The 116,348-nt window shown below is 48.7% G+C and overlaps 5 protein-coding genes across 6 annotated transcripts; 4 read left to right on the plus strand and 1 right to left on the minus strand.

Moving 5' to 3' along the window:
• Positions 1 to 18,130: 18,130 nt before the first annotated feature.
• LOC146021078 (interleukin-27 subunit alpha-like) lies at positions 18,131 to 22,690 on the plus strand. The gene is made up of 5 exons (XM_083154879.1): positions 18,131 to 18,149; positions 19,234 to 19,409; positions 19,824 to 19,922; positions 21,644 to 21,817; positions 22,523 to 22,690. Exons 1-5 carry the CDS (start codon positions 18,131 to 18,133, stop codon positions 22,688 to 22,690), a joined length of 636 nt encoding a protein of 211 aa, XP_083011005.1.
• A 6,903-nt stretch (positions 22,691 to 29,593) lies between these two features.
• Positions 29,594 to 46,747, minus strand: LOC146019861 (uncharacterized). Its single transcript, XM_083152476.1, has 6 exons — positions 46,616 to 46,747; positions 45,061 to 45,195; positions 41,735 to 41,819; positions 36,369 to 40,996; positions 35,127 to 35,428; positions 29,594 to 29,915 (listed from the first exon to the last, which is right to left on the minus strand). The coding sequence occupies exons 1-6, from the start codon at positions 46,670 to 46,672 to the stop codon at positions 29,843 to 29,845; spliced, it is 5,280 nt and encodes a 1,759-aa protein (XP_083008602.1). The 5' UTR covers positions 46,673 to 46,747; the 3' UTR covers positions 29,594 to 29,842.
• A 4,840-nt stretch (positions 46,748 to 51,587) lies between these two features.
• On the plus strand, positions 51,588 to 81,304 carry CLN3 (CLN3 lysosomal/endosomal transmembrane protein, battenin). The gene is made up of 15 exons (XM_083152477.1): positions 51,588 to 51,721; positions 52,581 to 52,659; positions 52,885 to 52,975; positions 54,673 to 54,727; positions 55,183 to 55,258; positions 55,351 to 55,436; positions 71,913 to 71,985; positions 72,297 to 72,440; positions 73,308 to 73,429; positions 73,507 to 73,553; positions 75,138 to 75,206; positions 75,292 to 75,347; positions 75,609 to 75,702; positions 75,781 to 75,927; positions 79,636 to 81,304. The coding sequence occupies exons 1-15, from the start codon at positions 51,670 to 51,672 to the stop codon at positions 79,753 to 79,755; spliced, it is 1,311 nt and encodes a 436-aa protein (XP_083008603.1). The 5' UTR covers positions 51,588 to 51,669; the 3' UTR covers positions 79,756 to 81,304.
• A 5,378-nt stretch (positions 81,305 to 86,682) lies between these two features.
• On the plus strand, positions 86,683 to 100,284 carry EIF3CL (eukaryotic translation initiation factor 3 subunit C like). 2 transcript variants are annotated; one of them, XM_083152478.1, is made up of 21 exons: positions 86,683 to 86,821; positions 89,651 to 89,779; positions 89,879 to 89,944; positions 90,662 to 90,851; positions 90,985 to 91,110; positions 92,080 to 92,140; positions 92,416 to 92,528; positions 92,695 to 92,819; positions 92,946 to 93,120; positions 93,211 to 93,314; positions 93,483 to 93,624; positions 93,884 to 94,009; positions 96,631 to 96,724; positions 96,930 to 97,117; positions 97,331 to 97,555; positions 98,141 to 98,504; positions 98,692 to 98,851; positions 98,936 to 99,001; positions 99,216 to 99,303; positions 99,431 to 99,596; positions 100,084 to 100,284. In XM_083152478.1, exons 2-21 carry the CDS (start codon positions 89,679 to 89,681, stop codon positions 100,167 to 100,169), a joined length of 2,766 nt encoding a protein of 921 aa, XP_083008604.1. In that variant the 5' UTR covers positions 86,683 to 86,821; positions 89,651 to 89,678; the 3' UTR covers positions 100,170 to 100,284. The 2 variants fall into 2 exon arrangements, with proteins under 2 accessions (XP_083008604.1, XP_083008606.1); XM_083152480.1 differs by having other exon boundaries at positions 92,946 to 93,114.
• Positions 100,285 to 103,421: 3,137 nt separating this feature from the next.
• On the plus strand, positions 103,422 to 114,669 carry PRODH2 (proline dehydrogenase 2). Its single transcript, XM_083152510.1, has 10 exons — positions 103,422 to 104,022; positions 107,714 to 107,907; positions 108,343 to 108,463; positions 109,326 to 109,409; positions 109,504 to 109,584; positions 110,366 to 110,512; positions 110,750 to 110,916; positions 111,267 to 111,377; positions 112,427 to 112,515; positions 113,923 to 114,669. The coding sequence occupies exons 1-10, from the start codon at positions 103,792 to 103,794 to the stop codon at positions 114,090 to 114,092; spliced, it is 1,395 nt and encodes a 464-aa protein (XP_083008636.1). The 5' UTR covers positions 103,422 to 103,791; the 3' UTR covers positions 114,093 to 114,669.
• The last annotated feature ends 1,679 nt before the right edge of the window (positions 114,670 to 116,348 follow it).

Here is a 116,348-nt window from a genome sequence, read left to right on the forward strand (position 1 = left end):
CCATAATGCCTAGAGATGAGCGGGTCCGGATCTCCGGGATCCGACAGATCTGAATATGGTGATCCGAGCCGGCTCGGGAGTTCCCTCCTTAATTCCGGACCGAAAACGAGGCAAAACGTCATCATCGCGCTGTCGGATTCTCGCGGGATCTGGATTCTATATAAGACACACGCGCGCCCTGCCATCTTCACTCCATTATAGGAGAGGGAAGAGGGTGGTTGGGATCTGTGCTCCATGCTCTCTGCCCTGTGCCCTGTGCTCTGTGCTCCGTGCTCTGTGCTCTGTGTCCTGTGCTCCGTGCTCTGTGCCCCGTACCCTGTGCTCCGTGCTCTGTGCTCTGTGCTCCGTGCTCTGTGCTCCGTGCCCTGTGCTCCGTGCTCTGTGCCCCGTACCCTGTGCTCCGTGCTCTGTGCTCCGTGCCCTGTGCCCCGTTCCCCGTGCTCTGTGCCCTGTGCTCCGTGCTCTGTGCTCCGTGCCCTGTGCTCCATGCTCTGTGCTCCATGCTCTGTGCTCCGTGCTCTGTGCTCCGTGCCCTGTGCCCTGTGCTGTGATTTATTTAGTGACTGATTTTGTATTTTGTTGTAAACTAGGTGCTGCAGTGCTCACACGCAGGGGCTGCAGTGCTGCTGACTGTACACTCAGTGTACAGGGGCTGCAGTGTCCATAATACAAGGGGCTGTGTCCAGTGTGTCAGGGTCTGTGTCCAGTGTACAGGGGCTGTGTACAGGGGCTGTGTCCAGTGCCCAGGGGCTGTGTCCATTGCCCAGGGGCTGTGTCCATTGCCCAGGGGCTGTGTCCATTGCCCAGGGGCTGTGTCCATTGTCCAGGGACTGTGTCCAGGGTGACAGGCTTTATTCAGTGTCCAGTGTAACGGCCTGTGTCCAGGGGCAGTGTCCAATGTGACTAGAAATTACTAGAAATGAGTGGAAACTAATGTAGTTGAGGTCAATAATACTTTAGGGGCAAAAACAGGCCCAAATTCTATTATTTTAGCCATTTTTAGCATTTAAAAAAAAAAATCCAGATCCAAAACCAAAACCCGCAAGGATGGTTTTGCCAAAACCAATCCAGATCTATGTAACTATGTAGATCCAAAACACGAAGGGAGATCCAGATCCAAAACCAAAACCCGAAATAGTGCCCGGCGCACATCTCTAATAATGGCCATTACATGTTAAGCCAAACACCATAATGCCAATTAAAAATGATGCTCACATGGCAATGCTCATTGCCAGGGGTTCCATGCGCATTGCCATGTGGGATTATATGCTCATTGCCAAGGGGGAATACATGCTCGCGGTAACTGGGGGACAGCCACTGCCAGGCAGAAGTGACAGCCATTGACAGCCAGGCAGAGAGCAGGGGGCTGCCCGGCTGTATTCAGAGCACTGCAGGTCCTGGCTATTTGAAATAATACCCCTTTCACACCAGAAAATGCAGGGACTTACCCAGGAATAGGGTCCCAGGATCATGCAGGGCATTTTCTGGTGTGAAAGGGAGAGACCCCCCCCCCCTCGCCCCTTTAACCGGCTATATTGTCTATCTTTGGAACCAACTGACCGATTTACATTAGACCAGTATCATATTGAAGAACTTTTAAGTTGGCCTCAAATGATTTTGGTCCCATTAAACTGGGTCATTTCTTTCCAGAGAAATCTGCCCTCAAAGAACATGAACAGCCAGGAAATTACATTTCAGAAATAAAAAAATTGGTTTACCCGCAATATCTCTGGAACCAATTAACCCATATGAACTAGCCTGGTATCAGATTGAAGGCCCAGCGATTTGAGTTTGAATGAGATCAACCTCCTCGAGCTTTTGTGATGCCAAGGGAGGAACTGGCAGCCGTTGAACTGGGTGGGGGTCGGAATTAGTGGGTCCCATGTTATCCTATGGGGAAAACGTTCCTACTTTCCCCGGCTGTATCTCCGGTTCCCGGGGGGCTAGCAACACTGGGCTGGGCTCATTGGAAAGCCCCAGTCCTCATCTACAAAATGGATGCAGAGTGGGCCTGGACCTTCAGAATATGGTAGAAGCGCTCCTGTTCCTCACCCATTGTTCTATATATCCATGAATATAACAGTCTATGTATAATACAGCCCCTTCTTCTACGACAACAGCATTACGGCAGGACAGGAGGGGGTGAAATAACTATGGATCACTGGCGGTGGGGATCTGTATTCTGACCGCAGGCATATCGAAGGAGAAAATCCTGGCAAGGGTTCACAAAGTATACTTACTTTCCCCCTGCCACCCCCTTAAACCTCCCTTCATGCACACTAACCCTATACCACCCCACCAGCCCTATCCTTCCCTGAAGACTAACCCTATACCACCCCACAAACCCTATCCTTCCCTGAAGACTAACCCTATACCACCCCCAACCCCAACCCTCCCTCCCTGCAGACTAACCCTATACCACCCCACCAGCCCTATCCATCCCTGAAGACTAACCCTATACCACCCCCAACCCCAACCCTCCCTCCCTGCAAACTAACCCTATACCACCCCACCAGCCCTATCCATCCCTGAAGACTAACCCTATACCACCCCCAACCCCAACCCTCCCTCCCTGCAGACTAACCCTATACCACCCCCAACACTAACCCTCCCTCCCTCCCTGCAGACTAACCCTATCCCACCCCAACTCTAACCCTTCGTCCCTGCAGACTAACCCTATCCCACCCCCCAACCCTAACCCTCCTTCCCTGCAGACAAACCCTATCCCACCCCGCAACCCTAACCCTCCCTCCCTGCAGACTAACCCAATTCCACCCCCAACACTAACCCTGCTTCCCTGCAGACTAACCCTATCTCACCCCCCAACCCTTACCCTGCCTCCCAGCAGACAAACCCTATTCCACCCCCCAACCCTAACCCTCCCCTCCTGCAGACTAACCATTTCCCACCCCTCAAGCTTAATCTCCCCTTTCAGGGCTCAGAAAGTTCTGCACCACCAACGTAGCGCATGCATCGCCCTTATCATGCAGGTGTAGTAGTAGTAGTAGTACATTTATTTATAAGGCGCCGCAAAGTGTCCGCAGCGCCGTACATAGCAAACAAAAAACAAATGACAAGGTAACGTACAGGGTGTGTTGAAAAATACAGTATAAATAGGGGTATAGCTGGTAGAAATAAAATCAGCATCAGTTCAGAAGTAGGTGTCAAAATTGTCGAGGAGACTGAAGATGAGGTAGAGGAAGGGAAGAACAGGACAGGAGGACAGGTGAGGTAAAGAGGTAGGGTGAGTACGTGAGGAAGGAGGTCCCTACTCATAAGAGTTAACATACTAAAAGGAGGTGGGTGGACGAACGAAAAACAACAGGATAAGTAGGAACGGAGGCAGGATAGGAGGATCAAAAGAGGTTAGGAGGATGGATAGGCTAGTCGAAAAAAGTGGGTTTTGAGGGCGCGCTTGAAGGAGGTAAGGGAATCAGAAAGCCTGATGGGTGGCGGGAGGTTGTTCCAGTGCAGGGGGGCAGCGCGAGAGAAGTCTTGGACACGGGAGTGGGAGGAGGTGATTAGGTGAGAGGTCAGTCGGCGGTCAGCGATGGAGCGAAGAGGACGGGAGGGAGTGTGGATAGAGATCAGTGAATAGAGGTAAGGATCGGTGGAGGAGGAGAGAGCCTTGTAGGTGGTGGTGAGGAGTTTAAAGAGAACTCGGAAAGGAATGGGGAGCCAGTGAAGAGATAGACAGAGGGGGGAGGCGGAGGTAGAGCGGCGGGAGAGGAAGATGAGCCTAGCGGCAGCGTTAAGAATGTTTTGGAGAGGTGCGAGGCGGGTGAGAGGTAGCCCAGAGAGAAGGATGTTGCAGTAGTCAAGGCGGGAGATGACAAGAGAGTGAATGAGAATTTTGGTCGCGTCAGTGGAGAGGAATGGTCTGATGCGTGAGATGTTGCGTAGGTGAAAGCGGCAAGACTGTGAGAGAGCACGAATGTGGTGTATAAGGCAATGGGCTTTTACACTGTTTACCAGGAGAGAGGCGAGACCCCACACTGGCCTCCACTTTGGAATGTCATTTGAAGAAACCTCAGCTATGTTTAGCCTACAGAACATGGACAGACTGATAGAGGAACTGAAAGAGGACCTTAATGGCTTGAAGGTGCCACAGAGAATTCCGGGAAGAGAAACAAAAGTGTGGCCTAGTGCCGTGGTGGTCGAACGCAACTGGCCCTGATGGAATTTTATCTGTACCTGGTGCGCACGCAGGACATGGCTGCTGGAGAGGTCCTTAGAGGTAGAGGTCCTTAGAGGGAGAGTTCCTTAGAGGGAGAGTTCCTTAGAGGGAGAGGTCCTTAGAGGGAGAGTTCCTTAGAGGGAGAGTTCCTTAGAGGGAGAGTTCCTTAGAGGGAGAGGTCCTTAGAGGGAGAGTTCCTTAGAGGGAGAGGTCCTTAGAGGGACACCTCGGTGCAGGCAGTAGGCTGGGATGCACTCTACCAGGTGCTATGGGGTTGAAGCATCAAGCAATGTAAAGACTGGAGAAATGGACCAGGCGAGAAGTTGCCCACAGCAACCTATAATCTTCTATAATTTTATAGACTGTAGGCTACTTGAGAAATTCTACCTGGAAACTGATTATATATATTAATAGCAATAGGACGACTTTTATGAGTGACATATTCCTGTTATGCCGTTCAGGCTCGGACTGGCCCAACAGGGGAACTGGGGGAATTACCGATAGGCCCCTGGATTTCTGACCCCGTCCACTTTTATAGGTAGGCGGGTCTGTAGTCAGTAGTGGATGACCCAGCAGCTGCGAGATGCTATTGTTATAACCAGGGCTATTTTTCAGCAGGCTCCAGCAGGAACTGAGGCCCTTATTCTAGTTCACTCTTTCTGACAAAATATTTCTTAGATGGACAAAACCATGTACACTGCAGGTGAGGCAGGTGTAAAACCCCAACCAAATCTAATTATCTCTGCACAAGTAACACCTGCCTCACCTGCAGTGGACATGGTTTTGTCCATCTAAGAAATATTTTGTCAGAAAGAGTGAACTAGAATAAGGGCCTCAGTTCCTGCTGGAGCCTGCTGAAAAAAAACCCTGGTTATACTGTAACTCCTGTTGTCTCATCATTGTAATTGGCATAACACAGGGCTGGGCAATTGCGGCCCTCCAGATGTTGATGAACTACACATCCCAGAATGCTTTGCATTAGTTTTGCTAAGTGGCCATGCTGAAACTGATGCAAGGCATGCTGGGATGTGTAGTTCATCAACATCTGGAGGGCCGCAATTGCCCAGCCCTGGCATAACACATCCCCTCGCATGGGGCCACAGGGGAGAGTAATCGTTGGTCGCCGATTAAACCATCAGTCAAAACTGATTTTTCTTTCTGTCGCTGATCACCGAATACGGCGCAGGCGCTGATGTCATATGATGCCCGCCCCGAGCAGGCAACACTCAGCGTTTTTACGAGGACGCCCATACAATGCTGTGCGCTACTCTGCTCCAGCACCCCCACGCGCCCCCTCTAGAGCGAACCCCAGTCAAGGCCCTGGTAATTGGTTGCTTCATTTCATAGGGCCTTATTTTGGTTCATTCTTTCTGACAAAATCCTTCTTAGATGGGCAAAACCATGTGCACTGCAGGTGGGGCAGGTGTTACTTGTGCAGAGAGAATTAGATTTGGGTGGGGTTTTACTTCAAAGTGAGATCTATATTGCAGTGTAAAAATAAAGCAGTCAGTATTTTCCCTGCACAGAAACAAAATTACTCACCCAAATCTAATTCTCTCTGCACATGTTACATCTGCCCCCCCTGCAGTGCACATGGTTTTGTCCATCTAAGAAGGATTTTGTCAGAAAGAATGAACCAAAATAAGGCCAATAGTTATAGGACAAAACATCCAAGTGCCATTTACATTGCATCACTATTGTGCTCTGGAAAATGTCACACAGCTGGTAAAATCAGGTCATCAGTCAATAGGTCAATGTCACATGGTCTACATACATACATACATATGGTCGACATGGCTATCTTCAACACACAAAAAGGTCGACATAAGGTTTTGTGATTTTTTTTCTTCCTATAATCTTTTATTTCACTTTTTCATACTTTACTAACTACCTGGACTCCAGTTGGGAACGGTAAAGGGAGCGAGGTAGAGGCGCGAGGCACCTGGCCAGGGGATGCTGTACACTCAATTAATGTCTATGTCACGACTTTTTCATGTGTTGACCATTTCTGGGTCGAACCTTGTGTCCACGTTTTGTCAATGTTGACCATGTGCCTGTCGAACCATTTCTAGGTCCTAGCGCTCCAGCATTGGGCACCGTGGCCGCGCCCACTGTCTGCTGCAGAAAATATTACATGCAGACTGGCCGTTTACAAATGTCCCTCCCAAAATGTCCAGCACAGTATACCTGATTCATTTGATGCCTATGCAATAAATTCCAAATGCAGTTTGACCTTGTGTGAATTTATCCCTAAGTATGTTTTAAATGTTATCTTTTTTTTATGAATACCGATGGCAAAATGGTACTTGTTTCCTATCTGGGCGCCCGTCGCGGGCATCGCGGGTACATTTATGTATGGCCGCGACGCGACCGACGCGATGCCCGCGATTTCCCATTGAAACCAATGTTAAACTTGGAAATCGTGTCGGTCGCGTCGCGGCCGGCCATAAATGTACCCGCGATGCCCGCGACGCGATGCTCACGATTTCCCATAGGAATCAATGTTAAAAGCCGCGATGGACCCGATTTTACTGTTAAATGCCTCAATCCACCCGATTTGGCCATAGGAATCAATGTTAAATGGGCCACAGAGCCCATTAACCCCTTAAATGTCCCCCCCAATTTTTGACGCCACCCCACGATCGACGCCAACCCGAAGCGTGGCGAGCGCAGCGAGCCCGCGAGGGGCGGCGGTACGCGTCCTCCGACCTTTTCATGCCCTACTATCCACTAGGGCGTGGTGTGAGAATATAATAGTGTGGCGAGCGCAGCGAGCCACCGAGCCCGAAGCGTGGCGAGCGCAGCGAGCCCCGCGAGGGGACGCGGATACCTTCACAGTTATGCGCGTCCCCTTGCGGCCTTCACAGTGAAGGTATCCGCGTCCCCTCGCGGGGCGCGCTGCGCTCGCCACGCTTCGGGCTCGGTGGCTCGCTGCGCTCGCCACACTATTATATTCTCACACCACGCCCTAGTGGATAGTAGGGCATGAAAAGGTCGGAGGACGCGTACCGCCGCCCCTCGCGGGCTCGCTGCGCTCGCCACGCTTCGGGTTGGCGTCCATCGTGGGGTGGCGTCAAAAATTGGGGGGGACATTTAAGGGTTAATTTGCCCTATTTGGACCAAAATCGGGTCCATTGAGGCATTTAACAGTAAAATCGCGGTCAATCAGGATTTTTAACATTGTTCCCTATGGGAAAATCGCGGTCATCGCGGTCATCGCGGGCATCGCGGCCATCCCAATTTACCCGCGATGCCCGCGATGACCGCGATGACCCCGATTTTTACCCCTGATGACCGCGATTTTGATCGTGGGCGCCCAGATAGGAAACAAGTACCGGCAAAATTTACTAAGCTGCCATGTTCCAGCCGAGTTTCGACTTGTCTGGTTACGAATTTGATCAGGTCTGTTTTGTGTGAGAACAAGCAGCTTATTTACTAAGCTGCCGTGTTCTCAGGATTCATATTTTTCCGATGCTGACTTCGAAGCATTGCACGGATCAGCGTTATGCTTCTTTGTGTAAAAGTGAAAGAAAGAGTTAAAATGGGAAGAAAAAAATGGCGTGGGGTCCCCCCTCCTAAGCATAACCAGTCCTGGACTCTTTGAGTCGATGTTGGTTCCAGAAAAACAGGGGAATAATTGCGTTGGGTTTTCCTGTATTTAAAGAACCAGCACAGGTCTAAAGTCTGGTGCTATACCCTGCACCCCTGGGCAGTCGTGCTGACTACATGTCCCAGCAAGCCTTCCCCTGCATGCTGGGACATGGAGAACCACAAATACCAGCATGCAGCACATTAAAAGGCCCGCTTGCACTTGTAGTTCCTCCTGTATAACAAATATACAAATAAATACACAAACTTACGTCACAAAAAAACTTGAATAAACATCCATGAACAGTCCACTCACACCTACATATACTCACCTAAATTACCAAATTGCCCTTCCGTCCTCTTCTCATGTAAAATATGCTCACCTATATCCAGTTTAAATTGTGTCCTCTTCAGTACCTGAACAATCTGGACTGAGGAGTAGACCTTGCCTTTGGGTGCCTCAGAGTGGGGGAACCCCTTCATTGGGTGGTATCCCCCTCCCCTAGGGAGACCAGCCCGGTCTGACTAGTTGGGGTGTAATGCCATGGCCACAGGGACCTCTATAAATGTATGGCATTATCGACTGACTAATGAAGCCCGGTGTTAGTTTACAAAATATGGGGACCCCTACATCTTTTGTTCCCCATAATTTTGGATCCAGGATGGTTCAACTCTTTCTTTATTTTTTACACAAAGAAACACTGCAGGGATATCCCTGATCCGTACATACTTCTGCAAACTCGGCTGCTAAAAGATTATCTATTTGACATTCGTATTTTGAGTTGAATTATCATCCAAATTTGCTGATACAAACGATGGTGGATTTGTGTGTTGTGCTGATGCCCAAGAAAAGTCCTGACAAGTTTAGCTGATGGTCTATTGATTAGTACATTTGCTTTCCACCGTGATTTTCATTCATATTTGAGCAAAATCAGCCGATTCTTGTGTCTAGTAAATTTCTGAAATGGAATTCCCAGCCGAGTTTGCCTCATTCTCAGCAATTTGATTTCAGTAAAGTTCGCCCTGACTATCTGTATCTTGTAGACACTACCTATATTTATTGTATGTGCTGTTTTCCATAACCATTATAGCATTAGCCAAATTAGTATTGACACCAGAAGACCCTGTGTTTGATCATGTGCTGCTGTCTATCTCTCCTGTCAGAGGTTCCCATAGAGAGGGACAATAAGAGTTGCCTAAGTAACTACAGTAAATCACTGTGATTACAGCAAATCACTGTCCTTGCAAAGAAACACATAGTGAAACCCATGGCAGAATCTGAAGAGTCCAGAAGATTAGGAGATTCATGCAGGAAAGCAGGAGATTTATGATTGAAATGGGAGCCTCCTGCAGATTCCAGGAGGATAGGCAACTCTGCATTAATGTCTGTAAAATAGAGTTTTGCTTTGTGCTTTTTTCTTCTACTTTTGCATTTTTTAACATCTTTTAGACACTTCCCATTTCAAATATGTGCATCAAAAAGAGGAAAGGTCAGTAATAGAAGAGAATTAAGCAAAAATAAAGAAAGTTGACAAGAGTGAAGCAAAGTTTTCTCCTCAGAGAGTGTCCCTGGGGGTGGGGGGCAGTTTCAGCAGAATCTCCGCACGTGCTGGCAGAGTGGGAGGGGGACTGGGATTTTGGAGTTTTGGCTTGAGCTGCCAGTCTGCGGTTCCTCCTCCCCCACACTTTGCTGTGTCAGGACTGAGTAATATGGCTGGGGTGGCCTCATTAGCCCACACAGCTGGAGGGATCTCCCTCTCTAGGTGGAAATGATTAATTTAAAATAATTAACAAAAATATACTTTAAAATTACTCTAAAATTCTGCGCAATATGGCGCTGCCCCATGGTATGCGGTCAGGGTAACACCAGCACAGCCAGGTACATATGCCTGAAGATGCATTTAGTGCTGGGGACAGTGGCGTCCAATGGTGGCTCCGGGGGTGGGGTTGCAGCTCAGTTCAAATTTCAAATAGTGGAGAAACCCCAACCGCCAGTGAGTCCGTTTGGAATGGCAGTTGGTTGCAGTGGGTTTGGCTCCCCTGTTTGAATTTTTAACTGTGCTGCAGTCCCTCCCCTCTGGTGCCATGACTAGGTGGGTGCGGGGGTTGAAAGCCGCACCTGCAGCCCAAATCTACTAGATCCTCGGGGTGTCGAAAATTAAGGGTCCGAATCGCGAGGCCATGCCCCCTTTTCGCTGACGCACCTAATCATATTAAGCTGCACCAGGTGTCATCAGACATAGGGACGTCACTGGTCGGGATCCAAGAACAGTGCAGATGGATATGTATTAAAGCTTGCATAGAGATAAATACCACCAGGAGGTTGTATGCAGGTAGGGGGTGGTAGGAAGGCAGGGGGTGGTGTGCAGGCAGGAGGTGGTATGCAGGCAGGAGGTGGTATGCAGGCAGGGGGTGGTATGCAGGCAGGAGGTGGTATGCAGGCAGGGGGTGGTATGCAGGCAGGAGGTGGTATGCAGGCAGGGGGTGGTATGCAGGCAGGGGGTGGAATGCAGGCAGGGGGTGGTATGCAGGCAGGAGGTGGTATGCAGGCAGGAGGTGGTATGCAGGCAGGAGGTGGGATGCAGGCAGGGGCTGGTATGCAGGCAGGGGGTGGTAGGAAGGCAGGGGGTGGTGTGCAGGCAGGAGGTGGGCTGCAGGCAGGGGCTGGTATGCAGGTAGGGGATGGTGTGCAGGCAGGGGGTGTTATGCAGACAGGGGGGGTATGCAGGTGGGGGATGGTATGCAGGCAGGGGGTGGTATGCAGGCAGGAGGTGGTATGCAGGCAGGAGGTGATATGCAGGCAGGGGGTGGTATGCAGTCAGGGGGTGGTATGCAGGCAGGGGATGGTGTGCAGGCAGGGGGTGGTATGCAGGTGGGGGATGGTATGCAGGCAGGGGGTGGTATGCAGGCAGGAGGTGGTATGCAGGCAGGGGGTGTTATGCAGGCAGGAGGTGATATGCAGGCAAGGGGTGGTATGCAGACAGGGGGTGGTATGCAGACAGGGGGTGGTGTGCAGGCAGGAGGTGGTGTACAGGCAGGTGGTGGTATGCAAGCAGGAGGTGGTATGCATGCAGGGGGTGTTATGCAGGCAGGAGGTGATATGCAGGCAAGGGGTGGTATGCAGACAGGGGGTGGTATGCAGACAGGGGGTGGTATGCAGGCAGGGGGTGCTATGCAGACAGGGGGTGGTATGCAGGCAGGAGGTGGTGTGCAGGCAGGGGGTGGTATGCAGGCAGGGGGTGGTATGCAGGCAGGAGGTGGTATGCAGACAGGGGGTGTTATGCAGTGGAGGTGGTATGCATGCAGGGGGTGTTATGCAGGCAGGGGGTGGTATGCAGGCAGGGGGTGGTATGCAGGCAGGAGGTGGTATGCAGACAGGAGGTGGTATGCAGGCAGGAGGTGGTATGCAGGCAGGAGGTGGTATGCAGACAGGAGGTGGTATGCAGGCAGGAGGTGGTATGCAGGCAGGAGGTGGTATGCATGCAGGGAGTGTTATGCAGGCAGGGGGTGGTATGCAGGCAGGGGGTGGTATGCAGACAGGAGGTGGTATGCAGGCAGGAGGTGGTGTGCAGACAGGAGGCAGTATGCAGGCAGGGGGTGGTAAGAAGACAGGAGGTAGTATGAAGGCAGCGGGTGCAGGCAGGAGGTGGTATGCTGAATCTAATCCAGTTCTGATGCAAGATATAGTTGGTGTTAGGGATTCCCCGGCCGCCCGCATATTTACTTACAGGTGCGGTGCGGCCGGGCGGGTGGGCGATGGAGCTGGAAGGATGAAGCCTGGGCAAGTGGGCGTCGGGTGATGGAACGGGGGTCCGGGCAGAGGATGAATGCAGGCAGCCTGGGTGGGACTCATGGAGGCAGGAGGTCAGCGCGGTGCGCACCGGACGAGGTGGCTGTTGTTTGTCCTTTGCAGCATGACCTTTGATGTCTTCACGCTGCGTAGAGCCGCACTGCCCGGGACGGGAGCAGCCGGGCAGCTTCAGAGCACTCGCTCAGACGCTGCCCGGCATTAGACTGTGCATTGAACTCCAGCTGTTTTAGGGGATTGGCCACCCTAGTTGATGTGTATTTCCCTGAAGGGAAGAGCAGTGTCAGATGTTGTTTGAAGTTTTCTAGAGATGTGGCGAATCTGAGGGGGAGAGGTAGAGAGTTCCAGAGAAAGGAGGCAGCACGTGCAAAATAGGAGTAGGAGGAATTAATAAGTAGGCAAGAGATGTCCATCTGCCATTAACAATGCATCACCATTGTTCTCTGTAACTATCCTCAAAGGTGGAGAAACGGCTAACAACAAGAAGTAGGCCGTCGTTCACAGAAGAGATTCCTTGTGGGATGCACAGTTTTATGTCATAAAGGATAATGAGTGTAATAAAACATAACTTTTAATTCAGATTTACATTAAAATAATGGCTCAATAGTTTCACAAAATATACTGTGAAACTATTGAGCCATTATTTTAATGTAAATTGGAAGTAAAAGTTAAGTTTTATTACACTCATTATCCTTTATGACATAAAACTGTGCCTCCCACAAGGAATCTCTCTGTGACTGACGGCCTACTTCTTGTTGTCAGCCGTTTCTCCACTTTTCAGTATACCTGTCCTCGATTCCCGGGGGCACCGCCAACCTCATCTAACTATTTTGTACTAAGAATAATATTTTCAGTTACGTTGGTTCTATATAATTATTAACATTCATTTGCTCTTGTCCTGTGCAGGATACTACTCCCCTCTGCTTCTCTGGAACTATGACAGCTGATAAAATCAGGAACAGGAGATTGAAATGTTTAGCATTTAATTGCAGAGTTGGCAGCGACTGCAGCCCCGGTGGTTCACCCGAAAAGTGCCATTTCTGCCCTGGAAGGCTAGAAGCTTTCAAGCCAACACATTGCAACAAGGAGTACACTGCCCTCTTCCATATAAATCATTAAAGAGGAACCCCCTCCGGTGGTGACCGCAGTGGCAGCCTCACGTTCAGAAGAACAGTCCTCGCACAGTTTGGGGAACCAGAGGTCACAACACTGCAAACAGGAACTTTGCACAATAAATGCCCTCTGACAGTTTTGCAGCCGGTTATGATAATAAAAGTAAATAATAATATCGTACCAATTAATAAACTGTCCGCGCACCCCTTAGGCAGAAGGCAGGCCTAACCGGTAGTGCAGACTTTGCACTGACCGAAACCGCCGGGACCACAGACACCAATTCCAGCAGCCAATGCTGGACTGACTTTAATGCCTGTAAAATAGAGATTTCCTCTGTGATATTTTATTATTATGTATGAAACACTTCCCATTTCCACTTTGTGTTTCATAACGAGGAAATTACTAATCAGGATCATTAAAGAGAATTAAAAAAAAAAAGAACAAAGAAGTTATCTCAGAATGACCCAAACTTTTCTCCCCAGAGAGTGACCCTGGGGGTGGGGGGCAGTTTCAGCAGAATCTCTGCATGTGCTGGCAGTGAGAGAGGGACAGGGTGGAAGGTTTTCGGCATGTGCCATGGTGGTTCCATGGTGGTTTCTCCTCCTCGCACTCTCCATACACTGCTCTGTCACTGGGGTGGCATTTTTCCGCCCCCACATAGTAAGACCGTACTTGCTGACTTTTTTTCTCTCCTCTCCGAGAGAAGCCCGGAGAGGAGACCCGACAGCAGCATGTCAGGGGGGTGGGACAGGCAGACATCATTGAGCCCCGCCCCCATGACAGTCAAACAATGTAATTTGCAAGTCCGCGAATTGGGAGAGGGGCTAAAAAGACGCGAAATGACGCGATTTGCGTCATTTTAGCCCCGCCTCTCACCGCGGACCTGTGAAAACCGGTAATTTTGTGCTGCAGGGAAGGGGGGTGCAGGGGCTGGCTGGCCAATGCGGGAGGATTGCCCACTTTCCCGGGGGGGCCGGGAGGGGGACCCGGTTTTCTGGAGCTTCCGGCAATTCCCGGGAGGGTAGGCAAGCCTGAGTAAGAGGTGGATGTAGATCTAATGGGGCTCTCAGCAAGATGCCCTTTTAGGGCCCCCTCTCATACTACTATATTTTCATTCCTCGTGCCAGTGGTTTCATGCTTGTTGCCAGGGGTTACATGCTTGTTGCCAGGGGTTCTATACTCGTTTTCCGGGGGTCACATGCTTGCAGGTGTGCAAAAGTTCTCAGAATATGTCACTTCCAGGTACTTACAGCACTTCCTGTAGAACCTCTAGCATAAGCCTCCTCCAAGATGACGGCCATTTTTGGAGGGCCATTTTCACCACATGGTGCTGGCTCCCTTCAAGCCACTGCATGGGCTGTGATGGCATTGTTACAGAGAGTGATACAGAGAGAGAGAGAGAGAGAGAGAGAGAGAGAGAGAGAGAGAGAGAGAGAGAGAGAGAGAGAGATAGATAGATAGATAGATAGATAGATAGATAGATAGGGATGGTTCTGGTCAGACCTCCCTTTAGTGTATGCTAGACAGTACTTCGACACAGGGAGCTTGTTCTGGGCTTTAATGAACTTTTATAGCCAGAGCACGAGCCTAATTTCTCTGGTAAGTATAGATTAACACCCCTCACTGAGGATATTGTGGATGGAGCTACAATGTGGGTGGAGTATCAACTGATATTAAAATAGGGACAGCATACGTTGGAGACACGTGTTAAAAATGTAGGACATGGCCACATAATAGTACCAATTCACATTACACCACACAGTAGTGCCACTTAGACACACTGAGCCAGCTGGAGCCCCTTAGACACACTGCGGTAGTATTATGCACATCGTAATGCCCATTACACATTATGCCATATACCATGATGCCCATTACACATTATGCCACATACCATGATGCCCATTACACATTATACCACACACCATAATGCCCATTACACATTATGCCACATACCATGATGCCCATTACACATTATACCACACACCATAATGCCCATTACATATTATGCCACACACCATGATGCCCATTATATATTATACCACACACACAGTATTGCCCATTACATATTATGCCACATAAGTGCTGCTTAACTCAGCTTTGTAGTCCGGCGGGCCGGCCCTGGTAATAACTGACAGAAATAATCATAGCTCAGTGACCGTAAATATGAAATAACTGACAGAAAGGTTGTAAGCCAAAATATATTGTGTACCCAAAAACCTTAAACAGTGATAACAAGAGGAAAACTTTAATCCCCTCTCGCAATGTAATATTAGTTATAAAACTGAACAGAAAAGAAAGCTGGGGATCAGGACTAATGGGGACATCCCCCCCCCCCCCCCCCAAAAAAAAACCTACAGTGGGGGCCTCCTCATGGGTGTTTTGGAAGAGCTTGTAGCTGCCCATTTTTGTTAAAATGTTGACAGTTCCATCAAACTCATTAATAGCTTAATAACTTGTAGATTATCATGGAACAACATAACAGTAATGTCTGCGCTGGCAATGTGTGCCCACAAACGGAGCAACATTTGAATTTCTCTGTCGGAGCACCATCTAGTGGTCACCAGGGTGCACATCACTTGAATATATTTGGTGGAAGTTGACGTTTTACCTCTGCAAGTGGAGAAATGAATCCATGCATTTGACTGAATCACATCTACAATACCCAGTGGGTATATAATACAGCGAGACTCACCAATACAGCTGGAAAACTCATCGATAAAAATCATCTGATCAGATCATCCAGAGTATTGACTTTTTTTTTTTTTTTTATGAGTTACGAATGAAAGCATTAATATCTATGAAGCCCCTGAGGAAGTCCTTTTTAAAGGACGAAACTCATTGGGCAGAGAATCCACACGGAAGTCTCTTCATTGAAAACCCATTTACATCAAATTACCAACACTCGTGATTGTGTTCTGTATGCAAAAGTGAATTTGAATGAATGTTGTTGTGGACTACTGTATGTAACAATAGTGTTATAATGAATGATATATTTTGGACTAGCTGACCCGCCCGGCGTTGCCTGGGAAAACCTTGGGGTTTTTTTATTTCCAAAATTGCTGAAACATTTAATTTTACAGTATGTTGTGCCAAAGACCTAAGATTGTAATTTGTTATAGATTCCACCATAATGTTAGAATGTGTTTGCATTGATACTCAATGACGGCAATGAAATCAGGTGTGGTGTTGTTGTTTGAAACACAACGCGCCTGAGTCAGGGCCGGTGCAAGGCACCGGAACTCCCCAGGCGAGTCGGGGTGGGGGCGCCCCGGTGCCGGGGTACCTGTTGCGCAGTCTGGGGAGCAGGCAGGGGGGTCCAGGCTGGCGTCTGACAGGAGCCTGCCCTGCAGTGGTGTCCTTGCCGCGCAGGTACCTGCGGCGCTGAGTATAAAGCTGGCGGCGGTGGGGGGGTCCCTTCAGTGAATAAGAAATCACTAGCACTATGCGGCAGCGCGGGAAGCGCTTCTGTTTTGAAAACACTGGCTGCACGGCGCACGCTGATTGGCTGAATCTCAGCCAATCAGCGTGCGCCGTGCGGCCAGTGTTTTCAAAACAGAAGCGCTTTCTGCGCCGCCGCATAGCGCTAGGGGAATTTGAGTGCCACGGTGTGTCCGCAATGCGACAGACACGCACACACACACACACAAACACACTCTTCAATTTATTATATAGAAGATTATGAAATTTTGCTTTAATAGTGTATCATAAAAATTAATGTGAAATACTAAATAAGATTCCTATTGTATAAATGATTGAATATCCATGGTCTAAACATGCCCTTTTGTGGCACCTTCTCAATAACAATCTGTAAGCTTGCAGCTTCCGGTTTCCCAGAGTGCCCGCCCCACCGCACCGGCGAATACCTGCCCCCTGCCGCTGTTTCCTCCCGCAACCATGCAAGGAGATGTGTTATGAAAACACATCCCTCGCATCTGTCCGCTGACCATTGAATGATTTCTCCATGGCTCGCAAATATGTCAGCTGCCCGCCCCCGGCACCCCAGGTCACCCTGCAATTTACATGGGAATGCCCAACCATTTGCATGTTTCTTTGCAGGGCGCCCCCGATTTTAATCGCACTGCATCTTATGCAATCGCATCGCCTAGCATGCAATATAGTGGCATGCAATGCATGCGATGCGATTTTATGTGATTCTACAAGCACCCTAATGGGTGCTTACAATGTTAAATGCACCCCCATTGTCAACGCCACCCCCGCTATCAATGCCAACCCGAAGAGTGGCGAGCGCAGCGAGCCCGCGAGGGGCGGTGGTACGCAGCCTCTGACCTTTTCATACCCCCACTATCCACGTCGGTGTGGAGTTGACATGTATTTCGCATCCCCGCGCGGGGCTCTCTGCGCTCTCCACGCTTCGGTCTTGGTGGATCTCTGCGCTCGCCACACTATCTAAAGTCCACTCCACGCCGATGTGGATAGTGGGGGTATGAAAAGGTCGGAGGACGCGTACCGCTGCCCCTCGCGGGCTCACTGCGCTCGCCACACTTCGGGTTGCAGTTGATAGCGGGGGTGTCGTTGACAATGGGGGTGCATTTAACATTGTAAGCACCCATCAGGGTGCTTGTACAATTACAAATCGCATCGCATGCCATTTGCTGGCATGCGATGCTATGTGATATTTCATTGTACAAGCACTCCTGTTAATATAACGTCAATATTGCATACATCGCATACCACTAAATATGGTATGCGATGGGCGCCGTGCTATGAAACAAGTACCTCATTTTTAAATGCCTAAAGTAAGATCGTTATTCTGGTTGCCCGTAGCAACAACCCATCTGAAATAGATCTCCCATCTTAGTAAATTTCACCCATAATATATAAATATATACATTGGGTTGTCCTGCTCATTTGACTACCTGAAGGTAAATATTGTCCTGGTCTACAAAGCTCGCAGGGAATTAATCAGAGTTGATGGCTGTTGTGCAATCCTATTGATTATGGAACGACCTTTGCGGAACCTTGCGCACATGCACGAGGCCTAACAGCGACAGAAATAATGAACATACCTAATCGCATTCCCTATCAATTTGACTGACGGGAAGCGGGTGAGTGAACTGCGCATGGATTTGCAGAGAATTGCGAATAGCGATGTGTTCTTTAACTAAGACAAGAAATCTGCATGCAGGAGAAATAGGGTGACGATGATGTAATATAGTTTTGGTGCTCGTCGAGACTTCTGCAAAAAATATTGTTTCTTGAATCAATCATATTCTGCTGTTTTTTAAAAGGAAGTTTAGGAAATCCCAAAAGAAGAGGAGACAGAGGGAATCCCCCCCCCCCCCCAACCTTCTACCCCCCCTTAGCTGTTGTAGCCATTTGGAAAATGAAACCTTTACAGGCTCATATAAAATCTCAGAGATGGTGCTGTCAGGACACAGACTCACAAGGAGTAGATACTGTGACATCAACCACCAACCGACAAGATGAAAATGCTCATTCCAGGTAGGTGGATTGCACCTTAAGCTCTTTTGGAGCCATAGTAGTGGTAGGGTCCTATTGAGTAAGGTAGGTGGATGGCACCTTAAGCTCTTTTGGAGCCATAGTAGTGGTAGGGTCCTATTGAATAAGGTAGGTGGATGGCACCTTAAGCTCTTTTGGAGCCATAGTAGTGGTAGGGTCCTATTGAGTAATGTAGGTAGAAGGCACCTTAAGCTCTTTTGGAGCCATGGTGGTGATAGGGTCCTATTGAGAATGGTAGGTAGAAGGCACCTTAAGCTCTTTTAGAGCCATGGTGGTAGTAGGGCTCTTATAGAGAAGATGGCCGATGGCAATTGAGTAAGGTAAGTGGATGGCACCTTAACCTCTTTTGGAGCCATGGTGGTTATAGGAACCTTATAGAGAATATGGCAATTGATTAAGGTAATTAGAAAACACCTTACAGCTCTTTTGGAGCCATGGTGGTCATTGGGTCCCTATAGAGAAGATGACAATTGAGAGAATTCATCAGGCTAGACATTACCCTAGGTGCACACGTTGGACAGTCCAAGTCGTTTCATTGCCCCTTACCACTCTGGGTGACAGAAGGGCTGACGTAATGCATCAACACAATTTTTTTCTCATGGTAATGTTTACTTGTTCATGCACAGAACAGCCTATTTCTGTACCAACCTACTTCTCTACCGGTGGGTTTGGCCTGACAGTAAACTCTGCTAATTGTGTTCCTCACGAGGAAGGAAATTCAGATGTTACCAATTATAAAACTGCCCAGAGAGTATTGTGTAACATGGTCTGTAGAGGAACATGAGACTGCTACGTTATGCAGAGAGCTAGGCAGACAAGGAAATGCACAGTCTCGGTGAAGCAGCGAGAGTAGAAGGCTGGAAGACAGTGGAGGGGATGTGAGGAGTTACAGGAGATCAGTAAAGACTTGGGAGGTCTTGGTAAGGTAAGAGAATAGGCAAGAGAATAGGCAAGGCTCTGAGCTGAAGAGTTGGAATCCATGAGTCAACAGGAACCTTGGTGGCTTATTACATAGCCTTTCCACATGGTCACGTAATACCATTGATACCTTCTTCTATCTCTGTAGGTGTCCATTGGTTGCCACTTCTGCTCTGTGGCATCATCTGGGGCTGGGCAGCGGACGGAGCCCCCGTGACTGGTGGAATGGCTGTAGAGGATGGCAGCCCGGTGGATGACTTGGGCGGGAGCCTGAAACTGTCCAGGAAGCTGTTGCGGGAAACAAGATCTTTGGCACATGGCTACGTAGGTGTCCCAAACCCCTGACTATGTTCTACATGATCAATTCCATGATAATTATGGAATATTAGGATCTTTATGTAGCAGTTTCCATGTCGACTTTTTGGTCTTTGACCTTTTTCTAGTGTTGACATTGTGTATGTGGACATTTTGGGGTTGACTTAGACATTGTAATATACCAAACCATGTCCGCTGTAGGTCTTCTCCCCAATGTTGCATGGCTGGGGAACTTGACCAGATAAAGACCTTGGGCGGTAACAGGGTTTTTACTGCATTTTCAGTTCAGTGCATCCCGCCCTTTATCCTACTGATATTTTCCTGCCTCCTGTTGACGCCATATACTTCACTCAGTTCTATGTTCCATGTACCGTGGTGTTTTCAGGCTACAACCTTCCTCACAACGTGTCGTTTTCTTTTCAGCGGTTGTGGAAATTACCTGCAGCGCACCTGGACTTCATAGGGCATTCCCAAAAGGTTCCGTCTGTCAACATTACCTTTGATTCCTGGTTGAAGTTAATGGTGAGATTATATTCTGTCTATCCCCCTTCATCCTGCCCCCTTCATCTCTCTCTCTCTCCTCCCTCCAGCTCCCTCACTCTCTATATCTCCCCATGGTCTTTATTTTGCACTCTCTCCCCCCCCCCCCCCTCTCTCCCCCTCTCTATAGCTCTCCATGGTCTTTATTTGGCACTACTTATCACTCTTCCCCCTCCTCTCTCTCTCTCTCCCCCCCCTTTCTCTCCATCTCTATATCTCTCCATGCTCTTTATTTGGCACTATCTCCCCCCCCTCTCTCTCTCTCCCCCCCTCTATATCTCCCCATGGTCTTTATTTTGCACTCTCCCCCCCCTCTCTCTCTCTCCCCCTCTCTCTCTCTCCCCCCCCTCTCTCCCCCTTCTATATCTCTCCATGCTCTTTATTTGGCACTATCTCCCCCCCCTCTCTCCCCCCCCTCTCTCCCCCCTCTCTATATCTCTCCATGGTCTTTATTTGGCACTATCTCCCCCCCCTCTCTCCCCCCTCTCTATATCTCTCCATGCTCTTTATTTGGCACTGTCTCTCTCCCCCCCCTCTCTTTCTCTCCCTCTCTATATCTCCCCATGGTCTTTATTTGGCACTATCTCCCTCCCCCCCCCCCTCTCTCTCCCCTTCGCTATATCTCTCCATGCTCTTTATTTGCCACTATCCCCCCCCCCTCTCTCTCTCCCCCCTCTCTATATCTCCCCATGGTCTTTATTTTGCACTCTCTCCCCCTCCCTCTCTCTCTCCCCCTCTCTCTCTCTCCCCCCTCTCTATATCTCTCCATGCTCTTTATTTGGCACTATCTCCCCCCCCCCTCTCTCCCCCCTCTCTATATCTCTCGATGGTCTTTATTTGGCACTATCTCCCCCCCTCTCCCCCCCCCCCTCTCTATATCTCTCCATGCTCTTTATTTGGCACTATCTCCCTCCCCCCCCTCTCTCTCTCCCCCTCCCTATATCTCTCCATGGTCTTTATTTGGCACTATCCCCCCCCCCCCCTCTCTCTCCCCCCTCTCTATATCTCTCCATGTTCTTTATTTGGCACTATCCCCCCCCCCCTCTCTCTCCCCCCTCTCTATATCTCTCCATGTTCTTTATTTGGCACTTCTCTCCCCCCCCCCCCTCACTATCTCTCTCTCCCCCCTCTCTATATCTCTCCATGTTCTTTATTTGGCACTATCCCCCCCCCCCCTCTCTCTCCCCCCTCTCTATATCTCTCCATGGTCTTTATTTGGCACTACCTCTCTCTCCCTCCCCCTCTCTATATCTCTCCATGGTCTTTATGTGGCACTACCTATCTCTCCCTCCCCCTCTCTATATCTCTCCATGGTCTTTATTTGGCACTACCTCTCTCCCTCCCCTCACTATCTCTCTCTCCCCTTCGCTATATCTCCCCATGGTCTTTATTTGGCACTACCTATCTCTCCCTCCCCCCTCTCTATATCTCTCCATGGTCTTTATGTGGCACTACCTCTCTCTCCCCCCTCTCTATATCTCTCCGTGGTCTTTATGTGGCACTACCTATCTCTCCCTCCCCCTCTCTATATCTCTCCATGGTCTTTATTTGGCACTACCTATCTCTCCCTCCCCCCTCTCTATATCTCTCCATGGTCTTTATGTGGCACTACCTCTCTCTCCCCCCTCTCTATATCTCTCCATGGTCTGTATTTGGCACTACCTATCTCTCTCCCTGGATCTCACCTGTTCCTCTCCCTGCAGCCAGGTGAGCGTCTGAGGCAGCTGAATGGGGCCCTGCAGGTCTTCCCTGTGTATCTGAATGAGCTGGAGAAGTGGTTGACACAGGACCCCAGTGACAGAGCATCTCACCTGAGGGAAGACCTCACCAATGTGCGCTTGCACCTCCGCGATCTTCTGCAGCACATCCAGAAGCAGGTGAGTGAGCAGACGCCGGCCTGGCCGGGTAGCACCGTGCGCTGTGTGCCCTCTGTATTGTCACTGGGGCACATTTACTAAAGCTTCTAACAATGAAAAGAGGGGATGTTGCCCCTAGCAACCTACCCAATTCTATTTATTATTTCTCTATTGCATCCTAAAAAAAATGAAAGACATAGGCCCTTATTCTGGTTCACTCTCAGAGGCAAATTCCTTCTCCAATGGACAAAACCATGTGCACTGCAGGTGGGGCAGATGTAAAATCTAAACTCGAATTCTCTATGCACATGTTACATCTGCCCCACCTGCAGTGCACATGGTTTTGTCCATTTGAGAAGGAATTTGCCGGTGAGAGTGAACCAGAATAAGGCCCATAATCTGTTTGGTTGCTAGGGGCAACATCCACTCTTTTCTTTTTTATGTGGTAAAAAAAATCCAGTTTTTAATCAACTTGATACAATTAAACATAAGACATTTGGGGGAAATGACTAAGATGTGTATTCTATGTCACATGGGATGTTGCTATGGGAAACCAATCTACTTATTTATTTAGCACCTTCTAGAAGATAATAGATAGTATCTGATTGGTTGCCCATAGCAACATCACATGTGTAATAGAATACACATCTTAGTAAATGTCCCCTTTGAATAAACAATGTTTCTCTGCCTCCACTAATATACGCCCGTGTCACCTCTCTCCCACAGATGACATCACATGGAATCGGTGTGCCGGCCACTCTGTCCCCGCACGTGACACCGACCTCCGGCAAGGACTGGTGCAGCCGGGTGCTGATGTTCCAGGCTCTCCGGACCTTAGAACAAGGCGTGCTGCGGGCGGTGAGGGATTACACTCTGCTGAAACACTCTCTCTGATTACACACTGCGGAGGGTTTGGGGGTACGGGTGTCACCCACATATTGTGGGTACACCCGACATATTCACTGTGATGCTGACATTATTAGAAATGAGAAGTTATTAGAAATAAATACTGCTCACCTCAGAGGCTGATAGGGAATTATTCATGGCTGCGAGAACACAACTGTAAAGGTGCCCATACATTAGTAAGATTTATCTTCAGATCTGGCTGGTTGGAACAAAAACATGGTTATGGATGAGTGACAGTTTGGCAGTTTTCCAGCATTTTCAAGCAAATGGTCAACTGTCATTTGCTCTCATCCATAACCAGGATTTTGTTCCAACCAAACAGATCAGAAGATAAATCTGCATGTGTATGGCCAGTATACAGCTGTACTCTATATGCATGCAGTATACAGCTGTACTCTATATGCATGCAGTATACAGCTGTACTCTATATCGATGCAGTATATACAGCTGTATAGAATAATCTATATGCGTCCTCAGTAATGTTGAAGGGGATATAGGATTATGGGCAAGATTCCGTAAAGCAAAAAAGCAACTCATTTTGTGTCTGGAACAAACCATACTTCAATGCAAGGGGTGCAAATGCATTTGTATTGTTTCTGTGCAGGGTAAATACTGGCTGCTTTTGCATGTAGCCCACAGATGTTCAACAGCTTTGGGCCAGATGCACTAAGCTTCAAAAGTGATAAAATGGAGAGCCAGCCAATCAGCTGCTACCTGCCATGTCACAGGCTGTGTTTGAAAAATGTCAGGCAGGAGCTGATAGGTTGGTTATCACTCTCCATTTTATCACTTTTGAAGCTTAGTGCATCTGGCCCCTTATTATACTGCAATTAAAAAACACCCCACCCAAATCTAAAGGTGCGCACACACTGGGCGATATTTTGGCCCTTCTGAGCGATATCGTTCAAAGTATCGGCCAGTGTGTATGCAACAAACGATAAACGATGCGCACCCCAGCGAGTCGTTAACGAGGGTTTCTGTCATCTGTACATGCAGCTCAATTTTGGCTATGTCGTTAACGAGCTCGTTGCCTGCTGAACATGAAGGTCCATTTGTCATATAGCAAACGACCCGAATGTTCAGCGAGTCCACCTGATGTCACTGGACGATATTGTTTACCGATGTCGTTCAGCGTGTATGCTATATTGGCCGCATCCAGCATTGTGTAGTGTGTATGAGGCTTAACTCTCTCTGCACATGTTACATCTGCCCCACCTGCAGTGCACCATGGTTTTGCCCATTTTTGAGTTTTTTGCTTTGATAACTAAAGCTGAATCAGGCCCCATATTCCAGGTCTAACAAATAATTACCTAATTCAACGCACAAGATATATCATGGTTGTTCTCAGTCACCGACTAATTTCCCAGCATGCCTTCAAACTACGTTCCGTTCTCTGGCGGTTATTCCGGTTGATTCCCTCGAATGTGTGAATTTGCATCCTTGCGCGTCAACCAAACCCCATCTTGCGAATGGTGCCGGAGTACCACAAGGCGCGACGTTCACACTGGCTGCGGGGGAACACCCACATCATTCGATGGTCAGCGACCATCGAATGATGTAGAAAGTGCACGCAGCTCTAAGGTTGCTCAGAGCAACCCTAGATCTGCGTGCACATTCTGAGGGAAGTGGGCTGGCAGCTGACATCTGGCGGTCAGCTGCCCGACCCCCGCACCCGCCTCATCGGCCTGAATAAGGTCCTCTATCTCTTATGGAAGTATTTGTATTAGTATTTGTATTAGTTGCCTCCAGCTGTTGTGAAACTACAAGTCCCACCATGCCTTGCCACAGTTTTGCTATTATGGAATGCTAATACTATGGCAAGGCATGCTGGGATGTGTAGTTTCACAACAGCTGGAGGGCCACAGTTGATGGACATACCTGATTTATTGTAATGAATTAACAATGCACTGAAATCTTAATGGTACATAGATATTCCTGGTCCATACGTTTCACCATTGCCGAAGACGGCGCGGTGTACACAGCCGGCATCATGTGTGTTCTGATGCTGATCATGTTGAGAAGTGTTTGCTGAGTTGATGTTACTGTTCTTTTATGTATTTTGAGAATATGATGAGAACGGTCAGGACAAGTCATAGAGGGGTAACTGCAGCGGGAACTTACCTGAAGAATTCCTTTTAGGGTGACCTCTGTGAGGTTAGGCACATACAATTGGGGATCTTTTCTCCGCATTTAAATCAGATGAGTGTATGGCCAAATTAAGGAAGAACCCTGAAAACATGACCTGCTCCAAAGACACCTATTGGTTAAAGTAATTGATGACAAAAATGTTAGTGTTTTTTTTTTATTTATTTATATTTTTTTATATAGCGTGACATTTATTTATTGTGACATCTGTTCCGTTTATTTATCATCATTTGTTATTTTTTTGACAACTATTTATATTGAATGTCTGTATTTTTTTAAATATATTTTACCTCCAATAAAATAAGCTGCATTTGGAAATGTTGGTTATTGTTTGTCTGCAAAATGAAGCAAGTAAGATGTGTGGATGGCTGAGAAAGTCCCATGGTTACAGCGGAAGTGTAACCCTTACTGTACCTTGTGCCGGGTGTAGACATTAGATCAGGGGTGTCCAAACTTTTTGCGACGAGGGCCAGATTTGGTGAAGTGTAAATGTGTGGAGGCCGACCATTCAGCCTGACATTCTTTGAATGATTAATCACATCAGAATGGTCCCCCACTCTGCCCCCATTCACTCTATGTCCACCAGCCTGCCCATTCACTATATTTCCCCCAGTGTGCACCCATTCAGTGTATGTACCCCAGCCTGCCCCTCCTTCACTGTATGTCCCCCATTCACTGTATGTTCCCCACTCTGCACCCATTCACTCTGTCCCCCAGCCTGCCCCCCTTCTCTTAATGTCCATCAGTGCCTCCATTCATTGTATGTCCCCAAGCCTGACACTCCTTCACTGTATGACTCCCATTCACTGTATGACCCCCATTCACTATGTACCCCACTCTGGTGGTACGCCAGCACATTCACTGTATGTCCCCAAGCCTGACCCTCCTTCACTGTATGACCCCCCATTCACTTTGTACCCCACTCTGCCCCCATTCACTGTATGTCCCCCAGCCTGCCCCTGCTCCCCCTTCTCTGAATGGCCATCACTGCCTCCATTCACTGTTTGTCCCCCAGCCTGACCCTCCTTCACTGTATGTCCCCCACTCTGCCCCCTCCCTTCTCTGTATGTTTCCCAGCTCCTTGTGTGAGCCAGAGGAAGGAGAGGCAAAGCAGGCACTGCAAGGACAGGAGATGCTTGGGCTCCCGCTGCTGCCCTCCTCTGCTCTGCATGTTACGGGAGCAAGCTTCCCCCTTGCTGCCCCCCTCCCCAAACACTGCTGTCACTGTGATTGTGGAGTAGGGTGATATACGATTGCAGCAGGGGCCCCACCTTTAGTGTCCTGTGCTGTGCTTCCCACATCTGATGCTCTGCCCACTTCCAGCTGAAGGCTACGGGCCGCTTGAAATGACAGCACGGGCCGCAATTGGCCCCCGGGCCTGACTTTGGACATGCCTGCATTAGATCAACATGCAATAGGTCAAAAGAGTCAATAGGTCGACAAGGTCAAAGTGTCAACATGAAAAGACACATAGGGAACCATTCCGACATGCATTTGTCGTAATGGATCCGACAATACCTATTCAATTGTGCGGCCGAATCTGCACTGCTGCAAACTCAGTGCTGTCCTCCCCCAGTGGTGCTGCTGCGCACTCAGTGCCGTCCTCCCAGTGGTGCTGCTGCGCACTCAGTGCTGTCCTCCCAGTGATGCTGCTGCGCACTCAGTGCTGTCCTCCCAGTGGTGCTGCTGCGTACTCAGTGCTGTCCTCCCAGTGGTGCTGCTGCTCACCCAGTGCTGTCCTCCCAGTGGTGCTACTGCCCACTCAGTGCTGTCCTCTCAGTGGTGCTGCTGCTCACTCAGCGCTGTCCTCCAAGTGGTGCTGCTACGCACTCAGTGCTGTCCTCTCAGTGGTGGTGCTGCTGCTGATTCAGTGCTGTCCTCCAGTGGTGCTGCTGCTCACCCAGTGCTGTCCCCACAGTGGTGCTGCTGCTCACCCAGCTCTGTCCTCCCAGTGGTGCTGCTGCTCACTCATCGCTGTCCTCCCAGTGGTGCTGCTACTCACTCAGCGCTGTCCTCCCAGTGGTGCTGCTGCTCACTCAGCGCTGTCCTCCCAGTGGTGCTGCTGCTCACCCAGTGCTGTCCTCCCAGTGGTGCTGCTGTGCACTCAGTGCTGTCCTTCCAGTGGTGCTGCTGCTCACTCAGCGCTGTCCTCCCAGTGGTGCTGCTGCTCACTCAGCGCTGTCCTCCCTCCCAGTGGTGCTGCTGCTTACCCGGTGCTGTCCTCCCAGTGGTGCTGCTGCTCAATCAGTGCTGTCCTCCCAGTGGTGCTGCTGCTTACCCGGTGCCATCCTCCCAGTGGTGCTGCTGCTCACTCAGCGCTGTCCTCCCAGTGGTGCTTACCCGGTGCTGTCCTTTCAGTGGTGCTGCTGCTCAATTAGTGCTGTCCTCCCATTGGTGCTGCTGCTTACCCGGTGCCGTCCTCCCAGTGGTGCTGCTGCTTACCCGGTGCCATCCTCCCAGTGGTGCTGCTTACCCAGTGCTGTCCTCCCAGTGGTGCTGCTGCTCACCCAGCGCTGTCCTCCCAGTGGTGCTGCTGCTCACCCAGCGCTGTCCTCCCAGTGGTGCTGCTGCTCACTCAGTGCTGTCCCCCCAGTGGTGCTGCTGCTCACTCAGCGCTGTCCTCCCAGTGGTGCTGCTGCTCACTCAGCGCTGTCCTCCCAGTGGTGCTGCTGCTTACCCGTGCTGTCCTCCCAGTGGTGCTGCTGCTCACTCAGTGCTGTCCTCCCAGTGGTGCTGCTGCTCACTCAGTGCTGTCCTCCCAGTGGTGCTGCTGCTCACTCAGTGCTGTCCTCCCAGTGGTGCTGCTGCTCACTCAGCGCTGTTCTCCCAGTGGTGCTGCTGCTTACCCGTGCCGTCCTCCCCGCCTCATCTCCTGAATTCGACTAAAAAAGTTTTTTAACTTTCCAACAAACGGCAGTTTCCGACTAGAAAGGTTGACAGGAGTTGTGAGTTGTTTGCTTTTTTTGTGTCAATGTCAACAACAAGGAACCCCAATTAGTGTAACGCGTACCCTCGCATGGCACACTTTTGTATTCTCCCTTTATGCCTACATGGTCGGATAAAAACCAAACTTGGCATGTGTCTACCCTTTTCATGTCAACATTTTGACCCTGTCGACATTTTAACCCTGTCAACCCATTGTATGTTGACCTTTTGACCCTGTCGATCTTTTGAGGTAGATCTATTGACTGTCAGTCTTTGGGTGTGGTATGTTTAGTCGACCCTAAAATGTCAACATGCAGAAGGTTGACACAGGAAAAAGGTTGGCAACAAGCAAAATGTTGACATGAAAAATGTCGACACCTGAAAAGGTAGACATGCGTTTTCACATTTTTAGAGTGTCAATGTCGACACCTGCGCACATCCATCCACCGTTCCCAGTCAGTGACCACATAGATGGTAAATTATGAAAGAGTTCCAAAAATGAAATGTTATAGATATAGAGGGTGACATTTAATGGAATGGGAATTTTTACCGGCAAGTGAGTTATCACACAAAACGTGCGAATTCTGGGACTTAGCGCACCCTAATAAATTGCGATAACGCCATTTTGTTGCCTAATTATCGCCAAAAACCTGAAAACACACCCTATTAAATGTCACCCAGATTTACTAAGGCTTGTGGGAGGAGGCAATGGAGAAATGATTGATAGAATCTGATTGGTTGCTATGGCAACGTCATCTCTTGTCATCTCCTTCCAGTTATAGGAAGGAGTAGATGAGATCTTGGAAGATCCCTATCAGTGTTACTGAGAACTCCCGAACTTCTGAGTCACTGTATGATGGGGGGAATTCTGTGTCTTCCCATAAACATAACCCCCCGGACTATATACAGACAGCACAACAAACACACAATAACAACATAACACCCCTCGGACTATATACAGGCAGTACAACAAACACACAATAACAACATAACACCCCCGGACTATATACAGACAGCACAACAAACACACCATGGAGGTCATTCTAATCCCTACTCGATGGTGATGGACTTCACATGCGTATATTCAGGCCATCAGTGCGAGAGGACGCGGTGACTTGTATAGTCGCCAGCCCATTGGCACGGAGCAATGTGGGTGTGGGGCCGCAGACTCGAGTCACACCCATGGGAACGTTCAGCTTTTCATGTGCGTCCCCATGAGAACGCTCGGTGTTCCCTTGGTTATACGCCTGTGACGTATAATGATTTTGTCCGCGCACGCAAGTTGCAAATGGATGTTTATGCAATAGCCTAGCAGGGTGGGAAGTGGTGAAACTAGCGACTCGTAGGCCCAGGTGCGAGCATATGCTTTGGGCCCCCAGCAATCCATACCTCCCAACTTGTAATCCATGGCAGGAGGGATATCAATGCACGCCATCGTTTTTCACCCCAGTCAGTGAAAAGATAAAAGCATCCCCATTTTGTACATCCACATTTAATTATTTTTTACACATATCAGCACTGACATTCCCCCCCCCCCCCAGTCTCTGCAGCCCCCATCTCCAATACGTTCACTGTGGGGGGGGAGACGGCAGATTTTCAGGAACATTCCGGCCATTCCTGGAGGGTAGGCAAACCAATCTGATTGGTTGCTAGGGGGTAACATCCCATCTTCAATAGAAGTCCCGTCTTAGTAAATTTACCCCTTTGACCCATGCCAAGGTGACCATATTGGGTAGTGCCTAGTTAGGGCCGGCCCAGTGATTCATTATACCCCGGTATTTCATTAGTATCTATGGATTGGGACACAGAGTAGTATTATAGTAATTTGTACAGCCAATCTTTATTACGTCTTATTTACACAAACATTCCCCAATCACGCCCTGGACCCGGGGTCTTCTCCACCGGTCACTCCTTTGGTTTCTTCTTCTTGAGACCCTGGACCCGGGGTCTTCTCCACCGGTCACTCCTTTGGTTTCTTCTTCTTGAGACCCTGGACCCGGGGTCTTCTCCACCGGTCACTCCTTTGGTTTCTTCTTCTTGAGACCCTGGACCCGGGGTCTTCTCCACCGGTCACTCCTTTGGTTTCTTCTTCTTGAGACGTGCCTGTAGCTCCTGCATCATCTGGGGACTCGGCATCCCGAACCTAGGTCACAGAGAAGGGGGAGAACAGGTTGCCCATTAGTGTTTACACCACCGGCGGTTATACCGTCTGAGTGCACATGGACAGGGAACTGGGGGTAACGAGGGGTCTCCTGCCTCTATGCATGGACTCGTGTCTCCGGCACTATCAGGGCTTCCCCCAGTTAGATGTGTTTCTGGAATGAGCTTGGGGGGTTTTACACGAATCATTGCAATTGGAGAAGTCTTGATTCTCGTTGTTTGTCACATTGTGGAAGATGTGACACCAGCTTTGGTCACCTGGAAGTTGTCAGTGACTTGTTTAGCTGTGGCTAGGACCTCAGTGGAGATGTCTGTGTTGTAGGATATCAGGGATGGCTGAAGAACATCTATATTTTCCCCAATTAATCTAGACTCATAGGGTGAGATTTAATAGGATGAGAGATTCAGAAGGTGAGAGATTTGGGAAGAAATCTCCAGGTTTTTTTAAAGCGGCGATCATTTACACTGCAATACCAGTTTGATGTTGCAGTGTAAATGATTGCCGCTTTAAAAAAACTGGAGATTTCTTCCCAAATCTCTCACTTTCTGAATCTCTCATCCTATTAAATCTCACCCTTAGTTTCCCGGTAAATCACCACTAGACCAACAGGGACAATATTCTAATCGTGTCAACATTCCATCAGTGTCAGCTGGATATAAGGTAACCACTTACAAAATGACCTTATCAGACCCCTGTCTACAATAGAGAAGGATGTGTGTGTCTGTGTGCGTGTATGTGGGCGGATCTCTTCTGCTTATCGTGCCCCGCATACACTCTCTAGATTGTAAGCTCTTGTGAGCAGAGCCCTAGTCCCATTGTAGTCTCTAAAACAATGATATCACTACGCACTGTAATTATGTATTTATGTAAATTGTTGGTATCAGTTTGTACTTGTGCATTCTGTTACCATTATTACAGAACCCTTTAATTTATTCTATATATACAGTATAAAAGGCTTACTACTCCTCACCTCTATGAGGTGAAGTACCACAGGTGCCCACTATAGGCCACTTGATGGACCAAGTTACTCCTTTGTGTGCTAAAAGATGTCATAACAGAAAGTGAAAGCAATTTTTGCAGGGACACTGATGTGTTTCATACTTGCTGGATATGGAGAGAGGGAGCTGGGAAACCAGAGATTGGAGGTAGCAGCAGATAGGGGACTGGGGTGGGGTGGAGAGTTTGTGGGATAAAACCTGTCACAGATCAATGTGAAAGTCAAAACTGTCACAGTTTAATGTGAAAGTACATTGCAGAAGCCGATATTTTGACAGGCTTTTAACTAGTACAGGTTGAGTATCCCTTATCCGAAATGCTCGGAACCATTTCAGATAAGGGATTTTTACGGTTATTGGATTTTTTTTTACATACTTACCTGGTCCCCCCCCCCCCCGATGGTCCCACGGCGTCCTCTGCGTCCCCCGGCATCCACGGCAACCTTCAGGATCTTCTTCAGCGGTCCCAGTGGTCCATTGAGCGAGTTTGCAGGTGCGCCGGTGACACCGGTGCACCCGCGCAATGCACTGCTGGGTCTACTAAAGATGCTGAAGAAGATCCTGAAGGCCACAGTGGACATGGGGGGGGGGGGGGGGAGACCGAAATATTCTACAATTGACACGTTTTTGGAATATTTCGGATAAGATATCAACGGATACAGGAGACTCTACCTGTAGTAATAATAATATAGTATATAAGGGCTATAGCCGGGCCCCAGAGACCCTGATACCCCTGGATGAATACAATACAGAAGGGCTAATAGGAGCCGTATTCTGAATACAATTACCAATTCACATGACAAACTAGATTAGCAATGTTCACTTATTTTGGAGACAAGCTCGCTGCAGGATTGGGACAAATGACAAAAGACCAGTATGACGGTATACAGGAAAGCAATATGCCGATGGAGTGCAGTACCAGCTTGTAGCCAGTGGGGGTCACAATTGCTATATTATATTAGAGAAGGTGGCACCACTGCCTGTGAGTATGAGTGTAAGAAGGGGCCTGTGGGCTGACATAAGGGGCATTTCCAGGATGTTACTAAGATCATTGGTTGCTAATGCAGAGAACCCCCTTATCCCCCATCACGTCTGTTGCTAGTCATTACCCAGTACGGATGGTGTAATGGTTACATTACTGTCGCATAGCACTGGGGTCATGGGTTCTATCCCCACCATGTGTTACATATACGGGGCATCACGGACGGTGTAATGGTTAGCATTACTGCCTCACAGCGCTGAGGTCATGGGTTCTATCCCCACCATGTGTTATATATACGGGGCAGTACGGACGGTGTAATGGTTACATTACTGCCTCACAGCACTGAGGTCATGGATTCTATCCCCACCATGTGTTCTATATACGGGGCAGTACGGACAGTGTAATGGTTAGCATTACTGCCTCACAGCGCTAAGTTCATGGGTTCTATCCCCACCATGTGTTATATATAGGGGGCAGTACGGATGGTGTAATGGTTAGCATTACTGCCTCACAGCACTGAGGTCATGTGTTCTATCCCCACCATGTGTTATATATACGGGGCAGTACGGACGGTGTAATGGTTACATTACTGTCGCATAGCACTGAGGTCATGGGTTCTATTCCCACCATGTGTTATATATACGGGGCAGTACGGATGGTGTAATGGTTAGCATTACTGCCTCACAGTGCTGAGGTCATGGGTTCTATCCCCACCATGTGTTATATATACGGGGCAGTACGGATGGTGTAATGGTTACATTACTGCCTCACATCGCTGAGGTCATGGGTTCTATCCCCACCATGTGTTATATATACGGGGCAGCACAGACGGTGTAATGGTTAGCATTACTGTCGCATAGCACTGAGGTCATTGGTTCTATCCCCACCATGTGTTATATATACGGGGCAGTACGGATGGTGCAATGGTTACATTACTGCCTTACTGCACTGAGGTCATGGGTTCTATTCCCACCATGTGTTATATATATATATACGGGGCAGTACGGATGGTGTAATGGTTATAACATTACTGCCTCACAGTGCTGAGGTCATGGGTTCTATTCCCACCATGTGTTATATATACGGGGCAGTACGGATGGTGTAATGGTTAGCATTACTGCCTCACAGCGCGGAGGTCATGGGTTCTATCCCCACCATGTGTTATATATACAGGGCAGTACGGATGATGTAATGGTTAGCATTACTGCCTCACAGCGCGGAGGTCATGGGTTCTATCCCCACCATGTGTTATATATACGGGCAGTACGGATGGTGTAATGGTTACATTACTGCCTCACAGCGCTGAGGTCATGGGTTCTATTCCCACCATGTGTTATATATACAGGGCAGTACGGATGGTGTAATGGTTACATTACTGCCTCACAGCACTGAGGTCATGGGTTCTATCCCCACCATGTGTTATATATACGGGGCAGTACGGATGGTGTAATGGTTATAACATTACTGCCTCACAGTGCTGAGGTCATGGGTTCTATTCCCACCATGTGTTATATATACGGGGCAGTACGGATGGTGTAATGGTTACATTACCACCTCACAGCACTGAACAGCACTGAGGTCATGGGTTCTATCCCCACCATGTGTTATATATACGGGGCAGTACGGATGGTGTTATGGTTACATTACCACCTCACAGCACTGAGGTCATGGGTTCTATCCCCACCATGTGTTATATATACGGGGCAGTACGGATGGTGTAATGGTTAGCAATACTGCCTCACAGCGCTGAGGTCATGGGTTCTATCCCCACCATGTGTTATATATACAGGGCAGTACGGATGATGTAATGGTTAGCATTACTGCCTCACAGCGCGGAGGTCATGGGTTCTATCCCCACCATGTGTTATATATACGGGCAGTACGGATGGTGTAATGGTTACATTACTGCCTCACAGCGCTGAGGTCATGGGTTCTATCCCCACCATGTGTTATATATACGGGGCAGTACGGATGGTGTAATGGTTTGCATTACTGCCTCACAGCGCTGAGGTCATGGGTTCCATTCCCACCATGTGTTATATATACGGGCAGTACGGACGGTGTAATGGTTAGCATTACTGCCTCACAGCGCTGAGGTCATGGGTTCTATCCCCACCATGTGTTATATATACGGGGCAGTACGGATGGTGTAATGGTTAGCATTACTGCCTCACAGCGCTGAGGTCACGGGTTCTATTCCCACTATGTGTTATATATACGGGGCAGTACGGATGGTGTAATGGTTAGCATTACTGCCTCACAGCGCTGAGGTCATGGGTTCTATCCCCACCATGTGTTATATATACGGGGCAGTACGGACGGTGTAATGGTTAGCATTACTGCCTCACAGCGCTGAGGTCATGGGTTCTATTCCCACCATGTGTTATATTTACGGGGCAGTACGGATGGTGTAAATGTTAGCATTACTGCCTCACAGCACTGATGTCATGGGTTCTATCCCCACCATATGTTATATATACGGGGCAGTACGGATGGTGTAATGGTTAGCATTACTGCCTCACAGCACTGAGGTCATGGGTTCTATCCCCACCATGTGTTATATATACGGGCAGTACAGATGGTGTAATGGTTACATTACTGCCTCACAGCGCTGAGGTCATGGGTTCTATTCCCACCATGTGTTATATATACGGGGCAGTACGGATGGTGTAATGGTTACATTACTGCCTCACAGCGCTGAGGTCATGGGTTCTATCCCCACCATGTGTTATATATACGGGCAGTACAGATGGTGTAATGGTTACATTACTGCCTCACAGCACTAAGGTCATGGGTTCTATTCCCACCATGTGTTATATATACGGGCAGTACAGATGGTGTAATGGTTACATTACTGCCTCACAGCACTGAGGTCATGGGTTCTATCCCCACCATGTGTTATATATACGGGCAGTACAGATGGTGTAATGGTTAGCATTACTGCCTCACAGCACTGAGGTCATGGGTTCGAATACCACCATGGCCCTGACTGTGCGGAGTTTGTATATTCTCCCCAGACTTGAGTGGGCTTCCTCTGGGTACTCCGGTTTCCTCCCACAATGCAAAAATATACTGGTAGGTTAACTGGCTCCTAACAAATTAACCCTAGAATGTCTGTGTGTGGGACTGATGTGAATGTTCAACTATTCTCTGTACAGCGCTGCGGAATCTGTGTGCGATATATAAGAAACTGTTAATAAATAAATAATAAATTACCCAGCATGCTTTGGGATCACTTTCTTTGGCTTCACAGTGAGGTCCTCTGTAGCAGGCTTCTCTTCCATGTGTTCCTCTGTAGCCTGTGGTGTCTTGATTGGAGCTGGTGCAAATATTGGCAGTGCCCCTGGAGGAAACATCGGCACTCCCATTGAGAGCGGCCTGATACTTGGCCGCGGGGGCACGGGTGGCTCATACTCAGACACGACCTGGCGCTGTCCCTGGCGCCGGCGAATAGAGGTCTTTCTTCTCAGCTGCACCCGGCTCCTCTGTGCGCTTACATCCAGCATATTGTGAGGGAGCTGATAACAGAGAGAGGCCTGTTACATGTATATAATGTTCGTGGCAAAGATAACGCTACTATACGCCATTCCACTGATGTGCCCTACCGGAAAATGACTTATTAGGGAATATATTTTGTAGCCCACAGATTATTGTGGTCAGCCCTCACACAGTACGCTGACTTGCCCAATGTAACTGCTGATCTGGATCTGCCACCATAAAATGGTTACAGGCAGCCATTTTGAGGGATGAACCAATATTCAGCCTGTCAGCTGACTAGGAATTGGTGACATCACATGGGCTATTATGAATCAGAGATACAGGCCCAGATTAAGGGAGGAGCAACAGGGGCGGCCATTCAAAGGCCTACACACATTAGGGGCCCCGGCATGTTCTCCAGTGGCATCAGCTGAGTCTGTGTGTGTCTGTGGGGGCGTATTTGCCAGAAACATTGTTGCCCCTGTGCCCTCACTCGCCTTAATCCGGCTCTGCAGTGATGTCACTATTTCCCAGTGAATTGATAGGCTGGATATTTGTTCAGACAGAGGGCCAGCTCCTACCTGCGATGTCACAGGCTGGGTTTGAAAAATGTCAGGCAGGAGCTGATTGGTTGGTGGTTTATCGCTCTCCATTTTATTACTTTTCAAGGCACATGTCGCCCAAAGTGCTGGATGCCTTCATTGTGACTAGCTGGGGGTCCCCATTAATGTTACACAGTGCAGTTAAACATTCAAATTGTCTACATTAAAGTGGTATACGTCTATAAGTCATTCACTTTTAACTGTTCAGCCATAAATATCTAAAATACAAATATTGTAAGTCTACCTCTTTATTATAGGCTTACACTAAAAAACAGTCCTAGGCAGTGGGTTCCAGCTGTAATGGAAGTCCAACCATGGCATGGAATGGACAGCCATAGGTTACATTTTCTATCTTATAAGAAGAACATAGAAAACTTACCGAACTACCATCCATATCATCGTCTTCTTGCAAATCTGGTTCATCTGCCATTTCCTTCTGATCCACTAGAGGTCTCTCTTGCACATCAGTGATTTCTGTAGGAGATGGTGGCTGTACCGTTTGAAGATGCTCCACTCTCATGCTGGGTGCAGTTATTCCTTGCTCAGTTTGATTTGGGTGTCTGAGAATGGTTTGGTGAATAGAGGATTCCTGCTGCTCCTCTTTCTCTTTCATCTCTGGTCGGATGTCATCCTCTTCTGGTAATGATTTAATCTCTGGCTGTTCTATGTTCTCCGACTCAAAAATGTCTGCTGTAATAACAAGGTCAATGTCTTTTGAGGTTTTAAGGGTGCCCAAATCAATGTTGGATTCCACGACATGAGCCTCAGTGACCACAGTTGCAGATAAAGAGTCATGTTGTACTTTGTCCTCAAATTCTTGATGAGGCTCAAGAATGGATCCAAGTTCCTCTGAATGAGACAAAGCCTGAGCTGTCTCCTCGGTGTCCATATGGACATCAGGCATGGTAACCACTGATAAGATATTATCTCCATCCCCATCTGGATAATCAAATGTTGCATGACAGGATTCAGAGCCCTCCAAGATGTCCACTTCATTTCCCACTCTTTCTTCAGGCTCAGATATTTCATAAGTAGACACACTTGCTGTAACTTCTGCTGGGTGACTTGTAGACAAAGACTGGATTTCTGAAAAAAGATCAGGTTCTGTAAAGAATTTGGTGTGTGACCGTTCTATGTTCTCTTCAACAAAATGTTCTGCTATAACAATCTCATTCTCTTTGGAGGAACTAATGACACCTAACCCAATGTTGTCTTCCTCTACACGAGTCAACATAGTTGCAGATGAAGAATCAAGTTTGACGTTGTCCTCAAATTCTTGATGGGGCTTAATGCTAGGTCCAAGTTCCTCTAAGTGACAGATAATCTGAGCATTCTCCTCAGTGTCCTTCAGTTCACCTGCTGTGACTATCTCTGGCAAGAGTTCTGCTCCATCTGCTTCTGTGGAATGAACGGCTTTGAGACAGGGATCAGTCCCTTCTGATATGTCTATTTTATCTCCTACTCCTTCGTCTGGCTCATCTGGTTCAATTGCTGGATGACTTGCTGTAGTCAAAGACATAGTTTCTGATAACAGATCAAACTCCCCCACTGATTCAGAGATAGAGTTTGAAGCTAACGTATTTTCCAACATCTCTTCAATGTTTTCCGAGTGGCCCTTAGCAAGAAATGCAGATCCCGAAACAACATCCAGATCATCGAAAGTGTATCCATGTTGGTCTCCAGAGTACTCAACTGATGGAACATCTAGAATAACGGCAGATTGATTTTCTCCTGAGAGATCCAATTCTTCAATCATTGTAGGGTCCTTATGATCTGAGATAGGCACACACTGAATTTCTGACAATAGTATTTCGCTTTCAGGGACTTCAACAGTCTCAAAATCTGAAATCGATGCAACTCCCAGGACATTTTCTAACTCAAATTTTGTAATATACGAAGAATTCAAATCAGTAGCCTCATGGTGGCTCCCACCTGATGCCATATCTTGATTGGTCATATTTTGAAGATCTAACCCAGCATCTATTTCCCTCATTATTCCACTTACACTGTGCTCTGATTCATTTAAGTTCACATCTTGAGAGCTACAGATAACTTCTGATACACTGCCTGGTCCCATAGCAGCTTGTGGATCCTCAGTATGACTTGCATAAATAGACGCACCCGCTGATACATTGTCTGTCTCTTCGGCTTCAGCTGGTTGTACTAAGTCTCCATTGGACTCATCAACTATCTTATCCATGTCTGTGTAATATACATCTATCTGATGACCAAACTCTTGATCATCCATAGAGTGGTCTTCTATTTCAGACTCTTTGTAGGCTACTTGGTCTACTTCTCCAAGAGATTCCTCACATATATCTGGATATTCGTTATTGTCCTTATTCCAGGTATCGTGAGAATCAGTCTGATCAGCTTCGTCATCTCCTAAATACTCCGGGTGATCAACTGCTTGGGATGCCTCTGTTGCAATCACAGATTGTTCCTCTAAGTATCTATTCTCTATTTCTCTTGCATCTTCTTGTGATATGCTGGCCTCTGATTTGAAATTATCTTCATGGGAACTGAAATCACGTTGCTTCCCATTTGTGTCTTCTTCTGGTAAATCATTTAACTGTCCATCCCTTTCACAGGTGTAGGTTACCATTTCAGAGTCACTCACAGCCGGTACATTGGCTATGCTTAAGTCTTCAATAATTTCTTCAGATGTGAGGTCTTCTGCTTTCTCAATAAATGATGTGTCTGCTTCATCGGTTGATGACTCTTTTAGTGATTCAGAATTTTTTTGTTGAGATTCTTCGTTGCCATCATTACTACCTGGGAACACTTGGTGCCCCAGTGATACACTTTCCTTAAATTGATCATTTTTGGATCTGTCATCCTCTTGAAGAGTCTTCAAGAGATCTTCTGCTTCTGATGCAAACATTCCAATTGGACTTTCTCCTGCACCATATGATTCACTCTGAAAATGTTCAACACTTCCACTTAAACTTAATCGTGTAGTTGATGATCCATCTTTATCTTTATTTTCGCCAAATGATCCCCGGTCCTCGTGAGTTAAGTGATGCCATGTTGTTAGCAGCTCCTCGTTATTATTGATGCACTCAGCATGGGTATCTTCTTCATGGACTTTCTGTATTGGTGGTTCTGTCATGGCTTCTACTAGTATATGATCCGACTTTATTTCTGTATTGTCAATTGAAAGACCCATTTCTTCTATATTTATTGTGGTGCTATCTCCTGAAAAATCTGACACGTCCTGGCTAAAGCGATCTGATTTCTCTTTCTCTAAAAAGTAATCTGCTTCATGTAAAATCCAAGCATCTTCTCTTTGTTGCGATACTAATGGAGAAACCTCTTCTGAAGGACTAATTTCTGCATGGAAATCACAAGACGTATTTACAATTTCCACAGAGAGTTCTGTTATCCCAAAATCTCCTAGAGGGGCATCTGTCTTTGTGGATGGTTCAGTTTTATCTTCATGTACTTCCTCACCGGTAGAAAGACCATATGAAAGAGTTTCCAGTGACTTATTATCAGTTGTGGATATGAATGTCTCTTCAACTTTGCAATCCACAGTCTCATTCTGGTAGACCATTTCTACAAGAGATTCACACAATTCCTCATCTCCTTCTGTTTTAACTTCATCATACCACACTGTGCTGACTATGTGCAACGGATTCTCTCTTTCTGCAGTCGATAGTCCATTATCTTGGTTGTAGTCGGTGTCTTCAAGATAGTTGTCTTCTCTTTTCTTGTTCAATGGTTGGTGCAAATCTATTATCGAATGTGAGATTGCTTGGTGTCCAATGTATTCATCAGTTTGTTGGAAAGTCTCCTCTAGTGTATAGTCACCTTTTATCAAGTCTTTTGATGGAGGATCTAAGTTTTTCATTAAATTGTCTGTACTTGGAGAGAAATGCACTCTTCTCTTTGATTTCACATTTTTTGAAAAATTGTGAGAACTCTTTTGTTTAGTAACCTGAATAGTTTCCTCCGCTCCATCTATCGGAAAATCGCTCTCCTCCTGGGCTTGTTCTTCAGCGGTTGGTTTTGCTTGCATCTTGTCATCTTCCATCAGCAGATCCAGTTGCCCCTCCCTAGAACAATGCTCTCCAGGTGACCTGTTCTTCTCAGACAATAAAGATTGTTCTGTCATGGGTCCTTCTTTTATGTCTTTCACTTCTCTTAGGTCCTGCAGCAATGACATATTCACTAGATCATCTCTGGAAATTCCTTCATCATCTGTCAGGATTGAATGCAGTTGACCCACGTGGATGGATTCTGTTGTTTCTGTAACATTTACTAGTTTTTTGCATTCTTGGTTGTCGTTTTCAACCAAATTGCACTGAAGAGCCAGACGACATGCTGTCTCCTGTAGATCTTCATAGGTCCTCCTTGCTTCATTAGGAGAGCTGCCTGCTTCACTTGCTGGTGTAACCAACTTTTTACGTTGCTCAGGGTAATGGGTTTCAGTTGAATTTAACACATCATCATTATCCACGGTGACTGGAGAAGTAGTTATGTCCGCTGACATTTCTTGGTTTTGTGATGTGACATTCACATGACTTATGGCTTCTTCTCGTTCTTCTGACCTCTCTTCATCTATAACAGACTCAACTTCACTTCTACGGGCAATCAAAGTATTCGGTTGTGGGCATATATTTTCTATTTCTTTGGAATATGGACCTGCCATATGTTCTCTGTCTTCGTGGTTTTCCATATGCTGGACGATTATGTGCTCTTGAGAATCCAAAGAGCCTTGATTTTCCGATTTTATATCTAGATTGAATAGAGGATTCCCCTCTGCATGGTGAGTGGGACTCATGACCTTGTGTAAGGATTCTTCCGATTCAGTTAGCTTTAGGTCAACCATCACTTCTTCCTTATAGCTGTGAGCCGTGTTTTCTAGGCCGGCGTGCAGGTCAAATGCTGCATGGAGATCACTAAGCATATCTTTGTTACGGATGATTTTATTCTCCAGGTCGGGACTTCCCCCAGAATGACCCTTCCACTGTCGGACATCTGACTCCTGATTCTCAGCATCACCTGTAACACAAGATAAAACAGAAGAGGGTTACAGATCTTCCATCCCATAGGACATCTATTGCCAACAGCCGGACATGCAAACCTGGCCCATACAGGAGATATCTTTGTGCTACAGAACGCATACCCTCCAACTGTACCGATTTAGCCGGTACAGTACCGTTTTTAAACGGTCTGCACCGGCTAAATCATAGTGTACCGAATGTACCGGTTTTAGGCAGCACGGAGGTAAACAACCGTGCACTGGTGTCACTGAAGGCACCAGCGGCACTGGGAGAAGAGGGGCTGGCTGCAGTGCAGAGTACAGCTTTTAAACTGACAGCACTGCAGCCAATGGTAGCCGCTGATGTCAGCTGCCCGACCCTCCGCATCATCAGGGAATTACCATGTGAACACCCAGCGCTTTCATGGGAACGCCCGTGAATGCCGGGCGTTCACATGGGCGAATCCTCCTGCCCGCCGCCCCACTCCCCCTGGCCGCACTATTGTGTGTGAGCGCCCTGTGAATAATCTATCGCACACATCGACTGCACATGCGCATAAATAACTATGGGGGACTGATTAATCCTGAATAAGGTCCAATGTCCGAAGAACGCGTTATACAGCAATTACAGCAATGTGATGCTGAATCATCATTACAAACACTTAGATGATAAATATCGGGGAAGAACTGGGAGGTTATCTGGGATTCTGTGACATGTTACATTACGTTTACATTCTCTTTTCCATTTAAGTGTTTACCCGGAGGGGTCCCAGGTCTCTCCCCATTCTGCTCTGTGTCCCCCGCGATGCTGAGGCCTGGAGCTGAGGTCGTCTGATCCGTCTCCTGGAAGAAGATGAAAGAAACCAGCGTCACGTACTGTACAGATCGGGAAATACTACCAGCCACTCAGCTGCTACGTGGCATGAAAACAAAGGAGAAAATTTACTAAGATGGGAGTACTACTGAAGATGGGATGTTGCTATTGGCAACCAACCAGCTTCTATCTGATTGGTTGTTATCGGCAACAGCCCATCTTCAATAGAACACAACTCTTAGTAGATTTACCCCAAAATGCATTACTATACTTTTGGTTTGCAATTAGAATAAACTGTGACTGCATTCAAGGCAGACTGTATGTGTGTACAGTATGTAGATTATGGCATACTATGCAATGGATGACCAGCAATGTTTTTACCTATAGATAGTCATCCATTTTCTTTCATTTATTGGCCTGTGGGACAATCAAAACATGGGGGCGGGGCTTCACAGGTGCTAGCAGCCAATCAGGAGCCTCTAGTTTGCAACCCGGCCAATAGCGGCATTGGGGAGTAGGAGACGCACAATGTCAACACAGACACCGTGCGGCATCTCCTGACAGTCCGGCTTGGTTCGGGTGATGGGTTTAGTTTTTGCCAAAACCCAGGATCCTACTTGGAACGAAGAAGAGCAGATCTATGCCGGAGGACCCTTGTATGTACAATTTGCTTCCACAGGTACCCCCTGGATTTCTTCAGGAATGGCAGGATGGATGGACGGAGTGTTACCTACGGGCTCCACATAGGTAAGTGTCTGTATGAGTGGGTTATGCATGTAATAAAGTTTTATTTTTCTTGGGTGTCAGTGTGTTTATTTCACTATTTGTATTGCTGTGGAACTACCAATTCCAGCGGGCCCTTTAATGCCCTGCATGCAGGGACTTGTGGTACTCCAAGTCCCTGCAAACGGGGGAGGCTTGCTGGGACTCATAGTTCACCAGCAATATGCAATAGTTTTCATCTGTTATTTTACACCAATTATCAGCCCGGTACCCACAGCCCAAGGTGTCACCGGGGACATCACCAGGCTTCAGCCTGGGCAGGTAAGTTCTGGAGGGGGGGGGGCCCTTCATTGAGGGGTCTCCACTCCCCCAGGACCCCTGCCCAGGCTGACTGGTTGGTAGGGATGAATGATTTGGCTGGGGGGACTTGTATAAAAAGTCTCCCCCCATTACCCTGCTGGCTGGTTGGGCCTGGGGCTGGTTTTCAAAATACAGGGGACCCCTACTCCTTTTATCCCCTTTTATCCCCCGTATTTTGGGAACCAGGACCGGCCCTGGGGCCTGGTGCTGGTTTTAAAAAATACAGGAAACCCCAACATAAATGGTTTCCTGATTTTTTTTTAAACCAGGACCAGTTCTTTGAGCCTGGGACTGGTTATGGCTGTGGGGGTGGGGACCCCATGCCATTTTTTTTTTTATTATTTATTTATTCCTTTTTTTTTACACTGAAGCCAGCATGGATCAGTCAGATCCGTGCAGACTTCTGCCAAATAAGTATTTGGCCAGCAATTAGCGGCCGTTTACTGCTAATTAGAAAATTAGGAATCACCATTCTTTTTTACAATTGGAGCTTAGTAAATTTCCCCCTATATGACCTATTAATAACAGAAATTATGATTTTTTTTCAGGGTGCGTTTTACACCTTTGGGTTGCACTTTTGCAGAAAACTGCTGCCCTGTGACACAACGTCATAAATGTGTACAACTGTACACACCACAAATGTCACCTACAATAATAATCATGCTCTTCTTTATAGTGTTAAAAATGCTCCATTAACCTCCACATCCCAGTTAATGGGAACCATAGTCCCCAGGTTTGACCTTACATAGTACTATATTTTTGGAAACCCTGAAACCATGAACCCTGCCCCACTTCTGGAAAACATGAACTGTTGGTAGATTGACCAGTTTGGCCGGCCCTGGTGTATACTGTACGCACTCCAAAAAAGTGTGAGATACTCTGCAGATTTTATCAGTTTAGCTGGGAACATTCGGAACAGAGCAATGTCCTGCTAATTTGCAGAGGTCACTACACTGGCCATGTGACAGTAAGCTATAAGAACATTGGGGGTGATTCAGCTTGGTTTGCAAAAACAAACTCCTTCTTTAATAGACAAAAGCCATGTGCACTGCGGGGGGGGGGCAGATGTGACAAGTGCAGAGAGAGTTAGATTTGGAGGGAGGGTGTACTTCAAATTGATATCTCAATTGCAGTGTAAGAATGAAGCAGCCAGTATTTACCCTGCACAGAAACAAAATAACTCTCCCAAATCTAACTCTCTCTGGACATGTTACATCTGCCCCACCTGCAGTGCAGTATGGTTTTGTCCATTAAAGAAGGAGTTTGCTTTTGCAAACCAACCTGAATCACCCCCATAGATTGTAAGCTCCACTGGCGCAGGGACTGATCTGAATGTTCATATATTCTATCTAAAGTGCTGCGGAGTTTGTGTGCGCTATATAAATAACGTAATAAATGTTTTCGGTGCATTTGCTTTTGCACCTGAATCAGGCCCTTTGTGTGCAGCGGATGCTCAGTAGAAGAGGAACTGGAAGGCTCTGAGTAGTCCTCAGGTCATACATGATAACTTCCCATATACTGTGTACCTGTGTGACCAGGTGAGTGAGAGCTACAGATTGTATAATCACTGGGGCAGGAACATTCGCACCTCCAGTTCTCTATCATCTATCATGGCACAGAGAACGTCATACAGTATAGTGACACCGTAATAATAAATATTACACAGGCCCTCTCTCATCCATTAATAGTGCCGGATATTACCCCCCCCCCGCCCCCTCCCTGGTACCTCTGCTCATGCTGACTGGACAGAAACATCAATGAGGTGACAAACACTGAAGCAAGCAACTCTAAGGGGGGAATTCAATTGTTTATCACCCCCCTGCAGAGGTTGTGGTCAGTGACAGAGGGTGTGGTTATCTGCAGAAGGTGTGGTCAGTGGCAGAGAGTTTGGTCAGCAGCATTGGGTGTGTTCCGCAGATGAGGGTGTGGTCAGCGGCAGTGGGTGTGGTTTGGATTATTTAAGTTTAATGTTAGAGAATATTGGCGGTTTAGTAAACAGTCCCCCCTAGCTGCCATATCAAACATTGGAATTACTAGGCCCATCCCGGGGGCACAAATAAGACTGAGGACCCTATAAAAGGGAAATATACCTACAGTACAAATACAGAATACATTGTATAAATAGGGGGTCACCAAACATTTGGAATAGACATTTTATGGACGCTTCAAGCAGCTGATTTTCCATACCTGGGTGACAGCGGTCTCTTGTGGTGTCGCCGACTGAGCAGGCGTGTTAATTGGCACATGAGCCCTGGCATTCCTGGGCTGTGGTGCATTTGGTGGGGCTCCAAAGATCTGTGCAGTAACATTAGTCAGATAGACCTACAAAAATAAAATATGAATAAATGATCATGACGGACAGCACAGGGAGCGTTTCCGGTTGTCTGTTCGCAAGTGGCCCAGATTATGACAATAGCAATACTATATAATACATCATACAGTGTAAGGGACAGAGTGGTAGTGGTAGCAGCTTTTTCTACCATGTCAGTGCACTGGACCAGAGAGCAGCTACCAGGAAGAAGAGACAGGAGCCTCACCATGAGGTGGGAGAATGTGAGCTTAGAAAATTGCAGTACTGGTTCTATTATGTTTGTGTAGGTATTTATTATGGTATATTTAACCTTTTCCTGACCACTTATTTCTATAACTTAAATGTGTGATACCGCCTATACTATAGACCAGGCATGTCCAAACTATGACCCTCCAGCTGTTGTGCAACTACACATCCCAGCATGCCTTGCCATAGTTTTAGCATTCTTTAATAGCAAAACTGGGGCAAGGCATGCTGGGACTTGTAGTTTCACAACAGCTGGAGGGCCATAGTTTGGACATGCCTGATCTAGACCATCTATAGGGCTAGATATTAATCCCGTATTCCATACAGTATCCAGTGAATAAAAACACCACTGTGTACATTAATGCCCAGGGTCGGTACTAGGGTCTTCTAGCGCTCCCCCAGACTCCTGCACTTGCTCCAATGGGAGATTTTGGATGGCAATAGGAACCCCCCCCTAGGAATCTGGTCTTTGCCACAATATATCATATTACAGAGTACTATACAGAGAATATTGAATCATTGACATTGCTCCAGTGGGTTCACACACACACACACACACACTATGGGTATACACCCATACACGCAGTACCCCTCTGCGTCTTTGTCCTCTACTTCCCCATTGTGCGCAGCGCTGCACAGCTTTGTGGCGTCATATAAACAACAGATAATAATCATTTGCATTATAATGATAATTATTAACAGCTTCATGTCATACGCCCACTTTGCACGGACTTTACATTATACAGCACAATGGCAGGATTAGGTCACAATGGGATTCCAGTGTTTTGGTGGATCTCTGTTCTAGTAACTCACAGGTACCTTACATAGAAACAGAGAACGTGATGGCGGATAAGAACCACTTGGCCCATCTAGTCTGCCCATGTACACTTACCTGCTAGGGTTAATATGTTTTTGGAGACAAATAACCTACCAGTATATTTTTGGATTGTGGGAGGAAACCAGAATACCCAGAGGAAACCCACGTAAGCACGGGGAGAAAATATACAAACTCTGCACAGATAAGGCCGTGGTGGGAATCGATCCCATGACCTCAGTTCTGTGAGACCATGGGTTTGACTCCCATCGGTGCTGCCTTCTTTCATCTGTTCCCGGGTCTCAGCAGTAACACATCATACATCCTTCCACCCCAGCCCTCCCTGCATTGCCTTCCTCTGTGATCCTCACCAGAGCACTCTGCACGGCCTGGTAGACCCTGGGGAGATGTCTCTGCAGAAAGTCCATAGCACTCTCCTCCGGTCCCTGGCTTCTCCCAGTCAGCTGTGTCTTTGTCTCGGTCTAACTGCTGCTGTTGTGCATGACTCCTCAGGAGGAAGTGGCTGTAAAACCACAGGCAATGTGCTAATATATTTTTAATATTACTCTTTGCAGAGTATATACTTCCCCTTAGGTCACCATAACTCATTCACTGCCAGAGACAGGAGCCTGAGATGCAGAACTCACAGCTGCATGGGTAATGCTGAGCCACCCCCCTGGGAACCGTTCTGCAGGTGCATTTTATCTTTAAACATACAAAGTTCCTTCAAGGAACGGAAACTTTTACATATAAAGTTGCATTTCGTGGTGGAGCCGAACTTTTTCAGCGCAGTTCTCCTTTACAGTCAGTGCCATTCTCCTGGTCACTGACAACCCCCCCCCCCCGGATATTATATACATGCTGGGGGAGGAACCGGTGTGCATGAGAATGCAATTCACTAGTGAGATAGATGACACAGCAAATCCTGTGCCCTGTTATAGACACAGCAATCTACATCCCCAACCTATGCCCCATTATGGACACAGCAATCTACAACCCCCCCAACCTGTGCCCCGTTATAGACAAAGCAATTCACCCCCCCCCCAACCTGTGCCCCATTATAGACGCAGCTCCCGTGAATCGATAACGACCCCTGCCATCGGCTGAACATGCAGGTCAATTTTGCAATTATAGCCAACAACCTGCATGCTCAGCGGGTCCCGGTGACATCACTGAACAATATTTACCGATATCATTCAGTGTGTACAAATCAGCCACCCCCGACCTCAGACAATATTATTAGCTATATTGGTGGTGGACAGGTGTGTGTGAGGCTTATTTCTGGGAGTAAGAACAGAGCAGAGGTCTCCTATACATAGGCCAGGGTGGTGTCAGAAGGGCACAGAATTATCTGTCCAGGTTATGAGAAACACGGTGCGGGTAATATAACTACCCAAAAAAGTAGCGTGACCTCACTGTGAAGGAGTGTGGCCTAGTGTAACAATCCCGCTGACGTCACTGCAGGGGTGTGGTCTTGTGGGAATCTCCATGTTAGCCTCCCCCATAATGCATGCTCAAGTGCCTGCAATGCCGGCTCCTTCTCAGTGACAGAAGCTCATTGCTGCAGGTTAATGTCGCACTGCAGCACCTGGCTTCTGTCACTATGGAGGAGCCGGCAATTTGGTGTCACCTCTCTGAAGGGTGACATAGGGGGCAGCTCGCACTCCCTTGTGACACCTGTATGCATATGCCCAGTGGATTACAAATTCAGACAGATGACTTGCATCAGGTGTAGGGTAGGTATAAGTGCCAAGCGATGACTGCTCATGCACACAAGGCAATGGGGCATTTGCACAGATGTAGTAACCCGGGTCTTGGTGTGGGCACAGATAAGATAGATTGTACCTTACAGCTGAGATGGCATCTCCAGCGCATCTTCCTTCTTCTCCGGCAATGTTCTCCATCTCATCTCAGGGTGTAGCAGAGGCTAGCCCCATACACACAGTAACATGACATAACCGGACAGCCAACAAGTAGATATATTAATGTGGGGGTATTAGGACGTAGGTCCAGGGTGGGTCAATGTAAATAACCATAATGACAGGAGGTTGCAGCACAAAAGGACGTCTTGTGTCCCAGTAGTTCTCAGAATATCTGCTTTGTTCTCAATGGGATGCAGATAGCATCCCGGCGGTCCAGAAGTTGATGACGAAATCCTGATTATATGCGATCATAAATACCTACTTTATCTTCATGTCTGGGATAAAGTTTCACGCCATCATGCCCGGCCCCCCATGCCAACCAAATGCTGCTATTCCCAGTTCTACAGAAAGGATGCGGAGCTAAAATGACACAAAATGACATGATTATCATCACGATAGCCTCACCCTCTCCCGAAACGCCACAAATTCCGGTATTTGTCTTAGTGGCCAAGTGAGATACAAGGGGTCCAGTGAGGATGCGGGAGACTTGCCCATCTTTCTGGCAGGCTGGGAGGGCCACCCGATATTTGGGAGCATGGTCTCAAGTTCACATGCCCTAGATTAGTGATGGACATAGTATCGCGATGGTTTGCAACCATCAATGTTTTTGATGCTATGGCAGTGTTTTACCATTTGATGGCGGCATTGTCATGTTTGCCGTCATGGTTGGTGTTGCAATGGTCCCTCCCATGTTGCAATGATCCCGCCCCCAGTCCTGCTGATTTTTGTGCATGCGCAAATCATATTAATAAAAAAATTATATCTAATTATTTTGATGCGATGGTCAGTTACCATCGTATTGAACGATTCCTCTCACACTGCTGTACACAGCTTTTCATAGAGTGGGGGAGCCTGGGGACTGCCGGCGTCTCCGTGAGTGCCGGGCAAACCACCAGAGTAATGTTCTTCTCACAAGGCCACGCATCTTTGGCGCATTGAAGGAGTGAAAAATGGGTAGTTTCACGGCGCCATCTTACGCTACGCTGTCAACGTAGGCCAACAGCTGCCTAGCGTAGTCAGTGTAGTGACTCCGCGGCAGTCCTGCGTAGTCAGGCCGCGTAGTCACCGTACTGTCCCCGCGAGCTGCAGCTCTGTCCCCGACGCCCCTAGCAAGCCTAGTGAGCGCTTCTCATACAGCTCCAGTAACCGCCAGATCCCCTGCGCTGACGGATCATGCTGGCACCGGCACAGAGGCGTTCCATCTGCCTGAGACGCACGAGCGTCTCATACGCAAGTGCGTTTCAGTAATTCGTTCGTCAGTGTACGGCAACCCTGCCCGTGCCCGTTTCAGGGAGACGGACAGGGTTAGGGGTTCGGTAGCGCATGCATCTCATGCACAAAGGGGGGGTGCAGTAGCAAGTGCGTCTCATGCACAATACAGGACGCATTTGCCAGTGCTCCATGTTACATACTGGCAAATGCCTCCATTTCAAACCCCCACTATCCACGCCAGCCCGAAGCGTGGCGAGCGGACGCGGTACATGTCCTTCCTACCGGTTCATACCCCCACTATCCACGACGGCGTGGACTTGTTTTTATAAAGTGTGGCGAGCGCAGTGGAAAACGAGCCCGAAGCATGGCAAGCGCAGTGAGCACCGCACGTGGACGCGGAATACATGTAATCCGCGTCCCCTCACGGGGCTCGCTGCGCTCGCCACGCTTTGGGCACTTTTTTAAATGAACTCCACGAGGACATGGATAGTGGGGGTATGAACAGGTCGGGAGGGCGCGTACCGCGTCTTCTCGCAGGGCTCGCTGCGAGGGCCACGCTTCGGGCTGACGTGGATAGTGGGGGTGTTTCAGGAACACATTCACACCTGTCATGTCAGGCAGGTTAAAAATGGTCAATGGTTCCCACACAATGTAATATGTGGTGACACAACGCTGACTGACTACGCTAATAACTGCGTAACGCTGACTTACTACGCTAATAACTGCGTAACGCTGACTGACTACGCTAACTGCATAAGCTCCAGTTAGGCGCGAACGTACACACAGCCGCAGACACAAGCTGACTATGCTGACTATACGACGCTGATGCTGACATGGAGACTGACGCTGACTACGTAACTGCCGCCGTGAAACTACACAAGTACCGAAAAATGTTAACTCCGTTATTTTGGGAGACATGCGCACATGGTGCATTCCTGTTACTATCTGAGTGTAATATATAATAAATAACAAACAGACGTCTTCACTATCACTTCTTTTCCCTGGTAACGAGGAGGGGACGATCTTATGGCCCACCAAACATGCTGCTCACAGAAGTTGTTGTCTTGTTCACCTACAATGATGAATTGCAACAGCGGCAGCAGGATGTGGTGTTGTGGTTTCAGCTCCCCCCTGGGCCTGCAATGTCCTATACTGACCAAGGGGAAGCAGTTCTGTCCTGCTGCTGCTGGTGCTGTGTTCTGTACTCCTTGCAGTGAGAGATAGGATAGAACTCAGCACGTGTCAGGGACGGCGCTACCAGTAGGCAGCTGCCTAGGGCGCTGGGATCTGGAGGGGGCTACACCGAGTCTCCCAATTACATAATGAAGGTCTATGAGGAAGAAATCCGTGTTGTACACAATGCAGGCGATGGCTGTGGAGCTGGGGTTTGGGGAGGGGTGTCAGTAGGTTTGTTCAGGGTGCTGAGAAGCCGTAAGGCCCCCATACACTGCGGGATCTTGAGCCGCCCAGGATGTTCCTGGGCGTCATGTTCGCATGCAATGTATGTGACATTGAATAAACAGGGACATTGGGGGTTATTCTGGTTCACTCGGAAAGGCACAATCACTCTCTAATGGACAAAACCATGTGCAGTGCAGGTGGGGCAGATGTAACATGTGCAGAGAGAGTTAGATTTGGGTGGGGTTTTACTTCAAAGTGAGATCTATATTGCAGTATAAGAATGAAGCAGCCAGAAACAATAAAACACCCAAATCTAATTCTCTCTGCACATGTTACATCTGCCCCACCTGCAGCGCACGTGGTTTTGTCCATTAGAGAGTGATTGTGCCTTTGCGAGTGAACCAGAATAATCCCCCATTCACAGTACTAATACCTGTGACTGCCTATAAAATCAGGGACTACTACCGAAATGATCGACATGGAGAAGGTCGACATAGTCAAAAAGTCGACACAATCAAAAGGTCGACATGAAAATCGTTGCCACGTTAAAATGTTTTTCTTATTTTATTTGGTGTTAATAGGACCCCCAGTTACTGTACCGCCTGCCTTCGTCATAGTAAAATCTGAGTAAAAAAAAAAGTTAAATAATGAAGTAAAAACCCCATGTCGACCATATGTTGCATCGACCACTGACATGTCGAACACACGGTATTGATCTGCTGACCAGATACCCATTGCAATCTCGCTAGAGAAGAGGTTGTTACTGGGTGACTGTTACTTTAAGGCTTCTTGCCCATAGTAACAGTAACCATGCAGGGGCGTGGCTGCAGACCAGGAAGTGCTGGCACCAGGAAGTAGTGTATATTATCCTGGAGCTGGAGAGAGCTGACATGGAGAGGAGAAGGATCAATAGTGGCGGCAGCTCTGACTCTGAATGGGAAGGTTAGAAGGGGCACAGGTGCTGGAATGTGGATCTCCAGTGGTGGTGCACTACAGCACCTAGCCAGCTATGCTGCTGGGGGACTACAGGTCCCAGCATGCACTGCCAGCTGTAGATCCCAGCGTGCCCATAATCATGCCATGCACTGATGTGGAATTAAAAGGCCTGGATTGCGTTGCCAACCACAGGTTACGGAACTACAGATAGCAGCATGCACTGCAAGCTGCTGGAGAACTGGAGGTCACAGCTTATGCAGTCATAGTCTGCTGTGGAACTACAGGTCCCAGCATATGCTGATGGAGAGACACAGGTCACAGCATTCACTGCTAACAGTAACGGAGAACTACTGTTCCCAGCATGCACTGTCATCCATAGGTGGAATTACAACACCCAAAATATTCTGCTGGCCACATACTAAGGTGGGACATTTCCCACCATGACCTTTTGGTACTGTAAACCTACAGGCCTCAGTCACCTACAGGCTGTTGTGGGACTACAAGTAGCAGCATGTCTTGCCAACAGGCTGTTGTGAAGCTGTCTTCAAGGCATATGCTGTTGTAGAACTACAAGTCCCAGCATGCAATTATAACCATGGCCTCTTGTGGAACTACTGTGTCGGACACAGACTCCTCTGCCAGGCATATGCTGTTGTTGAACTACAGGTTCCAGCATGAACTGCCAGACATAGGCTGCTAGACCTTCTAGGCTGTGCTGGGATTTGTATTCCTAAAGCGGGCCACACTTCACCTACAGGGAAGATTAAACCCGTAACCACTGCATGGCCTCCTGTGAATTGGATGTTGTTCTCTGAAGAGGTTCTGCAGCAGCTGAAGTGTTCATCTTTGTCATCCTGTGTTACAGAAGATCCTAGAGATGGCCCATCAGCCCCCTCCTCCCAGGTGCAGGACCGCTCCCACTGGAGGAACTTGTCAGCATTTTGGTAAGCAGTCCCGACTGTCTCACGGCTGTCTCTCTCATTACACAGTGCAGCTCTCACTCACTTAGCAGTCTAATACATTAATGACCCTATAATTGTTAGTGCTATATAAACAAACAGTAATTATAATAATAATTGTTCTGATAATTATATTCAGACTTAGAACACAGGTCGCGCTGTCTGTTGCGCAGTCTCGCGTCACTGTCCTATTTATTTTCTGTCTCTCAGGTTCCTGGGGCTGTGCAATAACTTTGCCTACGTGGTGATGCTGAGCGCGGCGCATGACATCCTGCGCACAGAGACCAATCAGACCACAAGTGTGAGTGTTCCTTTCAGAGACATCTGTCATTTCTGGTATCGGTAACAGGCAATCAGCATAAGAAATCATATTCAGTATGTTAGCATTAGACCAGGGTGTGTGTGTGTTACGTTTAATCCCTAGTGGGTGACATATGGCGCACATACACATGTGGGTATGGAATGCGACTTCCATAACTCACCGCGACAAATCGCATGTGTCAAGTGACGCTATGCGTGTACTCACTGGTTGAATGTTGTGTCGATAAATATTTTGTGTTTTTAACCACATGCGATCGTTCGAAATGTGATCGGCAGTTGGCAGGAGGATGGGTGTCCGTGTACCGGAGCAGGAGGGATTGTGGGCAGCAAAATATGTAAAACATTTCAAAACACTGGGTGGCCCTCTGATTGGCTGAGAGCGCTGTGGCCGCCTGAATGTAAAGCCTCCGATTGGCTGAGAGCTCTCACAGCCAATCAGGACCCGCCGATGACTACCGCTGCCTGCCAGCCCTGCTACTGCCCGCTACACCGCCGCCCACCAGCAGAGGAAGGGTTGAGTTTACTTATTGGACCCCTGCTAGATGCCGGTGTCAGTATTCTGATTGCCAGTATCCTGTCCGACAGTCCTCTGTATGGGCAGTTTCACTCGCTCCGACTCCTGCCAGAAACCGTGCGGTCCCCACTTAGAATAATTTACAGCAATCTGTCCTTTTATACGGGAAGGTCGCAGCGTGCCCGCCGGGTAGCAGCCGGATCATACCACTGCAGAGGACGGCTGTCCCGTCCTCACAGGTCAGTGTTTGCTGAGGGCAATGGGGGCCTGTCACACACACTGGTCATTAGGTGTGCGGTTTTAGCTCTCCACCGCCACCAAACTGACGTCACTTTAGTTTCCAACCACAAATTTACACAGAGCCGGTGCATGTGAAAGGAACAACTGTCAGGCAAAAAGCTGGACAAAGTGTGTCCGGCTTTTTGCCTTCCGGTTAAAACCGGTGTATGTGAAATAGCCCTATGGATCCCATTTCAACCTGTGTAATTCATACTGTAGTATCATCTGCCTACTTATAATGGAACACATCCTGGTAACTGAATGCTGAGGACTTAGGGTTATTTCACACACTCTGGCTCCTGCCGGGCGGCGAAACCCCACACGGCCAGGAAGCCGTGCCGCACACAGCAGTTTACAATGGTGGGGATGGCCACAGCCCGGTAGCCGTCCTTCCAGTGGTGGGATCTGGCTGCAACGGGGCGGTCGAGCCATGGCCGTCCCGTGTGAATGGACCCAATCGTGTCCATTAACAAATACTGTGTGCGGCACTGCATTTGGCCATGCGGGGTTTAGCCGCCCGGCAGCAGCCGGAGCGTGTGAAATAGCCCTTAGTGTACCTGTCGCCCATATAAGTACAGTAATGGCATCCGCACTGGGTCAGACAGGGACCCATCGAGCTCTTAGGGATAACTCGTCGCCCAGTGATCACATCATTATAAGTGCTTGTCTATTGGTGGTGTATAAGGAACAGAGGGTCACCGTGTTATATGTCTGGATCCAGCAGGACAGTGATAGGCTGCACCTGCTTTTATCAATTGCTCCCACAGAACTCTGACTGTTTATATCTCAGCTGATATTGGGACATGTGTACTCTTTATCCTGCATTGTTTGATTATGGTTTGTGTAATATTCAGATTTCATGATGTCTTTTTGCTTCCTCCCAGCACAATGTGACAAACTCCAGCAAATACGACTGCAACCAGATCTCCACCGCGTTACGTACCCGAGCTTCTCACCAGCACAGAGACCGTTCTGTATGGCCGCCTCTGTGCGTTGAATGAGTTGGGAGGAGGCACAGATGAGGCGCAGAACACTATTTCTATGTGACAGCTACACAATGAAGCAGGATGTGCAGTGATGTATAGTGATCAGATGGGAGATTAGTACATAACAATGACTGTGTATTGGGTCACTGGACACGGGTATAGATCACGGCCCATGTCTATGTCAACAGTAGCAAAAAGTCTACACAAGAAAAATTCTGTCTCCTGTTTTGTGGTCTTGCTTGGTTCCGGTGTAATCTCTTTTTGTATACTGGTGTCCTCTCTTTCCTCTTTGTTGTAATGTCTCTGACACTGTCTCTTGGCGTAATCTCTTGTCTCTGTCTCTTGGCGTAATCTCTTGTCTCTGTCTCTTGGGGTAATCTCTTGTCTCTGGATGTCTCTTACAGGCAGTCCTCCTTGCTGACATTTTGCCGACGCTGGTTATTAAGTTTACAGCTCCATTCTACATCCACCGGATCCCATACAAGTGAGATATATTCTGTCCTGCCCCTCAGCACCCTATATCTGTGTGACTCTTCCTTGCTCTCCTAGTCACGGCTCTCTCTTTTCACCTCTCAGTTACAGGGTGTCTCTCTGCATTATCACAGCAGCCGCCAGCTTTCTGGTGGTGTCATTCTCTACGCACATCGCTCTGAGTCTGCTCGGTGAGTGACATCCAGCATCTGTGTGTGTGCGGGGTACTGGGACACGCAGACTTTATAACACACCATGTGCCGGCACGTGTAGCTGTGTACGGGGTACTGGGACACGCAGACTGTATAACACACCATGTGCCGGCACCTGTAGCTGTGTACGGGGTACTGGGACACGCAGACTATATAACGCACCGTGTGCCGGCACGTGTAGCTGTGTGCGGGGTACTGGTACACGCAGACTGTATAACACACCATGTGCCGGCACGTGTATCTGTGTGCGGGGTACTGGTACACGCAGACTGTATAACACACCATGTGCCGGCACGTGTAGCTGTATACGGGGTACTGGTACACGCAGACTGTATAACACACCATGTGCCGGCACGTGTAGCTGTGTGCGGGGTACTGGTACACGCAGACTGTATAACACACCGTGTGCCGGCACCTGTAGCTGTGTATGGGGTACTGGTACACGCAGACTGTATAACACACCGTGTGTCTGCACGTGTAGCTGTGTATGGGGTACTGGTACACGCAGACTGTATAACACACCGTGTGTCTGCACGTGTAGCTGTGTACGGGGTACTGGTACACGCAGACTGTATAACACACCGTGTGCCGGCACGTGTAGCTGTGTACGGGGAACTGTTACATGCAGACTGTATAACACACTTGTGCCGGCACGTGTAGCTGTGTACGGGGTACTGGTACACGCAGACTGTATAACACACCGTGTGCCGGCACCTGTAGCTGTGTATGGGGTACTGGTACACGCAGACTGTATAACACACCATGTGCCGGCACGTGTAGCTGTGTACGGGGTACTGGTACACGCAGACTGTATAACACACCATGTGCCGGCACGTGTAGCTGTGTGCGGGGTACTGGTACACGCAGACTGTATAACACACCGTGTGCCGGCACGTGTATCTGTGTGCGGGGTACTGGTACACGCAGACTGTATAACACACCGTGTGCCGGCACGTGTAGCTGTGTATGGGGTACTGGTACACGCAGACTGTATAACACACCGTGTGTTGGCACGTGTAGCTGTATACGGGGTACTGGTACACGCAGACTGTATAACACACCATGTGCCGGCACGTGTAGCTGTGTGCGGGGTACTGGTACACGCAGACTGTATAACACACCATGTGCCGGCACGTGTAGCTGTATACGGGGTACTGGTACACGCAGACTGTATAACACACCGTGTGTTGGCACGTGTAGCTGTATACGGGGTACTGGTACACGCAGACTGTATAACACACCATGTGCCGGCACGTGTAGCTGTGTGCGGGGTACTGGTACACGCAGACTGTATAACACACCGTGTGTTGGCACGTGTAGCTGTGTATGGGGTACTGGGACACGCAGACTGTATAACGCACCTGTAGCTGTGTATGGGGTACTGGTACACGCAGACTGTAGAACACATGTTAATGCCGATGAATTATGACCAAAGTAACAATAAGTGAAAAGCGTAGGTTACGTATTATGTCCGTAACCTGCGTACCCTTTATACCTAACTACGTGCGAACAAAGCGTAGCGCAGCGTAGCGTACCTTTATTGTGTATTATACACCCAAGAACCAATACCTTAATAAGAGATTCCTTCGCAGTAATTTGTCTCTAATCTGCGATTATACCTTTAAGGACAGTGTCCGTAATATACCTTTATCGCTAAGTGCGAATAACAGACACAAACCACAGTATAGAAGTAAGGAGATAAGAACTCCGTAAAAGGTTGTATTTAAGTCCCTAATGGACAAAAGGGGGTTACAGGAATAGAAAATACAGGTTTAACAGGTAATACAATAGACTAACAATGAATACAATAATTAGGCTCTACTAAGGGGAAGAGAAACAGATACAGGATACAATCAGCCAACAATACAATAAGAATAAATACCGTGAATGCAACCGTTACCGTCTCATCAAATATGCGAAGCGCAGTCCGGTCAGAGCTCGCTATCGTTCAGGGTTGAACTATAGCCCGGTTGAAGGTCAGGGAAAGAAAGATGTGCCGAAGTGACCGTGGCTGTTCTGGGTCGCCTATCTTATAGGGTCAGAAAGGGGAGGTCAAAGGCCATTCCCATTGGTCAGAGATCGTATGTCAGGTCCACTGTGATTGGGGGTTAGCTGAGGCACCTGGTTTGAATAGGTGCAGGGGAGTGAACTTTAGGAGTCCTTTGTTTGTTAGTATCGTCGTCAGAGATTGTAAACAGCTGTAGAAACCGGTTACATCTAGATTCCTTTGTTATATACTTTCAACCGAAACTGTCTTGGGAATATGGAATTATGTCCATAACTATCGGGCCGTGTCTATTGCGAAATATTCGCAATGACCGAAATACTGCGCATAAGAGACGGAGCGGAACGGTACTAAACACTATACAGATAGATGTATGCAATGCTAACTAAGCTATGTGTGGCGTTCTAAACCTTTAACTATATTTTATTTAATGTAAGTATGTTATTATGAATTTATGTGTGATAGTATGGCTGCGCTTCTGGTCCACTTTGTCACACATACTCGGGTATGGAAACTTTATTTGCGCAACTCTGCGAACCAAAATGGCGGCCATACTATCCTAAAATGGCGTGTGTGCAACTCGACTTCCACAGTCCACCCTTTAACAGTAAATATAAAACTGTTACAATACAAAACATTTTACACAGCAATACAAAAATTCATAATCCTAACAGAGAAATTGGGATCCATGAATTAAACATATAAGGGGAGTAAACCATCTTCTCTTGGCCGATCCAGGATCATGGATAAACGATGGGCCGCATTTATCGAACAATCTACTCAGGGTCACGAAGGATAATGTACAATTTTTGGGATAAAAATAAAAACAAGGGAGGTTACAACATATACACGTTCACAAATATGGTTTCTTTAAAGGGAGGTGGTTTCGATTCTAGGGTCATATACCAAACCCTGGTCTTCCTCTGTATCTCTCGTTCTTACACTCATGATTTCGGTACGTTTTGCCTTTCCCCGGGTCACCACCTTTAAACATTTGAACAATAGCACAAAGACTATGATGGCACCACCGATACAGAGAAGGAGTTTCCCTATGTTAGCGATGATTCCTTGCGCCCATTCTCCTAAACCGGAGAACCAGTGCATTGGATTCAACCAGGAGGTCCATTCGCTAACTTTGTTACCTATTTCTGCCAGGCTGATATTATGTTCCCTTCTAAATTCCCATTTAAGCTGAAGAATCTCATCCATCCGATGATCGATAATTTCTTCTGGGTCTTCAGTATTGTTGGTGATATATGTACAACATTTCACCCCAAACTGTGTAGAGAGGGTGACACAATATCCTCCTGTCATAGCTGTCAGATAGTTCAACACCATCCGATGTTGGACTAGCTCTCTTTTATACGCTTGCAATTCCTTCCCAGTGTATCTAAAAGTGTCATCATAAATCTCAGTGATGTTATCTACCAAGCTGGCTAATGCTTGTATATATTTAAAATTTATGACTCCTCTGGCGGTATGGGTGATATCTAATGCAATGAGGAGTTGGATACCGAACGACTCGTGTATCATTTCAGAAGCTAGGGTTCTTTCTTGATTGTTAAATCCCTTTTATGGATTTGATCATAATGGGTATGAGTGTAAGGAGGAGGTATACCTCTGTGTATGCTCACCATCTCATCATGTGTGAGGGTCATCACTTCAGGTAATACTCTACCTAGGTAACAAATTCCAACGTAGTTCATGGAGAGCCATATGTACGCCCTTCTACCACAAATATAATAAACATTGTGACAAAACGAGATGGACCTGGACTGAGAACCTTCATATTCACCTCTCGTTTCTCACAGTGTAATGTACTTTTTAATCCTTGGCCCAGTTTATACACAAGAGCACCTGTGAGTTATGTGTATTATTATGTACTGTTATCAGGTCTATACTGCGGGATTGTAAGTATTGGAGAGATACAGGTCATTGCCATAGTGTGGGACAGAAAGCAGAGCCAGGTAGCTGGGCTAGCTAATTACCATGTGTATCACAGTCCCTAGTCCATTGTGGGAGGTGTGATAGGTGTTGCTGGTAATGTAGCAGAACAATGCCTGAGTGACTGATAAAATAGCTGCCAGACAAAGAGATGTATCTAGGTAACCTGGGAGATAATAGGTCAGACCCCCCCAGGGGATGTACAATGGGCCTCTGCTGCACTATATTGGCTGACCCAGCATTGGGATATCTGAGCCCACCCCCTGAGTAGACTTTGTGGCACCAGGGGGGATCTGCCAGCCAGGTATATAAGGAGAACAGTTTCTCTATGGAGAGATTCTATCCTGGTGGATCCTGTAAGTAAGACATCAGAGGAAACCCTACCAGGACACAGGGTTGTCTAGCTAACGGTAGTGGTAAGGCTGCAGGATACTGAGATTGCTATATCAGGGCACTGACTGCGAGAGGCTGCAGGAGGATCTATGCTACCAATTATCCTGTACCATGTGACCATCTTTTCTGTTGTGCTGTCATAATAAAGACTTATTTTTAATAAAGTCTTGTCTGCCCGAGTGATTTGCATCCCACCAAGGGTAACCACCTTCCCAGCTAAGGGTGGTTTCCTCACATTTGGCGGCAGCAGTGGGATCACTCGGTCCGGTTTGACAAGAACCGGGAAGGCTGTGAGGGACACAAGCGATTGTGGTCTAAGAGCCTTGCAGGGACAGCACAACACAGACTGGACCTTTCCCTACTCGATGAGGCAGTCTAGATGAAAATAGCAAAAGACCCAATGGCGGAATTTGCCCAAGTCAGGAGTTATGCTTCAGGGATCGTGAAGGCCAAGGAATCAGCTGAGGAACAGGAGCAGCCCCGAATATTTGTGCTAAGTGATGGGGGCAAGTTATTTGCAAAACGGGCTGAAGTGAATTTTATCAAGGAAGGGCAGGATAACTTCCTACAGGTGGAGAGGGAATCGGCCAAGGAGACTGGGGTGAGTTACTATACAACTTCACTACCCAAGGAGCAGACACGATTGGAACCCTCAGAGCTGGCACTGCTTTATCGGGAGCAGCCAGAAAGTCTCCCTGAGATCACAGCTACTGTACAGACCAAACCCACCAAAGGTCAGTCAGCATTGCGCACTAAAAGCTGCGACTATGGTCAGCTTCTCCAAGAGCTGCAGGAAGTCCTGGGTCAGTGGATCTGGAGAAAAGGGCTCGGGTCAGTAAAAACAGGGCTGCCTGAGATTTTACTCAGCCTACAGGAATGGGTGGCCCAGTGGAAGCCACAGTCCCAGGACATGTCAGAAAAGGGGCAGAAGGAAGGCCCAATGCGACCTAGCAACCGAGGACCAGAGATATCACACCAGGGACAAGTCTGGAAGCAGTGTCATCGATGTGGCCACTGGGGACATATCCATCGGGAGTGTCCCAGGAAGAGATTTCAATTGAAACAATCACCACCCATGGGTGTTGTGGGCAGGAGCAATCCCCAGAACAACAAACACTACCACCGTGATGCACCAGAGGTGAGGGTGGCAGGTGCCAATGGCCATTTTGTGGCTTGTGGAAAGGAGAGTGCAAGGCAGCAGAAGAATTTCTACCCCTACACACCAGTGACAACCAGACGCCAGCAGCCCATTTTCTCCATCTCTGGACCTCTGAGGGTGAGTAGCCAAGACCATCCTGAAGGTGGGTTAGTAATGGGGGAGGAGGATAAGTCTAGAATGAGAGAAGCCCAGTTACTAGATCCAGAACTAGAAGGAATACGGGCAATAGCAGACATGGCATATGAGACAGGGATGCCAGAGGAATGTATTTGGGTGGATGGATTACTGTATACGGTGTCTAGTCTGAATAATAGGTGCAGGCTGGTAGTCCCACATGAATATCAGAGTCGGTTCCTAGTTCAGGCCCATGTCACCGGTGGTACAGAGCATTTGGGAAAACGGAGAACACGAGCTCTGCTCAAGCAGCATTTCATGTGGCTAGGGTTAGCAAGGGATGTAGACCGCTACGTAGCTAACTGTGCAGACTGCCAGAATAAGGTACAGCAGGGCTACATCAGTGGCAGGCAGACGCAGGAGGTTGGAAGGCTGCATAAACAGCAGGATATTGAGGGCTGTGTGCTGTCAGTAGTCCCTGTAGGAGTTAGTGAACATCAGGAATCCTGCAGGCAGTCTGTCCATAAGCAGATGCAGACTGGGGAAATGACAAACTCCAGGACAGATAGGAACAGGCGAAGGTGTAGACATAGCCAGGCAATCATAGAAAGGCAGTGGGGAGGTCATTCAGACAGTAAGGCTCAGAGTAGCTACTGGAGAAGGAGACAAAGACTCCCTGCAGAGGTTCGGGGAACTGGTCAGTGCTGGCGGCTACAAGAACACAACATGGGGACACATGTGAATGCTGGAGTCTGTGCACATCCAAGCAGGAGTTCGCTCAACTTACAGAGGACAACCTATACCCTACGGTAGGGTCTGCAGAAAAGACTTGGGCTCAAGTTTAAAAAGTGGCGGAGGTGTGTGACAAAACGAGATGGACCTGGACTGAGAACCTTCATATTCACCTCTCGTTTCTCACAGTGTAATGTACTTTTTAATCCTTGGCCCAGTTTATACACAAGAGCACCTGTGAGTTATGTGTATTATTATGTACTGTTATCAGGTCTATACTGCGGGATTGTAAGTATTGGAGAGATACAGGTCATTGCCATAGTGTGGGACAGAAAGCAGAGCCAGGTAGCTGGGCTAGCTAATTACCATGTGTATCACAGTCCCTAGTCCATTGTGGGAGGTGTGATAGGTGTTGCTGGTAATGTAGCAGAACAATGCCTGAGTGACTGATAAAATAGCTGCCAGACAAAGAGATGTATCTAGGTAACCTGGGAGATAATAGGTCAGACCCCCCCAGAGGATGTACAATGGGCCTCTGCTGCACTATATTGGCTGACCCAGCATTGGGATATCTGAGCCCACCCCCTGAGTAGACTTTGTGGCACCAGGGGGGATCTGCCAGCCAGGTATATAAGGAGAACAGTTTCTCTATGGAGAGATTCTATCCTGGTGGATCCTGTAAGTAAGACATCAGAGGAAACCCTACCAGGACACAGGGTTGTCTAGCTAACGGTAGTGGTAAGGCTGCAGGATACTGAGATTGCTATATCAGGGCACTGACTGCGAGAGGCTGCAGGAGGATCTATGCTACCAATTATCCTGTACCATGTGACCATCTTTTCTGTTGTGCTGTCATAATAAAGACTTATTTTTAATAAAGTCTTGTCTGCCCGAGTGATTTGCATCCCACCAAGGGTAACCACCTTCCCAGCTAAGGGTGGTTTCCTCACAAACATCGTCAGGGAGAAAGTAAGGGACAGAGTATTTCATGATCTTGTCACACATTATCCATAAGAACATCCCCGTCCCCTGCTCCCTGACTCGTTCCTCACATGTTTCTGGCTGTAGGGTCATATTACAGTAGCCGGCTGATACTCTGCCGGCCATCATTTTACTTTTCTTCACCGTGTAAACATATTTATAGTGTCTTCCACTGGTTCGGATCTTTAACAATAATTCCTTATCAATGGGCTCTCCATCTGGACGCTGGGAGTAAGTTATTGTCTGGTTGTGCCATGTCACTTCCCAAGTACCAATCGTTCTGGAACTCGAGAAGTCCATACATACCAGGGATTTATCCACTTGGTATGGGTGTAATCTAAGACTAGGGGACCTGGTATACAGGTATCTCTTATCCAGTGGCCTCCCTTTATTTAATACACTTATCTCAGAAATATTAAGCGGGTATGGGACTAGGCCTACACTACTCCTTTTATGTAGCACTTGTAAACACACCCAGCATTCTGTTTGGTTTAAGACCTTACCCACTAGTGAGTGGTAATCACTCAAAGGATGTCGGCCTGTAGTTGCCTTACTTGTCGACTGACATCGCTGGATGCATTCTTCTTCCATTTTAGGTTGACAATATCTACAGACACAGTACTCACCAGACAATAACTCATCACATAGCCCTTGAACTACGTTCTCCTCATACCTTTTACCTTCTCCTGTCATGGGCAAAGTATCAAGCTGGTTTAGGGATTCTACCTCACCCATATCTGGGTCCATTATTACACTGTCAGAACTCCGCTCCGATCGCTCTAGAATGTGGCAGCCACCGAGTATCCTTGGATGAAGAAGAGGAAACAGAAAGAAAACAAAGAAATAGATGCATAACTGTGAACCTGTTGCTTGGAGTCCTTCCATCATCTCTACCAGGGGACCTTTATTTGCTCTGCTCTTGGACCTTTGTTCGCTCAGGTTGCTCGACCTTGGCTGCTTTTCAGTCTTCCCGGAACAATGCTTCTAGCGACACTTCTTCTCTTTCGCTCTCTGCACACTGGGACTCTGGGTTACTGGCTTTCTTGCATTGGGACGAATGTATCCAAGTCTCTCTCTCTGCGACTTTAATCGATGTAGTGCTGGTCAACAAAACTTGGTACGGTCCTTCCCAACGGTCTATCAAACAACCTGAGCGTAAAAAATTTCGGATCATAACAAAGTCTCCTGGTTTAAGATTATGACAATTCTCGGTAGGCATATCAGGGTTCAGTAAATTCAGCTCCTTTTGTTGTTTACTTAGCTGTTTGTTTAGCTTTAGGATATACTGTACAGTTAGCTCATTGTTACATTTGAGATCATCCTGTGGGTCTATCATGATGTGTGGCTGCCGACCAAACAGTATCTCGAAGGGGGACAAGTTGAGCGGAGCCCTGGGAGTGGTCCTAATGCTATACAGCACAATAGGCAGTGCCTCTGGTCATAACAACCCTGTTTCAGCCATAACTTTACCCAATTTGTTCTTAATAGTACCATTCATTCTCTCAACTTTGGCGCTCGCCTGGGGACAATATGGAGTATGAAGTTTACTATTAATCCCCAGGAGTTTACACATGATTTGGAAGACCTCTCCTGTGAAATGAGTGCCTCTGTCACTCTCAATGACCTTTGGGATACCATATCTACAGACAAACTCCTGACATATTTTCTTTGCTGTAAAGGTAGCAGTGTTGGAGGCAGCGGGGAAAGCCTCCACCCAACTGGAAAACATGTCAACACAAACCAATACATATTTCAAATTTCTACAGGGTGGTAACTGTATGAAGTCGATTTGTATTACCTGGAAAGGGCCTTCTGTAGGAGGGATGTGGGATGGCTCTGTTGGGATGGCTTTTCCAACGTTCTTCCTCAAACAGGTGAGGCATGACATTGCCACTCTACCTGCTTGAGAAGCGAACCCTGGTGCACACCAGTAGGCCTTTACCAGCTTGCACATACCTTCCTTCCCAAGATGTGTCAGCCCATGGGCCGCCTCGGCTAGACTAGGAAGGTATGCCCTGGGGGCCACTGGTTTCCCGTGTCCATCTCTCCAAAGTCCGGTGGACTCTTGGCCACATCCCTTCGACTTCCATACTGCTCTTTCCTGTGGGGAACACAAATTCTGCATGTCTTATCAGTTTGGATGTGGATACCATGTTCAGTGTACAAAGGTTGGTAGGATGGGTGAAAATATTTACAGGGCATGCGGCCCTTTTCGCTGCCTCATCAGCGCGGCTGTTACCAAGTGACACCGGGTCCTTCTCTGATGTGTGAGCTTTGCACTTGATAACAGCCACTCTGTCTGGAAGCTGGATAGCTCCCAGAAGTCTCCTAATGTATGTCGCATGCGCCACTGGTGTGCCAGCCGCCGTCATGAAATTTCGGAGGCGCCATAGGGCTCCAAAATCATGCACTACTCCGAAAGCATATCTGGAGTCGGTATATATGTTAACTGATTTTCCCTTGGCCAGTTCACATGCTCTGGTCAGTGCCACCAGTTCCGCTACTTGTGCTGAGTGAGGTGGTCCCAAGGGTTCAGCTTCCACAATACCTTCTCCATCTACTACCGCATAGCCTGTGCACAGCTCTCCCGTCTCCGTCTGTCTATGACAGCTACCATCAGTGAATAAGGTTATGTCTACCTCACTTAATGGGCTGTCGCTTATGTCAGGACGCGCTGTAAAGGTCTGATTCAGGTAGGTCATGCAATCATGCTTATCCTCACCATCACTAAACTCTGCTTTACCATTTTCAGCAACATTCCCATCACCCTCCACCCTTTGTGCCTTGGAGGGCACATGAGGAAGGAATGTGGCTGGGTTTAGTGTGTTGCATCTTTTGATGGTAATATTTACTGGGGCCATCAGCGCCAGTTCCCATTTGGTGAACCGTGCTGAGGACACATGACGTGTTTGGGCAGAATTTAGGAGGGCAGAGACAGCGTGGGGAGCATGAACAGTTAAATCGTGTCCCAACACCACGTCCTCACTCTTGCTTACTAGTTGTGCTATTGCGGCCACACTTCGTAAGCAAGTTGGGAGTGAGCGTGCTACTGTGTCCAGCTGGCCACTGTAGTACGCTACTGGTCGGTTGGCATCACCATGTTTTTGTACAAGTACTCCTGCCGCACACCCAGCTTATTCAGTTCCGTACAGTTCAAAGGGTTTCCCATAATCTGGCATTTCGAGTGCTGGGGCCTTTGTTAGGCTCACCTTTAGTTCCTCGAAAGCCAGCTCAGATTCCTCAGTATGAGAGACCCGATCTGGCTTAGTTGAGGAAACCATCTCTTGTAGTGGTAATGCCAGAATAGAGAATCCTGGGATCCAATTGCGACAGTATCCACACATGCCTAGGAACGTACGGATCTGGTGCTGGGTCTGTGGCAGTACCATGTTCTGAATCGCTTGGATTCGGTCGTCGGTGAGGTGTCTCAGCCCTTGGGTAAGGCAGTGGCCCAGATACTTAACCCTGGTCTGGCATAATTGTAGCTTATCCTTTGATACTTTATGTCCTGTCTCTGAGAGATGCATCAGCAACTGTCTAGTGTCATCTACTGATGACTCCAGTGACTCAGAACACAACAATAAGTCATCGACATATTGTATCAGTATCGAACCACTCATGGGTTGAAAGGATTGTAAACAATCATGCAAGGCCTGGGAGAAGATGCTGGGGCTGTCTATGAATCCCTGGGGGAGTCGTGTCCAAGTATACTGTACTCCTCTGTAGGTAAAGGCGAACAGATACTGGCTGTCAGGGTGTAAAGGGACGGAGAAGAACGCTGAACACAAATCAATGACTGTGAAATGAGTACAGTGAGGTGGGATTTGCATTAGGATGACAGCTGGGTTTGGCACTACGGGGAATTGGCTCTCGACTACTTTAAATACTGCACTAGTCTGTAGCCCCTCCCCCCGCTCTTTTTCACAGGAAAGATGGGACTATTGGCCGTGCTGGAAGTTCTAACTAGGATTTCCTGTTGGAGCAATCTTTGGATCACTGGGTATACTCCTAGCTCAACTTCAGGTTTTAAAGGGTATTGCGGTATTTTTGGGGCTATCCTGCCTTCTTTTAAGCGGATCTCTACTGGAGCTACATTTGCCATCAGCCCAGCATCCTGTCCATCTTTAGTCCAAAGGGAACCCGGTATTTGTGCTGTAATTTCAGCTACCCTAGATGGATTTGATTCTACAACAGTGGAATACAACATTAGCCTCTGAGGACTGTCCAGCATATCTTGCACTTCTTGTGTAAGATTTCTAGGGGTGTCCAGGAATACCCCATCGGGGGTGCAATAGATGACACATCCCATTTTACATAGTAAATCTCTACCCAGGAGGTTAGTCGGGGCCGCTGCAGCCAACAAGAAGGAATGTTTGGTATGCAGAGGCCCGATTGTAACCTCCGCTGGTTTCGTCAGTGGGTAATGTTGTATTTTTCCTGTTACCCCAATTGCTGCTACTGATTGGTCAGTGAAACCCAAGTGAAGAGGAGTGTTGAGAACAGATCTGGCCGCCCCTGTATCAACCAAGAAGGTTTGCCTTACTCCAGCTATATCAACTTTCACCTTAGGTTCCTCTCTAAGGTGTTGTGTTAGTCTAACTGGCTGTAGGATACAGGTATGACCTGTTTCCTATTGTCTTACCTGGGTTGCCCTTAGTACAGTGTCAGCCATCAGATGGGGAGGAGGCATGTTGCGTGACCTGTCTGTCTCCTCCCATTGTCTAGGGGCTGGGTATCTCCGTGTCTCACCTTGGTGAGATTCCCATTCTCGCCTATGTGTTTTGTAACTCCTGGGGTTTCCTGACTTACATTGTGCTGAGTAGTGACCTTCCCTATTGCAGTTGTAACAGATAATTGGCTTTCTACCTGTGTCCCTGGTGTTTCGTTGGTATGCAGCTTTATTTGGGGCATTTGTAAGGGCTTGGATGCTAACCATCATCAGTTTATCAGTTTGCAGTTCCCTGTGCTTCTTAATGTTACGGTCGTGGTCCACAGCAGATTCCCGTAGGGCATCCACTGTCATTCCACGCCAATTTGGGAAAGAAGTTTGGACTCTGGTTCTCAGGTTTTCTCTAAGCCCTTCCACCAGCACAGAGACAATCATCTCCCTCAGGTGGGGGTCGTCCTTAGGCTCGGAGACACCAGTGTATTTTGATACCGCCATCAAACCCCGGCTGAAATATTCGCTAGCTACTTCACCATCTTTTTGTTTGATAGTGAATATCTTGCTATATTCCACTGCTGCAGGAAAATACACTCCCAACTGCAAGTTGATTAGGCGTATATTTTCCTGGTTGATCTCATCATTTATCTCCTTGTCCACTTTCAATCCACTATCCTGAATGAATTTCGGGATGTCTATATGAGTGGGGAGACAGGCCCTCAACATGATTCTCCAATCCTTGTTGGTGGGCTCATCAGAGTTTCCCAGATCCCTTACAAATTTCCGGCACAATGCCAGATCTTTCCTAGGATCAGGGAAATCTGTAATGATGGACCGCAGCTCTAACCGTGTCCATGGGTTTAGCATGGTCATTTTTCTGGTAGGTATCACACCCTCTCTGTCTGCCTTACCATAGGGAACCTCCAGTGTGCGTACAGGGTATGTTTGTACCACATCCGCATTACTGGGACCTGCTTGGGAGTCGTCTGTGTCTGTGCTGTGTTGTGCTTTCTTACCTGGGTCCAAGACTATGCTGTTGGCATCAGCCGTCTCCTCTTCCTGTGCTGGAGCCCCAGCAGCAGGTTTAGCCGGTTCAGCTTTTCCCTCAATCATGTTAATTGCATGGGAGACGGCCAGTGCCAACAGCTGCTCGTTTTCCTCTCGGGTTTCCTTATAAGGGGATAAGACAGGGTACAAGTTAGCAACGGTTACATTATTACTCATGTCAAGCTTATTAGTCATTAACCCCTTCGGCACATATGGGGGTGGGGGAGCTGTTACGGCTACGGTTGCATTTTTATTGTGGCTGATTGTATCTGGCACTGCCAGACGTCTGATTCCCCATTGTTCCTGTCCTTCCTTCTGCCACAATTTAAGAATTTCTATGTGCTTCACTCTCTTCTTACGATTGGAGAGTAGACATATTTCATCTTTTACTGCCGATAAGATTTCTGGATCGAAGCTACCAACACTGGGAAATTCTAACTTGCTGCCTTGTGTCATCTTTCTCCATTTATTTTGGTAAACAACTGCTTGTTTGCCGTGCTTACAGCACATAATAAAAGCCGCCGATCCTTTTGGTCGGCTTGCTTCCTCCCTATCTGACACGTTATCACAGCGTGACCCGTTATTACCCATAATTACAGGAATAAACGTTCACAGCTAGTAGATACCGGTGGGTTATTTAAGTTGAGAGCTCCCCAACCACTCACTTCTCCACACAGTGGCACTATTCCGCAATCAAGCGTGAAGCCCACAATGCGAGGTAATGTACTCAATCACCAAGTCTTTCAACTAGCAGCGAACTTCTAGTCAACTTGCAAGGTGCAGCCTAATTTTTCCAGGGTACAACAAACTTGTTTTCCTGTACCCCCAAAAATCGGATTTTCTAAAGTAGCTAATCGGATCACTGGGTTCCGATGTATCTTCTTGTACCCTCCTAGTGGATCAAAATAGGTAGTTCCACTGAAGGGGCAGTTCCTATGGGCACGTCGTCACGTGCACCCTGTCCTAACTGGACTGTCCTACACTGGACTACACTGCGCTTGAGTCGTGCCGTCACACACCCGTTCGCCTCAGTTATGTTTCACACTGGGCGCTAGTTACACCTTGGTCTTATGCTTATTTGAAATATTTCTGTACAGAAAATCTTCCCAGGCTGGTAGCTTTTCACTAGATACTTATGCAGGTATAAATCCCTTATAAAAGGCTATAGGAATCTATTAAAATAATGCTTTAGTTGCTTGTTTTTGGAAAATGAACAAAAAGAAAAAAAAACTTATTTTCTTTTATTAATCACCGCCTTATCCACAGTATATTACTATACTGTTTTAAATAAGGCTAGTGGTTTAACCCTGTTCACCTTTGAGTTCCTATGTGTGCTGCATGTGCAGTGCCAATGAACAGCCACGTGTGTACGTGCGTTGTTCACAGGCCGCCGATGAATCGGCCACCCACGTGTTCTATAGTGTATTTGCAAGGTTGCGCTCGAGTTTCGCTAAACGCAGTAATTGCGCCTAAATGTGGAATAAATCCCTTAACTTCGTCCGAAAGTTACGTATCAAGATGCGAAATAAATCCCGCACTTAATCCGTAAATCACGTACAAAGATGCGAAAATTTCCCGATATGGGCACGTGCGCGCGCACCTTGCGTAATACACAATAGACGCTTTACGTTACTGTAAAAGGTTCAGAACTTATCGCCACGTGGCGGAGCTCCTGGCCCTGCAGTAACTAACAATAAAAGTTATAGTTTTGCACAGAAGGGATCCTCTATGTACTATAATAAAACAGGCCTTTGTCTCCACTTGTGCGAACTTTATCGCACGTGGCACATATACTGTAATAAACAAGCAATTCAAGACACTATACCCCGTTAAACTACTTGTGGCAGGCAGAAGTACAGTTTATTAAACCCTTAGATATGCTTTAAAACACGTGGCTTTCACCTATTGTACTTCGGGTTCAACGCTAGCACTTCCCGAACCCCGCACCGCCGCGGACCTGGCCTATCCAGCAATGGATAATAATACTTCCACCCTTTTGCTGGTATAGGTCGGGCCGCACGCCTGGTACTGAGTTCTGGAATGTGAAACGGCCGGACGATGCCCCCAATTGTTAATGCCGATGAATTATGACCAAAGTAACAATAAGTGAAAAGCGTAGGTTACGTATTATGTCCGTAACCTGCGTACCCTTTATACCTAACTACGTGCGAACAAAACGTAGCGCAGCGTAGTGTACCTTTATTGTGTATTATACACCCAAGAACCAATACCTTAATAAGAGATTCCTTCGCAGTAATTTGTCTCTAATCTGCGAATATACCTTTAAGGACAGTGTCCGTAATATACCTTTATCGCTAAATGCGAATAACAGACACAAACCACAGTATAGAAGTAAGGAGATAAGAACTCCGTAAAAAGGTTGTATTTAAGTCCCTAATGGACAAAAGGGGGTTACAGGAATAGAAAATACAGGTTTAACAGGTAATGCAATAGACTAACAATGAATACAATAATTAGGCTCTACTAAGGGGAAGAGAAACAGATACAGGATACAATCAGCCAACAATACAATAAGAATAAATACCGTGAATGCAACCGTTACCGTCTCATCAAATATGCGAAGCGCAGTCCGGTCAGAGCTCGCTATCGTTCAGGGTTGAACTATAGCCCGGTTGAAGGTCAGGGAAAGAAAGATGTGCCGAAGTGACCGTGGCTGTTCTGGGTCGCCTATCTTATAGGGTCAGAAAGGAGAGGTCAAAGGCCATTCCCATTGGTCAGAGATCGTATGTCAGGTCCACTGTGATTGGGGGTTAGCTGAGGCACCTGGTTTGAATAGGTGCAGGGGAGTGAACTTTAGGAGTCCTTTGTTTGTTAGTATCGTCGTCAGAGATTGTAAACAGCTGTAGAAACCGGTTACATCTAGATTCCTTTGTTATATACTTTCAACCGAAACTGTCTTGGGAATATGGAATTATGTCCATAACTATCGGGCCGTGTCTATTGCGAAATATTCGCAATGACCGGAATACTGCGCATAAGAGACGGAGCGGAACGGTACTAAACACTATACAGATAGATGTATGCAATGCTAACTAAGCTATGTGTGGCGTTCTAAACCTTTAACTATATTTTATTTAATGTAAGTATGTTATTATGAATTTATGTGTGATAGTATGGCTGCGCTTCTGGTCCACTTTGTCACACATACTCGGGTATGGAAACTTTATTTGCGCAACTCTGCGAACCAAAATGGCGGCCATACTATCCTAAAATGGCGTGTGTGCAACTCGACTTCCACACACACCATGTGCCGGCACGTGTAGCTGTGTACGGGGTACTGGTACACGCAGACTGTATAACACACCGTGTGCTGGCACGTGTAGCTAGGTACACGCAGACTGTATAACACACTGTTGAATCACATGATAATGACGTTATCTGTTCCGTGTCTGTCAGGTGTGGTATTTGCCAGCGTGTCCTCGGGTCTGGGAGAGATCACCTTCCTCAGCCTCACGGCGTTCTTCTACAGGTAACACGTGTGTGTGTGTTGTGCTTTGTGCGCGCCTCTCAGTTTTCCTGAGCAACAGTAATTTTGTTCCCTAAATTGTGAATATGAGCAAAGTTCTAGATGTTGGCAACGGGGTCCTGTCGGGGCTCCCCATATAATGAACAAGCGTCTTATACAGGAAATAAACCCACAACAGTCTTTATATTCTCTCTCTCTTCTGCCTCGGATGTGCTAATATTTGGCCCTCTCCCCCCACCATCTCTGATGTGCTAATGTTTGCCCCTTTCCCCCCACCGCATCTGATGTGCTAATGTTTGCCCCCCTCCCCCCAGTGACGTGGTCTCCTGCTGGTCCTCGGGAACGGGTGGAGCTGGGATCCTGGGCTCCCTCTCCTACTTGGGCCTCACAGCGGCTGGTGTCTCCCCACAGAACTCTCTGCTGATCATGCTGCTCATCCCGGCCCTCCTCCTGATAAGGTGAGTGGGGAGATGGGCACTGCCCATAGATACAGAGGTTTCCTCGTACGCCATTGCTGCAGTCAGGTAAACCAGACCCTCTTTAGACCAAAGTAATAACGAGGCTTATGAGGCTCCAGCTCCAGGCCTCCACATAAAAATAGGCCCATCATTTACAACAATACCTCCCAATATGAGCCACTCCAGGAGCAACAAAGTGCTCTTCACCTGGACTTCCCTCTTAATATATGATCAGCGTATGATTGACCACTCCCAGAATAAAAAAAAACACCCATTGGCCCCTATATGAAAAAACACTGGTCCCCACAGGTAACAAAAATAAAATACATTGTTCTCCATATAAAATCAAGAGTCAAAATGAATAATAGTGGAACTGGTGGCAGTGGCTGTAAACTGATTTATACGCTGGGACAGGAATCAGGAGAGATAGTGATGTCCCTGTTCTCAGGCCGGGGGGAGCCCCTGACAGACGAGGGCCCGGGGTACAGTATCATCCCCTCCTTAATCTGGCTATGCAGCCACCCACACAGTTGACTGTTAAACAAAATTATGGAAATACCTGATTATTATCGTTATGAATTGATTATATATATATTTTAATTTACTGTTACCTATTTTGGTAAGCATTGGGGCTGATAGCGTAGGTGTGTACCAACCTGCGCCACACCCACACGGCACTGGCCACACCCACAATTGGCTCTTGATTTATTTTTGTCCTTGAATCCGGCCCTGGTGTGATTAATCGATGGTGCACTTAATTACAATATGATGCCTGTTTGAATATCACACCGGTCCGTCCCGCTTGGTGTGCGGTTGTGTATATTCTTTCCACGCTCACTGACGTCGCCTTTATCTCCTCCCTGGCAGTTATTTTGTCCTGTTGATCCCGCCGTCCTCTCTCCCGCGCTGGCAGTATCCGGACAGTCCGAGCACTAACCAGACGTTGGACCAGCGCCCGCTGTTACAGTCCTCTTCCCTCATGCAGACAGGTACTGGGACCACATCAGTGCCCTGGGGCAGAGGGTTGTCTAGTGCCGACTGCTGATGGACCATTGTGTTCTTGCAGATACCAGCTCCCATCTGACGTTATCCCAGAAGTGGAGGATCATTAAGGTCAGATAAGAGAGGAGCATCTGTAGGGTTCTGTTCTCCTGTCACCTTGTTTCCATTCGGTACTCTGAGTCTGTCTTATGTCTCCCATCTACCCCCCTGCCCCCAGTCCTGATATGTTCTGGATTCAGTAGGTTTCTCTCTCAATTTTTTTTTTATTGAAATTTTCAAAGGTAACAAAGCATTTTCAATAATTACTTTCAATAATCATAGAATACAATAGTACAATAAATCAAGTTAAGATATCCCAGACTTACAACTTATCCTAATATTTATCATAATATTCTACCAAGCAATTTCGACTAGGGTAGTGTATCAATAAATCAGCTGTGTCTTATATATTCTCTAAGTCTAGGGTACAAATATTTCCAGCATCTGGACCTTCTTGTCACAGATGTTTGCTATTGCATTGTAATACAATTACATTACTTTATATCTAATTATGGATTCAGTAGGTTTCTGACTCCGGGCCGTGCAGGTCCAGTCCTACAATTAAACAAAGCGTGCACTGTGAGGGGAGAATTTCCAAAGATGGGAGTTCTTTTGAAGACGTGAAGTTGCCCATAGCAACCATTCAGTTTCTACGCATCTTCTAAAAGATCTTGGATATAATCTGATTGGTTGCCCATGGCAACATCCCATCTGCAAAAGAACTCCCATCTTCTTAACTTTACCCCTAAGGGAGACCGTATTCTTCCACCAGAGCAAGGGGGCTATTCTGGTCCGTTGCACGGGGACTGATGGTGGGCGCACGCGAATGTGCATAAGCCAGCTGCGTGCTGCCACAGCAAACAGACTGTTCGCCGGGTACAAGGCTGCGGGCGGGGTGCATGGGGCGGCAGCAGATTGTTACTCCCATGATGATCAGGCTGTGATGACGGTGCTGGGGGGGCGCGGGCAGCTGACATCACTGGATGTCAGCTGCCCGCCCACTTCCTCCCGAGGGCGCACGTAAATCTAAGTGACCGGAGAATCACTTCGGTATGTGTGCGGCTTGTGCGGCTTGGGGGCCTGGCATTCGCCCGGGCAGGGTTTGGTGGACTCACAAGGCTGCAAATTCGCAGCCTTGTGAATCAAACCAGAATAACCCCCCAAGTGCAATGTTTGGTGGACTCACAAGGCTATAACCAGAATAACCCCCCAAGTGCAATGTTTGGTGGACTCACAAGGCTATAACCAGAATAACCCCCCAAGTGCAATGTTTGGTGGACTCACAAGGCTATAACCAGAATAACCACCCAAGTGCAATGTTTGGTGTTCTAGTTAAATACAAATTGGGCTGACAATCAGGCTGTATAGCAAACTGGGGTATTCAGATCGCTGCCCCTCACCCCAGCACAAAGTGTTCTCTTTTCTATACATTTCGGAAGATCCTTCCCCCTACTACAGCCTATTGCAGAGCAGAGATGTCCCCGTGTGCGGACAGTTATAGCTGTGGCCGTATTAGGAGAGATCCCGCTGTCCTCATCCTGCCAGCAGTGTAATCCTGTAATAGGACTGAGAGAGTCTGGGTGACATCATGGTCCAGACGTCGTGATGTCACCAATAACAGTGTTACATACATGTCTCCTCCTCTCTCCCCCACAGTCTCTCCTGAAGTACATGCTGCCCCTGTCTCTTGTGTACTTCGCTGAATACTTCATTAACCAGGGGCTGGTAAGTGGCGATGATGGTGTGGTAAATAATTAGGGAGGGGATGAGAGTTTGTGTATTAATATCTCTGCTCTTCGTTGTCTCTCAGTTTGAATTGATCTATTTCCCGAACATCAAGATGAGCCACTCAGAGCAGTACCGGTGGTAAGTCTCTCCCAGCTGTGGTAATACGATGGCTTCGCTGGCCAGTGGCACAGCCACTGGCCACCAGTCACTGTCACTTTTAGCTTCAGACTTCAATATGGCTGAAGTAGTATCAGGGTACTCTAACCCCTATCAGCCAATCAGATTTAAGTTTTTCTTCATCTAACTTAGACCTTCATTTGGTCTTCACCAATATGGCTCCGTCTCTATCTCTGTGTGACCTGTAATCACCTCACGATTTAATGGTTCTCCTGCTCCCAGGTACCAGATGCTCTACCAGGCCGGAGTGTTTGTGTCCCGTTCCTCCGTCCGATGTATCACCATCAGGCACATCTGGGCTCTCTCCTGTCTACAGGTAAGAAGGTGTGTGGTGTCAAACAGCCCCAGCGCTCACTGTTATTCCTCTACTGACTCCATTTTCCTATTTCCTCAGTGTGGGGTCGCCACATTCCTCCTTATCGGGGTGTCCTATCTGTTCCTCCCCAGTCTGACGCTGCCGGGCATTTTCCTGATCATAGTATTTGAGGGGCTGCTTGGGGGTGCCGCCTATGTCAACACGTTCAACAACATTGCGGTGGAGGTGAGTCCGTCCAGCCTCACTTTGTATTATGGGGTCTTCTACACCTTGGATTAATCTGTAGAACATGGTTCTTAACTTAGCAGCCAATAAAAAAAGAGCCCAGGAGGCGGCCAGTGGTCAGGGAGGCTGGCTGTACAGAGAGATGGGGACATCAGTTCTAATCCGATTTTCACCTTCTTGTGACCTTTGACCTGTATGAGCGGCACTACTACTGTGGGAATGGTGCGCAAGGGGCACTGGTACCGTGGGAATGATGCACAGGGGGCACTGGTACCGTGGGAATGATGCGTACGGGGCACTGGTACCGTGGGAACGATGCGCAGGGGGCACTGGTACCGTGGGAACGATGCGAAGGGGGCACTGGTACCGTGGGAACGATGCGTAAGGGGCACTGGTACCGTGGGAACGATGCGCAGGGGGCACTGGTACCGTGGGAATGATGCGCAGGGGGCACTGGTACCGTGGGAATGATGCGCAGGGGGCACTGGTACCGTGAGAATGGTGCGCAGGGGGCACTGGTACCGTGGGAATGATGCGCAGGGGGCACTGGTACCGAGGGAATGATGCGCAGGGGGCACTGGTACCGTGGGAATGATGCGCAGGGGGCACTGGTACCGTGGGAATGATGCGCAGGGGGCACTGGTACCGTGGGAATGATGCGCAGGGGGCACTGGTACCGTGGGAATGATGCGCAGGGGGCACTGGTACCGTGGGAATGATGCGCAGGGGGCACTGGTACCGTGGGAATGATGCGCAGGGGGCACTGGTACCGAGGGAATGATGCGCAGGGGGCACTGGTACCGTGGGAATGATGCGCAGGGGGCACTGGTACCGTGGGAATGATGCGCAGGGGGCACTGGTACCGTGGGAATGATGCGCAGGGGGCACTGGTACCGTGGGAATGATGCGCAGGGGGCACTGGTACCGTGGGAATGATGCGCAGGGGGCACTGGTACCGTGGGAATGATGCGCAGGGGGCACTGGTACCGTGGGAATGATGCGCAGGGGGCACTGGTACCGTGGGAATGATGCGCAGGGGGCACTGGTACCGTGGGAATGATGCACTGGTACCGTGGGAATGATGCGCAGGGGGCACTGGTACCGTGGGAATGATGTGCAGGGGGCACTGGTACCGTGGGAATGATGCACTGGTACCGTGGGAATGATGCGTAAGGGGCACTGGTACCGTGGGAATGATGCGCAGGGGGCACTGGTACCGTGGGAATGATGCGCAGGGGGCACTGGTACCGTGGGAATGATGCACTGGTACCGTGGGAATGATGCGCAGGGGGCACTGGTACCTTGGGAATGATGCGCAGGGGGCACTGGTACCGTGGGAATGATGCACTGGTACCGTGGGAATGATGCACAGGGGGCACTGGTACCGTGGGAATGATGTGCAGGGGGCACTGGTACCGTGGGAATGATGCACTGGTACCGTGGGAATGATGCGTAAGGGGCACTGGTACCGTGGGAATGATGCGCAGGGGGCACTGGTACCGTGGGAATGATGCGCAGGGGGCACTGGTACCGTGGGAATGATGCGCAGGGGGCACTGGTACCGTGGGAATGATGCACTGGTACCGTGGGAATGATGCACTGGTACCGTGGGAATGATGCACTGGTACCGTGGGAATGATGCACTGGTTCCGTGGGAATGATGCACTGGTACCGTGGGAATGATGCGCAGGGGGCACTGGTACCGTGGGAATGATGCACTGGTACCGTGGGAATGATGCGCCGGGGGCACTGGTACCGTGGGAATGATGTGCAGGGGGCACTGGTACCGTGGGAATGATGCACTGGTACCGTGGGAATGATGCGTAAGGGGCACTGGTACCGTGGGAATGATGCGCAGGGGGCACTGGTACCGTGGGAATGATGCGCAGGGGGCACTGGTACCGTGGGAATGATGCGCAGGGGGCACTGGTACCGTGGGAATGATGCACTGGTACCGTGGGAATGATGCACTGGTACCGTGGGAATGATGCACTGGTACCGTGGGAATGATGCACTGGTACCGTGGGAATGATGCACTGGTACCGTGGGAATGATGCGCAGGGGGCACTGGTACCGTGGGAATGATGCGCAGGGGGCACTGGTACCGTGGGAATGATGCGCAGGGGGCACTGGTACCGTGGGAATGATGCGCAGGGGGCACTGGTACCGTGGGAATGATGCGCAGGGGGCACTGGTACCGTGGGAATGATGCGCAGGGGGCACTGGTACCGTGAGAATGATGCGCAGGGGGCACTGGTACCGTGAGAATGATGCGCAGGGGGCACTGGTACCGTGGGAATGATGAGCAGGGGGCACTGGTACAGAGGGAATGATGCGCAGGGGGCACTGGTACCGTGGGAACAATGCGCAGGGGGCACTGGTACCGTGGGAATGATGCGCAGGGGGCACTGGTACCGTGGGAATGATGCGCAGGGGGCACTGGTACCGTGGGAATGATGCGCAGGGGGCAATGGTACCGTGGGAATGATGCGCAGGGGGCACTGGTACCGTGGGAATGATGCACTGGTACCGTGGGAATGATGCACTGGTACCGTGGGAATGATGCACTGGTACCGTGGGAATGATGCACTGGTACCGTGGGAATGATGCGCAGGGGGCACTGGTACCGTGGGAATGATGCGCAGGGGGCACTGGTACCGTGGGAATGATGCGCAGGGGGCACTGGTACCGTGGGAATGATGCGCAGGGGGCACTGGTACCGTGGTAATGATGCACTGGTACCGTGGGAATGATGCGCAGGGGGCACTGGTACCGTGGGAATGATGCGCAGGGGGCACTGGTACCGTGGGAATGATGCGCAGGGGGCACTGGTACCGTGGGAATGATGCGCAGGGGGCACTGGTACCGTGGGAATGATGCGCAGGGGGCACTGGTACCGTGGGAATGATGCGCAGGGGGCACTGGTACCGTGGGAATGATGCACTGGTACCGTGGGAATGATGCGCAGGGGCACTGGTACCGTGGGAATGATGCACTGGTACCGTGGGAATGATGCGCAGGGGGCACTGGTACCGTGGGAATGATGCACTGGTACCGTGGGAATGATGCGTAAGGGGCACTGGTACCGTGGGAATGATGCGCAGGGGGCACTGGTACCGTGGGAATGATGCGCAGGGGGCACTGGTACCGTGGGAATGATGCGCAGGGGGCACTGGTACCGTGGGAATGATGCACTGGTACCGTGGGAATGATGCACTGGTACCGTGGGAATGATGCGCAGGGGGCACTGGTACCGTGGGAATGATGCGCAGGGGGCACTGGTACCGTGGGAATGATGCGCAGGTGGCACTGGTACCGTGGGAATGATGCGCAGGGGGCACTGGTACCGTGGGAATGATGCGCAGGGGGCACTGGTACCGTGGGAATGATGCACAGAGGGGGCACTGGTACCGTGGGAATGATGCACAGAGGGGGCACTGGTACCGTGGGAATGATGCACAGAGGGGGCACTGGTACCGTGGGAATGATGCACAGAGGGGGCACCGGTACCGTGGGAACGATGCGTAAGGGGCACCGGTACCGTGGGAACGATGCGTAAGGGGCACTGGTACTACTGCGTCAGATTGGACGTAGGACTTGGCTCTGCATACTATGGACAGATCTAGAACTTTAGGATGAGGGGGCAGGAGAAATGTCTTACATTAATTGGTGGTTGTCCCTATTTCACACTATTTGTGTCCCCCGCAGAGTAAGCCGGAAGAGAAGGAGTTCGCCATGGGTGTCGCCTGCGTATCAGACACGTTGGGAATATCCCTGTCTGGGGTTATCGCTATACCGGTGCACAACTACTTCTGTGGTCTATCATAACCTCTCCCATCCAGGCTGCCAACGGTCCACACTAGCATCCAGCCTCTGTCAGTGGACGAGCAGAGGGTGGTCATTCGGGTTATCCTGGCTCAGAGGACCCACATGCTGCCCACCTACCTACTAGAGACTCTGCCATGCTCTCCCATCAGAACACTGCCAGGTTCCCGGGATCTCTGTGACGGATCGCTGATGGAGTCCTGTAACCCATGCGAGTGTGGACAGTCCGCCATGCGCACTTTAGAAACCGCGTCTGCTCCTCTGAGACTTTGTACGATATATGTTTGCCAGGGCCAGGGATTACCCTGGGCTTCTTACATGCCATGAGACCGGCCCATAAATATTATTTACCAGACAAAATCCAAAATGTTGTCTAGATTTGTAAAAAGGGAACAGCACATATACATTGCACATAGGGCCTAACTCAGACCTGACCACAGGACACATTTTGTTTGCAAACGGACAAAAGCATACTGCACTGCAGGTGGGGCAGATGTAACCGGTGCAGAGAGAGTTAGATTTGGGTGGGGTGTGTTCAAACTGAAATCTAGTGTAAAAATACCAGTATTTACCCTGCACAGAAACAATATAACTCTCCCAAATCTAACTCTCTCTGCACATGTTACATCTGCCCCACCTGCAGTGTCCATTTGCTAACAAAATCTGCCCTGTGGTCTGGTCTGAACTAGGACCACAAACTACTGCGATACCCACCATGGCCCTAACTGTGTAGAGTTTGTATATTCTCCCCGTACATGCGTGGGTTTCCTCCGGGTACTCCGGTTTCCTCCCACAATCCAAAAATATACTGGTAGGTTAATTGGCTCCCAACTACTATTAACCCTAGAATGTCTGTGTGTGCATGTACATGTGGTAGGGGATATAGATTGTAAGCTCCACTGGGGCAGGGACTGATGTGAATGTTCAAATATTCTCTGTAAAGCGCTGCGGAATATGTGTGCGCTATATAAATAACTGGTAATAAATAAATAAATAATACTGCACTAGAAGCCGAGCTCTGCAGCACTCCCTGCAGACTGAAAGCGGTACTACAGCAATAGTTTTATACACATGCTGTAACCTACATGGAACGTCAGAGCCTACTGATAGCAGCTTAGATAAGTTATGACTAGGACAATGTATCTCAGGTTTGGAAGCTGTGCACTACATGCTGAGCAGAGGTCAGGACACCGCTACAACCCCAGGGAGCAATGGCTCCCACGAGACGAGCGCAGGCCGGCATTGTCAGTCCGACGTGTACAGATTCATTCCTGATACTTAATATATAATACTCCTTGTTTCTGTGTGACCACCGGTGGTTCTTGTCCTGGACGATGCCTGTTTTGTATCCATGTGCAGATGCTCAGCACCACTTCTCAGGTTCCCCTGCCGAAGGATTGCACTCTATAACCTCTGTTATTTGGAGTGATTGCCTGCTATTCTGTATATAAGGACAGCAGCACAGTACTACTGATCTTGTTCTGTGGATTGTGATTCTCATCTGTTCTTCATTGTGTATAAATGGATGATAAAGTCCTCCGCTGCTCCAGAACTGTGTACTTTCCTGTTTTATTCTGTATATGTGAACAATTATAGCAGATATAGGATCCCATGTACTGCTGCCCCCCCCCCCCCCCAGCTGTTCAGCATTCCCATCTCATTTTGCGGGTGCGCTGGTGACATCATGACATTACCTGCACATGCATCATTGGGACCGGCAATACTGAACAGCCAGACGCCAGGGATGCCTTCGAAGTCGGGACTGCCCCTGAAGGCAGGCGCCGGTGACGTACAACCAGGTGAGTATGAAACTGTGGCTACTGGGGTGTTATTTGTATCTGGCGCTAATGGGGTTATTATATATAACTCAGTGGCTCATGCAGTACCCACAAACCCTCCCAGGAGTCTAAGGGCCCTAGGCTGAAAGCTGAAGGTCCCCTCTTTTCATGGGTACAAGAATTTTTAAAAATCGGCCCTTGGGAACCGGAGATATCTGACTTCAAAGCAGTGGTCCCCATCCAAGCCTGTTAATTGCTCTTCCCAGTCAGATATTTCAGGTTTTGTCTGACTGAGGGTATATTCCAAAAGCTGGGACTCTCCCCCTTTGAAGTACACTAGTAGCTTGTCTCTGCTGTGCCCAAATCCAGAGATATCAGCCTTCCAGCAGCTGGTTACTGCTCCAGCTCCACACACCTGGTATGTAGTTCTATATACTCGTTGGCAGATTGCTCTGCCTCCTGAACTCTGATCCCCTAGTCCAGGGGTAGGCAAGTAAATTTTAATGGAGTCCGGATATTTGGAATTATTTTGATCAAGGTCCCACGCAGCGTTCTCAGTCCTGCACTGCGTCGGTGCGCGATGACGTCACCGGCGCAGTGCACTACTGGGAACGCTGAAGCCCTGAGCGGCTTCAGAAGAAAATGCATACTAACGAGGACTGAAAACTAAAATTTAAAGTTTAAATTGTGTGCGGCGGTCTAATGCCTAGATTCGCCTATGGCTACTATAGCGCCGGAGCACTAATTTATATTCTAGAGACGGTCCGGTTTCCTGTCCTTTGCGGTCCGGAGTCGGACCGCGGTCCGCCAGTTGCCTACCGCTGCCCTTGTCCCCAATACCATTTGGTAGGTGGGATTCTCTAGTATTTAATTCCATTAAATGCTAAGAAATCTATTTCTGAGAACTGGAGATATCTGCAGTCAAGCAAGCTGTCCTCCCACCACAAAATTATGAATAATAAGCCCACTCCACTATACACCCCTCCTCTGCGTATTAAACATCCTCTACCGCCCTGGAAGTTATGTATCAGGGCCCCTCCATTCAGCCCAATGCCCCCTTCTCCCACCCCATCTCCCACCCCATCTCCCACCATCTGTGCAGTAAAGGGGTAATTAGTGGAAGTTACTGATCCAGGCCCTACATGCTGAGCGGTTGATATAATACCCCCTACCACCCGGGGGACATCAAAGCTTCCCCCACCCCTACCGCTGGAGGATCAGTAGGGGCCCCAATACATTGCTATGCCCAGGGGTCTACACTGCTGTTGATGCCCCTGTATGTGTATGTATGTATGTATGTATGTATGTATGTATGTATGTATGTATGTGTGTGTGTGTATGTATGTATGTATGTATGTATGTGTATATATATATATATATATATATATATATATATATATATATATATATATATTTATTATTATTATTTATATACATTTGGTCTATCTATAATACTTTAGCTGCCCCTTCTGAAAATCCTGCGTTTGCCCCTGTAACTGGGGGCATTATCCGTAACCTGCACTACTGGGGGCATTATCCATAACTGGTACTACTGGGGGCATTATCCATAATTCGCACTACTGGGGGCATTATCCGTAGCTGCCAATACTGGGCATTATCCATAACTGGCGCTATTGGGAACATTGTGTATTTGTGTGTGTGTGTATTTCAGTTGTTTAATGTTTTGTACGACATAAATGCATTTTGTGTACACAGTGGCGTAGCTACGTTTTGGGCGCCCCCCCGCCATTAGGGGGGGGGGGGTGTCCCGCCCCGCCAAGCACCCCTACCCCGCCGCCCATGCAAACCCCCCCTCATTCCCCCACAGCCTTACCTATCGCGCTGGTCCCGGCGGCTCCGTTCTTCTGCTGAGGACCACCAGAAAATGGCCGCCCCCATACAGCAGACAGTTTCAGAGAACTGTGTGCTATATGGGGGCGGCCATTTTGGGACCAGCGAGATAGGTAAGTCTGCGGGGGATTGGGGGGGGGGGCTTAACTATAGCACGGTGGCTGCGGTGCTATAGTTACGCCGCTGTGTGTACACATGAGTCTCATCCTCAGGATACGTCATTGAAATCTAAAAATATAAGGAAGTACAGATTATTCCATTATCCAAAATGCTGCTTGTCCCGAGCATTTGGATAAGGAACGCTCAACCTGTACATTGTTCCTTCATATACTAGGGAGTAATTTACTAAGATGGAAGTTCAATTTCACATGGAATGTTGCTATGGGTAACCAATCAGAATCTATCTATTATCTTCTGGAAGGTGCTAAATAAGAAGTAGATTCTAATTGGCTACCGCCTCAGTGTCATTCTCAGGCTGTGCTGATAAATCAATACCTTTAGACACATTTGCAAAACTAATTTTGGTGTAAAATTGTTTTATTCAGCTTTATTTTTAGCTGTATTTACCAATAACCATCTTTGTTCCTCTGCTCTGTCCGCTGGAGTTGTAATGATGACATCATGAAAACATACTGTAACGGCGATGTGGCAGCTTAAAGCTGGGTACACATATGTACAATCGTCGGGCCGTTCTTCCAATCTGGGGGCAAACGGTCGTTCGATTGTATAGGTGTGTACGCTGTCCCAATTGCTGCTGTGCGATCGATAAACGGCCAAAAACGCTCTTGGCCGTCCACGGTCGGTCGGTCGAAGGTTCTTTGCTGCTTAATATTTCATCCGACAGGACGGCTCCATATCGGAACAAAAGTGAAGTGTGTACGCACGTTCGATCGATATGCTTGACAGTTTGACAAAGCACGGTGGTATGCTGCATTATGAGAGACCCTGTAACCCTTTGCCTGCTGTTTTAACTAATGTGTGTTTAATGCCTCACTGCCCAACACTTTAGAGGCATCACTTTAAGACATTAATCAATGTTGAAGTTTTAATAGAGTGTGCTGGAAGCTCTTTGCAGAGCACCATAACACACTATTAAAACTTCAACATTGATTAATGTCTTAAAGTGATGCCTCTAAAGTGTTGGGCAGTGAGGCATTAAACACACATTAGTTAAAACAGCAGGCAAAGGTTTACAGGGTCTCTCATATACTTCTTCTTGCGATTGTTTGGACGGGAGTACATCGGACGTCGCAAGTAAAATTGTACATATGTGTACGCGCAGAACGGTCGTATGTTTTGGACGGCCGAACGTGTATTCGGTCGATCGAACGGTCGCAAGAAAAATGAAATTGTACATATGTGTACCCAGCTTTACGGTGGCCATACATGACTGCAAGAAGTCAACCAATGAATGTTGGAAGCCGATCACCATGATGAGGAGATATACAGGGAATTTCAGCGCATTAGGAAGGGGGGATTCAGTACTGAATCCCGGCGGTCGGGATTCCGGCGTTCAGAATCCCGACAGCCGAAATGCCGACAAGGGGGGGACGTGGATCACCCCCCCCCCCCCTTGCGGGCTCGCTACGCTCGGTACACTAGATTATTCTCCCTCCAGAGGTGTCGTGGACACCCACGGAGGGAGAATGTGTCGGGATTTCGGAGGTCAGGATTCTGAACGCCGGGATCCCGACCGCCGGGATTTTACCTGCTTTCCGGAAGGGGACGTGGCTTAAGGATGCAATGTGTCATTTAGCCCCGCTTCCCACCCGTGAATCACTGTGTTTTGGGGGCAGGGTCTAGTAAAGTGTCTCTGCTCCAGGCTTCTCCAGAGACATTGAAGGTAGGGTCCATAGGCTACAGCAGGACAACGCCATCTGGAAATGGCATCCTGCTAAAGGCTATGGGCCCTACCACCTGCATCACGAAGCACAAAATCTCCCATATGTGCCCATGGGATACGGTCGTATTGTCGACCCGACTTAGGTAGACAATTAGGTCAACACCGTTGGGTCGACAGGCAGCAAAATCGACAGGGTTCTAAGTCGACATGGATGAAGTTCGACAGGTGTCTAGGTTGACATGGGACAAGGTCGACATGGGACAGGTTGTGAGGTCGACATGGGTTTATTCACTGTTTCTGTGATGACAGGCGGTATTTCATGCCCTACCATCCACTAAGGCGTGGTGGGACAATAAAATAGTGTGCCCAAAGCATTGCGAGCGATGCAAGGGGCTGTGGTTGACTTCCAACTGTGTCCATGTCGACATTCGGCTCAAAATACAGTGAAAAAACCCATGTCGACCTTGCGAACTAACGCATTTGTTGACCTAAACCCATGTTGACCTTGTCCCATGTCGACCTAGACCAGGGTTGCCGACTTTAAAAAAATCCTCTCCGGGAGAAGCCCGGAGAGGAATCTTGCATTACGAGTTTTGGGGGCGGGGCTTAACTGTGACATCATTAAGCCCCGTCCCCATTACAGCAAATAGCAGAAATAACTGATATCCATGGAGGGGGCGGGGCTAAAACGTCACAATTGTGCCGTTTTAGCTCCGCCCCTCCCCTGAGACCCGCGGATTGCGGCATATAAATGCCGCGATCGGGGGGCTCAGTGGGGGTCCCCCTGATTCCGGGAGGGTTGCCCACCCTTCCGGGGGCCGGCCGGGAGACTCCTGCAAATTCCGGGAGGGTCGGCAACCCTGACCTAGACACCTGTCGACCTTCACCCATGTCGGCCCAGAACCCTGTCGACCTAGTTGCCTGTCGACCTAAGTCGGGTTGAAAATACGATCCCATACCTCTCAACTTCTGCTCCCGAAAAGGGTGCGTGACCTCACGGGATGACGCGTCCTCCGGCCACGCCCCCCGTTTTCCACCGCTCGTCGTCTATTCTTGGCAGGCTGGGGGGACTCCCAACTGTCCCCCCCCCCCCCCCGTGGGACAATGGCGGTCACGGGCAGGGGGCGGGAACACCCCGGAATATCGGGACGTTCCCGCGGTAAGCGGGAAAGTTGGGAGGTATGCGATCCACACCGGTGCCCATTTTGTCATAGCCTGCATGGTGTTCTTAGCTATAACAATTGGTCTACAGCAGTGATTCTCAACCCTGGTCATCAACTACCCCAACAGTTTTCCAGGTCTCCACACAAAAATCATAAATGCAATAATTAGCTTCACCCGTGTATCCTTTAAAATGTGTCTGAAATAATACTGATGCTACCCGTCTACAGGAAAAGTTCGTCCTCTAGAGACGCTATTACGTGTACCCTGTGATGACGTGCAGCGGGGCAGGCCGGGTAATGTAGTCCTGGGAAGACAGGAAGTGACCTAGCTGCGCTGTGTCGGGCCCTGCGCATGCGCACTCCGATTTCCGCTCTTTCAGTGGATTGCGCTTCTCCCGGCCGGGCCTGCTGCAGCGTGTGTGCGGCTCACAGAGGTGAGTGCCGTGTGGGGGGGAGGCCTCGCAGGCCGGGGCTCTGGTTCCGCTTACCGGCGGCGCTGTGATAGAGCAGTGGCCCCGGGATGAGTCAGCTTGGAGGACAGCATGGCATGAATGGCGGCTGCCGGCATATGGGGGTGAGGGGTGCTGGATAGCATGCGGTGAGCACAGGCTGCTGCTGGGAATGATGGTCCTCCTGTAGCCTGCCAGACCACGGGACCACCCTCCACTGCAGGGTGAGCTGGCAATGTATAGGAGGCTGGTCCTGGGAGCTGGCAATCTATAGGAGGCTGGTCCCGGGAGCTGGCAATGTATAGGAGGCTGGTCCCGGGAGCTGGCAATGTATAGGAGGCTGGTCCCGGGAGCTGGCAATTTATAGGAGGCTGGTCCCGGGAGCTGGCAATCTATAGGAGGCTGGTCCCGGGAGCTGGCAATGTATAGGAGGCTGGTCCCGGGAGCTGGCAATCTATAGGAGGCTGGTCCCGGGAGCTGGCAATCTATAGGAGGCTGGTCCCGGGAGCTGGCAATTTATAGGAGGCTGGTCCCGGGAGCTGGCAATGTATAGGAGGCTGGTCCCGGGAGCTGGCAATGTATAGGAGGCTGGTCCCGGGAGCTGGCAATGTATAGGAGGCTGGTCCCGGGAGCTGGCAATGTATAGGAGGCTGGTCCCGGGAGCTGGCAATCTAATACCCCTTTCACACTTGCAAAAATATCCCGGGTTTTTGCACATGAACGCGCATCAAACCGAGATTTAGCTCAATGTGAAAGGGTGCCGGGATTTCTACCCAGGCCCTGACCGTAGATTCCGGAATCAACCCAGGATGCGGTCGGTGTCAATGGTCCCGTACCTGGGATTGGGTACACGGGACTTTAAAAAAGCTGCTGATTGGAGCTTTCTTGGGCTCACAAATGCTGATGTCATCTTTCAGAGCCCTGGAGTCCATTTCTAATGACATGCATATGTATTTGCTGGGATTTCCCGGGATCAGTGTGAATGGGGCTGTCCCGGTCGATCCCAGGTCTTAGTGCAGTGTGAAAGGGTACATTCCCAGGTAGAGTCCCGGGAAGCATCCGGGAACACATTCCCGGGTATGTTCCGGCTCTACGAGTGTGAGGCCGGTCCCGGGAGCTGGCAATCTATAGGAGGCCGGTCCCGGGAGCTGATCCCAATATACTGATCATAAAAATGGTCTGGTATTTCTAGAAAGTGTCTGACTTGCCGGTGACTGGTACTTAGTGGAGGTACATCTTCTGTGGCCCTTTTGAAATATCCCATTTATTTTTATGATCAGTCTATGGTCATCTCGCAATTGCTATTAAAGAACTAATGATTTGACGTATATTAACTACCAAATCAAAACTTTGTTTTAAGAAAAACACCCCTGATGAAGTCTTTCATAGACGAAATGCATTTGGTTGTCTCTATCATGCACTTGTGAATTTACTGAAGAATAATCTGCCATTCTGTCAAAGGACTTATAATAAAAACTGTTTGCAGTGGACGTCGTTTTCATCTGCTTCATTGGATTATGGACTTTTAAATATCCGTAGTACACCCTCAATTAGTGAGGTTTATAAATCACCAGTGTCTTATATTTATAACAGTAATCGTAAAAGGCATGTGTTACTTTTGTTTTGTTGATGGGGCAGACCGGCTGTACACACACAATATGGGAGAGAGCCTGCAAGCTCCACTCATTGGGGGGTATTCAATGCTGTGGGCGAGTGGTGACAGCGAGCAGAGCTTCCTGCTCGCTGTCACCACTCACCCTGTCAGTATTCAACGCACCCCCAGCATACGCCAATTCCCCCTCGCTCCGTTCTTTGAGTTAGGGGAAATCGGCGTATGCTGCTCCAGAACCAGCGAGACTCGCGGCTAAATACAGCGAGTTTTCTGCAGGAGCCGCGGGTCTCGCTGTTTTGGGGTATTCTCGCCGTCACTGTGACGGCGAGGATTTCCCCAGAACATTGAATAGAGTGAGCGGCCAGCGTGGGGGTTAAACAGCGAGGATCGCTGGTTTTCTGCAATCCTCGCTGTTTAACCCCCTCGCCGGCCGCATTGAATACCTGCCATTTTCTTAGGATCTATACGCTGAGGGTGGGATCCTGCCTCCTGCTCTGCAGCCTATGCACCCAGCCAGTCACTGAGCCGCAGGCTGCTGTGTGAAACCTAATTGGACAGCTGAGCCGCCACTCAGTTGTCCAGTCCTTCTATACGGCACTGGCGGCTGTCAAACATGAGGAAGGAAACTACCTGTTACTGCGCTACCAGCACCTTGTTTGTTCTTGGTGCTCCCAGCAGAACCTGGTGATGCTGGCTCCCCCCAGGCCACGTAGGGTCTGTGGCAGTATTGTTATGCATGATCTCAAGAGCTAGCAGTCTATTGGTCTGAATTACCCAGCTGTTTGGCCTACAATGGCTATGGTACAGTATGTTGTGATATCTATATGTTTGGACAGAGTGTTTCCAAGAGCTGACAGTCTCCATGCTGTGAACGCTCCCAGTGTTTACGGTGCACAGTAATTACTGTAATGAGCCATTTGAGGCCGGGAGTGGTGTGTGTGTCCGGCCTACGGAGGCCAGGGACATGGTCTGAGAACGACTCATCACCAGTAACCTCTTCCCACAGGTTGTGTTTGTGGTATCTGAGGCTGTTTGCTTCATACATTTGCGTTTCCTGCGACTTAGACGCCATTGCTACATCTTGAAGCAGCTGCGTAATGCTCTCACTGTCCGGATAATCAGCCACTGAAGGAAGACCTCTCCCCCTTCTCCATTTTCTTGTGTATTACTGTTTGTAACGTGGGATCTCTGCTCTTCCACAGCGTCGTGTGACCCGGACCAGCTGCCAACATGTCTCGATTCTTTGCCACCGGCACCGACAGTGAGTCGGAATCGTCCCTCTCTGGTGATGAAGCTCCCCCTAAACCAGTGGGAGGTACATACGGCAAACCGTAAGTGTCCCCTCCCTTGTCTTATGTGTGATAGGGGGGTTCTCTGGAATCTTGTTCCCTCCCCTGGTGGCTTATTCTTATTTCCTTACAATTCTTCAGGCCGCATCTTCTCAGTGACGATGAGGAGGACACGAAACGTGTGGTGCGCAGCACCAAGGATAAGAGGTTGGTACCGTGTTTGGATTATATGTTCATGTTTAACCTTATCCTGACTTCCCTTTAACTCTTCTAGAGACAGATGTAGCCGCCCTCAGCCTTGCTGAGCTGGCAGAGATGTGTGGGGTGGCTCAGTCGTCCCCATTCAGTAAGGCGACAGTGAGCGGGGACAGAAGGCTTCCCTGCCTGTCTCTGCTTAAGGGAGACTGGCAGAGGGCTTCCTGGAGAATGCGGCATGCGAGTATCTCGTGTGCGTGCCCCACTCTGGTGGCTCCTGGCGATTGGCAACAAAATTGCCAGGAGCGTCTCCATCTATAACTAAGTCAGAATGTTAGTGTCGTTTTATTTATACACGTGGGAACGCTGTGAAAGGGATTCTGGGAAAGGGTCCTCTGCTTCCCGTATTGCAAACGGGCCCTTTGGAACTGTATTCAGAAGTATAGAGCTGTACACGCAGAAAGCTCCATGCATCATGGACAGGAGGGCTGGGAACCCCAAGCATGGGTTTAGATAGAAGGTTCTTATCTCTGGCACAGACGCCCTTTCAGGCCTGTAGCAGCAGATAACGTCATCCACTTCCACGAGACATGACGATTGTCCCTCCCTCAGAGGGGAGGCGCTGTATATAATCTGTATACAATCAGAGAGATCGTGGTGATAGCGTGTACCCCAGCTTCTCCATATTTGTGCGTGTATCCAGCGCTTCCTTACGACTTTATTCCACAGATTCGAGGAGTTGACAAACATCATCAAGACCATTCGTAACGCTATGAAAATCAGGGACATGGCCAAATGTCTGGAGGAGTTTGAGCAGCTGGTCAAAGCCTATATAAAGGCCAAGAACATAGTGGACAAGGAAGGGGTCCCCCGCTTCTACATCCGCCTCCTGTCTGACCTGGATGACTATCTGACTGAGGTGAGGAACACGGACCTTCTCTCCTGGACGTCCACATCCTGTGTTCTGTAGCTGGGAAATCCTAGTCAGTTACAGCTGACGTGCCTTCGTCTATGGGTGACTGTGCGCTAAACGTTACCTTTGTTGTCCGCAGCTATGGGAAGACAAAGAGGGCAAGAAGAAGATGAATAAAAATAACGCCAAGGCCCTGAGCACCCTGCGGCAGAAGCTGCGCAAGTACAACCGGGATTTTGAAGCTCCCATCAGCGCCTATAAGCAGGTGAGTAATACTGCATGTTACCGTCAGGTGCTACGGCCGCGTTTCCCCCCATGCAGGGTCACTGGGGATGCGCGAAGTGGTCCAGGTGTCTATAAGGCTTCCTAGCGCTGCCCCCAAAGGACATGTTCTGCTTATCTTCTCTAGCGCCTTCCACCCTGACAAATGGTCCCAGCTCTCAGAACCCTTTAGCTCTTCCGTGACTGCAGGTCTGACGTCAGTGGGTATTGGTGGACTGTCGGAGCTGGTGGGGTTTCCAGCATGTAGCCGACCATTCCTACAATTATACTATTGGCTGGTGTATCTGTGATGTGTGGAACACTTACCGCACCGGAGTCCTGCGGTGGTGGGGATAAGTCTAGTAGTGTGGGTGCCTTCTTCCTGGAGCCCTGCACACACACAGTAGATTCTGGCAGAGGGGAGGGGGACCTAGCCCTGAAACTGCACATGTAAGGGCCTGATTCAGACCTGGTGGATGAGGAGCGGTTTTGCAGAGGCCCGTGGTCAGCCACCACCCAGCCAAAACCCGCCCTGTGCATGTCTGATTGGCTGGCGAAAATATTACTGATCATCGGACGGCCACTCACAACGCTTTCACCACCTAATGATTTCCCAGTCTGTGAGTAACCATGACAACTGTGCGATAGAAACGGGCTGATCGAGGCAGGCACGGATGGGCTCGCTTGCATTTTTCCTGCCACGCGCAGAAAACAGCGGGTAAACACCCACAAATGGCGGCTTCCTGTCCATCAACTTGCGAGGGTCTTGTGAATAGAGTAATTGCTGCGTTTTGTCACTACGATCCGTACGCACGCGCCGCCGTTTAATAATCACCTGCCTAACGAATTCGCACAGCAGCAATCAGGACTGAATAACCCCCTTAATCCGCCCCTGTAATATTGCTATCGTAGTGTTCTAGAGCAATTGTCTGTATTGTATTTGCTGGTCTGTGAGCAACGGTCTGTTTTCCAGAATCCTGAGGAGTCCGCAGATGAAGACCAAGAGAAGGACGAAGATGATGACGATTCCGATGGTGAGCCTCCGTTAATACTGGGACTGAGCTGCATTTCCCCAGCATCCTTTGGTTTTGTACGCACCCTATAGCAAATGACGGCGCATCTCCTGCCCCCAGTCCCTCACCCCGGCTCAGTAACACGACTACCTCCTGCATGGGCAGTAACATTGCCTTTCCCGGGCCATGCCTTCTCTGTGATGCAGGCTGCAAAGCACTTCCCTCCCAGCACAACGTATGTTACCAAGGAACATTCATCACCGTGTAATCCGCTTATCTCTTGTCCTGTCCTCCAGCCTCGTCCTCCAGTGACGATGAAAAAGACGAAGGCATGAGTGCCAGCAAGTTCCTCAAGAAGGTGGAATCAGCCCCCCCAGATGTCCGGAACAAGTTCCTCAAGAAAGCAGAGGTGAGGAGGATTCTGGGTAATGCCAGTCTTGTATCGCTCATACAGTGGCCATTTTCCTGTGGCCACCCCCTGTATGCAGCTCTGGCCGCAGTATATTTCTGTGGCGGATGCCACAGCTAAAGGCGCTTGGGGTACTGTGATTGTTACAAAACTCTCTCTCTCGCAGGAGGCAGAGGATGATGACGAATCATCGGATGATGAAGATTGGGGGTCTGATTCCGAGGACTCCGACTCTGAATCTGAGGATGAAGAGGGCAAATACACCTCTCTGGCCTCTAAGTTCCTTAAGAAGTGAGTATCCGAGGATCTGTAGGAACGTGAGATATGACACTATTAATAAGTCTGTATCTCCTCAGGTAAATCGTATCGTTATCAGCATTTCGGGTTATAAGATATTTACATTCTGCCGCGTTTCAGGGCCATCTCGGAAGGAGATCGTCAGGCTGCTGAGAAGAAGAAAGAGGATAAGGCCAAGAAGAAGCAGCATCGTAAAACCAAGAGTAGAATGGACGAGGGCGTAGAACCAGAGGAGGATGAGAATGAGGCTGGAGGAGAGTGGGAGAAGGTCAAAGGAGGGGCTCCAATGGTAAAGGTGAGGGAAGGTCCCATGCATGGGGTGGGTGGTGGGGATTTCTAGTAATGCTTTCTCTGTAATCATCACTCTCATCTTGCACCCCTGCAGGAAAAACCCAAAATGTTTGCCAAGGGCACAGAGATCACCCCGCCCATTGTTGTCAAGAAGTTAAATGAAATCCTTCAGGCCAGAGGGAAGAAAGGGACAGACAGGTGAGGAACCACAATCCACCATTCGTGCCTTCTGCCGCTGGGGCCGGCTCCCTCGTTCCCATCCTCTGCCGCTGGGGCCGGCTCCCTTGTGCCCACCCCCTGTTCCCGCCCTCTGGGGCTGGCTTCTCAGTGGTCTCCTTTGACTTTGTTCTTTGACTCCTCCCACAGGGCGGCCCAGATTGAGCTCCTTAATTTGCTCGTTGTAATCGCAGAAGAGAACAATCTGGGGCAAGGCATCGCCGTCAAGATAAAGTTCAACATTGTGGCCTCTCTGTACGACTACAACCCCAATCTGGCTGCTTATATGAAGGTATTCCCACTATGCTGTACTTGCTGATTACTTTATCCCGCAGAGCTTATTTTCCCATTGCTCTGTGTAACGGGTGTTGCCCCCCCCCCCTACGGAGCTAGAGCCGCTGCACCAGCCTCATTACAGTGATGTGCACATACCTGGGTATAACGTCTCCTCCCAATCCGTGCGACGGTCCCACAAAGCACCACGAACACAGGTGTATTCCGTGAGCCGCCCTCGGTACTAATCCCATCTCCGTTACTGTTCCTCTCCTCAGCCGGACATGTGGAAGAAATGCCTGGACTGTATACATGATCTGATGGATATCCTCTTCGCTAATACCAACATGTTCATCGGGGAGAATATCGCAGAAGACTCTGAAAATCTCGTAGTTGGTGACCAGGTAATGAGCCACTTACCTGACTATATACACAACTATGCACACTTTACCATACCCTCCCAGTAGGTCCCCCCCGCTGTGTACCAGTGCTGTGCCTGTTGCTGAGGAAGAGAGGGATCTAGGTGTCACTATTTCAGGGGACTTAAAGGCAGGTAGGCAATGTAACAAAGCAATGAAGAAGGCAAGTCAGATGCTTGGTTGCATAGGGAGAGGTATCAGCAGTAGAAAGAAAGAAGTAATAATGCCACTGTATAGGTCATTGGTACGACCTCATCTAGAGTATTGTGTTCAGTTCTGGAGGCCATATCTCCAAAAGGATATAAATACATTAGAGACTGTACAAAGAAGGGCAGCTAAAATGGTGCATGGCCTACATCACAAAACGTACCAGGAAAGACTAAAAGATCTTAATATGTATACTTTAGAGCAGAGAAGGGAAAGGGGGGACATGATAGAAATCTTCAAATATATCAAGGGTTATAACAAGGTACAGGTGGGAGAAATTCTTCACAGGAAGAGGAGCAACAGAACACGAGGACATGCACTGAAACTAGAGGGAGGAAGGTACAGGTGGGAGACATTCTTCACAGGAAGAGGAGCAGCAGAACACGAGGACATGCACTGACACTAGAGGGAGGAAGGTACAGGTGGGAGACATTCTTCACAGGAAGAGGAGCAACAGAACACGAGGACATGCACTGACACTGGGGGAGGAAGGTACAGGTGGGAGACATTCTTCACAGGAAGAGGAGCAACAGAACACGAGGACATGCACTGACACTAGGGGGAGGAAGGTACAGGTGGGAGACATTCTTCACAGGAAGAGGAGCAGCAGAACACGAGGACATGCACTGACACTAGAAGGAGGAAGGTACAGGTGGGAGACATTCTTCACAGGAAGAGGAGCAACAGAACACGAGGACATGCACTGACACTAGAGGGAGGAAGGTACAGGTGGGAGACATTCGTCACAGGAAGAGGAGCAGCAGAACACGAGGACATGCACTGACACTAGAGGGAGGAAGGTACAGGTGGGAGACATTCTTCACAGGAAGAGGAGCAGCAGAACACGAGGACATGCACTGACACTAGAGGGAGGAAGGTACAGGTGGGAGACATTCTTCACAGGAAGAGGAGCAACAGAACACGAGGACATGCACTGACACTAGAGGGAGGAAGGTACAGGTGGGAGACATTCTTCACAGGAAGAGGAGCAGCAGAACACGAGGACATGCACTGACACTAGAGGGAGGAAGGTACAGGTGGGAGACATTCTTCACAGGAAGAGGAGCAACAGAACACGAGGACATGCACTGACACTAGAGGGAGGAAGGTACAGGTGGGAGACATTCTTCACAGGAAGAGGAGCAGCAGAACACGAGGACATGCACTGACACTGGAAGGTACAGGTGGGAGACATTCTTCACAGGAAGAGGAGCAGCAGAACTCGAGGACATGCACTGACACTAGAGGGAGGAAGGTACAGGTGGGAGACATTAGTCACAGTAAGAGGAGCAACAGAACACGAGGACATGCACTGACACTAGAGGGAGGAAGGTACAGGTGGGAGACATTCGTCACAGGAAGAGGAGCAGCAGAACACGAGGACATGCACTGACACTAGAGGGAGGAAGGTACAGGTGGGAGACATTCGTCACAGGAAGAGGAGCAGCAGAACACGAGGACATGCACTGACACTAGGGGGAGGAAGGTACAGGTGGGAGACATTCTTCACAGGAAGAGGAGCAGCAGAACACGAGGACATGCACTGACACTAGGGGGAGACATTCTTCACAGGAAGAGGAGCAGCAGAACACGAGAACATGCACTGACACTAGAGGGAGGAAGGTACAGGTGGGAGACATTCTTCACAGGAAGAGGAGCAGCAGAACACGAGGACATGAACTGACACTAGAGGGAGGAAGGTACAGGTGGGAGACATTCTTCACAGGAAGAGGAGCAGCAGAACACGAGGACATGCACTGACACTAGAGGGAGGAAGGTACAGGTGGGAGACATTCTTCACAGGAAGAGGAGCAGCAGAACACGAGGACATGAACTGACACTAGAGGGAGGAAGGTACAGGTGGGAGACATTCTTCACAGGAAGAGGAGCAGCAGAACACGAGGACATGCACTGACACTAGGGGGAGGAAGGTACAGGTGGGAGACATTCTTCACAGGAAGAGGAGCAGCAGAACACGAGGACATGAACTGACACTAGAGGGAGGAAGGTACAGGTGGGAGACATTCTTCACAGGAAGAGGAGCAGCAGAACACGAGGACATGCACTGACACTAGGGGGAGGAAGATTCAGGGGAAATGTGAGGAAGAATTACTTCACAGAAAGAGTAGTAGATAAGTGGAATAGCCTCCCATCAGAGATGGTAGAGGCAAATACAGTAGTACAATGTAAACATGCTTGGGATAGGCATATTGTTATCCTTACAAAAAAATAAGGATTAAATATGGTTTCAGGTAACGTGTAAAAAAGGGGCAGACTAGATGGGCCAAGTGGTTCTTATCTGCCATCATATTCTATGTTTCTATGTGCCTGAAGCACTGCTTGTATGTTCTTGATGTAGCATATATGTAATAAGTATGTTTGCCCTCTCTGCTCCCCAGCCTCTCCGTGTCCGCGGCTGCATTCTCACACTCCTCGAGAGAATGGACGAAGAGTTTACCAAAATCATGCAGAACACAGACCCCCACTCCCAAGGTAGGTGCAGCCCGGTCTCCTCAGAGACGAGAACCCTCAGGCTTCCCATAAATAAGCTGGCAGGGTGGTCTGTAGCCTTGGTATATGCTATGAGGAGTGTTACCGGGCATCAGCACTGTGGGCGGGGTCCATGCTGTACGCTGTGTATAGGATGTAGCGGGGATGGCGGCCGCTCCTTCTGATGAGTTATTGGGCTTCCCTGCAGAATACGTGGACAACCTGAAGGATGAAGCGCGTGTGTGTGAGGTGATTGAGCGAGTGCAGAAATACCTGCAGGAGAAGGGCAACACAGACGAGATCTGCCGCGTCTATCTGCGCAGGATCATGCACACCTACTACAAGTTTGACTACAAAGCCCACCAGCGGCAGCTGAGCACCGAGCAGGAGTCCAAGGTAACGTGTCCCAATGTGACGTCCTTTGTGGTCTTCAGTGTGTGCATAGGTTCTTCTGCTGGGATATTGCAGCGTATCATGTCCTGTCCCATTCTTGGCGAACCTGTGCGTCAGCTGCAGGTTCCCCTCTCGCCGCCCTTGGCACTCCCCTGTTTAACTTTGTAGTAATCTCACATTATGACGTGGTCTCATAACTCTCATTCTTGTGCGCAGTCAGAACAGGACCAGGCAGAGAACGAGGCTGAGGACAGCGCCGTTCTTATGGACAAGCTCTGCAAATACATCTACGCCAAGGACCGGACGGATCGGATCCGGACCTGCGCCATCCTGTGCCATATCTACCACCACGCACTCCACAATCGCTGGTTCCAGGCTCGGGACCTCATGTTGATGTCTCACCTGCAGGACAACATCCAGCACGCAGACCCCCCAGTGCAGGTGAGGGCAGGGGACACATTGGTACTCCCATGGAGCAGAGATGCTTTATCCCAAACTGAGCAGTGTCACCATTTAATATGAGCTGGCCACTAGGGGGCAGTGGATACCTGAATCGTGGATGTAGGACGTTGTCATTGGGGTATTCGCTGCCTACTCATAACTATGTACTGTAGTTGGCAAAAGATGCAGTGGGCACAGAAATAACTTGGCACACGCTTTCCCTTGCTATGATGCCCTAGTTTTATAATGTATATTAATACTTCAGTTAATGTGGAGTAAAATATTTGTATAGGTCCTACAAATAGAATTAGATTTGGGTGGAGTTTTACTTCAAAGTGAGATCTATATTAAAGTGTAAAAATAAAGCAGTCCGTATTTTCCCTGCACAGAAACAGAAAAACTCACCCAAATCTAATTCTGCACATGTTAAATCTGCCCCACCTGCAGTGCACATGGTTTTGTCCATCTAAGAAGGATTTGCCTCTGAGCGAACCCTTAGAGGCAAGGCAACCGAGGACAGACCAGGCCCATAGTGTTCCTATTGACTCCTGGATGCCACCTGACCACTCCCTCTGTCCCCTATAGATCCTGTATAACCGCACCATGGTGCAGCTTGGTATCTGCGCCTTCCGCCAGGGAATGATCCGAGATGCCCACAATGCTCTCCTGGACATCCAGTCCAGTGGCCGAGCCAAGGAGCTTCTGGGCCAGGGCTTGTTGATGAGGACCATGCAGGAGAGGAACCAGGAGCAGGAAAAGATCGAGAAACGCAGACAGATCCCGTTCCACATGCACATCAACCTGGAGCTGCTTGAGTGCGTCTACCTGGTGTCGGCCATGCTCCTGGAGATCCCTTACATGGCAGCGCATGAGTTTGATGCCCGCAGGAGGATGATCAGCAAGCAGTTCCACCACCAGCTGCGAGTGGGCGAGAGGCAGCCCCTCCTGGGTGAGAAACGGGACACACTTGGGTTTTATGCGGGTGTGAGTTGGGTTTCTGTTAAACGGTAAGGTCCGGAGGTGAAGATGATGATGTGGTGAGCTGGCTATGTGTTCTTGGCTTGTTGTAGAACCTACAGGTTGAGACATCTGTTGAATAGTCACATAATCCTCCTCATACGTCTCGTGTTCCTCAGGCCCACCCGAAAGCATGAGAGAACATGTGGTCGCAGCCTCCAAGGCCATGAAGATGGGAGACTGGAAGACCTGCCGGAACTTTATCATCAATGAGAAGATGAACGGGAAGGTCTGGGACCTGTTTCCAGAGGCGGACCGTGTGCGCAACATGCTGGTCAAGTGAGGAGGAGGAGATGGACCAGCTTGGAAAAACCTCCATCATGTATGGTCATGTTCTTACCACATTTCTCCTCTTCTATCTAGGAAGATCCAGGAGGAATCTCTGAGGACTTACCTCTTCACCTATAGCAGTGTCTATGATGCTATCAGGTGAGAGCCGTATACATCTAATATAATACATCTTGCAGTAACTGGGGTGGGGGGCAGATTTGGTTGATGTGGCGATGCTGACGGAGACTTTGTTGTGACCATGTTTGAGTCCACCTCCTGAATCAGAGCTGGAATTACAAGTTGTGTGTCACGCTGCACTTGATCCTGCCTGAGGTTACTGCCTGTTACCCATTTGTGTCTTCTCTTCTCTCAGGATGGGTATATTAGGGGACATGTTCGAGCTGGAGATTCCCAGCGTACACAGTATCATCAGCAAGATGATCATCAATGAGGAGCTCATGGTATGATTATTATCCATGTGTATACTTGGTTCTGACATGTCCCTCAGATGCCTGTGGTTGATGTGGATACTTCCTGGTCTGTCCTCGGTTGCCATTGGCCATTCATGACTTGACTTTTTGCTTGTAGGCTTCCCTGGATCAGCCCACCCAGACGGTGGTCATGCACGGGACAGAGCCCAGCTCCCTGCAGAACACGGCTCTCCAGCTGGCCGAGAAACTGGGCAACCTGGTGGAGAACAACGAGAGGATATTTGACCACAAACAAGGCAGTTATGGTGGATACTTCAATCGCGGTGAGGAGCGCTGTATGTTTTGTAGGCTCCAGGTCCATCTTCTCTTCCCATCGTCTGTATTAACCCTTCTATATTTCTCCGTTCTTCCTCTGTGTTACGTGCGGCCTCTGACGTCTGTGTGTCCCTTTTTCCTTTCAGTCTCATCTTACGGTTTGTCTCGCGGCAAGTGTCTGACTGGGGTTTTAGGGGGAATCACTTATGTGGTGCACGCGACACTTCCTCTTTGTAAACTAATTGCAGAATATATCCGTAATCCAATTGCAGCCTTTGATATTTGATTAGACAAGCCGTACCAAGGTTATATCTAATTGTAGTGGCCTTCCCTAAAATCTGGTGGGGGGTGGCATTGGATCGTCAAGTGGTATTTTTAGTTGCTACGGTGACCAGATTGGGTTTTGTAGCAGGAAGCAGCACGCCCTCTAGTGGGGAATGTTAGTAACTGCCCTTATTTGTGTACTGACACTTGTTATATTTTGTCACCCTCCAGACCAGAAAGATTCATACCAGAGGAAAGAGGGCGGATACATGAGGCGAGGATACAGACGCGACCAGCAGAATCAAAACAATTATTGATCTGGTCTCCAACTCATCATCATTCCCCCGGTTTTACAGATTGGAGGGGGGCGGCTCTGACTGACTTTTCACATCATGTCTCTTAACGTAATAAAGATATTTTGCTGTGAAATAATCCAGTGCCTGCAGCACCATGTTTTCCTTATCGCTCGTTGGGTCTATTGCTGACCTTTTTATCATGCCGTGTAGATCATAGGCAGCCATTTTGTTTGCAGAATACGATCCGTGACATGGCCGAAGCTCTGAAGTGGTTGGATGGTTGAGTGTCAGGATTGCTACCTGTGTGAATTGTGCATGTTTTATTTAACTTTTAGCTCTTTTTGCCTTGTACATTGTAGCAGGTGATTGCATTGTGTCAATAAATTACCTCCGTTCTCCTTATCTTGTGAGAACGAGTCACCTGCCCAAACGCCTCAGGTAAAACCTTGGGTGGGACCTGGCAGCTGCTCCTGCTACCAGTCAGAGGAGGGGTAACCGGCCTGGCACAGAACCCATGTCTGCAGTCACTGAGTGCGATACTTACTAAGATGGGAGTTCTGCTGAAGATGGGATGTTGCGCATAGCAACCTATCCAATTATATCTATCTGAAAGTGCTAAATAAACAAGTAGAATCTGATTGGTTGCTAGGGGCAACATTCCATCTTCAGTAGAACTCCCGTCTTAGTAAATTTCCCCCTGAGAGTTTGCTATGTCCCCTGTGCACTGGCCTGTCTGCCAGCGTTCTGTATGAGGTGTATGTCAGCTACAGAGGGAGCCGTCTCTGCTGAGACACCGCGAAGGGCTGTGTATCGCTGCGCGAGGAGATTCTTACTGTTATACGGCAGGGACACAGCATAAACGTGGTTGGCGGTAGTTGTGATCTGGTTGGAAGAAATCCCATAGGCTGAGCTACAGCTTTACGTCTTGTCCAGGGGGGGGCCCTCCCATCTCCGCACTGACCTCCCAATCCTTGGGGCCCCCTCCCATCTCCGCACTGAACTCCCAATCCTGGGGGCCCTCTCCCATCTCCGCACTGACCTCCCAATCCTGGGAAACTGTTCCTGAAGGTGCCCATACACGATGCAATGCGATCCAGCCCATAACTGGTGTGATCATCGCACTGTGTATGGGCACTTTGAGGCAGCCACCAAACCAATTGAGAACCATGAAGCCTTACAATGTCCTGTGAACTAAACTGTTCTTTGTATGGGGTAAAAGATTGGTCGGTTGTGCTGAAGCAGAAGTAGGGGCAATCCGGAATTGGGGTTAGCCAAGTGGCTAAAGATGGCTTTAGTGTGGATACCTAATACATGCAAAGGGACCAGTCCACAAAGGTTCCTACAGCAGGCTTAAATTCCAACTACAACCCTAGGAACCCCCTGCACCAAAAGTGGACCAGGCAAGTCTAACTTAGAGGCCGGTCAGTACCTCCACTCTGAGTGTTCTCCGGTGGCTGCACCTTTGGGAAGCTCGAGTCTGTAGGAGATGCCACAGTTCAGAAACATTGATTCAGAGTAGGAGATCGATATAAGCCCGGATGTCTTTATTATGCAGTGGGGGGGTTGGAATATTCAGGAGGATGAATTCATATTACGCCATGTTTAGTGAGGGCAGCAACCAGCTTGCAGATATTAATAATCACCACTGATGTAATAGTATGCGAGATGCGATCAGGTCGGAGATTTTGCCGTGATGGTGGTCTTTTCTACAATTCCCATTGTCTCGCGTATAAATGGACAATTACTGATTGGTCCCCCCACCCCGCCAAAAAAAAAATTAAATCAAATGTAAAATGCACTAGTACAACCACAAAGATAGAAATTAGCAATTGTACCAAAGAGTCTCAGGGCGGACGGCATTGCAGTCAGATCTGGCCCCCCGTGTAGCTTTGGAACATCCCCAAGGTAACAGTATTCCCTAGATATAATGGAGGAATTTTTATACTTTGATAATATCCATCTCTGGGATGTGCCATGATCATATGTGTACATATATTGCACAGTTCCATTGCTTGTTCAGACCGTGTGCACACACACACACACACGCACTCTGTGTTCCTCCAATCCTTGTGCTCTGTCCTTAGGGGCTTTGCAATTTATGGAGAGCAGAAGAACCTCCTTCAGAAGATAACTAGCAAGCATCCAGCTTCTGCTCTCTCAATCGTGGCTAACTCCCAGAGACATTGGAGGCAGTGTCTGTCAGGCTCCAGCTGTCAAAGGGGCACGAGAAGGGGGCTGCTGTCCAAGAACAGATCTCCACTCATTTCTTAGAGATTTGCTACAGTCGCTGCTGACTCACAAACCCCCTATGCAGCCCGCTTGAGCTAAAGAGTCTTGGAATGAAGTCTCTGCTGTTGTGCCTTAAAGAAAGGAGAGAAGCTGTTGTTCTAAGGCACGGGTGTCAAACACAAGGCCCGCGGGCGAAATCCGGCCCGCCAGACCTAGTCATGTGGCCCGCGCGAGGAGATAGCACGCAGGGGCAGTGTGTCTAAAACGAGTGCTGCGGGCCACGTCCGCAGCCACCTTACCTGTTCCTCCACTGTTGGCGGCCATGTTCCTGTAGGCACATATGTATGCGGCTACAGAAACATGGCCGCCGGCCTCCACGGCTACGTGGAGGAGGGCCCGGCCGCCAGTTCCCTCTGATGCCTGGCAGTGACAGACACTGGGTGGGGACGTCCTGACGATGACGCCGCCCGCCCATGCATCTGCTGTTTCCTGAGGTGTCCCCGTGTATAATAATAATAATGCCATGACACCATAGGCTGCTCCTCCTGTATAATCATTTATGTGTCATGGCATTACTTTTATTATATTATACAGGGGGAGCAGTCTGTGGTGTCATGGCATTATTATTATTATACAGGGGGAGCAGCCTGTGGTGTCATGGCATTCATTTTATATAATACAGGGGGAGCAGCCTGTGGTGTCATGGCATTATAATTATACAGGGGGACCTACGATTACAACCGGCCCTTTGAGGGTGACCAAACTGCTGATGTGGCCCCCGATGAATTTGAGTTTGACACCCCTGTTCTAAGGAAATGCACCAATTATTAGAATACAACTTTTAGGGTGGTTATCAACGCTTGGAGAGAGAGTGAAAATTGTAAGAGATAATGTACCAATCAATCTGTTCCTGTCATTTATTCAAAAACATCTGGTAAAGCTGATTGGGTGGTACTTTATCACAATTTTCTCTCTCTTCAACCTTTATTTAAAACAAAAATATCCCTCAAGGCTCATTTTCATTCGGCACCTGAAAATAAAGATTCCTTATCGCCAGCACATGGGACGTCCGCATGTGTAATCTGGAGCTACTTGGGGGGAACCTCCTTCTATTTTGCCTCCGGGCACCTGGTAAGAACTTGTAAGCGCACATCTGGTGTATACAGGTTGCAGACTATTGATTTCTTTACCATTTCTCCCAGGCTTGCTCTCGTACGTTCTCATTTGGCTGCTCTAGGTTAATCTGTCACTCAGTGAGCAGGTCACACATGTATGTACACAGTCATCAGCTGGCCTCTTCCCTCGCCCTCCTGTCCTGGGTGCTCTGCTGTCCTTGGTCGCTGGCTGCCCGCCGCGTCCTGCTTGCTGTCTGGGACTTTGTCCCCATAAGAGCTAGAGGAGACCAGCGGTGAACATGTTGTGTCTTAGCCGGTGGGCTCGTGTAGGGTCTTCTCCATCTCCAACATCCTGGACCCTGGCTCTGTCTTGTAGAGCATTATCATCTCAGCAAGTTCCATCTCAGGAGGAAGCCCTCAACTTCTCTGATGGAAGAGTCTTTAGACTGAAGAGCAGGTGGGAAGTGGTTCGAGGCCTCCTGATATTTCGGATGTGCTCTGTGCCGACTCTGGTGAAGCATTCTGAGAAGGTGAGTAAGGGGCTGTACCTTCAGGTAGATTGTTCTGGTTTACAGCGCAGGCAAAAAAGAAAATACAGGCGCACAATCTAAGGACCTACCTGATGAGGTCACCTGGACGTGGTAGGTAGATCCAAATTTGACTCTAATAGTGCGTACACATGGTTAGATGTGGCATTCGATTCAATTTCTACTATTCTTTTCAACTAAACGTGAAGGCTCATCGGGATTAAATCTGCATCAAATGCTGCTAAAAGCATACAATGTGATGTGTAACCCTTATGTCTCCCCTATGGAAGCTATGTAGCTAATTCCCCGCACCTGTTATACATGAGTTTCTGCACAGAGGTGTACGGTGTGATGTGTAACCCTTATGTCTCCCCTATGGAAGCTATGTAGCTAATTCCCCGCACCTATTATACATGCGTTTCTGCACAGAGGTGTACGGTGTGATGTGTAACCCTTATGTCTCCCCTATGGAAGCTATGTAGCTAATTCCCCGCACCTGTTATACATGCGTTTCTGCACAGAGGTGTACTGCGTGATGTGTAACAATTATGTCTCCCCTATGGAAGCGATCTAGCTAATTCCCCGCACCTATTATACATGTGTTTCTGCACAGAGATGTACGGTGTGATGTCTAACCCTTATGTCTCCCCTATGGAAGCTATGTAGCTAATTCCCCGCACCTGTTATACATGCGTTTCTGCACAGAGGTGTGCGGCGTGATGTGTAACCCTTATGTCTCCCCTATGGAAGCTATGTAGCTAATTCCCCGCACCTGTTATACATGAGTTTCTGCACAGAGGTGTACGGTGTGATGTGTAACCCTTATGTCTCCCCTATGGAAGCTATGTAGCTAATTCCCCGCACCTATTATACATGCGTTTCTGCACAGAGGTGTACGGCGTGATGTGTAACCCTTATGTCTCCCCTATGGAAGCTATGTAGCTAATTCCCCGCACCTGTTATACATGCGTTTCTGCACAGAGGTGTACGGTGTGATGTGTGACCCTTATTTCTCCCCTATGGAAGCTATCTAGCTAATTCCCCGCACCTATTATACATGAGTTTCTGCACAGAGGTGTACGGTGTGATGTGTAACCCTTATGTCTCCCCTATGGAAGCTATGTAGCTAATTCCCCGCACCTGTTATACATGCGTTTCTGCACAGAGGTGTACGGTGTGATGTGTGACCCTTATTTCTCCCCTATGGAAGCTATGTAGCTAATTCCCCGCACCTGTTATACATGAGTTTCTGCACAGAGGTGTACGGTGTGATGTGTAACCCTTATGTCTCCCCTATGGAAGCTATGTAGCTAATTCCCCGCACCTATTATACATGCGTTTCTGCACAGAGGTGTACGGCGTGATGTGTAACCCTTATGTCTCCCCTATGGAAGCTATGTAGCTAATTCCCCGCACCTATTATACATGCGTTTCTGCACAGAGGTGTACGGTGTGATGTGTAACCCTTATGTCTCCCCTATGGAAGCTATGTAGCTAATTCCCCGCACCTATTATACATGCGTTTCTGCACAGAGGTGTACGGCGTGATGTGTAACCCTTATGTCTCCCCTATGGAAGCTATGTAGCTAATTCCCCGCACCTGTTATACATGCGTTTCTGCACAGAGGTGTACGGTGTGATGTGTGACCCTTATTTCTCCCCTATGGAAGCTATCTAGCTAATTCCCCGCACCTATTATACATGAGTTTCTGCACAGAGGTGTACGGTGTGATGTGTAACCCTTATGTCTCCCCTATGGAAGCGATCTAGCTAATTCCCCGCACCTGTTATACATGTGTTTCTGTACAGAGGTGTACGGCGTGATGTGTAACCCTTATGTCTCCCCTATGGAAGCTATGCAGCTAATTCCCCGCACCTGTTATACATGAGTTTCTGCACAGAGGTGTACGGCGTGATGTGTGACCCTTATGTCTCCACTATGGAAGCGATCTAGCTAATTCCCCGCACCTATTATACATGTGTTTCTGCACAGAGGTGTACGGTGTGATGTGTAACCCTTATGTCTCCCCTATGGAAGCTATGTAGCTAATTCCCCGCACCTGTTATACATGCGTTTCTGCACAGAGGTGTACGGTGTGATGTGTAACCCTTATGTCTCCCCTATGGAAGCTATCTAGCTAATTCCCCGCACCTATTATACATGCGTTTCTGCACAGAGGTGTGCGGCGTGATGTGTAACCCTTATGTCTCCCCTATGGAAGCTATGTAGCTAATTCCCTGCACCTATTATACATGCGTTTCTGCACAGAGGTGTGCGGCGTGATGTGTGACCCTTATGTCTCCCCTATGGAAGCTATGTAGCTAATTCCCCGCACCTGTTATACATGCGTTTCTGCACAGAGGTGTACGGTGTGATGTGTGACCCTTATGTCTCCACTATGGAAGCTATCTAGCTAATTCCCCGCACCTATTATACATGCGTTTCTGCACAGAGGTGTACGGTGTGATATGTAACCCTTATGTCTCCCCTATGGAAGCTATGTAGCTAATTCCCCGCACCTGTTATACATGCGTTTCTGCACAGAGGTGTACGGCGTGATGTGTAACCCTTATGTCTCCCCTATGGAAGCGATCTAGCTAATTCCCCGCACCTATTATACATGCGTTTCTGCACAGAGGTGTACGGCGTGATGTGTAACCCTTATGTCTCCCCTATGGAAGCTATGTAGCTAATTCCCCGCACCTATTATACATGCGTTTCTGCTCAGAGGTGTACGGTGTGATGTGTAACCCTTATGTCTCCCCTATGGAAGCTATGTAGCTAATTCCCCGCACCTATTATACATGCGTTTCTGCACAGAGGTGTACGGCGTGATGTGTAACCCTTATGTCTCCCCTATGGAAGCTATGTAGCTAATTCCCTGCACCTGTTATACATGCGTTTCTGCACAGAGGTGTACGGTGTGATGTGTAACCCTTATGTCTCCTCTATGGAAGCTATGTAGCTAATTCCCCGCACCTGTTATACATGCGTTTCTGCACAGAGGTGTACGGCGTGATGTGTGACCCTTATGTCTCCCCTATGGAAGTGATCTAGCTAATTCCCCGCACCTATTATACATGCGTTTCTGCACAGAGGTGTACGGTGTGATGTGTGACCCTTATGTCTCCCCTATGGAAGCTATGTAGCTAATTCCCCGCACCTGTTATACATGCGTTTCTGCACAGAGGTGTACGGTGTGATGTGTAACCCTTATGTCTCCCCTATGGAGGCTATGTAGCTAATTCCCCGCACCTATTATACATGAGTTTCTGCACAGAGGTGTACGGTATGATGTGTAACCCTTATGTCTCCCCTATGGAAGCTATGTAGCTAATTCCCCGCACCTATTATACATGAGTTTCTGCTCAAAGGTGTACGGCGTGATGTGTGACCCTTATGTCTCCCCTATGGAAGCTATGTAGCTAATTCCCCGCACCTATTATACATGAGTTTCTGCTCAAAGGTGTACGGCGTGATGTGTGACCCTTATGTCTCCCCTATGGAAGCTATGTAGCTAATTCCCCGCACCTATTATACATGAGTTTCTGCTCAAAGGTGTACGGCGTGATGTGTGACCCTTATGTCTCCCCTATGGAAGCTATGTAGCTAATTCCCCGCACCTATTATACATGAGTTTCTGCTCAAAGGTGTACGGCGTGATGTGTAACCCTTATGTCTCCCCTTCCCCAGCTGCTCTCTGTGGCTCGCAGGTTCCTGGGCCACTGGGTCTTTGAACGGACTATGAGAGGATCGGTATACGGGCAGTTCGTGGCTGGCGAGAGCCTGCCCGAGATACAGTCCTGCGTGGACAGGCTGGGGAAGCTGGGCATCAGGCCCATGTTGGCAGTGCCCATCGAGGAGGACCTGGGGGAGAGCAAAAGCGGGTGAGCTGGATAGTAAGACCGCGTGCGTGTGTCCCCCCATCTCCCATGGTCACTGCTAGCATAAATGCAATTTTTCAGACACATTTGGCCACTAGGGGGCGATGTTCTCTGTATAATCTTTTCCTGATTCATTCCTGGTTGAACTTGTATGAACCAACAATAGCCAGGAGGTTGTGTCCCATCTAATTCTACATTATGTTTTTTGTTGTGTCTATTTCACATGTCCTGTGTTGACCTTAGATATCCTAAGCACAGGCTCTCCATAGACGGCAATAGCAACACTGCCACCTGCACGCCACAACAGGTACTGCAGCCCATCAATTACAATGCGGACAGCTTAATATCAGGTGTATCTGTGTTACAGCCCACACCTGTTCCTTCCGTGTGTACAGTTATTGTTGGATGAGTCTGATTTCTACCTCCATTGTCCACCAGGGAGCGCTGGTATGAGCAGAATGAAGAAATTATGCTGAGCTGTGTGGACCTCTCAGCCGCGGGGGGTGACCGGCCCATGATGCAACTGAAAATCACGGCCCTTATGAGTGCGGACCTCTGTGTGAGTGAGACAGACTGGGATGGGCAGCCACAAAGAGAGACCACAACAGACACAGACATTCTCCTTGACCAATATAAGTGGAGCGCTCCACAATTGGAATTGCATGCAAATGAGATTACATCAATTTTATCAGCAGTTGGTTTTATTATATAGATGTATGTGTCGGTCAGTGTAATGGACAGGACCATACTTACTACACCAGCTGACTACCAAGTCATCAAAAAGAAGTAACTTTTCAATAATGAGTTAACCCCAGTGACAACAGCGCCAGCTGTACATAAGGTTCCATGTTTCCCCTATACATGTGTAAAGTCACTGTTACCTGTAGTGACTTTGTTACTGAGAAAGAGCCCAGTGTAATATGATTGTTACCATATAACTAACTAATATAAATATTAATAGTAACCAATGAAAGAAGATACTAAAATTACAGCCACACCCACCAGCTGACATCAGTTGGATAAGTTAAGGAAGCCACACCCACCAGCTGACATCAGTTCCATAAGTTAAGAAAGCCTCACCTACCAGCTGATATCGGCTCCATAAGTTAGGAAAGCCACACCCACCAGCTGACATCAGTTCGATAAGTTAAGAAAGCCACACCCACCAGCTGACATCAGTTCCATAAATTAAGAAAGCCACACCCACCAGCTGATATCATCTCCATAAGTTAAGAAAGCCACACCCACCAGCTGACATCAGTTCCATAAGTTAAGGAAGCCACACCCACCAGCTGACATCAGTTTCATAAGTTAAGGAAGCCACGCCCACTGGCTGACATCACACCCTCCATGACATTAACTCTCTGCTATAAAAAGTCACTGCAATAATGATGTCATTCATCTCCCATTGGTGTTATCAGAAGGAGCTGTCAGTGTGCCTGTCCGATGTGTCCCAGAGAGCAGAGCTCAGTCCCCGGGCAATAGTGTCCATCATGGAGGGGAAGGTAAGGGCAGTGTCTGTTGCTGGTAACCATTGTGCCTCTAATGTACTCCTATAACGTCATTCTCCATAGTATTTACCTCTTGTGCTCCTGACAGGATTCAGCCTTTTCCTTTCTGTCGGAGCACCAGAACCAGCATCTACAGAACTCCGTTCGGAGGCTTAGCCGTGTGGGGAAGGTAAGAACTATGGGTGAGATTTAATAGGATGAGAGATTCAGAAAGTGAGAGATTTGGTAAGAATTCTCCAGGTTTTTTTAAAACAGCAATCATTTACACTGCAAAACCAGTTTAATTTTGCAGTGTAAATGATTGCCGCTTTAAAAAAACTGGAGATTTATTCCCAAATCTCTCACTTTCTGAATCTCTCATCCTATTAAATCTCACCCGAAGGGTCTATAATTAATATACAGTAGGACATTTTTATTCCAGGAGATGTTTTCTATATTGCAGTGATGATGTTATATCTTTTGAAAGGGGAGAGCACCACTGTGCAAACTCCTCTTCCTTTCCACCACGGAGGCTCCATGCCCTATCCCAAGATGGCTACCAAGATCTCTGCTGAAAATGAGCAGGGTCCATCTTCTCTTTACTGTGTGAGACTCTGTCAAGAGTTATATGGTGGAACACAATAGTCCAATACGTAAGCGCAAACATAAGGGGCCAGATTCTCTAAGCTTCAAAAGTGATAAAATAGAGAGTGATAATCAGCCAGCCAATCAGCTCCTGTCTGACATTTTTCAAACACAGTCTGTGACATGGCAGGTAGGAGCTGATTGGCTGGCTGTTTATCACTCTCCATTTTATCACTTTTGAAGCTTAGAGAATCTGGCCCTAAGTGAGGCCTATGTCCCAAAAAGCTTGCAGTCTATACGGTTTAAAATGAATATTGTATGGCAAAAGTAATATCTGCATAATATACATAGACTTGACTGACGGCTTCCACTGACTTCTCTTCCAGCATGCAAAGGCGAAAGGCGTGCGTGTCCTAGTGGACGCAGAATATACGTGCATGAACCCCGCCCTCAGCCTGGTTACTATGGCGATGATGGCGGAGTGCAACCATGACCAGCCCTGGATCTGGAACACCTACCAGTGTTACTTAAAGGTACAGTATGATGAGCTTCGCCTCCACAGATACCTGATGTTATCCATCCCGGCCAGTCAGAATCTGCCTCTCATAGTGTGTGTGTGTTAGAAAATACAACTACGGTAAGTATCTGATTGGTTCCTTTTTTTTATTTATTGTCGGTAAGCACATTTACTGAACATTTGCGCAAATCTTAATAAACAGGCTCCGGAGAGCGGAGAGGCAGCTGTCACGTTATTACCTCTCCCTGTCTAGGACTCCTTCCAGAACCTGTCCCAGGACTTGGGCACCGCGGAGAGCTTGAACCTTTGTTTTGGAGTGAAGCTGGTACGTGGGGCATACATGGACAAGGAGCGGAAGCTGGCGAAAGAGAAGGGGTACACTGACCCCATACAGCCTGACTGGGAGGCCACCAACAGAAGGTGACGGGCCCACAATAAGAGTCTAAACGTGACTACAGGGAAGTTGTACCAAGTCTTGGAGATATATAAATGGTTGCCCGTGGCAATTGTCACTTCTGCCATTTTGAAGGCCATCCTAGATAAATGATTGGTTGCACCTTCTCCACTTTATCTCTCTCCAAGATTTGATACATCTCCCCCTATGTGTGATATAATCCGGCAGTTATGGGAAATGGTGCACAGGAAACCATGTTATAATCCAACATGAGCAGGAAGCAGTTATATTATCTGGTTGCTATGGGTTACAGCACGATTTCCCGTGTCCCACATGTGTGGCGATGCCATAACTTGAGCTGTTCTGACTTCCCCAGCTACCAGCGTTCCCTGGATAAGATGGTGGATTTGATTGGACAGGGAGGACAGCGCTATAACCTTATAATTGCCAGCCACAACGAGGGGTCTGTCCTTCACGCTGTTCGCAGGTGGGTGCTGAGGGCATTGGTCCCATTTGTATTTAATAATTGGGTTTATTTGTGTATTTTACTCTCATCAATGACGGCTGTATCTTTATACTGGTGCCTGTAATATCTGCCACATAGTCACATCCATTATTATACTGTCAGAAACAATATAAAAATATCCACTGCCAGCAATAGCGCCACCACCTGGAGATAAATGGAAAAGCATAGAGTAATGCAATCTGGTATATTGAGGCACATCAGTTCCCGCGCCATCTGAGCTTACAATCTAATCTTACCAGTATGTAATTATACTGTGGGAGGAAAGGCACATGAACACGGGGAGATCACACAAAAGGGGATGATTCAGGTAGGTTTGGAAAAGCAAACTCATCCTTTAATGGACAAAACCATTTATTTATTTATTTATTAACAGTTTCTTATATAGCGCACACAGATTCCGCAGCGCTTTACAGAGCATAGTTATAATCAAAAACACATAACAAATTACATTACAAGACAGTTTAGGACAAGTACATGGTTAATATGGATAGTTGCATCTGGGGACAGGACACTGAAGCAATCATCAGGGTGGCAGTGGTTTATATATTCTAAGAAAGGCACATGAGGAGAGAGGGCCCTGCTCGTGAGAGCTTACATTCTAAAAGGGGAGGGTTAGACAGACAGGGGTGACACAAAAGGGGATGATTCAGGTAGGTTTGGAAAAGCAAACTCATCCTTTAATGGACAAAACCATGCTGCACTTCAGGTGGGGCAGATGTAACGTGCAGAGAGAGTTAGATTTGGATGAGTTATTTTGTTTCTGTGCAGAGTAAATACTGACTGCTTTATTCTTACACTGCAATTTAGAACAGCAGTTTGAACACACCCCACCCACAGAGATTTTGCATTTGTGAGCCAACCCGAATTAGGCCCAAAGTACCCCGAGGTCCCAGCACTGTTGACCACCTTATACAATGGCTGCCTGCACAGTATATATATGGACAGTGCCAAAGCTCTTACTTTTACTGCTCTGAAACCAGTTGATTCTCCAGCCCGTTCCCCCTTTGCAGGATGACGGATCTCGGCATAGACAGGAGCAGTGGAGCGTTGTGTTTCGGACAGCTACTGGGAATGTGCGACCATGTCTCTCTCACATTGGGTACGTATCACCGTGACCTATGGGAGTTGCTTCTCTACAAGCGCAGAAAGCATCCAATCATATTGGCCTGATTGCGGGGCGGAGGTAATGGGGTCGTAATTATGTCCACCGTCCTCAGCTGGAAGGCCCATGCTTACACCAACCAATAGTCAGCCACATCTGCACAAGCGCATTTCGCCCTGACCTCTGGCCATGAGTGCAGCTGCCTTCATACTCGATACATCTGCACAAGCGCGATTCTCCCTGACCTCCGGCCATGAGTGCAGCCACCGTCATACTCAATGCGCGTTTCGCCCAGACCTTTGTCCATGAGTGCAGCCACCTTCATACTCGATACATCTGCACAAGCGCGATTCTCCCTGACCTCCGGCCATGAGTGCAGCCACCTTCATACTCAATACATCTGCACAAGCGCGTTTCGCTCTGACCTCCGGCCATGAGTGCAGCCGCCTTCATACTCGATACATCTGCACAAGCGTTTCGCCCTGACCTCTGTCCATGAGTGCAGCCTCCTTCATACTCAATGCGCGTTTTGCCCTGACCTCTGTCCATGAGTGCAGCCGCCTTCATACTCGATACATCTGCACAAGCGCGATTCTCCCTGACCTCTGCCCATAAGTGCAGCTGCCTTCATACTCAATACATCTGCACAAGCGCGTTTCGCCCTGACCTCCGGCCATGAGTGCAGCCGCCTTCATACTCAATACATCTGCACAAGCGCGTTTCGCCCTGACCTCCGGCCATGAGTGCAGCCTCCTTCATACTCGATATATCTGCATTCGGAAATGTGTGTGACTCAGAATCAGGCCGTGTGTGCACATATAACAATGGTAGAGTCAGGGTCAGGTAGCTGTAGAGCAGAAATGCTGCGCACCAGAGTGACCCGATAACAGCGCAGGCCTCCGTTCCTGCTATTCCTGCCAGCGTATAAGCAACGGCTTTCTCACTTTAATAGAATTCAAGACGATTCTAATCGAGCAAAAACATTTTGTAATCCAAAAATGTTTCTTCTATGTGACTAACCCTTTATACAGATTGAACACCGATTTTCCAGCACTGTCGGATCCAGCAATGAGCCAGATTATCGATTTTGCAGTATTATCGGTGGTATCATCTGCATGATTTTCCTTCCCCCACCCCTCTCCAGCGCGCCTCCCATTTCCAGGGCGACCAAGCCCCCACAGCCTGACACCCTCCCACTGCCCCTCCATACCCCCCTGCTCCCCTTCTTAGCCCTTCAGCCCCTTCTACATTGAACACCCAACACCCACCAGAATCCTGACCTCACCCTGGCAACCGATATGTGCGTATTAAAGGAGGTTCCGGACCATCATTGTTCAACCTGTATGAGTATATTCTTTTCCTGACGAGGCTTTGTGCTGAGTGTTTGTCTTCCTGGTCCTCCAGGTCAGGCGGGATACTTGGTGTATAAATCTATTCCGTACGGATCGGTGGATTCTGTCCTGCCCTACCTGGTACGGCGGGCCCAGGAGAACCAGAGCGTCCTGCAAGGGATCCGCAAGGAGAGAGACCTCCTGCGCCGGGAGCTGAGAAGACGCCTGTTGGGCCGCAGCTAGACATGACAGCTCAGTCCCTGGTCCAGGAGGAATCTGTACGGAAAGTTAGCGGTTGTTAGTCTAGGTGACAGAACAGAATGACTTCCTGTCCTACGTAGGATAATCCTGAAATTCCAGAACAGTTTAATGGTAAACTCTGGCGGTTTCCTTTCCTCTAATGAGGCTGAATATACCTCCTACCTCCAATAAGAAACAATACCCAGGGCAGCCTGTTGGAGGCCGCAGCGCTGTCTGAGTATGTTGCTATCGGCCAGCGGCTTGTCCCACACTCCTATATCCGCAGGTTTCCAGGTGCTGGAGGAGAATAAGGATGATGGGAAATGAGCGCGCTGCGGACTGCAGGTCGACCAGTCTGGACGATATATAGGAAAACATCTAGTAACGCTTCTCTGGGCAAGACCGCAAGATGCGCTGTGGCCCATAGATTAGATATGAGGATCACTGAATATAATTACAGGGGTGTCTCTGGGAGGTATATAAGTAGGGGATCAGATTCTCAGTGTTTATATTTTGGGGAATTGGGGAATTCTGTGGTTATTATTCCTGGTGTTTTTTTTTTTTTTTTGGGGGGGGGGGTTGTATGTGAACAATAAAAGAAAATCATCCTTTTAATGAAAAATACCATAAAAGTGGGGAAAAGGCACAAATAAATAGTTAATAAATAAGCAGCTTTCATGTGTTCTGTGAACTTTGCCTGAGACTGCTGCTGGGTACTGGCTGAGTGCCCAGGCCGCAGCCTAATATAGCCACAGAATGTGCTGACCTTACACAGCCTCATACGCATAACACAGAGAGCGGAGGAAAGGCCCAGTCACATCCAGGTCATCCTATAGCCACGGACAGGGAGGAGGCAGCACCCATATAGGGGGTGTAAGAAACACAGTCACGTGGGGACACACAATGCGGCTGCACTGACATATGGGAAACAGAGAGGAGGGTGCACAGAGATATAGGGGGAACAGGGAGGAGGGTGCACTGATACAGGGGGAACAGGGAGGAGGGTGCACTGATACAGGGGGAACAGGGCGGAGGGTGCCCAGATACAGGGGAAACAGAGGAGGGTGCACTGATACAGGGGGAACAGAGAGGAGGGTGCACTGATACAGGGGAATAGGGAGGAGGGTGCACTGATACAGGGGAAACAGAGAGGAGGGTTCACTGATACAAGGGGAACAGGGAGGAGGGTGCACAGAGATATAGGGGGAACAGGGAGGAGGGTGCACTGATACAGGGGGAACATGGAGGCGGGTGCACTGATACAGGGGGTACAGGGAGGAGGCTGCACCCATATAGGGGGTGTAAGAAACGCAGTCACTTGGGGACACACAATGCGGCTGCACTGACATATGGGGAACAGAGAGGAGGGTGCACAGATACAAGGGGAACAGAGAGGAGGGTGCACTGATACAGGGGGAACAGGGAGGAGGGTGCACTGATACAGGGGGAACATGGAGGCGGGTGTACTGATACAGGGAGGAGGGTGCGCAGATACAGGAGGAACACGGAGGAGGCTGCACCCATATAGCGAGTGTAAGAAATGCAGTCACTTGGGGACACGCAATGCAGCTGCACTGACATATGGGGTAACAGAGACGAGGGTGCACAGATACAGGGGGAACAGGGAGGAGGGTGCACTGATACAGGGGGAACAGGGCGGAGGGTGCCCAGCCAGATACAGGGGAAACAGAGGAGGGTGCACTGATACAGGGGGAACAGGGAGGAGGGTGCACTGATACAGGGGGAATAGGGAGGAGGGTGCACTGATACAGGGGGAACAGGGAGGAGGGTGCACTGATACAGGGGGAACAGGGAGGAGGGTGCACTGATACAGGGGGAACAGGGCGGAGGGTGCCCAGCCAGATACAGGGGAAACAGAGGAGGGTGCACTGATACAGGGGGAACAGGGAGGAGGGTGCACTGATACAGGGGGAATTGGGAGGAGGGTGTCCTGATACAGGGGGAACAGGGCGGAGGGTGCCCAGATACAGGGGAAACAGAGGAGGGTGCACTGATACAAGGGGAACAGGGAGGAGGGTGCACTGATACAGGGGGAACAGGGAGGAGGGTGCACTGATACCATACTGGGGGGACAGAGAGGAGGGTACACTGATATCCAGGGGAACAGAGAGGAGGCTGCATTGATATCATACAGGGGGAACAGAGAGGAGGGTGCACTGATATAGCAGGAACAGAGGGTGTACTGACACTGGCGAACAGAGAGGAGGCTGCACTGATACAGGGGGAACAGAGAGGAGG

The sequence above is a fragment of the Crinia signifera genome, chromosome 7 (assembly GCF_055691185.1).
Source record: "Crinia signifera chromosome 7, ASM5569118v1, whole genome shotgun sequence".
Classification (NCBI taxonomy): domain Eukaryota; kingdom Metazoa; phylum Chordata; class Amphibia; order Anura; family Myobatrachidae; genus Crinia; species Crinia signifera.

Coding starts and splice junctions, on each gene's coding strand:
- LOC146021078 (XM_083154879.1), top strand. Junction 19,410..19,823: donor GATCTTTGGCACATGGCTAC/GTAGGTGTCCCA, acceptor TTTTCTTTTCAG/CGGTTGTGGAAATTACCTGC. Junction 21,818..22,522: donor TGCAGCACATCCAGAAGCAG/GTGAGTGAGCAG, acceptor TCTCTCCCACAG/ATGACATCACATGGAATCGG.
- LOC146019861 (XM_083152476.1), bottom strand. CDS start 46,672: ATGGACTTTCTGCAGAGACATCTCCCCAGGGTCTACCAGGCCGTGCAG. Junction 45,196..46,615: donor AGGCCGTGCAGAGTGCTCTG/GTGAGGATCACA, acceptor TTATTTTTGTAG/GTCTATCTGACTAATGTTAC. Junction 40,997..41,734: donor GAGACCTGGGACCCCTCCGG/GTAAACACTTAA, acceptor CTTGTGTTACAG/GTGATGCTGAGAATCAGGAG.
- CLN3 (XM_083152477.1), top strand. CDS start 51,670: ATGGAGAGGAGAAGGATCAATAGTGGCGGCAGCTCTGACTCTGAATGG. Junction 55,437..71,912: donor CATCGCTCTGAGTCTGCTCG/GTGAGTGACATC, acceptor CGTGTCTGTCAG/GTGTGGTATTTGCCAGCGTG. Junction 73,430..73,506: donor CTCTTCCCTCATGCAGACAG/GTACTGGGACCA, acceptor GTGTTCTTGCAG/ATACCAGCTCCCATCTGACG.
- EIF3CL (XM_083152478.1), top strand. CDS start 89,679: ATGTCTCGATTCTTTGCCACCGGCACCGACAGTGAGTCGGAATCGTCC. Junction 92,820..92,945: donor GCCTCTAAGTTCCTTAAGAA/GTGAGTATCCGA, acceptor GCCGCGTTTCAG/GGCCATCTCGGAAGGAGATC. Junction 99,002..99,215: donor AGTGTCTATGATGCTATCAG/GTGAGAGCCGTA, acceptor CTCTTCTCTCAG/GATGGGTATATTAGGGGACA.
- PRODH2 (XM_083152510.1), top strand. CDS start 103,792: ATGTTGTGTCTTAGCCGGTGGGCTCGTGTAGGGTCTTCTCCATCTCCA. Junction 104,023..107,713: donor TGGTGAAGCATTCTGAGAAG/GTGAGTAAGGGG, acceptor CCCCTTCCCCAG/CTGCTCTCTGTGGCTCGCAG. Junction 107,908..108,342: donor CTGGGGGAGAGCAAAAGCGG/GTGAGCTGGATA, acceptor ATTGTCCACCAG/GGAGCGCTGGTATGAGCAGA.